General features: G+C 42.5%; 12 protein-coding genes across 22 annotated transcripts; 1 reads left to right on the top strand and 11 right to left on the bottom strand.

The window, feature by feature from the left end:
- Positions 1–5405: 5405 nt before the first annotated feature.
- Positions 5406–7077, bottom strand: LOC4334841 (gibberellin 20 oxidase 1-like). Its single transcript, XM_015773040.3, has one exon. It carries the CDS (start codon positions 6886–6888, stop codon positions 5770–5772), a length of 1119 nt encoding a protein of 372 aa, XP_015628526.1. The 5' UTR covers positions 6889–7077; the 3' UTR covers positions 5406–5769.
- A 16210-nt stretch (positions 7078–23287) lies between these two features.
- On the bottom strand, positions 23288–26312 carry LOC4334840 (ribosome-binding factor PSRP1, chloroplastic). The gene is made up of 3 exons (XM_015775495.2): positions 24989–26312; positions 23805–24224; positions 23288–23728 (listed from the first exon to the last, which is right to left on the bottom strand). Exons 1-3 carry the CDS (start codon positions 25259–25261, stop codon positions 23492–23494), a joined length of 930 nt encoding a protein of 309 aa, XP_015630981.1. The 5' UTR covers positions 25262–26312; the 3' UTR covers positions 23288–23491.
- On the bottom strand, positions 25833–33410 carry LOC4334839 (sucrose nonfermenting 4-like protein). Its single transcript, XM_015775494.3, has 13 exons — positions 32730–33410; positions 31636–31723; positions 31329–31514; positions 30330–30464; positions 30193–30252; positions 29357–29446; positions 28540–28671; positions 27872–28016; positions 27616–27789; positions 27363–27426; positions 27208–27277; positions 26610–26727; positions 25833–26518 (listed from the first exon to the last, which is right to left on the bottom strand). The coding sequence occupies exons 1-13, from the start codon at positions 32855–32857 to the stop codon at positions 26427–26429; spliced, it is 1482 nt and encodes a 493-aa protein (XP_015630980.1). The 5' UTR covers positions 32858–33410; the 3' UTR covers positions 25833–26426.
- Positions 33411–35849: 2439 nt separating this feature from the next.
- LOC4334838 (acyl carrier protein 3, chloroplastic) lies at positions 35850–38117 on the top strand. Its single transcript, XM_015775652.3, has 4 exons — positions 35850–35963; positions 36101–36214; positions 37186–37308; positions 37808–38117. Exons 1-4 carry the CDS (start codon positions 35907–35909, stop codon positions 37934–37936), a joined length of 423 nt encoding a protein of 140 aa, XP_015631138.1. The 5' UTR covers positions 35850–35906; the 3' UTR covers positions 37937–38117.
- Positions 38118–38173: 56 nt separating this feature from the next.
- Positions 38174–43793, bottom strand: LOC9267125 (ATP-dependent DNA helicase 2 subunit KU80-like). Of its 3 annotated transcripts, none has more exons than NM_001424197.1 (12): positions 43536–43793; positions 42955–43047; positions 42774–42825; positions 42277–42408; positions 41418–41812; positions 41024–41310; positions 40079–40274; positions 39778–39984; positions 39342–39509; positions 38928–39257; positions 38659–38789; positions 38174–38564 (listed from the first exon to the last, which is right to left on the bottom strand). In NM_001424197.1, exons 1-12 carry the CDS (start codon positions 43548–43550, stop codon positions 38504–38506), a joined length of 2067 nt encoding a protein of 688 aa, NP_001411126.1. In that variant the 5' UTR covers positions 43551–43793; the 3' UTR covers positions 38174–38503. The 3 variants fall into 3 exon arrangements, with proteins under 3 accessions (NP_001411126.1, XP_015631137.1, XP_066164298.1); XM_015775651.2 differs by having other exon boundaries at positions 38246–38564; positions 38659–38711; XM_066308201.1 differs by lacking the exons at positions 42774–42825; positions 42955–43047 and having other exon boundaries at positions 38246–38564.
- A 2018-nt stretch (positions 43794–45811) lies between these two features.
- LOC4334836 (uncharacterized) lies at positions 45812–47760 on the bottom strand. The gene is made up of 5 exons (XM_015775649.3): positions 47581–47760; positions 47241–47354; positions 46406–46485; positions 46159–46283; positions 45812–46047 (listed from the first exon to the last, which is right to left on the bottom strand). The coding sequence occupies exons 1-5, from the start codon at positions 47631–47633 to the stop codon at positions 45976–45978; spliced, it is 444 nt and encodes a 147-aa protein (XP_015631135.2). The 5' UTR covers positions 47634–47760; the 3' UTR covers positions 45812–45975.
- Positions 47761–47985: 225 nt separating this feature from the next.
- LOC136351065 (pentatricopeptide repeat-containing protein At5g46580, chloroplastic) lies at positions 47986–50559 on the bottom strand. The gene has a single exon (XM_066308325.1). The coding sequence runs from the start codon at positions 50515–50517 to the stop codon at positions 48415–48417; it is 2103 nt and encodes a 700-aa protein (XP_066164422.1). The 5' UTR covers positions 50518–50559; the 3' UTR covers positions 47986–48414.
- Positions 50560–52746: 2187 nt separating this feature from the next.
- On the bottom strand, positions 52747–54482 carry LOC4334835 (S-norcoclaurine synthase 1). The gene has a single exon (XM_015772409.3). The coding sequence runs from the start codon at positions 54159–54161 to the stop codon at positions 53073–53075; it is 1089 nt and encodes a 362-aa protein (XP_015627895.1). The 5' UTR covers positions 54162–54482; the 3' UTR covers positions 52747–53072.
- Positions 54483–61337: 6855 nt separating this feature from the next.
- Positions 61338–75456, bottom strand: LOC4334834 (replication protein A 70 kDa DNA-binding subunit B-like). Of its 9 annotated transcripts, none has more exons than XM_015775833.3 (15): positions 75171–75456; positions 74953–75034; positions 71724–71910; positions 64417–64560; positions 64065–64338; positions 63854–63950; positions 63464–63591; positions 63288–63369; positions 63033–63144; positions 62784–62935; positions 62229–62664; positions 62086–62139; positions 61935–62005; positions 61769–61854; positions 61338–61678 (listed from the first exon to the last, which is right to left on the bottom strand). In XM_015775833.3, coding segments are annotated over exons 1-15 (2076 nt in total). In that variant the 5' UTR covers positions 75340–75456; the 3' UTR covers positions 61338–61676. The 9 variants fall into 9 exon arrangements, 6 of the variants coding, with proteins under 6 accessions (XP_015631319.1, XP_066164330.1, XP_066164331.1 ...); XM_066308233.1 differs by lacking the exon at positions 71724–71910 and adding an exon at positions 69084–70952 and having other exon boundaries at positions 75260–75454; XM_066308234.1 differs by having other exon boundaries at positions 75260–75330.
- Positions 75457–78099: 2643 nt separating this feature from the next.
- Positions 78100–82923, bottom strand: LOC4334833 (outer envelope pore protein 24, chloroplastic-like). The gene is made up of 3 exons (NM_001402328.1): positions 82587–82923; positions 82101–82490; positions 78100–78608 (listed from the first exon to the last, which is right to left on the bottom strand). Exons 1-3 carry the CDS (start codon positions 82788–82790, stop codon positions 78528–78530), a joined length of 675 nt encoding a protein of 224 aa, NP_001389257.1. The 5' UTR covers positions 82791–82923; the 3' UTR covers positions 78100–78527.
- Positions 82924–83246: 323 nt separating this feature from the next.
- Positions 83247–84657, bottom strand: LOC4334832 (uncharacterized). The gene has a single exon (XM_015776176.3). It carries the CDS (start codon positions 84639–84641, stop codon positions 83523–83525), a length of 1119 nt encoding a protein of 372 aa, XP_015631662.1. The 5' UTR covers positions 84642–84657; the 3' UTR covers positions 83247–83522.
- A 29465-nt stretch (positions 84658–114122) lies between these two features.
- Positions 114123–119114, bottom strand: LOC4334831 (disease resistance protein RRS1B). The gene is made up of 3 exons (XM_015774694.3): positions 118078–119114; positions 117259–117402; positions 114123–114898 (listed from the first exon to the last, which is right to left on the bottom strand). Exons 1-3 carry the CDS (start codon positions 118587–118589, stop codon positions 114391–114393), a joined length of 1164 nt encoding a protein of 387 aa, XP_015630180.1. The 5' UTR covers positions 118590–119114; the 3' UTR covers positions 114123–114390.
- Between the last annotated feature and the right edge of the window lie 2782 nt (positions 119115–121896).

The following is a 121896-nucleotide window of genomic DNA, read 5'->3' as shown; positions in this document are numbered from 1 at the left end:
ATTAAGCTACCTTAGCGATTTAACCTTATTGGAAGTTGGAAAAAAATAATCTAAAACGTGTTTTCCTAGAACCTGATTTCACCCAAGCTGCCAAGCAATGATCGCTTAGGGAGTGTTTGAGGAGAAGGGGATTGAGGAGATTGGGAAGATACGCAAAACGAGGTGAGCCATTAGCTCATGATTAATTGAGTATTAACTATTTTAAATTCTAAAAATGGATTAATATGATTTTTTAAAGCAACTTTTCTATTGAAATTTTTTGCAAAAAACGCACCGTTTAGTAGTTTGAAAAGCGTGCGCGCGGAAAACGAGAACCAATCTCCCCTATCACCCCTAAACGAACGATGCCTTAGAAGTTTTTACAGTTCTATTCTTTGCTATCCAGCTGAGTGACGAAAAACAAAACTAAATTAGGTTGTACTCGTACGATTCGGCTGCAAGAAAGAAGCGTGCATGCATAGGTGCATGGTACACTTGACAAGAGAATATCTGACAGCACTACTGTATAGTAGCATGAAACACAGGTTGCAGGGTGGAGTGTGATTGGTACGTGTGGCTGCAGGTTATTCTTGCTGGATGGCTGATGTGGCATCCACAGTAGTACAGTACAAATTAATAAGGAATTCAATAACGTACTCCCCTCTGTCCCATGAAAAGTACATTTTTTTTCAGTTTTTGATACTCTTTGTTTTTATTTAATTATTTATGATTAATATTTTTATTGTTATTACTCCCTTCATCCCAAAATAAGTGCAGTTTTAGCACTGTTCATGTCCAACGTTTGACCGTTCGTCTTATTTGAAAAAAGATTATGATTAGTATTTTTATTGTTATTAGATGATAAAACATGAATTGTACTTTATGTGTGACTAATTTTTTTAATATTTTTCATAAATTTTTCAAATAAGACGGATGGTCAAAACGCTGAGCATGCATATGGCTGCACTTATTTTGGAACGGAGGTAGTAGATGATAAAACATAAATAATACTTTATGTATAATTTATTTTTAAAATTTTTTTATAAGATGGATGGTCAAATGTTGAACATATAAACTCAAAAATATGTTTTTTTATGGGGGAGGGAGGGAATATATGCAAAGGAACACACACTGTACTATTAATTTCAGTAAGAATTTGTGTACAGTAGTACTCCTATATGCAAAGGAACGTGTCACGCGTGTGTATAGTACTAGTAGTACGTAGAACCACTGAGTAACGGTGATTGTAGCAGTACAGTACGTACAGTAGATGGACAGTACATGGGTGACGTTTGTGGGCAGACTGATCGACAATCGACAAAATAAAGCAGGCGGCGCGGCGGCTAGCGGCACCAAGGAATCGCCCACAGTTCCAGTTGGCCTGCCTTCTCTCTTGATCCTTCCTGCAGCTGGCTGCCCTCCCTATACTATGCCCAAGTCGCGACAAACTATGATTAGCTGTTCCAATGCTTGAGAAACTTTGAGAGGCTATAACATAATGGATCCACATATGAGTAACTCGTAAAAAGATAATGTTGTGTTAGTTAATAGACTCTCTTTACAATGCTCGCTACTCGATCATTATTACTACCAATACTGAAGGATATATATATATATATATATATATATATATATATATATATATATATATATATATAATAACTTATAACGAAGGACGTAAAATGAGTCTATCTTCTATGATATTATACTAGTACATGTGTGTGCATTATGCACATGTAAGTATATGTTGGCTAGTTGTGCAAAACATCTTAGTGACGGATATGTAAACACGCTAATTAAGAAAGTAGTCAACTACTATCATGGAGAAGATTTGCATTTGATAAGTGGGAAGCTGATCGAAGAAGGATCTTGGCATGAAAAGACGAAGCTATCCTAACATAGGATGGAACAAATTAACTGAATGTTGTAATGCAAATGGTTATTTGGGATAGTAATGGCCGGTCATATGAGCTGCCTATAGATCACTAGAGGTCTGTTCATATGCTCTAGAAGCTGAACTTATGGCCACAAATGAGGATGGAAGTGTGTCTTCAATGGTCAATCTTTCCGGGTGATACTAGAACTGTCTAGCTATATGCAATAATTCACGTGATGATAAATGACAAAATGGACAAAAGATGAAGCTGTCCTAACCAAGGATGCACCAAAATGAATGCTGATGGATATAATGCAAGTGGTTCAATTGGAACCAGCTTTAAAGAAAACCAAAATTTTAAGATTAGAAAGCCCTACTGGGCATATGTTGGTTATGCTCTAAGGTTCATGAATGATGAAATCCTTTTCCCCAAAAAAAAGAACAAACAACCCTATCGTTTCACTTATGCTAATGCCTATATGCCAAAATTTAATTTCAAAACTTACTTTTTTAGTTTTTTTCATCATAATTTATTCTACCGCATTTGCTTTTAAATCGCTAAGGATACACACACATAAAAGTTTTACTCGTGACTTTTTTTTTGGTTGTTAACAAGTAGTACTAATGGATAAGTATAAGTACAAGGAAAACGATGGGGCTGAAAGTCTGTTTCGAGGAGTATTGTGGTAAACGTACTCTGTTGGTGGAGAAGAGGATAATTAGTAATTAACTGAGAGTTTAGTTGAGTGGAGAGATTAAGAGCATGCAGAGGTTGAATATATACATGGAGAGAAGCGCATTGGATTGAAATCCAACGAACGCGATCAGATGATTGAGATTTGCCTAAGAAATAGCCAAGCCGTTGTGTCTAAGTGGAGTGTTTCTAGGTACTTGTTGTTTTTCTTTTTTTTTTTAGAGAAAATGTCGTTGTTATACTAGTAGGTCGATAGGCGACAGCAAGCGGCCTCGATCAATATATATCGATTGATTTTCATCACTCTGATCGACCCGACCCTGATCTGATAGCTAGGAAACGATCTGATGTAAGTACTGTAGTATAGCTGAAATGCCGATCGATCGTTTCCTAGCTAGCTACTCCCTCCGTCCTAAAATGATTCATAGCTAAAAATGCTTACATTTTGGGACGGAGGTAGCAGCATACATGTAGCATGGCATATGCATAGTGTAGTATATACGACTAGTCATGTATACTGATCATCTTAAAATGGTGATACTATATCTAATCCGGCCATGCCGATGCCCATCCCTTCCCATGTTCTTTTCTAATTGCATTGTATTTTCTTTCGTTTCATAATTCTTGACATTTTAGATAAATTTAAAGTTAAACTTTTATAAATTTAATGGTTAACAGCTTTAAAATATTTAATTTTTTTTAAAAAATACTAAAATAATATATATATTTTTCTTATAAATTAGTATAATAATAAAAATATATTTTAGAGACCATGTAATTATCCAAGACATTACTAGCTAGCTAAGCATCTTGATCGGCATCTTAATATTTGCTCTATATATGTATTCATATCCCTTCATTCCAGAATATAAGTATTTTTAGAGATGGTCCGGTTATTAAGAAAGTTGGTAAGATTAAATGGTAGGATAAGTGAAGGTAGGTGGGAAAATTGAATGGTAGAGGATTTTGATTAGTTGAGAAGAAGTTGTTATATTTTGGAATAAATTTTAAAGGCTAGAAGTTGTTATATTTTAGGACAGAGGGAGTAGTATTAATTATATTTGCTTAATTAATTTACTTTTGATGCTAGTATATTATAATCAATCCCTTGAAGTTGATATCTGATATTTCTTTCAGTACTAGTATTAAGCTGAGCTGATCGATCTCTCCCGGCCAGATCTCTATCCGTAACCACTGAGGCGCAAGCATGAAAAGCTAGCTATAGAGATTGGTCAGTAACGTACAGTAGCACACACAGTGCAGCAGAGAGAATTGCATTAGCATTAGCATTAATTAGCGTTAGCACGTGATGCAATGGAGCTATAGGTAGCTGGAGGAGACTAGTCACCAGTTTGTTTTGTACGTCCTGCTGCCGCCGTCGTCTGATCTACAGTACTACATAATAAATACTATCTGTAGAGTATATACGTACAGTATGTACCTATGTCCTTTGCCTGTCTGAAAGGAGAAGCATCGAGCATACATACAGTATATATAGGTCAGCAGCTAGCCAGCCATTTTCTTTTTTTTTTTGAACGGAAAGCAGCACTAGAGTGCCTTTTCATTGAATAGAGCAAGAGAAAATACAAACCCCTAGACGTAAAAGGAAAACGGAGAACCACTATAGCTGTACACTATACAGAGTGCGGGATTATTAACTCACGCAGCCGCTTAGCTCCTGCTAAAGCCCAAAGGCTCGCCTCCTCTTTGATTTTCATTAGTAGGAAGTTCGTTGCCACCTCTTTGTGATCAAAAATCCGCCGATTCCTCTCTTTCCAAATTTCCTAGACGACTAACAGAATGAGCGATCGAAGTCCTTTTTTCGGGACACTAGGCGTGTTTGCAATGTTCTCCCACCACTGTTTGACTGACTGGGCTTCCTCCCATTCCGTTGGGTCCATCTGCTGATAGCCCACCCATGCAGAGATGAGGTGCCAGATCCTCTTGGTGTATCTACAAGTGGCAACGAGGTGCAATGCCGTCTCAGTCTCGCGGCGGCAAAGAGCGCAACAACCATTGTTCTGCCATCCCCTGGTCGCAAGCCGGTCTGAAGTCCAGACTCTGTTCTGAATGATGAGCCAAGCATGAAATTTGCATTTCCCCGGCGCCCAGGCTTTCCAAATCAAGGAATTGAAGTTTGTACTCGGCGTCCCGCAGCACTGCACATGGTAAGCCGAGGAGGCCGTGTAATGCCCGTTGTTTGTGAACTTCCAAATAATCTGATCCGGTTCTCCAACGTCTAAGTGCACATTTCGGACCGCTTCCCACAGTGCGACTAGCTGTTCGACGAGGTCGACTGTGATAGATGATTGTGAATCAAGCTTCAAATCTTGCACCCAGGCGTCCTCCTCCTTTCCTTGCCGAAGGGATTTTCCTCTGTTTTTTGAGATCGCATAGACAAGCGGCATGAGGTCTTTGGGTCTTCGCCCACCAATCCACGCGGACTCCCAAGATCGCACCGTGTTTCCGTCCCATATTGTTATGTTTGTTGAGGCGGCGAAGAGGTTCCTATCTACTTCATCACATGGCGTCACCCGCCCCACCCAAGGTTTAGCCAGCCATTTTCTTTTGAGAAGTAGAAATTGAAGCAACCATTGATAGATCGATGTTACTAGTAATCGATTCATATGTCTCTCTTTCTTTGTTTGTTTGTTTGTGTAGGTAGCTATAGTATATAGGTAAAAAGCTGAGGGACGAACGGACGGGCAGGGGAAACGACAAAAGAGAAACCAAACACAACAACACATTTACACATGCATGCATCATTCATATCGTCCTTGAGCTTCCTGCATATCGTCCGATCGATCCCCATATCCCATGGATTGATCGAGTGACAGCAACAACTGGAGTAATTAATTACTCCTACAGCAAGAAGAAATCAATATATTTTCAACATATGTATTACATCTATATATAATATAATATCGTACGACCAACAATAGTCGACATGCATGTATATATAGATCATAGATGGGTACGTGCAAACCAAATGATATATGGAATTAAAACAGGCCGGCCGGGATAGATTAGATAGATAGATCTAATTAAGCAAAGCATGCATGTAGGAGTAGCTAGGAACTGAAATAATCGCCAGATATATATCTAAGCCGGAACTAGTAATTAATTAATTAATTAATGGATGATCGATCGATGCTAATGGTATAGTAGTGTAAGATGGATGGATGGATGGATAATAGGAGTATATAGCTAGGACTAGGAGCTAGGAGTATATTGTTGGTTGCAGGTGACGATGATGATTAAGCCAGTCGGAGAAGGCCTGAAGCGTGCGCATGTCGGCCCTGTAGTGGCGCTGCGTGAAGTCCAGCAGCGCCCGCCACGTGAAGTCCGGGTACACCCTCGGGTGGTGGTCGTCGACCAGCTCCTCCGGCGGGCGCACCACCGTGTCCATCTCCGGGCAGAGGAAGAAGGCCAGCGAGCGGCGAGGCGCCGTGCTGTTGACGACCGCCCGGTGCAGGCAGCTGCGGTACCTGGCGTTGGAGAGCGCCATGAAGGTGTCGCCGACGTTGACGACGAGCGCCCCGGGGCGAGGGCGGATGGCGCGCCACCGCCCCTCCGCCCACACCTCCAGGCCGCCGACGTGGTCCTGGTGGAGGATGGTGAGCGAGGTGGGGTCGCAGTGCGGACCGGTGCCCAGCGTGTCGAGTGGCCTCTGGCACGCCGGGTAGTAGTTGAGGCGCATGATGGAGTCGTTGCGCTGGAAGAATCGCCGGAAGTAGTGGCGCCGGTCTCCGACGATGCCCAGGCTCTCCCCGAGCACCTCCATCAGCTCCAGCGACAGGCGGCTCATCTCGTGGCAGTAGCGCGAGTACACCTCGCCCAGCCGCCGCCCGTGCTCCGCCCCGAGCTTCCGCACCAGGTACTCACCCACGCCCTCCTCGCCCTCTTCATCTCCAGCCGATGAGTACCGGAACGACAGCGTCTCCTTCCACGGCAGCTTGGACGCGAAGCGCCCCGTGAAGCTGCTGGCGTAGCCGCAGCTCTCCCCCGCGCGCCGCTGCGCCCGCTGCTTCTCCCCCAGCGGCAGCGTGAAGAAGGCGTCCATGCACCGGTGCGCCTCCTCCAGCAGCGCCGCCTCGATGCCGTGGTTAACCACCAGGAAGAAGCCGTGCCTCTCGCACGCCTCCCCCACCTGCCGGACCACCGACGACCTCTCCGCCCCCGCCCCCACGTCGATCAGCGCCACCTCCAGCTCCTCCACCGCCACCGACCCGGGGCTCTCCTCCGCCGGCCATATGAACTGCGACGGGATCTCCGTCTGCCCGCTCAGCACCGCCGCGTCGAACACCACCTCCTGCTCCTGCTGCACCACCATGCTCATTAATTGTTGATAATCTAGCTATCAATCAATTAATTAACCGATGGAGATATGATAGATGCAACCTACAACTAACTAATAACTGTATTTAACTAACTAGCATAAGTATATCATCCATTAGTAGCTAGCTCCGAGCTAACTAAGTACTCATCCCCAGCAGCTGGATCGACCGACCGCGGCTAGCTAGCTGCTGCTCTCTCTCACTCCCCTTCCCGCCCTTATATACACGCTGCGCCAACAGATCGATCGATCGATCACGGCATCAACCTCGCTCTCTCCCCTAGCTACCTTCTTAACTCTCTCTCTCTCTCTATCCCGGCATCAATTAAAATTACTTATCTCTTCTTTTCCATGAGAGAGAAAGATATCAAGAGCGAGTGAATGTGAAAGGGATGGTGCCACAACCCGGTATTTGCTTAGCCCACTCTGCTCTTTGTACCCAGCCAACGGACCACACGGCCGCGGCCACATGCGGCTTACCCTAGCTATAGGGTCTTGGATCTGTAGTGTTTATTCTTTTTTTTAAAAAAAAAAATCGTTCTAGTCGAAAGTCCTTACTTGCCTGCCTGCAAAAATCAGTTTTGCAAGCAGCCTCCTCAACAGATCCATATGTGAAAATGGGTTTTCACGTGCACCTGTGATGCCCACACGTCAAAATACCACATCCAAAAATGAGTTTTGGCCATTTGCGAAAATTATTTATGTAGTTCTGAGTTTTTCACTTGGGCCAATTTTATCTTGGACATGCAAGGGTTATCTAAATGCAAGTTTTTTTTTCTTTGGCTGGCGTTGCAGAAGTGTTGTTGTACTGCGACATGACGCTATGTCGAGATTTAGACAACCACTTCACATGTTTGATTTTTAAAACGTGAAATTCACGTTTATGCAATTTACTCAAGTAGAAACTACAAAACACCCCAGCGCCTGTGCCACCACCAGATTGATGACTGGACAAACAACTCCGCAATAAGGTCATGTTACTCTAGAGAGACCTAGAAATTATTGCGCGTTCACAAAAACCTAGAAATTATTACTACATTAATAAGAAAAACAGAAAGATTTACATTCCTAGATTGTGGTTGGTCTAGATTATAAATTAATAGATATAGTTGTATATAAATTATAACAGGCTAATAGAAATAAGAGAGTTGTTTATATTTAATTCAAGAATTATATATTTTAAATCCAGCTTCACACAAATTTGCGAAAAAAATGGATTGAGGGTTGGCTTCGAATAGGATCTATATAATTGACCATAAACTGAGGTAGTCTAATATGAAAAGAGTTTTGATAGGGTGAAAATATATAAAAGCATGGCCTTTGAGAGGCCATACACAAGCTGAGAACTGTCATATTAATAAGAGAGAATCTCTTATATGCTACTAGAAATTGACCAGTTCCCTTACACGCCAATTAAAATTGGCTTCTCCCTTATATATCACTGGTTAAGTTTTTCTACCCTTTTATGCCATCCTCAGCACTGCAGCATTAGTTGACTGTTAGTCGCATGTTAGTTTTTTTCGTAAATGACCAATATGCCCTCTCAACTAAAAAAATGTGTAAACTTCAAAAAATCATAACTATTTTATTTTAAATCCGTTTTGAGTGAACAAAATTTTGTCCAAACCAATGAATAATGCTCTTTGTATTAAAAATATTGTTGGAAACTGTATGTTTCATGCTTATATTGAAAATTTATTTGTGATGGTGATGGCTAAAATTGCATATAATGCAAAAAAGAATCAATTTTCATATGTTGTATCCAGTAGCTATATTAGTATTAAAATACCTATCATTGGTTGTATACCAACTCTCAAGGGCAAATGCGTCTTTTTACTATGAAGTTAACGGTCAACTGACGGTGGAGTGACGGCAATGGCATAAAAGGGATAACAAACTTGAACTGGTGGCATAGAAGAGAGAAGCCAATTTGAAGTGGCATATAAGGGAACCGGTTAATTTAGAGTGGTATATAAGGGATTCTCTCTATTAATAATTTGGCCTTCTATCTCTAGAGAATATTATTCTTTTGTTGCATTAAGGAGCATATCCAGAATTAAATTAGAGGGGAACTCTTATTTTTCTTTCTACCCTTCCTACTCTTCCTCTTCTCCCGCTTCTTCTACCCTCCCTTCCTCCTTAATTAAATGGTGATCTAGCGGGATAGGAGGACTCGAGTTCCCTTAGCATCTACGCTGGATTTATTTTAAATATTTACTCATATATGGATTATTGCTCGATACTTTTTTGCTTTTTCTGTGTGTGTTTGAATCGTCTCAACCATCGCAACAGCTTTTATATATATATATATATATATATATATCTACGCTCCATGCATGCATATATATCAAGCAGTTGGTTTAAACTTAATGAGGACGAAGATAGCTGCTAGCTGGTGCCATATGATCGATCGATCCATTACATAGAGCTAGGCAGCAGCGCAGCTAGCTAGCCTCAACTAATTTGTCTTTCATGTATTTTGTCTGTTGGCTCCCAAACAAATATATGTCAGATATAATAAGTTAACTATACATATATAAAATGTACTGCATGCTACAGCGTAGATCGATCTTGGAATTAGAGATTGTTAATTAATCTGGCGTACCGATGGATGGTTTTGGCAGTACGCATGTCAACCACGCAATTAACATCCTAATCTAGAATCAGCGAACACGATCGAGCTAGAAGACGACACACAGCTAGCTAGTACGTCTTCATGCATCTCTCTCTCTCTCTCTCTCTCTCCTTGATCATGCATGCTGATGCTGCTGGCTCTGGCTCTCTCTTCCATAGAACTATTACAGCCAGAGCCAGGCCACATCATGTTGATGCATGTGGTCCAGCAATCAAGACAAAACAGCATGAGATAGATAGATAACTAGCTACCCACCAAATCGCTCTTCTTCTCTTACGCAAAGATTGCATTGTACCTTCCATCCTACCCGTACATATATAGTATATTATTGAGTGAGACTACGTAGTGGTATACCGTTTCAATAGAATAACGTATGATGTCAGCACGATACCAAATAGGTATCAGATCTGGTATATATACCTCTGGTACCAAACATGATACCCCACAAGTATCAAATCTAGTATTTAGGTATCATGATGATGTCAGTATGATACCCTAAGTATCGGATATGATACCTTCAGTATACAGATAGGGGTATATGTCGCTCCAGCTCATTTAGATAACGAGCTGGCTTGACTCGGCTCGTTATCTAAATGAGCAAAAAGTGGAGTTCGGCTCGGCTCGGAAGCAAAGCTCCAGCCAGCTCGTTCTGGCTCACGAGCTGGCCGGAGCACACAATGTGTAAGGTAGACATGGATAGGAAGGAGGGACTAGGCAGGTGTGCCGCTTATTGGAGAAGGGCGATGGCAAGGAGCCTGCTCAGTCGACATCTACCTTCGTGGCCACCAGCGTCGTCGGTGCCGGCCGCCAGCATGCCGGCCTGTCACAACCATCATATCCTCCTTCAGCAGCGAGCGATCCACCTACCGATCGAGGCGCTTCAACCTTGGCACGCGATGGAGAAGATGAGCTGCTTGTTGATATTGGCGATCGAGGTGGCCGCAACGAACACCTTGCTCGGCGGTTCTGGCACCCACAGGAGCACGAGCTTCGTTGTCGTGCCCGTGCACCGGAGACGACAAGAACTTGCCCCTCGCCGTCGGCACCACAACAGCAGCCACACATGCCTCCCCGAGCTCCTCTCAGAAGCCGCGGTGCACCGGAACCACACGGGATTAATTGGCTAGTGTCTCTGGTATCAAACATGATACTACTCCGTAGGTACCAAATTTAATACCATGCTGATGTCAGCTATTTAGTTGGAACGATATTACCATTTATGCATACAATTAATTGTAATGCATCTAAGCTGATCTATATATGCAAACAAGCTAGCTAGTAGCTATATATATTAGCCAAAATGGATATACAAAGTAAGGCTACATCTTTTTTTTATATATATACTACTATTATTATGTATGTTAATTTGTTAGCTATTCGTTGGCGCAATGTAGTAATTAATATATTACAATTTCCAGTCTGGCTAATAATATTTGTTCTCTTCAATTTTTGAGAGATTTGAAGATAGTAAAATTATATTACATTTTCAGCCTCGATCTCTTAGTTAACCACTGATAACTATCTCGCTTTATAAGAGTACGTCGATCGATCTATAATATGAGACGAATGTATCTGTGTGTGTGTGTATATATAAGTGCGTGCATTTTTATATATGCATGTATAGGATCATATCATTAATTATCACCCACTAGCCCGGACTGGACTGCTAATGTTGTTGTCACCACTGACACAGCACACTTGTGTGCAATTACTAGCTAGTCTAACAATTAATTAACAGGTGACGATGACATCTCTTGTCGGATTAATTAGCACGATGTACTTGCATATTAGCGAATGGTCGCAGCTACTGTATGCATGGATCAACTGCGATCGATCGAGCGTATAAATGTATGTACAATTAAAAAGTTTGTACACAGTCGCACGTATATATAGCTAATTAATTATGAGTATTTTGTTCTGGCATTAAAATGTATTTTTGTGAGATATATATGATATTTAATTACACTATATGATCCGCATATCTATTAATCATCTCTCAAATAGAAGGATATTTGGCAAAATCCAAATCAATTTGTTGGAATTTGCACAATCATAGGCATGTTCCACGTTAAACCTAAATTAAGCTAGCCAGCTAGGTAGGTATAGCAGCTAGCAAAAAGCTGCGACTAGCTAATCGATCAGATTACTTGGCTCCTGGCATAGCTGCGAGGGTTATTAATTTCTTAATTAATCAGGCAATTTTTTGTTTGTTTCGGCAACAGCAGCTACCACATGCATGGATGCATAACAGTACGCACAGTGCGTTCAACAAGTCGATCGATCGATCGTGCTTGCATATTGCGGCTATAACTAGCCATCCTCTGTAGATATATATAGATCGATGAACACTTGAACAGAACTGTGAAACTAACAACAAACATGTACGTACTACCTCCGTCCCAGTTACATAAACAAAATCACTTATGGCTCTTTGAATTACAAGAATATAAAAAAATACATAATTCTAACATAAATACAAGTGTAAAACAAAGCATTACAAAACACATAAATTAATATCGACCGTTTGAATTAGACTGCGGGAAAAACACAGCAATCGGGTAAGAGAGATAGGCTCAAAGAAAATTGTCTAAAATATTGAAGCTCATGCTAAGTTTCCTCAAAAATTTATATGTAATAAACCATTACATAGAAATTTCATAAGATTTGAAAAGCTTCTATATAGTCGTATCCTTTATATACACAAAGGGCCAAATAGAAAAAAAACCATTAAGATTTAAAGTCTTATGAAGTTTTGCATAAATCTTTTGATTTAAAAGGACACAGGGGTAATTAATATATATGGTGCTAGCTAGTTAGCTAGAGTATCATGTAACGACGAAATAAACAGGTCAGGTACTTAGATTGCATACGTGTCGACTAGACATCCCATATACATGCAATTTATACATCACACACGCACCCGCAGACGACGTACCCATAGCTATATATAATATATAGAATCACTTGATTGTGATCAATCTCTGCTGGCGGCCGGTAGAAAGATCATTTGGTTCAGACATAATTTGCAAACATATTAGGCTAGACATAATTAACTGAAGTATTAAATTAAATTAATTGCATGTTTTATGCATGTCTAAATATGTTTTCTAAAAATCTTTCTTCCACTATACTCCCTCGTTTCAGATGTAAGTCATTCTAGCATTTCTCATATTCATACTGATATTAATGAATCTAGAGAGATATATATATGTCTAGATTCATTAACATCAATATGATGTGAAAAATACTAGAATGACTTACATTGTGAAACGGAGGGAGTATTATTTAGACCGTTTGTTCTAAACTTCTATGTAGTAGTATTTAATTTATCTCTGTGATCATAATACGTGGTAATAATACGCTTAGTAGTCTAAATTGAACGGTCACAAATGGTAATTTGATCTGTAAAAAATAGTAATGTCATGATAGGGATTGTGTCTCCGCCGAGTTAGCTATTACTTATGTAGCTACCGTCAATGGTAAACGTTGAAATAGAACATTTATCAACGGTATTTTTAAAATTTCTTCTCTTGATTTTTCCTTTTAGAAGTTCAATGTATCTTCTCTCTCTTAATTCCATTAAATTCATGTAATTATATTCCTATTAACCATCCAAGTTTCTATGTTTTGATTTCATATGTTGGATTTACCCATACATGACATTCTATAATATTGTGTTTTTCATGCATGTTTTATGCATTTTTTCAGATCCTGCGTTCCAAATTAAGGAGCCCTTAAGATGTTTAAAAAATAAAAGACTTCACACGGAGAGATAATATTGGGTCGTGGTGAGGGTTCTTATTTTCCGCTGTTCCTTAATCTGTACAGTAATGTTCTTGTCTTGGTGCCGCCTAGCAATTTGGCTAGTTTGCTCAAAAGCATTTGCTGTCATGACACAAGCATTCATGTAGATGTAATATTCCAGTCATTACAAAAATCCTTTTGGATTTTGCTTTTTAGTTGTAAGCTACTACCTCTATCTTAGAATGTAGCAATCTACAATAGATTTTATTCTAGAAAAATAAATCTGGATATATGCCTCATGTCTAGATTCTGTTCTAAAATAGGTCTCATTCCATTCTAAATTGCTATATTCTAAGATGGAGCTAGTGATTGTGTTTACTTAGCAGTTGGACAGTATTTTCGTCGTCGATCATTTTGCATAGAAGGATTAACATAAAGTATATATCAACCGTGCATGCATGTTTAAGGGCTTGGAATATGTACTATACAGCTAGCAAAGTACAGTAGCTAGGGTAGAGTGGCAACAAGGGAATCCAAAATCGATCATACGGTTTTCCGGATTGGATCCGATCAGACAACTGTGAGAGGGAAGCTTGGAATTAAGAGATCAATATATGCTAATCTTTTCTTGATTTTTTGAGATACGTTTAACCATTCATATTACACAAAATATTTATGTAATTATCATTTATTTTATTTTGACTTAATTAATGACAAATATTCTTTAAGCATGACTTAAATTTTTTTATATATTTACATAAATTTTTTGAATAAACGAATGATCAAACGTTAATAAAAATATTAATAATGTCATATATTAAAAAAAAGTAATACTACTAGTAGCAGCCTGTATATATGTATGTACACCTGCTACGGATGAGTCTCCTCTGACGTAAAGTCAGAGGGACTTTGTCACTGACATGTGGGACCCACAAAGGTTGGGCCCACACGTCAGTGACCCACGTCCCTCCGACTTTACGTCAGAGGAGCGCGATCCACCTGCTACATATATGCTCAATTCAATCCCTTAATCTTTGCAAAATAAGTACAATGCATCCAACCAGAATACTAGCTTGCTATATATAGGAACCTGCAAATTAAGTTTAATTTGAGAAGAAAGTTAGCATAAGCTATGCAAAATTTCTTTTGTGTGTGTGTGTATTACTACCAATCGATCTATCTATTTATGGTTCTTTGCCAAAAGACACTTTATCCGTTATTTTAATATATTCCCCCAAATGGAGAGATAAAACTTTACAAAAAAGACGATTTTACTCTCGGCTAACCTAGCTTAATTCAAATTTAAACACAGTTTTGGTATAATTTAAATATATTTTGCAAAACTCAAAAGTTGCCTAGAATTACTGAAATCAAATTCATTCAATTTTTCTAAAAAAGAAATTTGAAATATTATTTTTGAGTTTTGACATTTTTTGTAGAATAGTTTTGATTTCCGTAATTTGAGATAGCTTTTAAATTTTGCAAATATTTAGAACCAACTAAAATTTGTTTGGATTTGACCATACTAGATGAACCAAGGGTAAAATCGTCTTTTGCAAAGTTTTATCTCTCCATGTGAAGAGGAAATATTAAAATAATAGACTGACTTTTTGATAAAGAACCACAATACTAAAGTATTTAGCCACAAAACTAGCCGTCCTTTTAATAAATTGGTCCTTTTTAAAAACTTATTTTGAAACTAGTTCCTATAAAAAAATTAAACCAAAAATAGGCCGTGGACTCAACGCCATGGGCCTTAGCGCTAAGCTATAATGGCTCAGCACCAACGGCTCTAATTTGAGGTGGTATGAATTTGTTGAGTCATCCGGAGGTTCACGACGCTGAGTTCACGGTCTAGCCATCTTTAATTTGGTGTCTGGCTAGTCTCTAGCTAGCTGATCAATTTGTCTTTTTTCTCTTTTGCCCTTAATTATTTAAATATGTTCTTGAGCAAGCATATGTATGTAAAGTAGCAAGTTGTGCTTGGGATTCCCTTTTGGTTTTGGAATTAAGGAAACCAGCTCGGAAGTACTGATGCAATCATTTGTGGATTAAGTACTGCACACATTAGATCAATGCGCACAATTAGAGGACCAACAGCCAACCAGTCTGTCTTGTCATTTAATTCGACGAATCTCCAAGAACTTACTCCCTCGGTCCCAGAGTGGTGTGTTTGCAAGAGCAAGTTCCCAACACTCTCCTTTTGTTTTCTGTGTGCACGCTTTTCAAACTGCTAAATGATACGTTTTTTACGAAAAGTTGTCAAAAAAATTCATATTGATCTATTTTTTAAAAAAAATTAGCTAATACTTAATTAATCATGTGTTAATGAACCGCTCCATTTTTCGTGTATAGGAGATGGGTTCTTATTTCTTGACCCCTCACGTTTATTTCAAAATAAATTTATTTTAAGTAATTATTTTTATCAAATTATGTTAGTAGTGCATTGATAATAGATAAAGAGAAAAATGATTGTATTAGAATTTAATAAAGTTATGATATTATATTTTTTTATATTGGTATATATATGTGTAGTATGGATGAAAAATTAGTGCTAGTTAGTTTAAGATCTAATTGGCTTGTAACCCTAGATCGAGAGCAGTAGCAATTAGGAGTAAGTAATTAGTTGCAAGTACAAGAGTACGAACTAGTAAATTATAATTAGTTAGTTAGGCAGCAGGGACCGGGTGTAGTCAAGTTGCTGACATGTAAGATCGATCAGCTTTACTGCGTTTAGCGATAGTACGACATAATCGTTTATGCAGAACAACCCCAAATCTGTTGTACTAGTACACCTTTAACAACCTTACTTCCGTTGGTTCTCTCTCTCTCTCTCTCTCTCTCACCGATAAATTATTATAAACAATAAGCTGCAGTTGCATGCATGAATATATACTCAAGTACGCTGGTTCACTCTCATCAATAAACTCCCTCAGCTATATGTAGACCGTATATTTGACATATGATAAATTAGATATAGATGGAATATAAGAGTTGAGGATAGTCCAAAGTGCCATAAAGGTAAAATCATCTAATATAAAATAAAAACATTGGTTGAAAGGTGATCCAAAATGAATCAAACATCAGTAATAAAAGGTGGTCCAAAGTGAAATTTATGTAAAGAAATAACATCCTACTAATTTTTATTTTAAAGATTTATAGTTTGATGCTGATTATAATGAATTACAAAACTCACTACTACGAAAACCATTTTTCGTGACGGCCATTTTAGATTTTCGCTGGCGGAATTTGGAGCCGCCACAAAGCAAAGGCCAGTGAAGATCAGAATCTTCGCTGGTGGTCGTCTTAAGTCAGCCGCCAGCAAAGATCTATTTTTGCTGGCGGTTGTCTTACACCGACCGCGACCGCCAGCGGCTGTGTTAAAACGACCGCCAACGAAAATCAAAACCATGCAGCTACCCTAGCCGCCAGCGAAGAGGAAATTTGAAAAGAAAAAATATGAAAAGAAAACACTGCTCCGTCCACCTCCATCAGCGCTCCATCCACAAATCCACATAAATTTACATCGACAATTTACAGCCAAAAATTCCCATTCACACAAGCATTCAAGCATCACAAATATCACCAAATTAACAAAAATTTGAACATCAAGCATCAATCCAAATAGAGTGCATCACAAATATTACAAACATCACAAATACAGAGAACCGCCGCCGGCGTCGTCGCACTCGAGGTTGCCGTCGTCGTCCTTGAAGTCCCCTCCACCATCACCGCCGCCGCTGCCGAGCCCCGTCGGCCTCAACCGCCAGCGAAGATCAGTTTTCGCTTGCGATTCGAAGCCCCCCACCCCCAGTTACATTTTTTGCTGGCGGTTTGAACAAATAGCCGCCACCGAGAATAATTGGGTGACGTCGTGAAAAATCATTTTCTATAGTGATTTCAATATAATTTTATCGTACATGCATACAAATCGTAGTAAAAGTAATCCATAAAAATGGTACTATATTGTACTAACAACATATCAATTGATATTGTTATATCTAAGAAAGCTACTTTGGAACTCTGAATACCCATCATCTATAGCCCTGATTTGTTGACAAACAAATTAACTCTTCTGCGGGAGCTAGAACGATCGATCGACTAGCTAAGGTAATACTACTATTAATTAGCAGTAGTATTGATCGATATATCTCTGACAAAAACGACAACAAATAAGACAAGGAAGGGTAGAAGATCTGCAGGTAGGTGCATGTTTGGCAGGCATACATACATATGATCGATGGATGGATCCAGGCCTGTGTATATAGCTAGCGAATGCAACTAGCAAGCAATCATATATATCCATGCTTAGTACCATATGTCATGTCATGTTCCATACCGGACGGACTGGCCGCCTAGCTTGGATCTTCCCCCTGCTTTTATAATTTGCCTGCTAATTATTGTCCCCGCAACAAGAGTCGAGAAACAATATATCGGACAAGAGTTAGCTAATACTAGCAACCAACATATTAATTAATACCATGGGCGATCTTATGTTTGGAGCTAGCACATAATGGATGGATGGATCGATGTACGTATGCTGAGCTAGAGAGGCTACTAGCTAAACGTATACTACTGCTCTCTTCGTCTTATAAAAAATCAATCTAGTACTGATGTGTGACACAAATCCGGATATAATATATCCAGATTTATATGGTATTAAGATGCATAACATTCAGTTCTAGATTCGTATTTTTCGGATGGAGTGAGTACTTCACATTGATAGCTAGCTAGGGGCCTTATGAATTGTCAGTGTTTCTTTTCGATCTCTTGCCCACCATGTGCAAGCCTCCCTAGCTACTTGCCATGTATGCACACCCACCCTTCCATCTGTATTTACAATTACATACTATTCCCTCCGTTTTAAAATGTTTGACACCGTTGACTTTTTAGTACGTGTATGACCATTCATTTTATTCAAAAAATTTAAGTAATTATTTATTCGTTTCATATCATTTGATTCATTGTTAAATATACTTTCATGTACACATATAGTTTTACATATTTCACAATTTTTTTTAAATAAGATAAACGATCAAACATGTACTAAAAAGTCAACGGTGTCAAACATTTTTTTTGAACGAATCAATGAGGCCGTCAATTTCATTGAATAGAGGAGACAAAAACTGTAAAAAAAAAGGATAAAGTACAGAAAACAAAAAAAATATTTTGAAACGGAGGGAGTATATAATAATCCACTGCGTATTAAGTGGTGGCAGGGACATAATTTGGAACTTGTGTACGTGCGCTGGCCTACGTGTTGCCTCTGTGGTCAATTTCATGAGAAAGATGGGCTAATGCGCCAAGCCGGCCCCTATGCGTTCGTTCGACGACCGCCCGATTCCGATTTGGACATATTAGGATTCTACCTAGATAGCGGGTTAGAGAGGGGAGCATTGTGATTCTGTGAAGAAAGAAAGTTCGAGACTTTGAGGCTTAATTAGAGCTAACTATAGTCAAATAGATCACCAGACATGGTTCGGTCTGACACGACCGAAGCACGGCCCGACTGATACGCCGTGTCGTGCCTTGTCCACCCACGGGCTGTACCTATGGCCTAGGCACGGCCCAATAAGACTCAGGACGTGCCGTGCCGGCCCGAAGGCATGACTAGCTTACTGTGCTCATCCTTGAAATAAGTCTATTTTGTCTCCCTCATATCTTTGGATTGTGTCTTATATGGCTAAAATAAGTCTATTTTGCCTCCCTCATCTCTTTGGGCCAGCCATCGACGGGCTATGGCATGCGGGAGTGTTGGCCGTGTCGGGCTGGCACGTCGTGCCAAGGAAGAGGCCCAGCCAACACCCAACGGTTGAGTCAGGCTAGCACAGGCCCGACAACAGTCGAGTCGTGTCGTGCCTGGACCGGACCAAAACTCCGTGTTGTGGGCCGGACCGTCGGACTACGGGCCTTTTGGCCAACTGTAGGTGTGGGTGGCGGAGATGGATAGGCTACAATGTACTTGTATGTGATGGACGGAGTACCGGAGCTACGAGGAGAGAGAAGGAAATTGGGCAGGGTCGACCACATGTGTAGGGTCCGTGGGAGGAAAGGAAGATACAATGGTTAGTAGGCAAGTGTGGCGGCAGCCTATCTAGTGGAGTAAACTATCAGAGACGAGAGAGGAGATGCATGTAAGGAAACAGCGCCACTAATAACCATTTCTATTATTAAAAAAATAACACCAGTGATCGATCGACCAGTTAGGTAAGGCGGGGTATGCCCAATGTTGGGGGGGAGGGGGCAAATCTGGTCGTTGGGATAGATCCATCGGAATGAGGTACATCGTGGGGCTGAGCTCACTACTATGTGAAATCATGATGGTTTAATATTTGTGATGAATAATTGTCAAAGGTAAGTGTTTATGAAAAACACGGTGAAGTGTTTTCTGACCGTGAACAGGGTATACGTCTCTAAATGAGACCGGCAGTGATCACTTATCGGACATGAGGTGTTTGTGCGGTATGACCGGGCAGCCTAACGGTCAGACCGGGGTGATGTATGGTTTGAGTCAATTTCGGGTTATTTTAGTGGATATTCTATATTGTTTCATGTTTATGATTTGTAGATGGTTTCTATACGTATATGATATTGTTGTGTGCTGATGTGAATTAAGTTGGTGCGACCTTATGCTCGGATATGGTCTCTTGTTGTTCATGTGCATATATTGCTTAAGGCCTCAGATAGTATCGCTAGTGATGGATCTGAACTAGCTTGGGAGAAGTTGAGGTCTAGACGGTTAACGAGATTTTGTGGGATACTAAGGCTAGAGAACAATGCACGTGAGGATAAAGATTTTCGTATGGCATATAAGGGAGATTGCGTGCGTATGGAAAGATGAGTCAAATTTGGATTGTGGTCCAAGTTTGAGGAGATCTGAGTTTGGAGTTGTATAGGGATGTTGTTTCCTTGATTTGAAGGGTTTGCTTTGTCATTAGGATTCCTAATTATAGTTCGATTTGTGGCAAAATACAACTATGTTTTGGTATAAATAGAAGAGGGGATGTGGCTTAAGTATCTTGACTTTTTGGAAAGGAAAGTCAGGGTTTGCTTTGAGGCTTCAATTCTAGTTCGTGAGTTGAGAGCTAAGTGTTTTGGATGCACTTTATAAACACATTTTGATGCAATAAAGTTATTTTTTGGTCCCAACGGTCATACCGGCATCATGCGAGCGGTCTAACCGACGATAAATGGGCGATCACACTAGCGACAGCGAGCATGTCGGCAGATTTGTTAACCAAGAGCGGTCTGACCGACAGCTACAACGCGGTCTGACCGGACACAACTTTATTAGGTTTGAGGTTCTTTTAATTCCATAAAAGGATTTATTTTTTTAATGTTTTTACCATTCACCCTCCTCTAATAGATTTGGTTCTTGTATTCGACCCTAAATGCCTGCGTGGACTCGGATGGAGATCGGTCGATGATTGTGATTAGAAACGGAAGAGAAAGAGCATGGGTCGAGTCGGGTGCACGTGGGCTGGTCTCAATGCGTTTGTGCGCATCCCAGGCACGTGCGTAGTCCAACATTTTACTATATCACATCTCACTGTTCCAACCTTATATTCCGTCCGTCCAAAAAAACCATTCCTAGCATCCCAAGGTGGAAATAGTGGAGAGTGAGAATGACTAAAATGCCCTTAATCATTAATAAAAGTAGTAAGAGTGATGGTAGGTAAAGGGTATTGAAGGATAAAGCTTCTCATTTTTTAACTGAGGGAGTAGATGCATTGCACGAATAATAGTGCATTGTTTACCTTTAGCTATTGTCCCATTTTTATACACCCTACCAGTGCTGGAATAAAGTGTTTATGAATTGACTATTGCTTTCATGATAATTAAATGCTGCTTTCATTGTAGAAAATAATAGCTAAACGTTTGCGGATTGATTGTAATGTTTGAAACATGCAATTGTCTGTGTGTGTGTTTTTATGTGCGTGCGTGCGTGTGTGTTGTGTGGTGGGGGGGCGTGTGTGCGTGCGTGCGTTGCGTGTGTTGGTGTGTGTGGGCGTGCGCGTGTACGTGTGTTTTGTGAGTACATTGTCAGTGGGTGATGTTGAACATTCTTGTTTTGCATGAGAATATGAGATAAGCCTAACTATAATGATGGATGATTGACAGTTTAAAGTGAGCGTGCAGTAACATAACGTATAGAAGACACATAATCAGCCTGCTTAGCATGCGTGGCGATGGACCGTGTTGATCATAATGACGGCCCGTTTATAGCCTAAAATAAGCCTCGTATAGGCGGCCCACTAATGGCTATATTTATTAGAAATAAGTTCACCGGAGATCTCTCAACTTAACAGCGAGATTTTTTAAGGTCTCTTAACCACAAAACCAGAAATCTTCACTCCTAAACTATACAAAACCATCTAATTTGGGTTCTAAGGCAGTATAGATGGCTGGTTTTAATGACATGGCATTCTAGTCAGTAAAAATAATAAAATAAATATGTGGGGGCCCACATGTCAGTGAGAGAAAATGATGTGGCCCCACATCTCTTTTTTCTTCCCCTTTCTTCTCTTTTCTCCTTTATTTTCTTCTCTTCTCTCTTCTTCGACGGGCCGAGACGGGCGGGGCGACGGCGGGCTAGCGCAGCGGTGGCAAGCGAAGCAGGCATGAGCGGCGGGGGTAGGCGAGCGCGGCGACGGCGGACGAGCGCCGCGGAGGCGGCAGGCAGGCAGTTGTTTCCAACGCTGGTAAAGAAGCAGAATGAATTGGGGAAGAAGTTGAACCCACGGGAGTACTGGTTCTTGGCCGCGTACCTGCCCGAACGTCGGCGGCTGCATGACGGCAGCGCCATGCATTCCGGCGGCCCCGAACCCATTGTACAGCGCCTGGTCACCTACCTACAAAGAAGAAAACCCAAAGAAACACCATATAGCTCAAGAAAAGCGAAGCTTCAATTCATCCTTCAAGCTTTATAATCGTTGAGCTATATAGCAAGCAGTAGAATCGTACGGCGCCATTCGGGGTTGAACACGGCGTCAATGTCGTCCCCCGACCGGTCAGCGACCAGCGACAGGGGAAGGAACCCGTCAGCGCCGCCACCGTCGCCTCTGCCCCTCTCACGTCGGCGCGGCCGGCCGCCTCGCTCCCATCGGCGGGGGTGGGGGCGGGCGAGCGCGGCGGCGAGCGGTCGACGGGCGTAGCAGACAGGCGGAGCAGCCAGGGGCAGAGCTAGAGCGAAATGGAGGGTGGTGCCACTTGCTTAATTTACTCTACTTTAGATCGAGTTTAAGCTTATGCGGGTGCCTAAGTTTACATTGAGGGGGGTGCATACATGGTAAAAATAGATAAGGTATAGCTAAAAAATTTTCTTAACCGGGTTCCTGGGCACCCCCCCTAATATATACTAGCTCCGCCCCTGGAAGCAGCGATGGTCGGTTAGTTGTTTCATCTGCCGCGGCGGCGGCGCCAGCAGCACATGCGGATCCAGCTTCGCCACCCACTCCGCTGGCTCTCCGCATGCCGCCCGCATCCCGTGCTCACCCATCGCCGCCCGCTGCCGGTGAAGAGAGGAGAGAGAAAGAAGAAGAGAGAAGAAAAAAATGTGCAGCTGATGACATGTGGGTCCCATGTAATTTTTTTAATTTCTTTTGCTGACTAGAATGCCACGTCACCAAAACCGGGCAAAAATACTGCTATGGGACCTCCTTTGAACGGTTTCAGTGAGTTTAGAGGTACACATTTCTGGTTTTGTGGTTAAGGGACCTCGAAAAATCTCGCGGTTAAGTTAAGGGACCTCTGGTGAACTTATTCCTATTTATTAACTTACACACCCATGAATAAGTCTATTGTACATTCCTCACCTCTTCGATTTGGATCGAATCAACTCTGTCAACAGTAAAAACTGAATATAACGTTTCTCCTATCTTCAAAAACAGGTACAAATGGACTTCCTCAGTTGTTTCTCGATCGAGTGGCTAAGATGTAGGATATATTTTTTAAAATTTGCAATAATACAGCAAAAGCACAAGCTATACATGCAGCTTCCAGAAATAAAGCAGAGTAAAAACCTTGGAAAAATCATTAATAATATAAATATATCGAAAACAGTTGGTTAAACAGAGTAGTCAAGAGTCGATCGATCGATGTACACGGAGACAAAATCAAAGACCTCTCTCATCACTTGGATTAATTAATACTAGTAATATTTAGAGACTCTTGGGCAAGCATAGAAATAATTAGCAAATGAGGATGGTGATGCAGGAGGTGTAGAGGCTAGGCAGCAAGGGAGGGGTGGTGGTGGTCAGAGTTGGGGATGGTCTCCTTGTGGAGATGACCGTCTCCCTTGGGGACGATGAGACCGAAGCCTCCTTCCTTCCTCTTGTACAGGACGTTCATCTCCCCGGTCTTCTCGTCTCTGAAGGCGTAGAAGTTGTGGTCCACATTCACTAGCTGCTCCATCGCCTCCTCCACCGACAGCGGCGGCATCTCGAACACCTTGGTGCGCACCACCTGCATTCACAGTTGCATTAATTTGGTTCATGAATGATTTGATTTATATGCATTGATCATGCATCAGACTGCAGACCTTGGTGAGCACCGTGTCCTCGTCCTCGGCGCCGACGGCCTCCTCCAGATCCTTGAGCTGGGCCTGGGCGTCGTCGTCGTTGTTGTCGAGCAATGATGGCGGCCAGTCGGAGACGGGGGGCTTGGTCCCCTTGAGGTGGCGGACGTCGGTCTCCTTCTCCTTGATCTTCCTGAGCTTCCTCTTGATGATGGAGGAGGCGAGGTCGATGCTGGCGTAGGTGGACTCGGCGTCCTCCTCGGCGCGGATGACGCCGTGGCGCTTGGTGAAGAGAGTGATCTCGCACCTGCAAATCTTGGGACCTCGGCTGAGCTCGCCACCGCGGGCGGAGAGGCGCACGTCCACCTCCTTCACAAGCTGGCTGTGCTTCGCCACTGCTCTCCCCGCCTTCTCCTCGATGTGCTCCTTCACCTTCTCATTCAGCTGCACCGCCACGCCACGCACGTACGCTTTTCATTCCATTCCATTCCCATCTTTATTTTTCCACACAACGCTCTACCGCTCCTCCCAACACATTACTACTTTATCATGACTCTGCTACTGTAGCTATCCCATATAATCCCTCCGTATTTTAATGTATGACACCATTGACTTTTCGACTAACATTTGACCATTCGTTTTTTTTTTTTGCAAATATGAAAATGTTTATGTCATGCTTAAAAAATATTTGATGACGAATCAAGTCATAATAAAATAAATAATAGATACATAATTTTTTTTAATAAGACGAATGGTCAAACGTTGGACAAAAAGTGAACGGCGTCATACATTAAAATATGGAGGTAGTAATAAGTAATAGGTCCATATTACTATTCCGTTGCAACGGGTATACAGTTAGTTTTGTAATAATTTTTAATCTCTCTAGTATAAAATAGAATTCTAGTGAAGCAAATTACTACTAATATAACCAATAAAGAAGAATGTAGTTTCGTTGAATTCTACTAGTATTTCATAAAGGTCCAATTAATAAAACAAATACTCTAGTTCCATTACCGAATTATATATACTCCCTCTGTTTCAGGTTATAAGATTTTCTAGCATTACCTATAATCATATATATGATAATGAATCTAGAATATTATCATATATATATATATGTGAATATGAGTAATGCTAGAAAACCTTATAATATGAAACGAAGGAAATTCCAGGGAAGCAAACTAGTGGTAGCAGTAGGAGAGGAGAACCTTGACGTTGCGGCCCTGCATAATGAGGCGGACCGAGGAGAGGGGCCCGTCCCACGACATCCGCACGGACACGGCGCTGCTGCGGCGGCTCTCGGCGGCGAGCAGCGGCTGTGGGTGGGCAGCAGCAGGCAGTGCGCGGCCAAGGAAACCGGAGCGGAGGGGCACGGAGACGGAGACAGACGGAGGGAGCTGCAGCTGCTTGACATGGTGATGGTGATGGTGATGGGAAGGAGGCGGCGCGAGGGCCATTGCTGCGGTGGTGGCGGGAGCCATTATTCCCCACCACTAATAGCTAGAGAAGAAGAACAATGCTCTGCTCTCGCAGTCTCGCTTCGCTAGACTACTGTTTGCTTGCTCTTAATAACAAGAGAAGAGAGAAGCTTGAGATGGCTGGCTGGCTGGATCTGGAACGAATTCTGGATGGATGCACAAAACGAACGACGAATTATCTCCCCTACCACTACTACTGATGAACTACTGATGAGCAGCAGCAGACAAGCGTCTAAAAGGGCGGAGTAATGTGGCGATGTGGATTGATCTTATCCAGTGTCTGTCGACGTAACCCACCCTCTCTAGATCTTTCCGCTCGACGCCAAGCCCGTCGCCGTTACTCGACAGGGACCAAGGACGCACCGCACGCTGCACCTGCACCTTCACCTTCACCTTCACCTGCACGCATCAATGAAGTTCCAAATCGATTTCCAGTTGCTCCTCAACATGCATTGCATGCGGCTCAACTTGTACAAACAGCCTCCGCACGTCGGCGCCGCTACCAGAGAGAGATACCAGACAAGAAAAACTACTATTCACTACACAAGCAAGCAAGAATCATAGACAAGGAAAATGAGTAAGCTGCGGTTTAGACATAAAAATCAGGTGGTACAGGTTTTACACAACTCCACTCCTGCTTCTCAGTCACTACATCATCAGATATCCAATAGTTTTTCTCTTCTTTTTTTTCTTTTTTTTTTTTGTCTAACAAGCAAGGAGCCGACTGTAATTTCTCCTTTCATGGTTGCAACACTGCCCGCCAAAAAAACGGTTGTTGAGCAAAAACAACACATTGAATTCATCCTTCTTGCTTCAGAGCATCCCCTCTTTCCTTCAATTCTTACTTCCCTGTGATGATGATTCATGCTAAAATATGTCTCTAAGCGCCCATCCCACCCTTTCAACAGAGCTACTAACTCCTTGGGGGGCTCAGAAACCGAGCAAGCAGCAAAACAATCCAATAAATAAAAATCACCAGACATTTTGGTAACGAAGGGGCAAGGGAAAAAAAAAAGACTTTACAGACTCTGGTTGGCCATTATCGGGAAAAGACACCTGTCTGATCCAAAAGCCAGAGAGATCGATGTTGGAGATTCACAATTTTTTTCTGCTATTGTTAACTCCGGCAGTTGTGAGAACAAAACACAGATGGCTCGGGCATTTTCACTTAGCTCAGCAAGAACTTGAAAATATCACTCAGTGATATTATGCCCTCCACACGTTTGCTACCAGCTTCCACAATGAAAACACGGCGCACCCCTACCAACAATATAAAATGCAAAAAAAAAATATTAGTAAGTTGAACCCGAAAAGTTGCTTTCAGGAAGCATATCTAGGCACAGATAATTACCAGGATTAGCTAATCGCTCCATCACTTTCAACAAAGTGTCAGACCGGAGACACATCTGACATCTTTGCCCGTTAAAGAATCCAAAGGGCGAATTTGCATCCTGTCCAAGCTGCAGAGCCTGAACATAACAACAAAAATGAGTAGGTTCACACCAAAAATCACACCAGCTCGATGGATAACATATACACAAATTCACGAGAAAGCCTGCTTTAAACAGCATTGCACTACTTATTCTATTATAGTATATGTTTGTTTGACCGGTATGGAAAGTAAGAGTGATAAATGGACAAAACACATCAAACTACAGCCTACAGCCTTTGTTTTAGATGTGTGTGCATGCTCCATGCTCTGCGTGCAAAAAGACACAGGGCTAATAAATGCCAGAACCACAAAGGCATGTCCTCATAGTATATATGTGTGATGCAGGTATCGATACAGATTTCCCTATCATATACATAAATCAGTAAAGTTATTATTTTCTAAGTTAACCAGTCTTCAAGACCAAAAGAAACTCTGCAAAAATTATTGTACAACTGTATCCCAGCTAAAATTCCAGACACAAACTAAATCAAGACGCATTAAATATTTACTAGCATACCTGATGAATGGTCATCTCATCTAGGCGAATGTGTGTGTACACCTTGTCTTTTGCAAGAGCTGTGATGTCACTACATAATGGAAAAAACACAATGAATACATGGACCAAAGAATAGTATATGACTACACAAAGAATGGTGAGTATCAAATGGGCACCTTCTGGAATATGTGTCAAGCAGTGAGTCATTGTCATCCACAATTGGTATTGAGCTCACACCAGCTGAATGAAACAATTAGAGTACAGAGTAATTGTAATAAGACATTAATTTGGCAACAAGATAGCGTAAATAATCGAAAGCTGTAAGAGATCTCAGTGGAATTAGTATTAAACTTCAGTAATTGCACCAAGAAACAGAAATGCAAGTACTTTCCCAGGCATTGGTTATGGTAAAACAGACAGATAACATACCTTGAACCAGCAAATTCAGGGCAGCGCTAAGAGATGTGTTAGGCCGCAACATAGCCAATGGACGGCCATTAGGATCACCAATTTTTGGAACCCAGGTACCCAGAGGAATTGTGCATACAGGTTGGCTCAAAATAGGTAAATTACCTTGAGAATTTTTAAAATATCTACAAATACCTGAAAATGAAATGTTGTTAAGCTATCATGTAATATGTTTGTGTATAGCACACTTTTCATGCAAATACATAGAAACACTTACATTTCAAAATTCCAGAAAGGGAAGCAAGATGCAACAATTGTGGATATGAGCCATCTGGTGATGAGGAAAACATAATTGGAACGGTAGAAACACCGTTTTGCAGTATCTTCATAGCAATTTCCCTCAGGGATTCATAAGGGGTGGCCTAAACAATAGATTCACTCCAGCATAAGTGCATGAGACACATGATCATTATAAAACTAAGCATGTTATAAAATACTAGGATGGAAATGAAAAGGAACAGTTGATGCAAGGGGTTCGATGAAATTTCACACCAAACAAATTGCAGTTCACTAAGTAACTCACTTGAGCATGGCAATTAAAGCTAATTAAGCAAAATATATTTCAGCATCCAGTAGATAACTTAGTTGTAACACAAAAAGTAAAATGTGTCATAGTGTGCCAAAAAATGTTATGACAAAAATGTGTGTCATGGTGTGCCAAAAACTGTTATGTGGTACTCACACAACAATTGTTGACAACAATTTGTCAAATGCAAATAAATCAAAGGGTAAAATATTATCCTTAGAATGCAATACATGAATTCTAAAATTCACTGGAGTGTAATTTGGCCAGTAAATATAGATAGAAGTTGATGGCAGCAGTCTCAATTTGTGGTGAGTGCATACAGATTTGCAATTGGTTCACAAACACAGTGGACAACTCACATGAACTAAATGGTGATTTGCCCTCCAAGAACCCTCGTTTCTGGCATAAGTTTGACGCTTGGCCTCCTTCCACGCAGATATAGTATGTGTTTCAAGCTGCTCTTCTGTCAGATTGGAGCCATGAGTTTCCAGCTGCAATATAAACAAGATATTAAATGCTACTCTGTTGGAATATGCTCACAAATTGTTTCAAGTAACAAATCACATGGTCAGGATTAATAATCCTTTACCTGGAAGCAGAAACAATTCAAACAGCATAAAAATAAAGTATCATGATGCAGTCGCTACTACTAGCATATTTATTTCTATTTTCTAGAGTCCACCTTCCAAAAGATACGATTTCAAATTTTTGGAGGTTCTACTAACTGAACACTTCCAATTAAGGGAAAAACAGTTCAACATGATCACTATCTTGGCTGAACTTCTTGTGGTCACCCAAACAAAGTTCCATGAGATGCATGGTTACTAAGTGATACAGCAGAATCGGGATTACAAGCAGGTACATTGTTCAAATGCATAGACTCCCACATTCCATTAATGAACCAGTCGTCTTTATAATTCATGTGAAATAAGCTTCTAGGTCAATAACTTAATACTGTCAAAGAATGATATTACACTGCTTCAGATTTTTTTAAAAAAAAAAAACAAGAATTGCGCAATTTCGTTTTGCAGGGCCACTAAAAGTGGCAGCATATTTGAAATGAACATTAAACCATCACTTGTAACAATAAAAAATATACAATAGAGAACAACAATGACACATAAAAAAATAATTAAAGAATACTAACACCAAACAGTAAGTGACAGAATAAATTACCTCTCTCAATATGAGTATAAAATCCAGTGGGCTCAAAAGGCCAACAAACTGGCCCCTGAATGAATCCCATAGAGGTGCCACAGGAATTCCCTGCAAGGTACACTATTTATTTAATGTATGTTCCCAAAACCAGCCAATATTTCTTGTACTTCAATATATATGGTTAAAGAAACTATGAAATTTCCAGTTATATCAAGATGCCAAAAATAATTAAATCAGAATCAAGATGGCAGCTAAGAAAGCACAGAGCTGAACTTTCTTATAACCTATATGGAAATTGTGGAGTGCAAACAGAATAGAACCTACTTCCTCCAACCTCTTCTAATTGTTGTATTGGATGTCTGACACATCAATCATCACCCTTGACAATTACTTGCTCTAATCAAATCTTAACAAAAATTAGACCCCATTGATGATGTATCGATTAATAAATTAAAGTGAATGTTTTTACATATATAGTGCTCTTTCAAGCTTTTAAAGGTTGACCACATGCATTCTAGGTGATGTGTACAAGAGGAAGGATGCAACATTGGGTTGTACAAGAAGTGTGAAGTAGGTGAAGTAGCTGCAACTTTTAAGGCATGAGGCTGCAGTGTTTCCATTTTCATGCAATCTCAGATGAATTGAAGCTGCCAATGAAACCAAACATTGTACGCAACAACAGGCCAACATATTTACTAAAAAGGTATGTACCTATTCCACTATATTTACAGATCAAAGCAAAATATCACTAGTTCAATGTCAGAACAACTAATGAAAGATTGGAGGGAAACAGGCTACAGAGCAGAAGAAGAATGAAAGATTGGAGGGAAACTAGCAGAAGAAGGCATAGTCACCTGTTCATGAAGAATATGAAAAGATTGCTTCACAGGCAAATTAACGTCTAGAGCAATGACCTGAATTGTAAATATAATGTAATAAGAATAACCATTAGAGCACTAAAATTCATACAAGACGAGCTCATTTTCCATACCTTGCCAGAATCTGGGAGTAAATCATACCCAGTTTGTCCATTCAGAAAATCCGCTACACGACACCTAGAGATCTGTATAGCTGCCTCTGAAATTCTCTGAGGACCTTCCTGAATAATGCCATCAGACAAAGAAACCTGCTTGAAGAAAACAAGAAAAGTTGTTTATATTATATTTAGCTTCTAGAAAGAAAGGTGAAAAAAGCAAAAGGCAAAACTAAACAAATAGGAAGCATTATAAACACACATGACCTTGTTAGTGAAGATAAAAAGAAATGTATTGCGCACACGAACATTTTAGTGAAGATAAAAATAAATGTATCACACACATGAACTTTTTAGTGAAGATAAAAAGAAATGTATCACACACATGAACATTGTAGTGAAGATAAAAATAAATGTATCACACACATGAACTTTTTAGTGAAGATAAAAAGAAATGTATCACACACGTGAACTTTTTAGTGAAGATAAAAAGAAATGTATCACACACATGAACTTTTTAGTGAAGATAAAAATAAATGTATCACACACATGAACTTTTTAGTGAAGATAAAAATAAATGTATCAGCTACTCAGCTTGTATCGCTTTCCTATAAATAAATTTTCCAATAGAGGAGAGAACATTTGTATTTTGCACACAGGTGCTGATAATTACAACTCCACCCCTTCTCCCAGCATTCAATGATCACACTTTGCTCAGTAACACCGAAAAGATGTATAAATTCGCAGGTAGCATCAAATGCGCTGACAGATGGGGCATGGGGCTAGATGTTATTTTCCAATTTGTGTGACCTTTGTAATGCTATTAAAGTGTGTTGTATTATTGTATCTGCCCAACATGGTATGCTTCAGAAGCATACTACCCCTACATTATTATCAACCCAGAGATAAATTGCGGCAACAAGTATACCACAGTGTCACTGTTTGCTCGCAACTGTGAAAATAGCAGCTATCCTATCAAGTATTTTCAAATTTCAAAACAAGATAAGTGGCACTTACAGTACGTTGAAAATTGTCGTTGTCCACATCCATGTTCATCCTACTTCCAGGTGTACTAGGGCTCAATATTGTATTTATCTGGTCAAAGTCCCTAGTCAAGCATAAAGTGTTAACCACACCATAGTCTCCTGTTATGGTAGGTTGCCGCTCATCGTGCCGCCATTCCCCATCCACACAAAACTTGTACTGAATATCAATGATTTAAAAGAATGTTCACACATTAGATGTTGCATCACAAGAACATAATTTATTGGGTAGCAAAGCTAGTCTAAGACAACTATGATAAACTTTGGGATAAAAAGGGCACCTGATGAATCCCAGGGGACAAACTGCATATGGCCTGAAAAACGGTGGGACAACCTTCAACAGGAGACATTGGCAAATGTTCTGTCCACCTAAGAAAAATTAGGGCCATTAGGTGTGTAAAAAGAACACATGGCATGTATTTAACAGGAAATAAAACTGAAAAATTCATGTTTAAACGTATCCAAGCTAATACCTAAGCCAACATACTGAAAAATTCATGTTTAAACGTATCCAAGCTAATACCTAAGCCAGCATGCCATGCGAGGACCCTATAGTGCATGACGTCAGGAGACATCATGTATATGTTGACCAGAGAATGCATTATACACGTCACAGCAACTTTTAATATTGGGCAAATGATGGTAGCAGTGAATCTGCCACCCCTCGCCAGCTTTACACCATATTTTTTACTAATAATGCCTGAAGTTCTTTCAATACACGTTAGAACTAACACATATTATTACTTTCTTATTTAGTCTCCAAAATAAAAATTCAACACAGAAAGTTGTAAGATGGCCTATATACATAGCGTAAAGCTAACTAGTGTTAAAACTATGTAAAAAATTTAACCGATCCACGTAAAAGAATATGAAGGCCATGTGCAATTAAAAAGGAGTCGTGTTAACTTTTCTTTAGAAGCGTGTCAGCGTATGCATGGTTTATAATCGTCCTAAACGAAGGCAAGGGCACATAGCAAGTAAATAAATCATGATGATAGCATATCCACCATATACAGGGGAGAAAACAAAAGAATGGAATCAACTGGTGTATGCACATACGACACAGTGACATAGTAAATATAAAGCAGGAATTGTATCAATGCAGTATAGTTGGATGAAATGAAATGAAACAAGGGCACGGCATGCGATGGGGCGCAAGCTACATGGCGCGCTAGAGCTAGTACAGTTGAAGAGGTTTTGAAGTATTCCCAAATCAGCAGTCTGATCGCTAGGGTAGGGTGGGAGATAAACAAGAGTAGCACAAGTGGAAGGTAAAGAGTGGTAATAATAAGATAGGTATGGTATAGGATATACTCCATTTATTAGAAGATAAGGTAAAAAAAGAAGAAGAAGAAGAAGAAGAAGAGATGCAAACCTGGTAAAGGAGCCGGTGAGGTAGACCCTCTTGCCACCGTAGGGCCAGACGAAGCGCGTGGGGACGCCGGAGGCACCGGTGCTGACGGCGCCGGCGTCGTGGGCGGAATCAGCGCCGTGGGAAAACATCTGCGCCAGGTCAGAAGGGCGAGGGGAAGCAGCGAGGAGGGGAAGATCAAAATCTAGATGGATAGATAGAAAACCCTAAACTAGACTAGAAGGGGGAAGAAGAGAGGAGAGGAGGGATAGCCGCGACGGGATCCCCCACGTGAAGCAAGCGCGCGCGAGAGGGGCTCCCCGCGTGAGAGCGGATCACCCGCGTCGGGCCGCGCAGCCCTCGCCGGCCGTCATCCCGGAACCTCTCTCTATCAACCCTACCCCTACCCCTACCCTACCCTAGGTAGGGTGTGTCCGTACGGAATCGGAGGCAAGCCCCTACCCTACCCTAGGGGGGAGAGATCGAGGGGCAAAGGGGGGTGAGGGGCACGGGCGGTAATGGCAGGAAGGGAGCGGCGGCGGTGGCGGTGGCGGCGGCGGCGAGAGGAGGGAGATGCGAATGCGGCGAGGAGGAGGAGATGGAGATGGGGATGGAAACGCGAACGCGATGAGGGAAGAGGAGGAAGAGGCGATGCGAGGCGAGCCGGAGCAAGAGAGAAATGAACAAGAAGGGAAAAAAAAAAACAAAGGAGGCTTCCCTTCCGAGGGTTGAAAATGAGGGGAGGCCTATCTATCTACGGATCTTCTGCGCCCGCAACACCCCCATCCTGTGTGCTCTGCTGCCTGCCACCTCCAATACCACCACTTGTATTCTCCATCCATTCGTATTAGTATTGTTTTTTTTTCCAATCAAAACTTTCATACAGATATTTTTAGTTTTATATACACTATAAATAAATCCAATTAGTTGTTTGTTATATAAGTTGTGCATGCAACAGCAGTAAAATGGGTCACTTATACACTGATGATAAGACTATAGTAGATACGTAGCGTGCATGCAAGAGCGGCAAAATCGTCTGACATACTATTTAATACAAAACTAGAACGTATTTAATTATACTTGGCGAAAATAGCACCTATTAAATGCATAGTAGAGCATGTTCTTCTACTCAAAGATAAATAATATATAGGCGGGAAGGGACTAATAGGACAACAAAAACGTGCAGAAGAATACAAATGACACCGTATATTAAGAAGACGTAGCCAAACAACATATCAATTATAACAGTACTAGAGCATGTATTAGAGGTATAGGAAAATGTCTTAGAGAAATTGATGACATGATCATTTTTCTTTATTTTGTGCTTATTTACCTGGTACCGCTAAAAGTTAGGATGATGGGAACAAATATGTTGAGTTTACTACTCACTAAGTAGTATGGAAGCCGGTCAACCATGTTAAGATATTCTTGTGGAAGGATTGATAACTTTTAAACTATCCTATGTCATTGGTAAATGAGTTTTTTTTACTTGAGAATTGGAGTTAGTTTGTGTCGACGTAAAGTGCAATATGTCTATTGTAAGATACTCCTATATACACCCATATATACCTTAAGGTAAGGAACACTGTTCATTCAATACCTTTCAAGGACCATAGTTAAACAAGTAGAGTTTTCAATTTTAGTTTGGTTGTTTTTCATGCCTACAGAGAACTAATCAATTTATTTTTTTAAAAAAAGGAAACTAAAATTAAAAACCATAGACTTCCAATTATTAGTTAGCCATCATTACAAAATACACCACTCTATAAAAAATTGCCTCCAACATAGTCTAGGCTCTAGAGATATAACAAACATTTTTCTCACTTTGTTTAATAATGGGTTGTCGCTTATTATCACAAGTAAAGTACCATTTCCTAATTTTAACTAAAACTAATAGAATTGATAAAAGAGTAAACTTTAGCTAATGGAGTCAAAATATTTAAACATGTATTAATAGGACATACTCATAACTGTGTACGTGCAGGACCGTCCCAGGGAATCGAGCTGAGCGGCTGTTCACAATCCCAATATCTAGGGTCCCCAAACACCATCGTGCACGGGAGGCCCAAGACCCAAGTAGTTAGGTCGATCAAGCGCTTCTAGGCTGCTCGGCCCATGGCGCAAGTAGGCGTGAGAGTCATGGAGTATTCGCCCAACATCGTTTTGCTTTCTTTTCTCGAATCTTGACGTTTGACTGGACTACTAGCTCACCATTGTCTCGACCGAAATGCTCTGCAATGTTGGTTCACACCTTGCAGCCTCGCGCCTGCCACCGGTCGTATGAAGGTGAGGTTGCACTACTATAGCCATAGGCTCTCACCACCTGCATGATTAAGTTCTTATATAGTCTCATTCTATCGGCCATCATCTCATCAGGTAAACGTGAACTTTGTTCTTATAATGTAATTTCATTTCCTAAATTCCAATTTTATTATTTTCATCATGTATATAATATTCAACTTTCAAGCCATTTGTTTTCTAAAAATTGGATCAGAAAAATGTCACTCTGGTTGTGAAAAGGTAAAACCATAGAGAAAATAAAAGGTGTAATCCAATACTAGGAAGGAGCTATAAAATAACCATGGACTAATGTAAATTATTATTATTTTATCATTTAAGTTTACGGCTCGGCTATGATTTCACACGGGTCTCCAAATTTCAAAGGAGCTATGTCATTGTGTATCTTTGATGTTATTGGGGAAAAAGAAATATTGAATGGAAGGAATATATGCCTTCAAACATTATAATCTTCTGGATAACAGGACTCCGGTAGATTATCCAATTCTAATAAAATTAGATCATATTAATTAGTATATGGATTAATAATTAGGTAATTAGTATGTATTCTATTTTTGAGTAATTTTTGTTTTTTTGATCGTCACGGACAATATAGAAGGAAAAAAAAAGGTGAGTAACACAATCTGATGGTGGAAATGAAGATGGGTGAGTAGTGGTGATGGTGATCACAAGAGAGAGTGTTCCTCGTTTGCATCCCATTTTTGTGGGATCTCCCATGATAATGTCGGAATAGGACAAAAAAAATAGGCCGGAAATGGTGATGCGCATCCTAAGTTGCACGGCCGTCGATACAAACGAGGCAAAAAGCTTAGCAATAAGATTCTTCCATCTCCTCTCCTCTTGTCCATCTTCTTCGCACTCTCCGCCGCCCGCCCCCTGTCATCGTCCTCCCGCGCGCCAACGATGGCTGCTCCCATCACCGCCGCCACATCGCCTCTCTCCCCTGCGTCTCGGGTTCAGGTATACTAGGTCACCCCCCAGCTTCATTTCTTGGCTAGCTACTTCTTCAATTTGTGCCGCTCTTCCTTTTTTTTTCTTTTTTCAAGCAAGCTTGCCCCCCTTTTAATTGTGTTCATATTCCTTACATACACATACAGGTGATGTGCTCAATGCTCAATCCAACCTCAGCTTCTTTCTCCAGGCAAACAGCAAGCTTCCCGTCCATTCGGTTGCGCCCGGTCCCAAGTCGCTTCCAGGCCTTGTCTTGTTCGGTATGTATGTAATATCACTGTCATGTTCTTTGCTACCTCCACCATTGGAATTTGCACTCTACTGTACAGTCATGCCTAACTTCTAAGCTCAATGCAAGTGCGTGATGCCTCCAACAGAGTTGGAATGCACATTTCTGCCATGTGGATAATCAACTGAACTGCAATTACTTTCTGATGCTAAATGTAGTTTTGATTTCCACTCCAGATGTTAATATACATGTTAGTTCAGTCAACCAATGAAATTATTGCTTCACTGCAATCTTTCTTCTTCTCTTATACGTTCACCAACAAAGTAGTTTGCCGAAACCACCATAAGAAATTCTCACACACACCATACAATGCCAAGAACTTTCACTATGTTTTGATGTATCATGCCATCACCTACTGCATCTTACATTCCTTTTACTTGGTGCAAGGGGATAAAGAAAATTATTGGTGATGGTAATATAGTGTTCCTCATTAGTTTTCCTACACTGCTGCCCTGGTACATTACTGACTATGATGCCAATGTTTTATGTTGTATGAGTTTTTTTTTTTAGAAAAAGAACTATGTTACCGGTTAAAGATTTACAGTGACAGCATAGCAAACAATTTATGGCAGGAGGAATGGTTTTGAAAAAAAATTCACAATCAGTTTTAAGAACTAGAAAGATGCATTCGACAGTGAAATTATCCTAGCTTGCAAGAGAACTGCCCACTCACGATGGCTATAGAATCGGTTACTCCTGATGAATTTTCCAAACTGCTTGGCTGCTTGCAGATTTTCAGTGTGTTACCCTGCTACCTTGATTGCTTAGTCCTGTTCATATTTACTTAAAGCATGCAGTATTTCCACTTTATTGAGCCTAATTTTGGTCCCATGCTGTAATTGCTGTGGGTAGCAGTTTATATTATTACAATATGTTCATGAAAATTTATGCAGGATATTTTCAAAGACTCTGCTTGATGATTTATTTTACATTATTGAACAGGCCAAACAAGACACTATTGATAAGGTTTGCGAAATAGTTAAGAATCAGTTAGCAGTAGATGAAGGCACTGCCGTTTCTGGAGAAACAAAATTCGTGGACCTTGGTGCTGATTCACTTGACACGGTAATCTTCTGGACTAATGTAATAATTCAACACTATCTAAATCACCTGGACTACTTTATTGATTTTTTTTAAAGGGGACTGTAAGACTCCTCTCAACTAGCCCTTTTCTTGGCAACCTCATACTTTCTTGTTGAAAGTCCACAGTGATCTCTGATATTTGTCACGGCTCAGATTAGTATTAAAAATTATTCTAGTCAACATCTCTCCTGGCATGTTGTTGTTGCTCTCAACAATACATTTTTCGCAGATGCGGCAATTGTACACCTTTTTATATTTAGTCATTGTATAAATGAATTTATTCTCCGTTCATAGTGGAATGAAGAATCAATTCCATATCTAGCTTTGTGCTCTCTTTTCCCAGGATCTAGCTTATTATTCTCTTTTATCCCAGGAATGTGGCGCCTTTTTCTTTCTTATGAAAATCTCAGGAATTTAGTATTTGCTGCCTGCAGCCATGATGCCTCTGATTACTCTTTATGTGTGTTTTGATTGGTTTTAGGTTGAAATTGTGATGGGCCTTGAGGAGGCATTTCAGATTACCGTGGACGAATCGAGTGCGCAAGTGATTCAGACAGTGGAGGATGCTGCTGTGCTTATCGACAAGCTTGTGGCAGAGAAGGACGCCTAATTAGCTGTTGCCAAAGCTCAGTTTGTTGTACTACTACAAAATACAAATTGTAGTTTACAGGCTATGAATGCCGATGAATCTCTTGTTGAATCTAGTGAGTCTCTGCAGGGATTTGTGCGTGTTTTGTTTGTTTCACAGATTTTGAATAAAGGCTGGGAATGAGTAAGTGTTCTTTCCCTGACCCTGAGGCTGATCGCCAGAGTGTGTTCCCTATGTCACGCAAAGAATGCTGATATCGGCCGCAGAAACGCTGAATTTTAAGTTCAGAGCTTCTGGAGGTGAGGAATTGAAGTCTTGGAGCTTGGGACATCTCAAACTGCAAGTCTTTTACATTTCATCTGGGATTTTTCCATCCCAACATACATATCCATTCGAAAACAATAGTAGCTCGTGTTGCTCATCACTCACATGACACAGAGCTTTCCAAAAACCGAGCTACATAACATTTTAACCAGGCGTACGTTAGAAATTAGTACTAGGGCCGTTCGATGTCTTCCAGTTCCTCTTTTACCTAGCTTCCAGGCCTTCAGAACTCAAAGCCATCCACATCCATGCCTGCAGTCTCGGCTACTGAGAGGACGGCTCGGGTTTCAGACAGAAGTTTCTCGCCATCTCTTCCGTCACATCGCTACATGCATATAGAATAGGGTAATTAAATGGCAAAAACTGAGAGAAAACAATGCACATAGAATTTTCTACAGCACATATGGAGGTTCCCTTACCTATCAGGTGCTTCTTCTTTGCTTATAAGCGAAGCTTTCTTGGACGAAAGAAGCTGCAAAAAAATTTTATCACCAGCCGGCCTAAATTTCTGACAGAGCTTTGTTACGAATCCATTGTATTCGTTTGGTTCCTATAATGGAAAACAACACCTAAGTTACAACTGAGCAAGCATGTTTAAACTATACATGAGGTCTCGCAGCAAAATAAGGGGCATGGATTACATCTAACTACCATGCAATCAAATGAAAATAACCATAGGAGAGATTACCTGTTCAATAATGCAGGCCTTCCGTAAAGCAACAAGGCACTCCAGTGCCTTTTGGTGATTATCCCGATCACAGGAATCCTGTATTAAAGCGGTTATGTACTTCTGCATCTCTTCAATTGCCGTCTGAACCCACGTTGAGCTAGATCTCTGTGTCAGCATGGCTTCAAAATCTTGAACAGGATTATGATCGCCAATCTCCCCAGCCTTCTTTTTTGGAGGATATAAAGCTTCCGAAACCCCAACCTTCTCTGCAGAAGGTTCTTCTAATAATTTAGCCTGATCGTCTGCGCCAGTATAAGTCAATCTGTCCTGTGTCCGTGCTTTCTTTTTCTGTGATCAGTCCAAACAGATTTATGGTTCCCCAAAATTACAGTATCAAGTCAATAACACAAATACGTTAGCAATATTTCTAACCTTGGGGTTCTCCTTCAGCTCAAATACATTGCCTAATTTTTTTATTAGCGGTGCTTGATAATCAATGACATCAGGATCAGGTTCAGTTATCTTCTTTAGACATTTGTCGAGGGGTGGGACATTTGCATCCGGCTGCTTTGACTTGAGATCAAGGTACCTGTAGAATCTCTAAAGGGGGAAGTGGCAAGTGAACCTTAGTCAACAGAATAAAGAATATGCACAAAAGGAGCATTAAAAGAAAAATGTCAAGTGATCTAGAACCTATTAGTAAACTTAGAAGCAAAACAAATACATACAAGAACCTTTGCAGAGCATACTCCAATGAAAAAGTGAAAAGAAGAGGAAAAATAGCTTAAGGTATATAATATGAGAAAAAAATATCAGAATATCTAAATTGGTTTTGATAAATAGCAATATTCTGAAGGAAGAATAGCACCTCCAACATGGGATTCGGAGTGAAATCAGGCTTAAGGATCTCTTCCCTTCCAGGTGGTGCAAGATCTAACATCTTTACCAGGTTATCTGCAGCTTCCTGCTGTTCCTTGGTAGGCTGAGATGATGATGGCAGGCTGCTGAAGGACCGAAACTGAAACTCTCTGATGTCCTCAGCAAATGGAAGTATATTGAAGTAAAAGGAATCCAGCTGCAGGGAAAAGGAAAAAAAAAGAATTGCTTGAACATATGCAATCATCAGACGAATCCTACAGGTATAAGGTGTGAGTAAATAAAGTACATACAACATTTTTTGCTGATGATATGTTTGGTGTCAATACACCCAAAGCAACATTCCCTTGACCTTGCCTCCACACGCATCGTAAAATTGCAACCTTGTTCATTTCACTCATTGCTCTAGCTAAGGCAGAAACGGCAGCAACTGCTTTTGTGTTTCCTGGTTCCGGAACAAAGGAGAACACATCTTTCATAAAATAGTGCCTGTTAAAGTAAAAAAGGTGGACTGTGTCACCGTTACTAACATCTGGTCTTAAAACTGCAATATAGTAAAGACATTTAATATTAAACTTATAAACATGTTTACAGCAATTTATCTTTACAAATTTTGGAAATGAGATACTTTCAGAAAAGAAATTTTATATTAGCTTTTGTATAAGCTGAACCCCCTGGCAGTCCTTAGGGATAAACAGAAGTTTGACCCAGTACAGATCTGAGTTCTGTAATCTATACATAAAAACATAAACTTTACGTGCAAGGATTTATGATTGATTGATCGAATCAGAGCACTGCATTCATGTATTGTTTTCATGCATAAACCATTCACCAATTCCAGCTTGCAACATATTCATCCCAAGGGGTTTTATAACATGATAAATGATAACCTACAGCTTAAACTCAAATGCAACACCACATAACACGAAACATGTACTCTTTAAACATTTATATTAGGCATAATTGCAAGGATCAGGTAATCAGCTAGAGCAAGAATTTATTTTATAATGTTTTGTTTCATAGTATCAGCTCAATCTCCAATGATATAAAGTACATAAACTAACTATTCATGCTTGAATGTTCACATGGATTGGTTTGCTATGTCTTCAAACAAGTTACCTCAAACAACTTGAAATAATCATGAAATTAAATGTAGAAATGGCATCAGTGAATACAAGACCACAAGGTCCAAAGAACATAATCTTATTCCAAATAAAAGGTTGAAGGATATGGGTTACCGAGATATGCTGGATCTATCTGTAAAACCTAGAAGCTTCACACCTTTCTCAGGTTTGAACTTGACAGCTTCCCATTCAGCGGATGATATAGGAACAACTTGTGGACCATAAAGATATCCTTTAATTCTTTGATCTGGTGGAACGACTGTGTCTGGTTCTAGAACACTTTTGTACTCATAATCCACTTTGACTTCATGAGATGCAAATTTATCACTTGCAGGAGCCTTATCAGAATACTTCTTCAAAGTGGGGAATTTCTCCTCAGATGTTTTCTTATAGACCCACACCTGTTCACAAAGACGTCAGACCAAATTGCAAACTGAACCAGAATTAATATAAATTTCTCTAACTGAAAAAAAAAACATTACATGAATTTAAGAAAACAACACCCCACCTTTATTTTAAAGCTAGAGCTCACTTCCAAGTCTCCCCTGAAGACAGTAACTGGAAGTACATTTCTAGTCCTGAGAGCACCTAAGAGTGACGTTGGGCTGTCAACATGAACTACCTTTGTTACTGACCTCTCTCTGAAGTGGTATAATAATTGGTCGTTTTCATCCATTACAGCATTGTGACGAACTCCAGATTCTCTGAAAATAATGCAGTCCATCTTGATTTCGTGTCTTTTCATCTGGTCTGCAATAGTGTCCACCTGATCCTTTTTTGTCCCTTGGGGTGGATCTCTTAATGGATGTTGTGCATCAGTGACTAGACACATACGCTGTTTTCCTTTGATATTTCCAAATTTTCTTATCAGCATATCCAAACCAACAACAATAGCATCCAAAACTTGCCTTAGTCAAGGAATTCCAGTATCTGATTCCGATCAAACTCGAGAAGAGTACAGAGCAAGTTCAAACAACGCTATTATGATGTAAAACAAAGAAACTATATGACTTAAAGACAGGGAAAAAAAAGAAGATGAAACAAGCACAAATCCATAAGCAGGAGCTACTATATGAAGAGCCGGATGCTGAATATGGATGGCAGTATCACAACAAAGAAGTCCCCCAAAATGCAAACACTTAAGGATAATGGACTGAGAAATACTAATTTGAGCTCCTACACCATAGATATGATCTAGCAACATGCAAATGCAGGCAGCAGGGCAAGACAAAAAAAATGCCTCATAAAATGAAAGATCAAATAGGTGTCGTGTGCTGATAGTAGTAGTTATGGCAAATCTAGTAACGGATGTCTAGTTAACAATAACTATAAACCAAACATCAGCATACAGTGCTACTTGTGGATACAGTCACCAGGGGAAGTTCCCCTTGGAAGGTTTTGCAGAGCATTTGTTGTTTCTTCATCAACAACTTTAATATCACGAGCAACCACCACATGCTTATAGCCCCCAAGCTCCTTGGCGAGTTCGTTGCTTGTTTCTGCACATATAAACATAAATCAAGCAGCCCAAGGAACTTTTGAAGCAAGAAATATGTGACCCAAACAATGTTCATGCATGGTTCTCAAATTTGCAGCAAAACAATGCAAACGTTGGTGTCTAAGTAGATCTATCGTTCATAGCAACTTGAGAAGAAGTGTTTAACTAGACTAGATGTGTGAGAGAAGAAACATTAACTTGTCTGATCCTTCACTGTTGTTAATCACATACTTGTTTAATATAACTATGTCTTTATCCTTTTCCATTGTGAATCATATATGCTTGTTCAATGAAGCTAATAAAAAACAACACAGAACATTTGAAGTGCAAACAAAATTTTAGTTAAACATTTGCTTGCAACAATACCTTTAGTTCCAAAAAGGACAACACCGATCTCATCACTCCTATTATAAACTAGCTGCAGAGAGGGGGGAAAAGGCAGGGGGGTTAGCTTGAGGCTGATTGGTTACAAGTTATGATGAATTGCAGGTGGCCAGGTAGTAGCATTTGCATCTGGGAAGTTAAAATGGAAATAGTGTGTGCTTGCCTTCTTATGCACAAGGGTGGAGCAGATATTCTCAACTTCTTGCAGAACGCCATGCATGGATGGGCCAACATCCAATAGCAAAACCAATGCTTCCTACATTAAAAAAAATATAATTGATTGGCAATAAAAAGTGCTACCAGAAATGGTCTTGCATATTGGTTTTTTCTTCTCTTTTTATTTTTGTCAAACACGCAGAATCACAGGGACGGGGGGGGGGGATCAGTATCATGGGTTTGATTTCTGGTTTTTATTTTTTTTTTCATTAGATTTTGGTATCACGGTGTGCAAGTCGAAAATGTAAAATCAGGATACTTCCTAACAACAAGTGCATGGTGCAGCGGAAGGAGAGGAATGCAGATAGGTTAATGTGAAGATGGATGTAAATAGATACTAAATCACAACAATCGAATGCGAAGTAAATTATTACTGTCCCAAAAACCCTAGGAATGGGGGGATAAAACCTTTATTTTATTTGAAGGGGACGGAGGAGGAGGGTATAGATAGGGTTTAGGAAGGGTGGCGTTGGAGTTGGAGTGCAAATCATGGAGGACGAGGAGGTGCGAACGAGCGAGCGAGGTTACCTTGTTGCGAGCCATGAGGGAATTGAAGGAGGTCGACGACGACGCGGCTCGAGGAGGACACGGACGCGACGCGGTGGGCCTTCACCAAGACTTCCGCACTCGATCACCGACCGGCCGCCTCCCACTCTCGCGGCCGTCGACTTCCGCGCTGCCGCTTGCTGACTCGTCGGCGCCGCCACCGGCCGCTTTGCCGGCGCGGAGAGAGAGAGAGAGAAGACGAATGGCGACTTCCGACTTGGCTGCAACACTGGAACTTCTAAAAAAAAAGAAGAAGGTAAATTGGAACCATGCCATTATAATTTTGCAAAGTTTGACATATGCCATCAGTATCTCAATGACATGTAGGACCCACATGAGTAAATGACATGTGGGTCAGGATGGCATATCTCAAATTTTGCAAAATTATAATGGCATGGTTCCAATTTTCTAAAAAAAAGGGTTAATTAGGTATATGCTTTGAAATATACCATTACTATTTGTGTATTTGTAACGATGCCACTACTATACTATTTGTTTACAATCTTAAAGATGCCACTAAGATGCGTATTTTATATGTATTGGATAAAAATACCCTCATCTTCTACCTCTCTCTATCTCTCATCTATCTTTTACGGGCCTGTTCACTTTGATGTTATTTTTAACATTACCAAATTTTGATAAAGTTACCAAAAAGTGACTATATTTAGTTTGCTGCCAAATTTTGGTAACTATATAAGAAATCCTGCCAAAATTTTGGCAAAAATTTTGGTAATGCCAAAATTTGGTAAGGTTTTTTTTGGCATCAAAGTGAACAGGCCATACCTCTCTCTCCTATCTTCAGCAGCGGCCACAAGAATCTTGCTCCGCCGCCGCGCCGCCACACTTGCGCGCCGCTGCTGCTACTGCCGCGCCGCCGCGCAGTAGCAGCTGCTGCCGCCTCTCGCCGCTCACTCCGCCGCCGCCGCTCCACCGCTCCCCGCTGCATCGAACAGGAAGAGAAGGGAGAAGAAGAGGAGGAAAGAAGAAGAAGGGCAATTTTGTCCAATCTTTTCTTAAAATATATCTAAGGGGTAAATAGTGACATGTCTCAAATATGTGTAAAATTATAATGGCATGGTACCAAATACTTGAATACTAGTGGTATATTTCAAAACTAGTATATTTTTAATGGCATGGATCTAATTAACCCAAAAAAACAAAGGGAGGGATTTACTACACACCACACAAGAGGAATTTCTCTTTACTAAGACCCTGTTTAGATGTGACTAAAACTTTTAAGTCCATATCACATCAGATGTTTGGACACTAATTATAAATATTAAACGTAGACTATTAATAAAACACATCCACTGATTCGCGAGACGAATCTATTGAGCCTAATTAATCCATGATTAACCTATGTGATGCTACAGTAAACATTCTCTAATTATGGATTAATTAGACTTAAAAAATTTATCTCGTGAATTAGCTTTCTTTTATGTAATTAGTTTTGTAAGTAGTCTATATTTAATACTCTAAATTAGTATCTAAATATAGGGACTAAAGTTAAGTCCCTGCATCCAAACACCACCTAATAGTATCTATTTTGATTTTAAAGAATATAAATAATTTTGAGATGGAAGGTTTAGATACATATATATGGTATTTTCTTCGCGCCCTGAAATTTTATTTATTGCCCTGTTTTTAAATTTGGTTAAGTTTTGTGCTACGAATGGAAATTTCTTTTTATAGTGAGATTCACCCCCCTCACGCTTGCTTTTGACCCTTTCTTCTTTTTTTTCTTATTAACTAGCAAAAATGCCTTTGGGTTACATGAGGTGAAGACAATTTTTGTGATTCATAAAAACTTTACCAATTGTGATGAAATAGAGGTGATTGGAGAGGAGGGCGTGATGGTGTAGGCTGGTTAGATTGGGTTAGGAGAAGGAGGGGTTGGGGACGTACAATCAACTTAAACACGGATAACGTAAAAAAAATTTAATGAAAACATCTCCAAGTTTTATATTTTCATAATATAATATAATTAATGTCTTATTATAGATGTGGTGCTTGCTTTGGAAGGAGCTCAGGCGACGTGGTCGCCATTGCTTTTTTTCCCTCAAAGGCACAGGTTGCCTTGCCATTTCATCAAATTCAACGATGTATGTAATAATCATGGTGATTACTCATTTTTTGCTTCATCAAATATTCAAATTCACTTAAAGCAGAGCATACCGTAGCAATGACCGAAACCAAAAGCGCAGCAGCAATGCAGCATATTGCCAAACTGCAATCCTTCCATCCATGGACACGGAGAGTAGTGTAACAGTACAAATCATCAGTGGCAAAATGTATTAGGATTGTACACATACAGAATCATCCATCCCAAAGGGAATAAAAAAACAACTGCCAGCAAATAAACTGCGAGAGATATGATTACACGACGAGAAGGATACACACATATTCCAAAGTGATCAAAAAATCATGGCTCAACGGGCGGCTTTAGCCTGATCAACCTCCGGACTCTGTCCTTCTCCGTGTTCTCCAGCAGACCCTGCATCAACAACGTGCAATATATATATCATCAAGCTCTCAGGTACTAGAGTAGATCACAGAAAATGGGGGAAACAACTTCACACACTAGAAGATCAACCCCAAGCTGTACCTTCCAAACAATCTCATCAAGGCACAAGCAGATCCTCCCGTATTTGTCAAGGAAGAGCCTCTCCGTAGGCGGTTTCCCACATACATCCTTCACTGCCGATGTGATTGCAAATATCACCTCGGCCACTACAGACAATAATCACCAACCATGAGTACAATTGATGTGGAAGTAGAAGGCGTTCAAACTAGATTAGTAACTTTTACATAAGGAAAGGAATATCATAATTCATAAGCTTGACGACACTCACGAGCAAGCTCATCATATTCATCCTTGCCAACAATGTACAGGCAGACATCCCCAATCATTGTATAAACAATAGAGACGGACCTGAAAAAAAACCCAATAGTAAATAGCAGCGATAGAGGGAAATGTTCTATTTCAGATGAGCAAAGGATTTGTAGGAGATGACAAGCATGATTCAGAAGGACAGCATACAGTAAAAACAAAACTCAAGGCAACCATGGGATCTGATTAATGATCAGTGGATATGCTCTACTACACTTACTGTATAACACATGGTCAAGCTTAAGGATGACTGAAGGAGGTTAATTCTACACATTCAGCATCACGACCTGCAGTTCCAGGTTCATTATCTACTATAACTGGTAAGTTGTCTCTCCTTTTCTTTTGGCCCCTGGGCATTTTTGTTGTAATTTTGGAACGTTTATTTCCTCACCAATGTAACCAAATAGCAGTCCTGCTGTTTCATTCAGAAGATTTTTTTTTTTAAAAAAAAACAGAGGAGCATCAAGTTGATGCTCAGAATGGTGGCAAACTGGAGAGCGAATTTAGGAGATGAATGAATGAATGAATTTTCCGAAAATAGATTTGTACGGGATAGGAATAAGATTAACATTGGCACATCAGGGAGCGATCTTAACACAATATTGCTACTGGGCAGTTATGGCCAAAAGACATGAACCAGGTAATATTGATGTTAACCAGGGATCGAATAAAAAAAAGGGCCTGAACAATTGGTAAATCTTGAAGATCCATTTGGTGGTACCAACTTACTGGAGAACTTAAGCTAGAGTAGAATAATCAATCAATCAATCAGTGAGCTAAAGGGGAAAAGTAGATACTTGTGAGAGGCAACGAGGAGCTCCTCGTTCTTGGCCCCCTTGAGGTTGTCGGCGCCAAGCTTGACGAGGAAAGAACGCCAGTGCAGCCTTTCCTCCGCGGGAACACCATGGAAGCTGCAAACGTTTACCAACCCGCAAGTGATAAATCAGTTTCTATCAGCGGTAAGTACGGGGAGTAGAGATGGATTAGTTTTGGAGGGAAATGGTTGAGGTGGAATTTGTTGGCCATAGGTAGCGGGGGAGCGTGGAAGAGATGGGCAGATCTGCCTCAGGAGGCGAGATCCCCCGAGAAAAAGGGCTTTCTTGGAGGGGAGAAGAAGAAGATGGGGGAGGTAAGTACCGCTCGATGAGGATGTTGCCGTCGGAGTTGGAGAAGAGCACCGCTAGTATCATCTTGTCTCGCCTTCTGCCCCTCTGTTCTCTCTCTCTCTCCCTCTCCTCTTCTCCGGCGACGATTCGTCCCTGTCCCGTCCCTTGCTCGATTGATCGATTCGGATTTCGGAAGAAGAACCCCTCCGATGAGGAGGAGGAGTGGTTGGGGCTGCATGGGACATCATGCATCTGTAAGAAAAGATTCTTGATGGGCCGTCTCTGATGGGCTGCATGTGGACTCGGCCTTTTTACATTTCGACAGCCCATAAATTCAAGGTGTTTTTGTTTTTTCTTTTCTTGCAAAACTCCTTCCTATGGCGCCCTATCTATGACCATCCCCATGGATCCACACATGAAAATCAACCAAGTACAATTTGAGAAGCGGGCGGCTGGCACCCAGACCCAGATATGTAATAATAATTTCGTCGTACAAAAACCATAAACTGTGAGCTCTCTCTCATCTTCAGAGTGCCCTCACCTCATCCCTAACAACTGTGAGTAATCTAGTAGGAGTATAAATAAAAGAGGTGAGAAAACCACACTAGTACTAGCTTATCTGCTTATCACTTGTCCAGCTTCCTACAAACTGGACTAGTATAAAAAAGGCAGAGAAATGACAATTATCCGGAGTGTTTGCGCATGTACAGCACCATCCATCCATCCTCCTCGCAATCCTATTCTTTGGGAGCATTTTAATTTGCAGCCAACCAAAACCAAACAATGACGAGCATTTTAATGTGACGGCACGGCCGTCGTCCCTCCTGTCCTGTCTGCAAGACTGCATGATGCAACCAACCGGCGATCATACGGCAACATCCGGCGATGACATGGTGGTGTGCAACCAGGAGAGCAGATCATCCCTGCTGCTGATGAAGCTCCCAAGCTGGGAGTCGCTGGCACGGAACGGCGCCCCCACCTGCTCAAGATGAGAGGCCACCGCGGTCGCCAGCCCCTGCGCGAATTTGTGGGTGCTGGAGCCGGTGTACACGCTAAACGTCTGTGGCAGAGCCTCCTCCTCCTCGTGTTCCCGGATGGTCTTCATCCAGTCGTCGAACGCCGTCTTGGCCGCGCCTACCGACAGCGACCGCAGGTCCAGCGACCACTCCTCCTCCTTCCTCGTATGGATCTTCGAGTACAGGCCATAGTGCCGGGCGAGGCGGAACAGCTCCACTGCCCTCTCACTAGGGTACCCATGGTTGCGGCATATGTCGATCAGGCAGTTGCAGTAGGGCCGCCGCACCTCAGGGGCCGCGCTGTTCAGTATGCCCTTCAGCTCCACCCTCAGGTCCTCCACTCCCACCCGGGCATCCCCGAGCATCCTGATCAGCTTCACCAGATTACTCCTCACCTTCTCCAGGCAAGCCAGAATCACCTCCGTCTCGTCCCCGCTGCTCAGCGCGACCACGGAGAGCAGGCACCCGCAGAGTCGGTCATCGGGCTTGAGGCCCTTGGCCATCCCAGCCTCTAGCACGTCCACCGCCTCCTGTATCCTCCCTGCCTTTCCCAGGCACTGGATCACAATGGTATAGCTCATGATGTTGGGCTCGATTCCGCTCTCCACCATTTCCGCAAACAGCTGGAGTGCGCGGTCCGCATCCCCGCTGCTCCCATAGATGTTGATCATGGCCGTGTAGCTCCACTTGTCTGGCTTCGGCACGTCGCCCAGGTCCGGGTCCTTCATCTCGCTGAAGAGCTGCTCGGCCTCGCCCACCAGCCCCACGTCGGCACACATGCTCAGAAGCGTGTTGCAGAGGATGTTGTCGGCGGGCAGCTTCTTCTCCCGCATCTGCTCCCAGAGCTGCAGCGCGTCGCGCCCCCAGCGCGCCCTCCCGTAGATCTTTGCGAGCGCCGTGAGCGTGCGCGCGTTGGGCTCGACGCCCTCGGCCGTCATTTCCTCGAACAGGTTGCGTGCCAGGCCTGGCTTGCCGGTCTTGCCCAGCGCCTCCAGCAGCGCGTTGTAGACGAAGATGTTGGGCTTGATGCCTACCTCGCGCATCTCCTTGAAGACGAACTGGATGCCGTCGTAGTCGCCGGCCTCGCCGAACATCTTGGCGAGGACGGCGAAAGCGACATGGTCGGGCTTCCAGCCGCTGCCGCGCGCGCGGTCGAAGAGCGCGAGGACCTCCTCCTTCATGCCGAGCTGCGCGTAGACGTCGAGGATGGCGGAGTAGGTGACCTCGTCGGGGAGGACGCCGTCGGAGGCGTACATGCGCTCGAACCACTCGACGGCCTTGTCGAACTGGCGGCAGCGGCGGGCGGCGGTGATGAGGGTGGAGTAGGTGATGTTGTCGAGGGGGACACCGGAGGCGAGCATGTCGAGGGCGAGGCGCTCGGCCTGGGGCCACTGGCGGGCGGCGCGGAGGGACTTGAGGGCGACATTGAAGACGATGGTGTCAAGTGGGAAGGCGCCATCGGGGAGGGCGCGGAGCCAGCAGAGGAGGGAGAGGGACTTGCGCCAGGAGGGGTGGAGGTAGTTGAGGAGGAGGAGCGCGTCGGAGGTGGAGGGCGGCGAGGCCGGGGGGAAGAAGTCGTGGAGGGTGGGGGCGAGGTCGGCAGCGTCGGGGAGGGCGCGGATGGCGCGGAGGAGCGGCTGGAGAGGGGCGGAGGAGGGGTGGGAGGAAGGGGAGCGGCGGCGGTGGCGGCGGAGGGAGAGGACGGTGGGCTTGGGCTTGGAGGGGTTCACCCAGGTTGGCTCCGGCGCGTGCTGGGTGGGCGTGGGCTTCCCGTGGAGGAGCCTGCGGGACAGGGGCTCCAGCTGCTCGGCGAGCGAGGGTGACGACGACGACGAAGACGAGGTGGAGGCGGCACAGGAGGGTTTCAGCCTGGGTTTGCCGCCGGGCAGTTTGCCGGGAGGGGAGAGGAAGAGGAAGGCCGGCGCGGCGGCGGCGGCGGGGAGTGGCGCCATGGGTGGCAATGGCAATGGATGGATGGATGTGATTTGCCTATCGCTTTGGATTGGGTTTGTTTTCTCAGCTTAAAACATTTTCTCTCCTTTTCTTTTCTTTTTTTCACGCGCGCTTTGTCTCTTTTCCCTTCTTCGTCTGTCTGTCTAACAAAATATCTGCAAAAATATCCGCTTATACTTTCGGACTGAAGATGAAAAAATGACTTGCGTTGATTTTTTTTCCAAACTTATGGTGTAAACATATTGTGTAGATTCACTTTTCTCTTGGGAATTTTATGGTGTAAACAACGACAATTACGAGGTACAAGCTAATTTTAGAAGTTATGACAGTTCGATATACGAGTATGTTCAGTTTGCTTTATTACCACTTTTAATCCTATTAAAAGTTTTTAAAACACGTTACAAACATATATGCTCATAACACGCGCACACTCATATCTAAGAACGCACAAACACACATCCTACCTCTATGATCACCTCCAAGAAACTGTAATGACATATCTTAAGATTGGCTAAGCCACCACGAACGTCTCGGTATTTCTTAAGATTGATGAAGCTACCATGAGCGTATCGTTGTCGACGGGTACGTCGTCTACTATATATGTGATAAATAAATAATCGTAAATACGAGTACCCATGTCCGTATAGAATTCGAACTTGGATGGGTTTGTTCCACCATTAGTAACTTAATGGGTTGAGCTATGCCCACTTCGCCAATCCTATTAAATTTTGATGTTGCTAAACATTGGTTACAAACTAAACATATTCATGTACCAAAATTTGGTAATTCTTATCATAAAACAGATGGTCAACCTAAAAACAAGGAAAATTTTGCTAAAATGATAAACATCACAAAAACATATCACGGCTGAAAAACACTTTTAAAATTTGATAATTTGCTAGAGAACATTTTCGATTCAATTGAAAAGAGAAATTCTTCGAAAATATGAGAATGACGGGCCGAAAGTTTCTAGTCTGAGAATACCATGAAGATAGAATATGACGTATTGCTATATAAAGTAATGGCAAATTTAGAGTTATATAATTTTTAATTTTTTAATCATATAAGAAAAAATGCCCGTGCGTTACAACGGGTGAAGTTTATTTTAATCTTATTATTATTATATGGTTTAGTTAAGATGAAATTCACTATTGGAGTTCCCTTGGATATATATTTTTTTTAGAAAATCATGAGTTGCAGTTAGGAGTCCGATCATCTCAGCTTAGCATTTGAGTTTTTTAAATAGAATTCTTATATGATTCCTTCTGTATTACCAAAAGTGAACAATCTTAAAAACCGACTCAAATACGGATATATATTTCCAAAAGCAAACAAACTTAAAACCGACTCATACACGAATGACATACCAAAATACCGGCAAAAACATCTTCAATTTTTATAATAGTAGAGATTTGCTTCCTGTAGTCCAACTCAATGTTTTCATTTCCTTATGTTTATGTTTCTATTATATAGGTAAATTGAGGGTGATATGGCATGTCTATGTGGTGATTTTGGTGGCACCAAGTGCTATGTTAAACCACGTGATATGACTTGTTTGAACACTATAAAATATTAAGAACTAAAATGATCCAAGAGCAAAACTTTAGGGAACATATTGGCTATTCTCCCTAAACGTTTGGCAAACTGTAGCGTAATCTGGTGTAAAAGAAAAAATGAACTGTAGCGTGATTTTGCTATATATCACTCGAAAGATTTCTTTCTTATCTCTCACTCGATTTTCTCACTTAAATTTACAGTGTATTTTCTTGTAAGTTACAGTGTAATTTATAAAACTTATATTGTAACTTTTGTATGTTACAGTGTAATTTTTGAATCTTTACATGTAAGTTTTGAAATTTATAATGGATTTGGTCTTTTTCTTTAAAGATATGGTAATATTAATGTCCATTATGATGTTTTTTAGTTACTTTTTGTCTTTTACTCTAAAGATTAAAAATCTGTATGATACGATCATAAAAATCTTTTGAAAGATATATAGATACTCCCATAGCAACCCGGCCCATCAATATCTTTATTACATCAAAGTACACGATCGAGGTTTTTTGTTTATTCAAAGTAGGGACCCAGTTCAGTACAAACAGAAAGTATGATAGATCCTTTCTACCTAATTGAAGTGGCATGGAAAATTTACCCGGCACCCGGCCAGTGATATATGGAGGGATTGTTTGATCGATGGATGAGCACGCATGATATGATTTACACACATCTTTGCTAAAGCTTGTGTACCTTGTAATTACTAATTGTTTATGTAGCAAGACACATGTACATTAGCCGTATACTCAGGCAACTGTAGCGTACAATGAAGCAAACCTCATATACAACAAACCTTTACATCAAAGTAGACGAGATTTGTTTGTTTATTCAAAGGTACTCCTATATAAACCTTACTCCAATAAAAACGGAAAGTAGTATGCATGATAGATCCTTTTTACCTACTAATAATTGAAGTGGCATGAATAGTTTACTCGGCAGCAACCAACCAACCAGGGAGATTGATTGATTGATTAATCAGCAGGCATGATAAGATGAGAAATTAAGTCGTAGTAATAATCTTGACAGCGTCCAAGATGTTCTTGCCCTGGAGCTTGCTGGAGACGACGAGCCTGACGTAGTCCTCCACGCTGATGCTCCGGTAGCGCGCCTCGCCGCCTCCCACCATCTCCTCCAGTGGTCCGTACGTCGACCCGAACGTGGCGTTGTGGAACGCCGCCACGGACACCCGCTCCTGCGCCGCGTCCACCACCACCCGGTGCTCGATGCTCTTGTACCTGCCGTTCGTCACCATCTCGACCACGTCGCCGACGTTCGCCACCAGTGCGCCGGGGATGGGGTCGACGGGGATCCAGTCGTCGCCCCTCCTGATCTGCAGCCCCTTCACCGGGCTCACCTGCAGCAGCAGCGTCAGCCCCACGGCGTCCGAGTGCGGCGACACGCCCAGGACCCTGTCCCTCTCCTTGGCCGGGCATGGCGGGTAGTAGTTCATCCGCATGGACTGCGCCGCGGCGAGCCTTGTCATCTTGTCGGCGTCGCGCAGGCCCAGGTTGCGCGCCATGGCTCGGAGGAGCTCGGTGGCCACCCGCTGCGTCTCGAGGGAGTAGCGGTCCATGGAGCGGCGGAAGGTGGAGGATGTCTCCGGTGGCCAGAAGCGGAGATCGCGGTAGCTGGGCGGCTGCGTGGTGAGGAAGTAGAGGTCGGACCAGTCCAGCGTCTGGTCCTCCGACGTGACGAACGCCTGGCCGTAGCCCTCGATCCATTCCGGCTGCTGCGCGAACGCCGCCTTGTCGGCCAGCGGGAGGTTGAAGAAGGCCATGACGTCGCGCTTCATCTCCTCCACCGTCTCGTCGGCGATTCCGTGGTTGATCACCTGGAAGAAACCCCACTCCTCGCAGGCGTGCCTCAGCTTGGCGGCCTCCTCATGGTGATCGATGAGCCTGGCAAAGTCAACGACAGGTATCATAGCCATGGCATGGTGGTCGTCGGCGGGCAGGGACAGGTGGTGCGGGCGAAGATAGCGGCGGAGGAGGGTGGGCGTGAGGTGGTCCGGGCGGGCGGCGAGGTCTTGCACGTTGGGCACCGGCAGCGAGCCACCCAGATTCCTTGGCTTCTTCTCCCAACACTCCATTGATTATTTCTTCTTCCTCGATCTCTACTCCAAGAGGTCTTCAACTAACTTCGGGGCTATACTAATACTATACATATACTGCTACGTGGTCGCAAATTAAGTCACACAAATTGACTCAGCTATCAGCTAGCTGGTCACCCTCACATAAACGTCGGACGAATCCGTCTTAAAAATGCACTCCCTAACTTCTCTTAATCCTTATCTTATAAATCATCTCTTACTGCTTTATGGTCTCTGAATGAATAAGATCATTTTTGTCTCTCCTGTTTGTCTCTCAAAACAAGTTGCAAATGATTGAAGTTGGTAAAAGTAGTGGATAAATGCAGTTGTCTAGCAAATCTGATAATAGTATTAGGATTTCATAAAGTGAGGGTGTTTTAATCTTTTTGTTTTATATTGGTTTTTTTGGCATTGATGAAAAATTAATTTTTTTTAGGACGGATGTATTTTTTGAGCCGTTTTCCGTATAATCATGACATCTTCTTGCCGAAGCTCCTAGATCCAGTGACGCGATGCAATTATGCAAATAAAGTGGATTCGGACATAAAGAGCTCATATGATATCCTACACAACAATCTTTTAGCGGGTTCAATTTTGGTATCAATGCGGATGACGGAAATGATACAGAGTCAAAACAGATACGGCTTAAGAATGGATCAAAATTATCGTATAAAACATACATACATAAACAGAGCAATTTTATGTTTCTTGAGAAGGTACCATGAGGTATTAAAAATTTACACAGTTGAATTGCTCACATAAACAATATAGAACAAAAAGAAGCCGACAGATAGGCTCCCAAACTCACGATAGAGTCTTCAAGTTAAAAATAATAGATAAGCCATTTGAATGGAACATGATGATACATGTATCGGGTGATGGTACATCTTTTCTTCCAAATAGCCCTTTCTTGAATGACCCACATAAGAAATCGGATATTCGACCGTGGGATTTTGGTAATATGCCATATGTCATTGGCAAAAACATCCGGCTTCCTAGACTAGCCTGAGGGCACCTGGTAATTTATACAAACTTCTTTGATACCGACCAAGAACATGAGTAAGTATTATCCTTCGAAAGGCTCAAACCTGTATACACGATCATGTTCCTTTTCGCTCCCGAGCACACTGCACACCCGGACACACCCCGTTTACACTCACAGCCCTTGGTAAATCCTAGATCTGTGGTCGGATGCTAACGCTTACCATATCTTTACTTTAGTCAAACTCGGAGCGGATCGGTCCATAAACAATTTGCTCTTTGCTCTGTTTTCACCATCCACATTAGCTTCTACTAGACGTGCTTGTGGGGGCCACTTCCAGTCCTTCACCTCGTCTATGTTATTTTTATTAGTCGATAAGTTTATTTCTGGTTGACTTAGTGGGAGCCTGAGAGTAACATAACATGTTTTATGGCCTAAAATTTCTACTAATAATAACGGGATTGTTATATGGCATTCGAATGAAACTTGGGGATGAAATCTTACAGATTTCTATTAATAATAATGAGCTTATCGACAACTTGCTTCTATGGCTGCATTTATAGGCCAATCATAGTGAATCCGGTGAATTCAAACAAAGTTCTGAAATGAATAAAATTTCTATGCATAAACTTTTGGGATAATGTCTCGTGATGGGTTGGACCCATGTGGGCTAGACCGAACATGTTTGGCGCACCCAAGCTATGTGAACACTCGCCCATTAGATCTACTCATTTGCATGGAGATATATTGGTCGAGGGGAAGTGAGAATAAAGATGAGGGTATTGCTAGTGGGCGGGTGATCGCTTCCCTCTCCTCCTAGCGATCACCCGTCCTTTGCCCCTAATACTCTTCTTTCATATCTCTTTTTTACTTTTATATTACATTATATTTTTTTTAAAAAAATAGTAAAAGAAAATTCGAAAAAAATCTAATACTCTTATTCATATGCATAAACTTTATACCGTAAACTTTGCACGCATAAACTTTGTGTATAGAAATATTTTATATATAAAATATTTGAATCCGAATTTGAATTTGAATCGGGTATATAAACTTTTGATTTATAAATATTCGCTCTACAAACTTTAGGTGGATAAACTTTAGATGTGTAAACTTTAGGTGTATAAATTTACTAAAAGATAAAAATATAAAATATTTGAATTTGAATTTGAATTTGAATCGGGTATATAAACATTTGACTTATAAACATTCGATCTACAAACTTTAGGTGTATAAACTTACTAAAAGAGGAAAAGGAAAAAAAAACGATCGCTGGCAGCGATCAATCGCCCGTTAGCTGCATATAATGTTTAGGTGGTAAAGCATGCATCACACTCTAGCAATGTTTGGCTAATAGGAAATGGAAATGATTTCCAACCCACCAAAAGGCATCTTTCAATCCTAACCATTCATTCTCACTCTTTTATTTAATCCTAATGCTTCATTCATTTCCCAATCTCAATCCCACCCCCTATTTCCTATTATCCAAACACACCCTCTGAATACACATAAATTTATTCTCCACTAGTAATAATATATTGATGGAGATGCAAGCACAAAGTTGTCATACGTACCGTATAAATACCAAATACTCCAATATTGGCGCAGGTACGTGGCCAGATGCAACATTGGCTCATACATATATATTTAGGCCAATATGCATGGATCAATATAAGGTCCGCATCGATCGATCATGTTTTTTTTTTTACTTTTATGTGAAAAAAAATATTTAACCATGAAAGCTTAAGCAATTGCGTGCACCATCACCGGCCGTCGTCGATCGATCGATCATGCCTGGTTTCGGTTTCCTCTGCAAACATATATAATCCATCGATAATTAATAAATCAATCTACGTATATGCATATATGTTAATAATAATTAGCTAGGAAATTACTCTATACAGGAGTATATATATTTGAATGAATAAATAGAATTAAGAAGGAAGGAAGGAAGGAAGTGAGGTATGTATCGGTACTTGTTAGTATTATTGTTGTTGTTGCCGTTGGGGAGGGCTTCGCCGGCGGCGTGGGAGTGGTCGTCGTCGATGGTGGTGACGTCGTGTTGGAGGTGGTCGTAGTGGCGCCTGACGTCGTCGGCCGTCTTGCCGCCGCCGACCGCCGTGGCGATGAGCTCCCACCGGTTGGGATTGTCGCTGTCGTACGTCGCCAGCGCCTGCTCGAACCTCGCGTTTTCACTCTCGCTCCACGACGCCGCCATTGATCGATCGATCGATCGATCTCTGTTGCTTGCTTGCTAGCTTAATTACCTTGGAATTATGAAGAACAGTAGTGCTGCTGCTATAGCTAGTCAGTAGTCAGTGTTGCATGGACGGGATGGCCGGCTGTTTTTATAGCTTAGATATATCCAATTAGGATATATTAATTACCTAAATTTGTCTGCGCTAATTGCAGTTATGTATTCATGAATCAGAATGTCGTAGCACTAGCTAGTCATATAATTAAATTAAATGCAAATAGCTTTATATATTAGCATATATATGAATGTCAGTAGTACCAATTATTGTTGGAGATCCAATAATGTGAGGGGTACGCTCGGTTAATAAACAAAGAGAAGAAAATAAAACTATGTATGCATCGCATCGAGAGGCTGGCCGGGCACACAACAAGGAACGGAAATGGGTTTTTTTGGGCCAAAATATGTTTTCGCTGGGTCCAGTCACTATGACAGCCGGCTTAAGTCAGATACCAACGAAAATATATCTTCGTTAGCGGCTACCATATGACAGTACTTTTTCCGTTCCTGTATAACTCAATGTAGAATATGATATGACCTATTTTAATATAACGAATCTATATGAAAATTTATCCAACTTCATTGTGCATGGATAACAATCCTAGATTAAACTATTTTGGAACGAAAAAAATACAAATCAAGAAATGAAGCAAATACATACTCCTTTCATAAAAAAACAAATATAGAATTAGATATGATACATTATTCTGGACAAAGTTATATTCAGATTCGTAGTACTATAATATGTTACATCTAATACTAACTATAATATGTTACATCTAATACTAGGTTGATTTTTTATGGAACGGATGAAGTACTCTATATCACTAGACAGCACAGCTACCTACCTACTAGGAATAGCGCCATTCTCTTCTATATATGCTCTTTAATTTTCAACAGCTATCTAAGCTAGTATAGTGATGAATCAGACTAGATGACTACTTATGTGAATTATGTAGCATTCGATCTCTACCGAAGCATGTTTTGATAAACTTAACGCTCTTTGAAATGTTGTATATGAAAACACAAAAATAAAAAAAAACATAGAAATTAATTGGAACGGCATGTTTCTCTTATCCTAATCCTACATAAACGAAAAAGATAAGAGAGAGAAGGGGAGCCTTCCGATAGCATCACAGAAAACAAAAGGAAGAAGAGAAAAGTTTCCAACAGATATGACGTCTTCTTATTTATATATATGAAATTAATTAAGATACACACACACACCATCCTCCGAAACATTTCTTACCATTTCCTATGAATTAAATGATTCCATACTTAAAAATTTCATAGAAAACTGAATCCTCCAAAATTTCTATGGCAATCCTTCATTTCAAAGGGACCCTATAAAGTGTTAATAATCCATTCGTTTGTTTGTAATTTTCGCCTCTCCTTTTAAACAGAAACGTTCAGACTTAAGAGAAGAGCGCGCATATTTGTCCGCAAAACTCTCATCAGTAAATAACGAGCCGGATTGAAGTTAATTTCTTTATTTTTCACCACGCCAATTCATCCCTTCTTGATAGTACACTGTTTACACATGAAAAGAAATGGTTCCAACAAAACTTGCAATGCAGAGGCATTAAAATTAGAGTGCTAACTAGCTAAATCAATCGTCATGTGTTGAGTTTTTTTTATAAAAATGTTCATCTTCATCTCCAACTCGATGTCAGTGCTATTATATGTTGCATTGCTATATATACTAGAGCGGGTTCGCGCGCTGCGCCGCGCGGTTTATAACCGATTCGTGTTATTTGATCAGTACCGATGTAACAATTGATGGAAAACGGCTTTTTAAGTTGGCTGTTTAGGTCGTATTTAGTTGGCTATTTAGGTCGTGCAGCAGTAAGCATTGGATCTCTCTGTTGTTATCGTGGGCTGATCGGGCTAACATATCAAGGAGCTATAGGCTTTTGTGCTTATGTTTGACGTTGGGCTCTTAAAGGTGTGCAAGAGTATAAATAGTGGGCTGCTGGTGGGCTTCAGGATGCAAGGCCTTTTTTAGCTAAGGATGGATGTCCTAGGGCAACGTGTTGTGCTGTCATTGCATATGTTTTGTTGGGGCTGGTATATATGTAGGAGTGCTGGCTGTTTTTTTAACGCTGAATCGATGCGGCGGCGGCGCTGCTGATCTTAGCGGTTTAGCCAAAGGACATTTAGCTAGCATGGACGAACCTGTGCAAGGTATGTATGCATATACAGCGATTAACCCTGTGGATTGAGGTGTGCTCTTTACTAATTTGTGGTGATAGTTTGGCTCGGTCTTTAATCTGCTCGATATAATGGAAATGGGGATGGGTGTTTTTTTAGTGGCACGATTATTTTTAAGTTAATCTGTCTTGGCTTGGAAGCCTATAGAATGGCCAATAGTATTTTACAGTTTGCAAGGTGGCTGTGTAGGCTGTTAATTGAACGATGACCTCAATCTATTTGAGCTCTCTAGAATAGGTCATGTCTCTTTTAAAAAAATACAGATGATTGATGTGGTAGGGATTTGAATGCCTGTTATTTCATTTGGTGATCTGGTAAAAAGAGATGGTTATATTTATATGTACCTGTGTAGGGAAATTTTAGGAATAAGGGGAAAGGAAAGGGGATGGACCTATGATGCTGCTATTCTTATTGACTCTGTTTTTGTTATGGTATAACAGAACAACGCCACCTTGTGCACATCAGGTCGAAAATGTTGTTGTCTGAGATCCTTAGAAGCATAGGCGCTAATGAGGCACGTTATAATTGTCATGCTGTCACTGATGGGTATGTTGGCTCTGCTGAGGCATCTGTTTATGGTGTAAGAGGAGGTGAAGAGCCATTTCTTGTTCGTGCACATGGCATCCCAGCTATAAGGCCATGTGATGCGGAAGAAAGTGCCGCACATGCACTAATTGCTGTTATCAAGAAAGAGTGCAGAGTGGAGATCGAAGATACGAACTGGCTTGATATGAATCGCTATCACGCTAAGGTGTTCCGACTGAAGAGAGCTCTTGGGAGAGTCAGGAAGGAACGTAATAGTCTTGCAAAGAAGGCTCGTTTGCTAGAAATTGGTTGGGATAGAGCTTTAGATTCATTGGCTTTTGTGAATCAAATATGTAATGATACATGTTCCTTTGCTTTAGGAGGCCCTGGTGCTGATGATCTTAATCATCGTGAGGTTGGAGTGCTATATGATGTGCATCGTCTTGGTGAATATGCTGAATCTAAAATGGATGAAGGGTTGGCTAACCTTAGCAGTGCTACTGATAGGTGCCTGTAAGAACATCTGTATGGATTGCTTTTGGGAATGAAGCTGACAAAAAAGAATAGGGGTTGTGACTGTTCTTATTAGCAGTAAGTTATTGGTAGGGTTGTTGTGGCTAATTGTAATAAGTGTGTGTTATATAGCAAATGTTGTGTATAGCTGGGCCTGGATGGATGAAACAATATGTATATATGCTATATGTTGGTTATGTATTCATGTCTATATAGAAAGACATATGCAGTTTGTAATGTAATGGTAATTTAAGCGGCTAGCTAAAATCTATCGTGTTTATGTATGATTATTAGTTATGCTTGTGTGGGTATGCGGTAATACTGGAGTAGCGTTATAGCACGATTGACTGATGTACAGATGTGAATGTTCTGGTGTTCTGAAATGGTTTGGATGTCTGCACTGATGAAAAGCATTGCTGAGAAGAATTGCGCCTGGTCGGATGCTCTGCACATAAAAAGGGAAAAAAAAAAGAAGAAATCTATGTCTGCAGCCTATGCAACAGCTTTTTTTTTTTACCTCTAATAGGACAGTGTATGCTGGAGAACAACTATCCGGTATAAGATAATCGATACATGGTCTGCAACCACCTGGATAGACATGCGTAGGTACAATGGTTTCATATATAAGAAACAACAGAAGTGGTGATTCTATGGCACAAATGTAAGCAGATTGCTCAGGAAGGAAGTAGTATAAGCGGAATAGATATAGTACTATTAATAAGACTATGTCTTATCACTTGCAGTGATATTTGTTAGAACGTGCATATATTACAGACACCAAACATTGCTGATACTAATTCATTTATCATTTGGCTAGCTATTAGGGGTAGTGAGCCCGTAACAGGTAAAACTAATATCGATTGGTCTAATGGCTTGCGCAAAAGAACATTTCTCTTTTCTATGTTGGCACTGCAAAATAGATTGACCAAAGTATTTTAGCTTTGCTTCAATCAGGGAGAGAAGTATGCGCGTTGCCATGCCAGGTGCAAAAGGTCACTTCGCTCTGGGGATATCACATGGGAGGCTCAAGTCCTGAAACGAAGAATGTAAAGCAGAGTCACATTTTTGCTATAACAAATGAGGAGGCAAGAAATACATAGTTGCTTGAGTATAGTTGGTCACATTTTGGCAGCTCTGGTGGCAGCTTGTCTACGAACAGTGTGTGCACAACAGAAGGCTTGCGACGATCATGTTCATCAGGAGATGAGCTACAAATGGAAGTTGTTTGAGTCATGAGGAAAAAGAGAAGAAATCAAAGTAAAACATGAAATTTTCCATTGGCACTAACCCTCCATGGCCAAGATTCTCATCAGCCATAGAAGATTTACGTTTTTTATCTAGATGTGCTATAGCTATGACCTGATAAAGTATTAATGGTTAGGAAGGTCTGACAAAGACATATGCATATAATTGATGTGAGTATAAAATATATTGCTAGCCTGTGGAGTAGGTGGTGTTGCCTCATGCTGATCACCATGGCTGTCCCTTGTGTCCTATACAAAAAGGATATAATCTAAGAAATTATGGTAACTTAGATGTAACAGGTCACATATCCTTATAAGACAACACAATTAGATTATACCTTTGTATCTGGAAGCACAAACGGCGTAGAAGGTGGCATAGATTGAGTAGAAGACAAAACGATGGCATGTGGTTCAACTGCATTAGCTGATGTTGAGCCATGTCCAGAAGAGCCCATGCAAGTATCATGGCTGGGTAGACAAATTGCATGGCTTGGATCTGGGTGGGGTAGCATAAGGGAATCCACCTGGTAGGATACCCGATTTCTTTGCAATGAGCCACGTGACACACTAGTTCTAATGACATATTGTCTGCCAAAAATTGCTTTGATCTCTGGTGGTACTATATCTCGTGCTCCATGAACAGATGCAACCAGGTTAAGAACAGGCCTGCCAATCAATTGTTCACCGATTTCTCCAAAGAAGGTAAACTCAGCAGCTTTGGCTTGATCGTTTGCCAAATCCGATGGATCGATACCCATGATAACTACTCTGTACCTATTATAGAAGGCAGTTCAGACAGTTCTCAATACACATGGATTGAATTGTAGCATATAGATTGGTTTATCATGTAAAATACTTGAGAAAAGCTACATGTGTGCATATGATAAGAGCACCTTGTTTCTATTGCATCAGTGCTGCATCTCGGGCATTTATATGCGTTTCCTTCTCTAGCTGTGCCTCTCTTATAGGTGCTGCATGCTATATACCACCAAGGCTCAGCAGGAACCAAGTCCCTGATGATTATATTGACAACATAGCTATTGCCCTGGTTGACATGCGAAAAATGGAACAAGTAAAGGATGGCGCTAATAACATATGATGGAAATAATGATCACTAGTAGCGCTGAGGTAGGTTATATTACCAAGGCCTCATGGGGATTAAGGTCACAAATATCAGAAACTTTGACATTTATAGCTTCCTTTTGACCGAAGTTAGCCTCTATCATCCTGACCACCTGTGGGTTACCGTGAAGGCTTCAAATGTGAAAGAAGTTAGTGCTCTGGTTTGTAGGTTAGGGAAAAGCATTGATCTACATGACACATAAGGTAGCGAAAAAATATGTTGAATAAAGTAGAAGGATGTCTATGTGTATGAAAAGAGCAGAGCTAAGTGGCACCTGCTTATGAGGGAGATTGTTTCCTGGATTGGTGCGTTAGGATACCATCTACAGACAGTGCTACCCTGTAGGGCTAGCTGGCCTGTCAAAGACGAAAGAACACATCATGTGAGTTAGAACAGTGAAAATATGCAAATGAGATAGGAGGGATAATAGAACAGGAATTTATTTCTTACGGTCTCGAAATTTAACAGTTAAACCAACAAATAACATGACAACATGTCCATTGTCTGCTTGCTGCTGCAAGTTTTCAGCGTGGAATTGTGTAGCATGGGGACCCCATAACGCCACGACGACAGTTTCTCTGCAAGCACATAAAAGAACTAAGAAGTGGAAAATAATGCAGATGACTTTTTAACCATCCATATTTGCTACTAATCAAGATGCCAGAGAATGTTCGTCTAGAAAAAAAAGGAGAAACATATATGTTTCCAAGAAATCGATGATGCACATGAAAAAAGCAATAATGATCTATCCGTGCATAGGTTGCTCATTTTGGATGGTAGCTTTCACTCACCCAGAACAGAAATATGTTTGGAATAGGTAACGTATCGATACGCACATACCTTCCATTGGTTATATGGTCATTAAGCACAGCTTTCATAACACCTGCATAAGAAACAGTCTGCACTGGCCCGATGGCTGTCATTATGCCTATAGCATCTACATGGGAATATGAGGGAGGAAAACTGTATATGAGTAAATGAGGGCAGCAAGCTAGAAATGGAGAAGATTAATAAGCAATAATATAGATTGATCTGGGCCAAGGAGACTTACCTGAAATAATATCTTTCTTGTAAGCCCGAGCTCTGAGTTCATCAAAAGAAAGAATTTTGCAGGCATAAGATGGGAACGTGGATGGTGGTCCAGTATCTTCTGTAACGGTTGTGTGAGCAGTGAACTTTGCCATCAACAGTCGATCAACAGGCCTATACTGGGGGCGTGCCTCGGCGACTTCGAAGTATTTGATGTAATACACAGCGCCTTCCTTTAGCAAAGGCTTGAATTGAACAACGCGGCGTCCTGGGATTTGCGCATCCATCATGTCGCCCTGTTGATGTTTCAATATGTAAGAGGGTGCGGAGGCAAATAGTGTGCAGAGAAAGAAAGCATGTACTCGGTGCTATGCCTGCTCATCAAGCAGGACTAAATCAAGGCGCAAAATCTTGTCAGGCTCATTAGCTGTGGTGAACTCCGAGAAGCGGGTTGCCCGCACTCGTACGCGCCAACGGTGTGATTCCTGTGTGACATCCTTTAGGAGACTGTAATCCATCTGCAGGGCATAGAAAACACATCATGCAGGTTAGAGGGGAATTATACAAACAATGTTCTGCATGATATGAAGGCGCAAAGCTGTAATTGCTGAAGGGACTATGGTGGAGCATATAAGTTTTTTAGTTTTGGAGCTGAGAATTATTTTCAGTGCAGGGCATTTTAATAAATCATGTCTAAAAGCAGCTGATAGTAACAAGAGAGAAATATGGAAATTAAGAAAGAAGAATCGATAAGCACGCATGAAAGGCACTGGAACAAGCAAGTGATCAAACAGGAACAACACATATACGAACACAAGCTGGCAGTAAAGGCTAAACAAAAGGGAACAACAAAATAGGAAAGCTGCACCGACAAATGGGATCACAGAACAAAGAGCTTCACAAAAGAGCCATCACAGTGCTGCAGAGATAGCCACAATAAAACTAATCTACAGCAACGATAATATTTCGTTGTAGACGATGTTCTTGGTGGTGGAACAAGGATTTCCATCATCATCTTCTATCAATAACTTGAGTCCTTCCTTTGATGTAGCTCGCGAAACAGCAACATATAGCTATCCATGTGTGAAGATAGGGTTCTTGAGGTATACACCAACATTTCCTAATGTCTGCCCTTGGCATTTGTTTATTATCATTGCATAACATAGTCTGATAGGAAATTGCCTGCGCTGGAGCGTGAAAGGCCACTTCGGACTATTTCCACTTAGGACAATCCGTGGAATACAGACCAGCTGGCCAATATTTGTCCCAGTCATGATTTTGCCCTCAAAAATAAAATCACCAAGTCGAGTAACCAGTAATCTTGTCCCATTGCAAAGGCCAAGTGATTGGTTGATGTTGCGAAGTAGGACAACTGCTGAACCAATTTTCAGGGATATGTGATGTTCCGGGAAGTTGTTTATGGATATCGAGTTTAGAAATTCTATGGGATACAACAGATCAAAATCCGCAGCTTTCTCAAGTGTATTTGCAATAGTGTCGCTGCTAAGATAGTCCTTTGCTTCTCCAGGTACTTTGGCAAGCATCATATCATTAACCTCATCAACAACTGCATTTACTAGACAGACTATTGCGCGCTGAGCAAGATATGGGATGCAGTCATAGTTGGTCTGAAAATCTGGGTAGACAGCATCAATTATAGCTGTAATCTTGTCACCATGTGGAGTAAGCAACAATTCCTCAGGTATCTGTATCTATGTCTGTCACACCCCAAAGTTCTTTCCCAAGCCTAAATTGAAGTTATAAATGGTCTCAAGAGAATACTTGTGTAAAGCAAGAGTAAACCTTAATAAATTAATGCAAATAATAATCGGAACTGACATGTGGAACTTTTGAGTTCTACATGTCGAAATTCGCTAACAAGATTTTTAGTGAATTTTCAGAGCCCTAGAAATAATTTTAACCAATTAAAATTGAGCAAGCAATATTTTAATTCCAGGGAAAATCCTTTTCTTCCTTTTTCTTTTTCTTTTTCCCCCTTTTCTTTTCGAGTGGGCCGCCGGCCCATTCTCCTTCCTCCTCTCCCCTCCGCTGGGCCGGCCGCCTACCTCCTCCCACCCGGGACGCCGACAGGTGGGCCCTACCTGTCGGGCCCGTCTCCTACCTCGCAACCGCCATCGCCGCACCCACTCCTCCGCTTTCCCCGCGCCCCACGCCGCGTCGCCCGTGCCCACGCCACGTCGCCGCCCCCTCTCCCCGCGTCTTCCGGCCGCGCCTGCGCACGAGAGGGGCGGGATTCGATTTTGAATCGCCCCCCACCTTCTCTCTCTCCTCCCCCACGTCGCCGGCGAAATCGGGGCGCCTCCCGGCCACGTCCGCCTCCCCCTCCACCTATAAAATGCTCCCCATGCCCTTCTCTCTCGTTTTCCGCTCTCACCGCTCCATCCCGTGCCCCCTACCGAGCTCGCGCCGCCGCCGCTTGCGCCGCCGCCCGCCGCCGCACTCCGGCCGTGTGCTGCCGCCGCTAGAGCCGTCGCCGCGCTAAGCCACCGCCACCCCTAGCTTCGCCGCCGCAAGACCTTTCCCGGCCGCCGCTTTGCGTCGCCGGAATCCCACCGAAACCCCATCTCCCTCGTGTCGCCAGTTAGTTCTCTCTCCCCTCCGACTCCGGCCGGCGTGGATGGTCGCCGTGAGGGTTTCCCTCTGTCTTAATTCCTCCTCTCTTTTTCCCTAGGTGTCGCCGTCGCTTGTCCGCACCTCGGCATCGCCGGTCTTCGCCGCCTCCCTCGTTTTCCACCGCCGGCCGTTGCCGCCCCTCCGGTGAGGTCTCCCTCCCCTTCCTTTCCTTCCCTTTTTTTCCCGTGCGCCGCCGCCCTCTTCGTGCGCTCGCCGTCGCGTTCGGTCGTCGCCGCTCGCGCCGCCGCCTGCCGTCCGTGCCGCCGTTTGCCGTCGCCGGCGGTCGCATGCGCGCGCCGCCGCTTTGCCATGGCCGGCTGGTCGGCTTGATGCCGGGCCTGGCCGGTACATCGGCCCGTGGAGCTGGGGCCGTGGGGCCCGCTTGCCAGCCGTGCCCCCCTTGAGCCGCTGCCGAGTGGGGCCCGCGTGCCGGCGCCCCTTTTCCCTCTCTCCCGAGCCGCTGACCGGTGGGCCCCGCATGTCGGCGCCCCCCCTTGATGACGTCAGCCCTGGGAATTATTGCGCAATAAATGATTTAAGGACTTTTTGTTATAGTAATAAACACAGTGAATCTTCTAAAATTCATAACTAATTCATCCGAGCTCCGTTTAAGCCCATTCAAGTCTCAGTAAATCAAGAAAAATGCGTAGAATCCACTAAAAATGGTTTTGTTCTCTGTTTCAGTAGTCTTATAGCCTGTTTGTATTGTTTGCTTTGTATGTCGCCTAGATTCCGGTTCTTCCGACGCTCCGGTGTACTTCGAGATAGTCGCCGAGGTTCCTCCAGCTGCAGAGCAAGGCAAGTCATGCCTGTCACTTGAACATGTTGATCCTATATTGCAAATGCTCTATTGTTTTTCTTCAAATACTGCATCGTTTTATAATGTTACTATGGGATGTTTACCTATTGTTACAGCCATGCTATTTTGGTACCCTGCTCCTTTGTTAGCTCGGGTTATAACATGAATAGACGTTGGACTAGGAGTTGCTTAGCCATGCTTAGTTCAACTAGCACACAATGGGGAAATCTCATTTAAAATATAGACTGTAGGTTCATATGATAATGTTGGTTTAGTACCACCGCTTTGGTGTTGGTTAATTAAAATGAATCACATGGTGGGCTGTGGGTGCATGGTTTTGCTTGTCGCACCCATAGCAATTAAGGACCGGTTCGCGGGAAACCCTGGAAGAATTTATCGTGCTTACCACAAGCCAGCGTGGGCAACGGCTGGGCTTGTAGTGTAGCTTTTCTCTAGCTGACGCATCCAGGCAAGGGTGGGCGTGATGGAGTTTGGATGGGCCCTGCGACGGCCTATGCGGCTTCCGGATTCACCTAGGCACGAGAGGGGACTGCCCATCGCCCGCTGGGGACGGGGGTGAAACCTGAGGTGTGGTGTGCTTGGCTAGAGGGGGTTATGCGAAGGGTCCTATCACGGCCTCTTTCCGGTATGTCGTGGTGGCATGTCGGCGCACGGAAACGTGTCGTGGGGCTGTCTTGTGGGTACAATTGTACACCTCTGATCAGAGTAAAACTATTCGAATAGCCGTGCCCGCGGTTATGGGCGGTCAACCAGATTCACCGTGATTAGACTCACCCTAGTTTAGTCTTTTGAAATTAGATAGTATAGGTGGATGGTTGGGCCTGTCGCAACGTGGTATAGCGTTGGACAGTGGATGATTAATATTGATTAATTATTACGACTGTTTTCTTCTTTAAACTTCTGTTTATAAATACTCGCTTTATGCAAATGAACCACTCTAGCTCTCCTTTGATAATTCCCTGCATCATACCCCTATTCCGGTATGACTTGCTGAGTACAGTGGGTAGTACTCAGTCTTGCTCTATTTTTCCCAACCCCAGAGTATGAGTATGTGTCAGATGGAGGTTTCTCCGAGGAGTAGGCTTCGTCCGTGCCGTTGAGGATGCCTGTGGAGTGGTGTTCCCGCTGCAGTTCTAGTCAAGGCTTAGCTCCTGTTGTCTTTCGTTTTTCCGCTGCATTTATGTAAGACTTTTATGATGTTTGTAAGACGTGGATCTGAATGTCAACATTGTCGTTTGTGTACCCCGGCCGGTCCTGGACGGGGATTTTAATGCACATTCTGCTTGGAATTCTATTCGGGAATTTCTGGGCGTGACAATGTCTTTTCAACCTCACCCTGTCGTCTATCCATTGGAACACGTCCCTCACCAATGTCAAGAACCCATTTAGCGAACTCTGCTAGCTCATCCTTGGCTTGCTGCGAGAGCGATGGATTATGTAGCCTCATGTTAATGGTGAGGTGTAAGACTTCAACATGGTTCCACAATGCAGATTTAACCAAGGAAGCAGGCACCACATCAGCTCTTGTACCTTGCTGAATCACTGGCAAGACCTGCCTAAAATCACCACCAAGCAAAATTGCTTTACCTCCAAATGGCTTATGCGCATTACTTGCATCATCAGTGGACTGAATATCCCGAAGAGTTCTATCCAGCACCTCGAAGCATAGCTTGTTTGTCATAGGCACCTCATCCCATATAATCAATGATGCCTTCTTAATAAGATCTCCAAGTATTGTACCTCTACGAACACCACACATGGACTGATCATGTATATCTATAGGTATTCGAAAGCGTGAATGAGCTGTCCTTCCACCAGGCATGAGCAGAGCTGCGACTCCAGAAGAAGCAACTGCAAGAACGATCTCGCCTCTTGACCTCAGCCTTGCCATAATAGCATTCCACAAGAATGTCTTTTCTGTTCCACCATGTCTAGATATAAAGAAAATACATTTTTCCTTATGAGCTAGCCTGTCAAAGACCTTGTCATATATCTTCTTCTGGTCATCATTCAAGCTGGCATACATGGACATAGACTCTTCATGGAGGCTGTCTTGGTTGAAACTAAGCTCTTCTAAAATAAGCCTATTTCCTGCACTGGTATCCGAACATTCAGCTGGTGTCGGGAGATCGAATGATGAGATTAATAAGCCATTATTTGAGAAAATGCCATCCAATTCTTTGAGCAAGGTGTTCTGTAACATAACATCCGGAATAGCTCTACGCTGTACTCCAAGAGCTTTGGTTAGCTTGTAAGCAAAATCATCTGCCATATACTTCCAGTATTTATCAAACAAAACCCTAACATCACCTACATCACAATGTGCTAGAACAGTCATGAATAGGTTCCTGAGTTGGTATGCAGTAGCCCAGATAACTGCCTCTTCAAAGAGATGAACCCATTCAGCATCATCACCAATAAGACCACGTGCCTGGCAAGCTTCACGATAGGTGCTATATGTCACACCTTGGTATGTCCTGACATCTTCAAAAGTCATGCAACCTCGAGCTACCATCAGCAACATTCTAAGGTAGAATGGCTCCCCAGCACTTGGATGAATATGCCTTAACCTCCCTATTTTGGTTCCTCTTTTACGTTTTGTCCAGACTTTTTTGTCGGAGTCCCAGTTAAACTTGGAGGGAAACTCACAGTATGTGAGATCCCTGGCAAAGATGTGTCGTTGATTAGCAACAAACCATTCAGTAAGCATAGTTCTGGAAGAATCAGGGTCTTCTATAACCTCTTCAAGGTCAACCTCTTCATGGTATATCACAAACTGCATATTGGGCATGTGCACAACAAGCCGCTCAACAGAAGGAGTTCTTCCATGTATCTCAAACCCATATAATCTCCAGTATGATTCACAAGTTGATAGATATCTAGACTTGATGTACTGCATAACCTCATCTATCCCACCATTGTTGGCGCTGCTAGTGTCTGCCTCCTCTAAATCCTTCTGCTTGAAAGCAAACGCAGTACAATCACTTCCTTTATTTACATACTTAAAAAGGTACTTGATAAGGTACGTTTTATTGCACCATTCCACATTGATATGACCTTGAAATTTCTTGAGAAGAGCTAGATTATAAGGGACAACCCACCGATTATCCAGCTTAACTCCATTCTTTACCACATAGCGACCATTGTTGCGTCATCGATAGATAGGATAGCCATCATCATCTATGGAAGTCACATCACAGAATTGTTTTGGATACCCCTTTGAGCACCTACCATCTTTCATGCAAGGAGAATGTGGATTGTGCTCACCACATGGGCCATGTATCATGAATTCATCAACAAGACCAAACCCAAATTTATCAGTGCCTATATCTGGTATCTCAGCACTTATAAGGCTATCAATGAATGCAGGTGAAGGATCTCCAGATTGACCCATGAGCCATGTTAATGTATGAGAATGCGGCAATCCCCTTTTTTGGAACTCGACAGTGTATACAACTGGAAAATAAAACAGCAAGAAAAAAGATATGAACAGCTAGCAGAAGCAATACATGTGGTGGTAAAGAGATGTGTATAAAGACTGGATAGCTATAATCAATGAGATATGGAACTTACCAGCTTGTATTGGACCGAATGCCTGTCCATTCTTAATATATGTAATGTACTCATCTAGCTTCATATGGTAAACACGTGTGACCATATCACTTCTATCATTTGGTTTCTGGCCTAGCTCAAAACGAATCGCCTGAGCAATTTCTGGCCATTTAGGATTACATGTGAAAGTTGAAAATATGTGAGGAGGACCGTAGGCACCGCACAACGCCATTGAATCATGGTAATTTTGCACCATGTATCGCCTTCCTCCAATGAAACTTGATGGCAGAATTACCTTTATACCAACATCTTTTCCATTAGTGTCTCCCCTACCAACAGCATCAGATATACCTTAATGTGTTTCAGAGCGAAGGTTCTTCTGGCTCAGAGTATGGAAGTTGAGGCGAGATGTCTCGATACATGAGAAAGCATTAACAGCGAGCTGATCAGAAAGTCTACCACAACAAGTAAATAGGTTGGGCTCATCCTTTCGGTAGTGGCACTCATACCGATAATATTCAAGCATGGACGCCTCATCACGACTCGCAGGCGGCTGATCATCTACCTCTCTAAGCTTAATGCCAGCACGAAAACCAACATCACCATATGGGAAGAGAAGTGGGTACTGCAGTGACATAAGAGCTGGATGAATGGGAGAAAGCTGACTCAATTCACCTGAATGCTTCTGCACAACGACATCAAACTTCGATATCTCAGAAGATGTACCAGGAACAATGAGCGCAGCCAACTTAGAAGCAGTGGGAAGGCAGTAACGATCACCCTGAGAATGACCTGACCCAATGAGTTTGATAGCAATTTCAGGAGCACTTGGAGAGAGCAGCTTGTCTCGAGCAATCCGGAACTGTTGCACAAGAGGATTGCATTGGTCAAGCATAGAGATAAGCTCTTGTACAATAGCAGGGTCAGGGACATCTGCAGCACTGTCAGCATGGTCAAAAATATTAAGTCTGTTTTGCAGCTCATTGGTGGTGTCATATATGTATAGCTGTGCGTACTCCGGGCGCCGTCCAGGAGCAGGAAGCAAAGAACCTATTCTATGATGCACGACACCATTGATACGGAAGACATAAGGGCCATGACCAGTGTTTATGCTCATGTCAATGTTAGCTCCAAGTTATGTGAATGCAAATAATGAATTATACTGCCTGATGAGTCGCATGAAAGAGCTGGAACGGGCGCCGCCATCAAAACGAAGCAATGATTGTAGGATAGGAGGGAAAGGCCTATGCACAGGTAAGGAGATCTTCCCACCACGGCAACACAAATTGTATGCAATCCTCTTAGCCCTATGCGAACTCTGGCTAACGACTCTTTCTTGGTACCAAAAAAGCGCACCACAATGATTGCATTGATAATCAGGACCACCATAGTAAGAACGTTCTGGGTACGTAGCTGCAAGAATGGGGCAACTCATAAGCAAGGGAGCATGGATATATTTGTCCAACGGTAGATATAGAGTCCAAAAACAGTGAGAAAAGTAGAGCGAAGGAAGGTTGGCACTAAGTTATCACCTTTAAGAATCTCCATGTAGTCCTTTGGTATAGAATATGAGAACCTCACTGACGGTGAATACATGATAGCCTCTGTGCAAACAGAACAAGAACGGGGCAACGGAAATAGCAAATAAGAAACAAAGAGAAAGGAAAGCAATAAGAGGATCCACCTAGTTGACCGCAAAGAAGGGTTTAGATAAGCAGGTGAACAACCTTTGCGTACAATGACACATGCTTTCCTAGCTGCCCGCCGTTTTTCCCGGTTAACCCGAGCAATACGTGATGGTACTATTGGACAGAAATGGTCTCCTATGGACAACATAAATAGGCATGGCAATCAATAGCAAGAAAGAAAAAGGTTATAGGTAGCCGAACAACAAAACAAATAGCAACATGGAACTAACTGGCAGAGTGGGTAGGATGAATGAGGGAAGGCCCATGACTCCCTGTGGAACACTCAGATGAGGAGGCAGAATGAGAAAATGGAAACAAAATAAATTTGTGCTGGCACGAATGAATGAGCAAACACATGAACATAAGCATATGAATATATGCTCCGAGCATACAACGTCGCAACGAGAGAACAATTGTAGTGAAATATGAGAGAACAAATATGCAATGGGTGAGGAATGGAACTATACAATGAGATAGCGATGATCACTTCGAGCGTACATACCTATTGAGAACGATGAACCACCTGTGAACATTGGGCGTTCATCACAAGCACAGGATGAGGATGGTTCATCTATCGCCGAACAAAATTGTGAATCAGCAAAAAAGAACAATCAATAAACATGGTGATGAGCTCGCTAACTCTGAGGATACCGAGCATATGTACCTATGGGACATGATGAGCTTGCCGCGAGCACTGATCGCTCATTGGCAGCATAACATGAGGACGACTCATCTATTGACGTTCAAAACTATGAATTAGTGAACAACAGGGAAAATGTGCGCTAATAGCCTCGCTGGCTATGAGAACACCACATGCAACTATAATAAGATCAGCAAGTACCATATGCACGCTTCCGCGGGCAGATGCATAGGGATCTCGACCACTCCATGCGGCAGCTGTACAGCAAGAAAAGAAGCCAACAAAACACAGACACATTGCAGATACATATGAATGGGCATGCAATGTAAAAACAAATCATAAACGAGAGAGGCATGAACCACCACAGAAACATGGAACAAAACACAGATACAGATAAGTAATGTCTAAATACTGGCATAGAGCACGATATATCCCATGGACACAGGGTGGGAAACCATGAAGAACAAATCCAGGAGGCAGGTTCAAACATAGATACACCTAAAGATGTGTTAAAAACAAACACAAAAGACGAAAGACATAATGACATCGAGAGTTTGCCCGAAACACACCATGGCATAAGGTCTGACAGAGGAAGAAGACCATGGCCGCAAAACCAAAGAACCACGGGGCAACATAAGTGAGCAAAAAACATCCTAAATACAGAAGAGCAGCTTATCACCAATGGATGTGTATTAAGCAGGCATAAAAATTTTTATCCGATTTATGTACCTAAGAAGTGGTTACAATACAAACAAACTACATTCCCAAGAAAGCTTTGGCTCAAGCTGCAATATAACTGGTCGGTTTTTGGCCATTCAGCTTTCAGTAACAGGACAGGCCCAAATCTTTACAACTAAGCGTTTCACATTTTTTTCTCTAAACTTTGGATGGCATAAGTAAATGTTATTTGACCCTCCCAAGGGCCAAGGCTTCTTCCTACTTTGTAGGACCTTTACTCTACAGGAATACTGAACCATGCTCTAAAAAAGGAAAACAAAGGAGGGGGGCTATCACACTCCTTCTTCACGAGTGCAAGAACATCTCTTGTGATTCCTAGTGCACAAAGCTAACTTCTTGGCATGCTTTACCACACCATTTTCCTTGGGGATTAATTTTCTTTTCTCCTAGCCACCTTTCAAATTTATTCTCGGTGCTATGTATATGTGCTAATGAATTCAGAATTTGTCATACAGAGGTGGGATGCAAAGAAGCACTTCGCATGATCTCTCTATTGTCGAATCTAAAGGGGAAAAAAAGAAACCCCACATATATGGAATCAACCGAACAGGCATCCCAGCGACTGAACAAACTGATCTATAGAGATCAGAAACGAAAGGAAACAGAGGCAACCTATGAAAGAATGTAACTTAGCAGGATGAAAAAAAACGAATTAACACAAATATATGAAGGAATCAGCGAATTAACATAAATATGTGAAGGAACTGTTTCCTGTTAATTGAAGGGGGCAAAATAAGGATCAGAAATCAACAAAGCAGATATCTCGCCGATAAAATCACCTCATCGCATACACACCGAATAAAAGGTGGTAACCAGTGCACGAGAGAGCACAAAATACCTTTGCGAGCAGTAGACGAGGGAGGCAACTCCCTCCCCCAAGTGAAAACGCCAACAGAGAATCCCCAATCCAGCAGTGCAGCCTAGAAAGCAGAAAACCCAAAAATCAGTGGGCACACGCATGATCGAAAGAACCCTCGAACCACAACGGCGCAATCTAGAGCAAGGCGTAGGAGGAAAACAACATAGCACAAGGGAGGATACGATCAACGACGATACCGTGCGGAGAAAAAAAGATGAGCTGAGGAAGAGCAAGAAAGAATAGAACTAGCGCTCTCTGTAGAAGAAAGGGAGGGAAATGGACAAACCATCGCCTGGCCATGGTCATGGGGCTCTCCGCGTAGTGGAGCAGTGAGCAGCAGCCAATCCCGTCACCGCTGTACGCCATAGCAGTCCACCATCATAGCTCGAGAGTCGAGACAGGGGCGGATAGAGAGAGGAGCGGCCCAGCGACTCTGAGCGCTAGAGCCTCGCCGATGGCCGACACGCGGTGGCACCGATTCACGACCAAAGCGGAGGAGCTGAGGAAGATAGCGGCTCGGCCAATGCTAACCGGGCCCAGCATACAGGAAGCACACGCGTCGCGAGCTGAATGGCAGACCCACCGACAGATGAGCGCACAGGGAAACGACGAGCGCACAAGGCCGGCAAACCGGACTGGCGATGGGCAGGAACAGGCCGTGTTGGGCTAGAGAGGCATTTGGGCCATACAACCACTAACCTGCCTAACCACCAGATCACCTATTAAAAATCAACGTGTGCACACCGTATTGGCTGCCGTCTGTCCAAATCGCTGGGAAGCCGGCAAATCTAGCACCTTTAAGAAATTTAGTATTTAGTATACTGAAAAAAAAAGATTATTAGCAAATCACGTACGAATTTGGCATGGCCTATGACGTATGTACACGGCCGGCCAGGATCCATTTCATCTGAGCAAAATACATATATATTGTGGCTAAACTTCGTCAAACCTTCCTTTATGCCTAACAATATATCTATATTTGTAAGGTATATCTAAAGGAACGATATTAAACAGCAACTATCTCCAGCTTTTGGCTCAAAGATGGGCATAAACGAACATTCGATCGATAAAGATGAATTAATCCGTCGTTAGCTAGCTAGCTTAATTCATTTGAACATATAAGTGAAGCATGCATTCGCCAGAATTTGCAGCTAGTGATATGTAGATTCCTCTTCCTTTATGATATTATATATGCATATAGTGATTGTGAGATTGAGCCTATCAAATGAAGTGTTTGTGTGTATGCTTGATTCGCAAGATGATATGCTATCTCCACCAACCCTTAATTTTACACCGTTCGTACATCTTTTATTTGACCGGTTTCAGATAATATCTATAAATTAGAGAGAAAAATTCATATATATCAACCACCACAACGGACCGACAGAGTTAGTTTGTGGACCAAAATGCCTTTAGGATAAGCCATGTTTTTTCTGGTCGAGTATTCTTTTAGAGTGTAGAGGTTAACGGAGACAAATAAGTTTGTACGAGATTGAGTAACAACAACGTCCATTGCAGTTTCAACGAGATTTTTGAAAGAATCTCATGCGGTACTATTATCTGGCACTGATCGATGATGAAATCCTTGTGATTCGATTTGTCTTTTTTCCCTCCTGCCTCAGTTTTTACTCCGATTTGACATGAGGAGTTAGGAGTGCCACTGGTATGAGTGATGAAATACAGAGCGGCTGAAAGGCTAAGAAACTTTCCTGGCATGTTCATGTGTCATCAAGAGAATAGCCGAACAAATACATGCAGTCACACAAGATGCAAATATACATACAGTTACTTTAGTTACTCTAGTTGGAAGCTGACGAGAGATAGTAACGATGATGCCTTTCGAAAGACCATAACTAGTGGCTATATATTCTCCTGAGGATCCTGTGGCACAAATGTACTCCTGTAGTAGTATTAGTTTTTTTTTCTTTTTCTAAGTGGGTAGTAGTATTCGATTAGTTTTAGGTCTTGTTTGGGGGAGTTCTCCTAGCTGCAGCTTGCTAGAAGCTCCCCCAAACAGTCCACAGCTTCTGAGAATCTGTAGTTACAGATTCTGAAAAATGAACTAAGGAGCCAGAAGCTGGAGAAGCTGGGTTTCAGAGCTTTTCCAGATTCTCAGAAGCTGGCTACCAAACAGCTGTTTCTTAGAATCTAAAGCTCCCTCAAACATGCCCTTATTAGTGTAGCAGCAGCTAGCTCCATGAGTCAGTCAGTCAGTACCTTAATAATTTTCTCAAGAACCCGATGAGTCCCAAATTGAGATACCGGCCGGCACAGCCCTGCAATTCTTCTGGATTTTGTGAATTTTCATCAGATTTATAGTTATCCAACCAGGCGCTGTTTTAGTGGGTTCCAGGGTGTAGAGAAACAAACTTTTATGGACAGTTTGGCTTGATGGTCTTCGCTTTATGGTCATGTTATTGCCAATTTCATATTCACCGCCAGAATGAAATGGATGCCATTTTTTTGTAATACAAGTGGTGAAGAATCACATAGTCACCTGCTGATGCAATAGCTTTGATCTTTCAAGTTTCAACTCTTGCATGCCCCAGGACCAGGTTCAATTCTGACGGTCAAGTGGGACTGTGGAGGATACGGGCGACCAAAGGATTTCTAACCAGTGCTCAATTTCATATACACAATTTTACAATCATATCAATTGATTTATACCATTATAATCTAGTAAAATATATAGTGCAAACCTGAAAATTACTCTTGGATCTAAAAATAAACATACTGAGAGGAAAAGTTTTACTCAGGGTGATATGGACAAATATCGTTTTCAAATTCAACGATAATTTTTAGGTTTACACAACATTATGAGGTTTGCACTATATATTTTCTCATATATTTCCCCTTATAATTTAGGTCCACCATGATTTAGTGGTCAAAATTTCTATCTTTTTTCATTAATGTATGTATAAGTTTACAGGTCTCTCCTTTTCTCATATACTGATAGATATTCAGTCATCCAATCCACGGTAACTACACGGCATATGTACCACCCACCAAAGCTAGCTGATGCTTCTACCTTATGCCCACCTTGTTTTGTCCACACAAATATAACAAAAGTGATAGTTCCTTTTCAACCACTCTTTAATAATATAAGTACGATAAGGAAGAAGTATAGAACATCATCAACAACCACTCTTTAGCTTCTTCCTTCTTTTGCCTTCTGCCCACCTTGTCTTGTCCAAACAAATGTAACAAAAATGTGGCAAGCTAATTCAACGTTTTACAAGCTCCCAGAAGGAAGGAAAGAACATCAACCGTATATCTGAACAAGGAGCAAACACCAATGCTCGAATTCTCGCCACCAAAGGCATTTTGTTCAATCATATCATGTGCATTAGAGAATATAGTAAAAGATAATCGGTGTTCATTGTCAATGCCGTAGCATCGCCATGACAACTCCAATCATAGGGCAGCCAAAAATGAACAAAGGGCAGTAGGTATTGAAATTGTTGCACCCAGAAAGAATAGTTCCCAAGTACAAGACAACCAGTATGACAAGGGTGCTTCTTAAGCAGGAGTTGCCTGCCTCCTAGAAGAGGCAATCAGATCTCGTAATTCCACGTGCTCTCCGCTATTAGCTTTGGCGCTTTGCTTTGGTCAGACAGATCAAATGACGCTGCGACCTGAAGAGAGAAGCATAACATGGTCAAGATGAAAAACATGGTCGGTAGCTATAAGAGTACAACCTCTACAAACATCTATAGTGAAAATAGCATAGCAAGTTGCTTTCAATGTTCGGAAGGAGCTAGTCAGACAGCACACCAGTGCCTTGTTGCGGATTTAAGCAGGGTTGCATGGGTACCTTTTTGAACAAAAAGTACTATTGACATTCTTTGTTAAATGAACTCAAACAAGCAGGCAACAAATCAATATAACTAGCCAAATATTTGTTCTTTGCCATCAATAGCACAATATGGTCACAGAATTACGATATTGCATTGTGGCACATATCATGGTCTCTCTGTGTGAGACTGAGATATAGGAAGATAGTCTTCTTTAGATAAGTTAGAATAAAGTCAGCACCCTTCTGTACCAGTATCAGTTAAGGCATGTCATGAAGGCTGACTCTTAAGCCGGCCCAAAACCCATCCATATCATTAAGGGTTGTTGATGCATGAGCTAACACATACAATGCATTTATCTGTTAAACTCTCCAATATTTAGTAGTATATTTAGTGGGATCCATCCCTAATCACCGTTTATTGGCTATACAATACAGTTCAATCTCCCTCTAATTCGCGTGAAGAGTCGACTCTGCATGTAACAACGGCTCAAAGAATAAAGCTTTGTTGGGTGCATTAACTCTCTTCCACCTCAGCTGGAGTCCAATGTGGCTGAGGCCATGAGTCAGCTGAGCTGGAGAATTGTAGATGCCCTTACGAACCAATCTACTTCAGCTCTTTCCCAGGGTTTAATATGAGGGTCTAAAACTTGGACCAGAACTGACAAATGTGAATACAAAATGACCTTTCAATAAAAAATGGTATGTAATATCTAAGTCACTTTTCTGCAATGGAACTGACAAGACTATAAAGCTAACCATTTTAAAGTTATATTCGCCTATGAAAAGCCAAAAGGCCATCTTGACAACACATTTATATTGGAGGACCTAGGAGATGTTAGAATAATATACGTTGTATAAAGTGAAAACAGACGGTCTAGATATTTAGATCTCTATTCACTTGATGCATAAATAAGCACATAGTATAGAGAGCTACCACAGTTTTATGGCCAAAAATCTTCCACATACATCCCTGTGAGATCAACAACTCAATGTTCTTTCAAGTCAACTCACCCATTTTGCTTCCTCATGTTTCTTCAGGCTCTATCCCCATCCTTCCAATCTAGATCCTACTAGAATTATCCATCCTAAAGTGACCCTATGATATTTGAGAACTATTGCTCACAAGGAACTCTAAAGAACAACATTGGCAGCTTAATAAACAGACAGGCACTTGTTCTCTATGCAACAAAAGAAGGTTTTCATAAACTGATCATAGCAAATCCTTCAGAACCACCAAGATAAATCAGACAGCCATTGCAAAACCATAGAAAGTACTGTGTGAAACATATAGTGAAGTAGCATACTGAAATATAAGAAAAGAGTCACGATGGAAAGAAAAGAAAACATATACAAACATACTGAAACATCTTTCCAATGAATTTCTTCACTAAAAGTTATATTTTTATACACTAACATTTTCCTCTCAAGTTCCTCACACGAAAAGAATCACGATTTGTTTGGATGAGTACAGAAAGGTTTTAAAAAGAAATAATCGTGATCATGCCCCAACTTTCAACCCTAATTGTGATTTTACCCTCACTTTTTAGGGTTTGCATATTTACCCCTGTTTCTTCAAAACGAAATCACCGTTTGACCCAACTATGGATGGCAGTTAGGTGGGTCCCACAATATTGGATTAAAAAATAGAAATGAAAAAGAAAAATTAATTAAGAAAATATTAGATTACCAATCTGCCCCTAGTAATAGTATCATAACATTACATGTTCTCCTCACCCCCACTGCTCCCATCCCCAAATCGTAGATAGATCACGTGGCGGTGGCACCGATGGCAGCTCCGGCGAGCCGGCTTGGCGCGCGACGGAGACGAAGGCTCCTCGATGCGGTGACGCGAGCAGCAGCAGGCGGCGGTGGCTCCTCGGCGTGGCGAGGCGAGCAGTAGGCGGAGAGGATGGCTCCTCGACGCAGTGATGCAAGCACCAGGCGGTGGCGGTGGCTCTTGGCGTGGTGAGGCGAGCAGCAGGCGGAGACGGCGGCTCCTCACACAACGACGCGAGCAGCAGGCGACGGCGGCGGCGACTACCCCTCAACGCGAGCACCAGGCGGCGGCTCCTCAGCGTGCTGGCAAGCAACAGGCGATGGTGGTTGTCTAGTTTTCCAGGTAGCAATGATATTGAGTTTAGATGGCCATGATGGAGTGATTTCACACACAAAGAAGTTGAAGTTGCAAGCACGGGCTGACGGGCTGTTTTCAGTGCTATAGGTAATTCTGATATGCTATCAGCCATGTTGGCACACTGATATTCAGTGCTATAGGTAATTCAGTAATTCTGTATTCAGTGCTATAGATAGCAACGATATTGAGTTTAGATGGCCGCTATGTTGACACACTGGATGCTGTATCATTACTCTATCTGCAGTTTAACACTTCGCGTGCAACTCCCATTGTCGATTGTTCCTTCATGAGTTCATGCATGCTTGATGTTTGCACAGTTTTGCTATGAATTAAACAGCGTGATAATGGTTGAGGCGTGCTGCTCCCAGATTTGTTTGTAATATAAATGTTGTGATCCTGTTAGTGATGAAACTGGTGTGCAAAATTTTGTTTGATTTCGGTAAAAGTTTGTAAAAATCAGTTCAGATTTGAATCATTTCATGAAATGTCAGTTCAAAACAGTTACAAGTTTCATACACAAACTAGGGGTAACTTCACAAGTGTTGTCCAAAGGTAGAGGGAAATATACAATAGGAAGCAAGGGCAAAAATGTAGTTTTACACTCAACTTAACACCGTTAAATTGATCATCCAAACTAGGGGTAAAGCTTTGCTTCGTTTCAATAAAACAGGGGCAAAAACGCAAACCCTAAAAGTGAGGGCAAAATCACAATTGGACTTCAAAATGAGGGTAAGAATGCAATAGCCCCAAAAAAGAAAACTAGATTTGGCTTCCAAAGGGAAGTGAGCATGAGATGCATACATTTCTAGCAATGATAGAGGAGGATGTATTCAAACTATCTTTCTGCATTCCCCAAGTCCCCAGTCCCCAACAATTTCGCACCACCCATGGTCCATGGATAGATACGCACAGCCACTTCACTAGTTGATGATGTTCGTACTTGTGCAGTTGCACATCATCGAGTGGGGAGCAAAATGGTTACAGTAGTAAAATGGGAATAAGCCTGTACTTAGCGCAGATTTGGATTAGTCCTAGACTGACAACAAGATGTTCAGTTCCATACCTAGCAGCGATCCTTTCAATTTTTGTAATTCTGATTCAAAACTAAGGTATTGAAATTGAACATTGGCAATCGAAACAGAGATAATTGAAGATGGCATGGATAGGCAAGGGAAGTAAGGATAAAAGGGAGGTGACCTTGAAGGAGGCACCGATCTTGGAGTCCCTGGTCCAGTCGAGGGCGAGGAGCTTGGTGGAGGCTTGGTAGGTGGCCTTGATGGCATCCCCTCCTTGAAACTTGCGGGTGACGGCGAAGTCCCAGGCGTTGTTAGCGGTGTCGAAGCAGGGCTCGATGGTGGTGAGGCGGTCTTGGCCGTGCGCGTAGGAGTACTTGACGCGGCATCCGGAGGAGCCGAGCGTGTGGGAGAGGCTGAGCTTGTTGGCCGGATCGAAGGTGAGGGAGCCGTCGAGGGCGGTGCGGGCGGGCAGCTTGGCGGGGCCCGGGGAGAGGGTGGTGGAGTGCGTGTAGGTGAGGCTGACGCGGCGGTCGAGCAGCAGCGCGGAGTTCATGAATTGGAAGCGCACATCCTGCAGGAAGAGGAGGAGGAGGAAATGGGGATCGATTGATTGATTGATAGCGCGCGGCGAGAGGAAGAAGAAGAAGAAATAGTAGTAGAACCGTACCTTGGAGTGGGGCTTGAGGTCGAGGAGGAAGGAGCCGGGCTTCTCGAGGGTGAGGATGAGGCCCTCGAGGGAGGGCCCGCGGGCGAAGGCGGCATCGGTGGCGGAGGCCTTGAAGCGGAGGTCGGCGGCGGAGGGGGTGAAGGCGAGGGTGGCGGCGGCCGTGGCCTTGTCGCCCTCGTACCTGCCCTTCACCGTCGCCTTCATCCTCGCGAGCTCTGATCACTTTCGCCCAGTCGCCGCCGCCGCCTATCCTCCTTGCGCTTCTCCTCTCGTTGGAATCGTCGCCGCCGCCGTCGTCCTCGTATTTTCTTGGGTTTCCCATCCACCTCCACCAACCAACCCTCGCCCGCTGCGGCTAGGCTGCTAGAGGAATGTCCATGGGCCACCGTTACGGCCCAGAAAAAAAAAACTTCATCGGCCCCATATCAAACACAAAGCCCATTAGGCCCCAAACATCAACATATCGCGCTCTCACTTTTTCTCGCTCCTTTTTCCACGGTGGCAGTAGCTGAGCTGTGCCTCGTTTCCTTTGCCATGGAATGCAAGGAAGAAGATGAGAGCAGAAGCAATCGGAGAACAGAAGAGGAAGAAGACAACATAAATCGAACCAACAACAATAAGAAATATGAAGCATCAGCAGCAGCTATAAGCAAAATTAGATAGTCCCATCGATACACTCTCTATTGCATTGCAAACAGCTACTAGTACAAATTTAGACTGACGACAACAGCAGCAAATTGCTGCATCCATCAGATCAACACACTTGTTCACAGCAAAGCCTAGCACGGTTGTGAACTCAAGTAGTACTACTAGCTAGTGGAGTAGTAATTATTGTTGGGTTTGCAAGCGAGGCGGCACGAACACACGATCGAACACGATCTCATCGATTCCTGATTCATGATTGATAAATTGCTGTTGCAGCTGGAGTAATCTGGATCAGGCGAGCGAGGGGGCGATCCAGACAGGCTCCGCGGCGAGCGAGTGGCCGCCGGAGATGGCCAACCCATCCGCCTCCCCGTCGGCCAGGGAGTAGACGCCGATGGCGTGCGGCGCGATCAACTCCACCTCCCTCCGCGCCATGTACACGCAGTTCCCCCTGATCCCGGACCCCTCCGTGGCCCGCGCCGCCACCGACACCACCGACCCCACGAACAGCGCCTCCCCCGCCGCCAGCTCCTCCACCGCCTCCCACTTGCGCTCCTCCGCCGCGAACCGGGACACCTCCACCTCCACCTCCACCGCGTCCCGCCGCACGCTGTACTCCCTCTGCACCACCACCAGCGACCCCGACATGTCCACCACCAGGTACATACACACCCGCCCCCGCACCCGCTGCTGCCCCCCCGCCCCCGCCGCGTACCCCACCGGATGCTGCGCCGCCCGCAGCACCCGCGCCGCCGCCACCCGCGCCCCCAGGCTCACCCGGTACGCCACCACCGCGCCGTCCCCGCCCAGCGCGCACAGCCGCCCGCGCCAGATCGCCATGTCCTCGAACCCTCCGTGCTTCGCCCCGTCCTCCATCGCCATCCAACGACCGCCCTCCCCCTCCGCGTCCGGCTGCAGCAGCGCGATCGTGCCCGACCGCCCCAGCACCGCCACCACCCATCCCCGCGTGGTGGGCGGCGCCGACAGCACCACCTTCGCCACCGGGAACACGGGGGGCCGAGGGATGCCCACGGATTCGCCGGACGTGACGCTGCACAGGGCGATCTCGCGGTCGTCGTCCAAGGCCATGGCGAGCCAACCGCCCATGTGGCCGCAGCAGCGGGCGGCGCTGAGGCGGGCGGGGAGGGCGAAGGGGAGGATCTCGGCGCGGCGGAGGCTGAAGAAGGCGAGAGGTCCCCGGGGGGGCCCAGGGCGGCGGAGGAGGAGGCGCGGGGCCTCGAAGGCGAGGTCGGAGGGGAAGGAGGCACGGGCGCAGGTGCGCCAGGAGGAGCAGACGAGGCGGACGGTGACACGCTCCAGGGGGCTCATCAGCTTCATGATTCCTTCCAGGAGCTCCGGCGGGAGATCCGCCCACCCCACGGACAAATCCGCCCGCCGCCGGGGATCCATGTCCGCCCCGCCCCCTGCTTCTCTCTCTTCCCCCCTCCCCCTTTTCTTCCTCTTTCTTCTTCTTCTTTTTTAATTATTTTTCTGTCAATGGCCAGTTTATATTTGTCCTTACACTTCCTCCCTAAAATAACTTTGAGTACCTGTTTGAAAAAAAAAACCTAAATATTTTGCGGGGTTCTTGACCGTTGGATCACTTTGAGATTCGTGAAGTGCCCAACCCTAACCACTCATTTTCTCGCTCCTCACTCCGAACGCCGCCACCTCTCCGCCCGATACCCCTCCTCCCCAACAACTAACATACAAATATTGTTATATGCCTCACCAATTATAGAATACGCCAACAGTACCAGCGGGGTTCATCAGACCTCACCCTCCCTCCCTATCCTATTTCTCAAGCTGATGATGGTGAGGTGTCCCCATCCCGTTGTCTTTGACGACTCCTCACCATCAAAGACACCACTGCCTCCTAGCTCGTTGTGCTCTGAGCTATCAACATTGGTCGTTCCACCGCCCATAAATTACTATCAAGTTCTTGTATTTTACAACCATCCTTCTAAAACTTGAGGAACTCTCTCCTCTTTCTTCTACCCCGCCTCAACCTTAACCCTATATCTTAACTGGACTGGGCCTCCTAAGATCAAAGAGCTCACCGGAATGTGAAGAAAATGTCATGGTGTACAAATCTCAGATTGAATTGGATGGTCCAAAATATGTAAGATGGGACTTTGAGTTTCTATTGTAGGGAGATTAATAATTTTGGAAAACTATTGACCTTATTACTTTCTCTCTTTTATGTTGTCCCCACGGCACACAGGACAAGATCTCTCTTTGGGTTGTTTAATTTGATTCATGGTTAAAATTTGTCAATCCAACTACAATAGCAAAAGTACGAGTAATAACAAAAAGCTTGACGCAAATTTAATTGGCATATGAATACGTTAGCTCCACGCCTTGAGAAAAATATTTTCTTTTTTTAAAAAAAAATTTCTGCAACATCATCAAGATCACTGTTTATTTCTTAAAATATTTAATTTGTAAATAATCTATAACAATAATTTGTTCAATAATCTAAATCAAATTATTGCCTAAAAAGTATGAGTAAGCACGATCATGGAATTCAATCATGCAGACACGGAAATACATTTACATATAACATGAGACGTGGCCATATTAGGCATCAAACCAAACATCCTCTTATTTTTGGCAGCCAGGGAAGAGACAAGGTCATATTAAGGATTAACAAACAATTTGGTTTTGTGGATTCATAATGTAATTTGATATTTGATGAGTAGCAACGATTATGAGTTGTTGGAGGAAGAAACCATGGGAGAATATATATGTTTTTATTGGGAATAGGATGAAAAGGAATGATCGGTCATCTTTGGAATATAGAGAGATGTTTGATGAAATCAATGGGAAATTGCTTTTCCTAGAAAGAGTGAGATGTTCCTCGCTAGGGATTTCATCTTGGGAATAAGTTCACTTTGATTCCCTTAACTAGTGATCGAATCTGATTCATATCCCTGAACCACAATTACGGATATCTCGACCCCCCAACTATTAAAACCGGTGCAATTTAACTCCCTTGGCGGTTTTAGAGGGCGGTTTTGCTGACGTGGTGTCTACGTGGCAATATTGACCTGGTCTTCGTCCCCATTCGGCGCTGACGTGTCGATTAGGTGGCATTAGAATTAAAAAATATGTTTGGGGGCCCATTTGTCATTAAAAAAATATGTGTGGGACCCATAGACATGTGGCCCCACATCTCATGCTCTCTCTTCTTCCTTCTTCCTCCCCCCTCTCTTTCTCTTCCCCATCGGCGAGCGTGGGACAGGGGCCGTCGGCAGGCAGTGGTGGTGGCGGGCGGGAGGGTGGGCGAGCGAGGGTCGGGTCCCCTTTGCGAGCTCGCGACTTCGATTAGACCTCTTTCAGTCCCCGATCAACCAAGCCACCACCACAGTCGAGCTTCTCTCCTCCCAGAAATCCCAATCCACACCTCGCTGGCGCCCAATCACCACCACTGCCGAAACCCCCCAAATCCGGTCTCTGCCGATCACCATTGCGGAGCTCGAGCTGTGACTTGCCGCTGCAATCCATCCCCTCCGTTTCTTCCCATTTCTCCCCTCCCTCTCCTTCTTTTCCCTCTTCCTCTTCCACGGCAGAGAGGCCAGGACTCGGGGAGGGCGGCAGTGGCGGATGAGGTCCGCGCGGCCCTCGCACGCTGTGTCCAGGGCGGGCTCAGGGTGGGAGCACCGAAAGGCAGTGACGAGGAGTGACCTCCCCCATCTCTTTTGTGGTCGGGGCGGCTAGGCTATCAGAGGCAGCGAGGGAGCGGAAGGCACAGAAGGACGAAGGCGGTGGCTGCCGCTCTTCCAAACGACGTTCTACCACTGCTGTTGCCGCCGTTTTGCTTCTCCGACTCGATGCTTCTTCGTCTTCTCCAACGAAGGCGGCTACACGAAGCCGGGAAGGTTGTGACGGCGACAAGAGGTTGGGAGGGCGGTGACGGCAAAGTGGGAACAACGCCAGCCGACTCCTCTTTTCCTCAAGGAGTCAGCTCCTTGTTCCCGCCATGGCATCCTCGATGGCGACCACCCTCTACGTCAATTCGGTCGTCGACGATGACGTTTAGTCGCACAGCTCCGCCGCCAAGCTGTGCCGCTCGTCGCCGGCTACCGCCATGACCCCATCCATCCATCTGACGCCGCGAACACAGCCGTGTCGTTCGGCCCGACCACCGCGGGTGCCACACATTGAGCTCATCTGGGGCGGGAGCGGCGACAGCTGGGGAATCGAGCCGCTGCCATTTCCGCATCTCCGTCGCGCCTTCCGTCGTCTCCGCCGCTCACCGTCGTCTCTAGCCCTCGCCTCCCACCGCGGGAAAGAGAGAGAGTGAGAGGAAAGAGAGAGAAGGGAGCGACGAGGAGAGGGAGGAGGAAGATCAGAGAGCATGAGATGTGGGGCCCACATGTTAGTGGGTCCCACACATATTTTTGTGAATGACAAATAGGCCCCACACATAAATTTTAATTCTAATGCCACCTACGCGCCGCGTTAGCACCATGTGGAACGAAGAACAGGTCAATACCGCCACGTAGGCGCCATGTCAGCGAAACCGCCCTCCAAAACCACCGAGGGAGTCAAATTACACTGATTTTAATAGTTGGGGGTTCGAGATATCCGGTATTGTGGTTGAGGGGTACGAATTAGATTCGGTCACTAGTTAAGGGAGTCAAAATGAACTTTCTCCTTTCATCTTGTGGAGGAAAGCAATATATATGGCCTAGTGGATGAAAAGATGGCTCATTGGCCCATTGGGAAGGGAAGGCAGGAGCCCATACATATTCCAATTTTTCTGGGCTGTCAGTGCATAAGGTTAGTCCAATAAGGAATAAGTCTATTTGACCCCCTTAGCTCTTGCTCCTGATTGGATCACCTCCCTCAAGCGTAATAAACCAGGTATAATGCCTCCCCTTTAATTAACGTATTATAGTCATCTTTGGAGTTATACTAGCAAATATGCCCGTGCGTTGCAACGGGTGAAAAAACGTAATGATAATATACGTTTTTCATGCATAACCACGTCGATAACAATCAGAAAATTAGAACTACGAAACTTTATTTTCTAGCGCGTTTTCTTTTGTGCTTTTTTCTGACATTTTTCCCTCACGTGTTTTTTTAAACCGTTTTTATTTTCTCGCGCATTTTTTCCTTTTTTAATATACTGTAGAAACTTCTCTTTTTATAGTTAGATTAGATTAGATTAGAGATAAAGAAGATATATAAATGGACTAAAAACGACGAATATAAATTTGACTTTTTTCCTCCGCGCTTTTTTCCGTCCTTTTAATTTTTTTTCTCGTGCATTTCTTTTACGAAGGGTTTTTTTCACCACTTTCACATAGTGTCAAACCTTTCTAGATATAATAGGATTCGATTTTTTTTACCGCATCGCGTATAATTCCTTTTTCTTTAGAAACAGACAATTTTTTCGCCCTTTTTTATCGCGTCAACGGAGTCGGAATCGTTTTGATTTTTTCCCTTTTTTTGGATCGGACAGATTTTTTTTTGCCCGGTTTATTTCGCCCGATCGATTTTTTTTACCGCGTCACATATAATTCCTTTTACTTTGGATTTTTTTCGCCCTTTTTTTACCGCGTCGACGGAGTCAGATTCGTTTTGATTTTTTTTCTCCCTTTACTTTGGAATTTTTTCGCCCTGTTTTCACCACGTCGACGGAGTCGGATTCGTTTTGATTTTTCCCCTTTTTGGCTTTTTTTGGATAGGACAGATTTGTTTTTTTTTCGCCCCGTTTTTTTATCGGACTTTTATCTTTTTTTTCGCCTGGTTTTTTTATTTTTTTTACCGCGTCACATATAATTCCTTTTTCTTTATCGGAAAGTTTTTTTTCGCCTTTTTTTACCGCGTCGATGGAGTCAGATTCTTTTCAGCTTTTTCCTTTTCTTTTATCGGACAATTTTTTTTTTCGCCCATTTTTTTTTCTCCTGTTTTTTTCGGATCGGACTATTTTTTTCTTTTTTCGCCCGGTCGATTTTTTTACCACGATATATATAATTCCTTTTTCTTTGGAATAGGACAGTTTTCTTTTTATTTTTTTAAACTCTTTTTACCGCGTCGATGTAGTCGGATTCGTTTCGATTTTTTTCCTTTTTTTGCTTTCTTTTTTGTCGGACAGATTTGTTTTTTTTCCACCCGGTTTTTTTCCGCCCAGGTTTTTTTATCGGACTTTTCTTTTTTTTTTTGCTCCACGATACATATAATTCATTTTTCTTTGGAATAGGATAGTTTTCTTTTTATTTTTTTAAACTCTTTTTACCGCGTCGATGTAGTCGGATTCGTTTCGGTATTTTTTCCTTTTTTTTCCTTTTTTTTTGTCGGACATATTTGTTTTTTTTCCGCCCGGTTTTTTTTCACTAGGTTTTTTTATCGGACTTTTCTTTTTTTTTTCGCTCGGTTTTTTTCTCCCGTTTTTTGACGGACGACAGAAGCACCTAGAGAAGTGTTTTTTTTCTTTTCTCCAATCCAATACAGATCGGATCTCTTCCAGGGAAATCAGATTTTTTTTCTCCAGGGAATCGGACTCTTTTTTTTCGCTTTTTTTATTCATTAAACGGTTTGTCTCTCGGACTTTTTTTTCCCTTTTAAGGGATCGGGTGTTTTTTTGCCAGGGACAGGTGTTTTTTTCGCCCGGTTTTTTTTTCACTTTTTTTTGGATCGGACTTTTTTTTCGTCCGGTTTTTATGATCGGACAAACTTGGTTTTTTCTGCCCGGTTTTTTTTTCACCCGGTTTTTTTGACGGACGATGGAAGCACCTCTTATTTTTTAAGTAGTATATAGTAGAGTAGTAGATAATAACCACAACATCATGCGTTCTTATATATGGGCTTGTTTGATTGCATCCATTTAAAAATACTCCCTAGCAAGCCAAAATTTTAGCAAAGTAAGAGTTTTGACAATGTTACTTCAAAGCTTTTAGTTAGCTTTGCCAACATATTGGAATTATGTTCTTCTTCTTCTTCTTCTTCTTCTTCTTCTTCTTCTTCTTCTTCTTCTTCTTTTGTTTTTTGCAACAAACCAAAATGAACACCGAAGTCAGTCGCCATTAGCATTTTTTTTTGGTATGGTTTCATACTTTTATTGAGTGTTAAATCAAACACACGATATGATATATCTCATCACTAGTCTCATTTGTTTTTTCGAGTATAAATAATTATAAATGTTTACATGGTAAACAAGGTTTTTTTTCATGAAATAATGAATCGTAAGAGAAATAATCAAGTGAATGAAAGAGATGATGAAGGAGCATGCATGCAGGAATCCTATGTATAGGAAGGTAGGAGGACATGCATGCATCTTTTTGGTTGGCAGCAGGCAGAGGCAGGCATGGCATTGGCATCGGCATCTAGAGCCGCATGGATGATCCAGATCCAGTCCAGAGAAAGAAAAAACCAAAAGGAAAAAGGAAGGTCAATGCCATCCTCAGCTGTGTTCAATCCGTACCTCCCCGGCCACCACCGGCCAAACCAAAACATAGGCCAGCCACCCGCACCCACAGACCCAGACCAAGCTTTTGCGTGCGTGGTACGGGTAAACGACGGTTACTACTAAATACTATTATCTTTAATTTAAGAAAACTATTTTGTGTAACTAATGGGTAATTAACTGCACAACATATAGAAGGTATGATAATTTGTGTGATTAACTAGTTTTAGATGGGTACCCAACGCGTTGTTTGCGGGAGAAGTGTGTGATAAAATAGTATATATGAGTTGTAAAATTTTATTTCTTGGTTACTATATATTTTTTTACCTTAATCAATTATCCAAAGGTTATAAATGATTAGGTTGTATGGTGTGACTTTTGGAGAGAAAATATACAATTTGCATTTTTGATGAATCATTCAAAGGCTAAAAACAATTAAGGTGATGCATATCATAACTACACTTAGGGTGAGTTTGAGAGATAGGGGATTGAGAAGATTGGAAAGATACGCAAAACGAGATGAGCCATTAGCGCATGATTAATTGAGTATAAACTATTTTAAATTTCAAAAATGGATTAATATGATTTTTTAAAACAACTTTCCTATAGAAAATTTTTGCAAAAAACGCATCGTTTAGTAGTTTGGGAAGCGTGCGCGCGGAAAACGAGTTGTTTTCTCACCCTATCTCACACAAACGAACACAGCCTTAGTGAAGATCAACTTTATAGATATATAGATTTCTTACATACTATACGATTTTCTATTGTGTGCTTATATATTATACCTTGATCAAATATCCAAAAGGTTATAAATGATTGGGTTGTATAGTGTGGCTTTTGGGGAAAAAAGATGCAATTTGTACCCTTGATGAATGGTCCAAAGACTAAAAATAGTTGAAGTGATATGGCTTCATGAAAGAGGAGGGAATTAGAATTAGCATTTTCTTTACAGAGGGAAAAATAGTAACCTTATCTCCTCCTCCTCCCTCCTCATTCACGATGTGCTTGGGATGAGAAAGCTTGTGCTGATGCCGCGTGCTCCGCTTCCCACACAACACCTTGGCCTTGCCGGTGTTGGTGATGCCTACTAGACCGGCCTCCTCCCGCCCTTCCCCCTTTGTCCGATGTTCTTCTTCTCCAAATACAATGATGTGAAGCCCCTACCCTGTCGGTCCTTCCTCATCGCCGGTGGCTCCTATCATAACCAGTCTCATTTGCTGTCGTCTTTCGATGCCAACCCTGCCTGCCACCACCTCTAGCCCCATGGCTCCGACAGTGCCACCGCTGTCCTCCATTGCTCGCTGGCCACTACCCACCACTGCTCTGACCGTCGCCACTACTGCCCCTCTAAGCCTAGGGAAAACCCCCTTCCCCTCTTTCTTAACCCCCCCTCCCACCTTAACCACCCTCTTGAAACCTAATCCAATCCATGGCAATCATCAAAAGGGCATCAGAGAAGAAGAAGAGCTCACAATTAATCACTGAAAGAATATTGCTATCATTTTTTTCAAACGTGCAAAAGCCTTGCACATCGATATATTAATAGGGGGAAAGGAGATTTTACAACCACGACTAGCTGATGCAGGTCATGGGGGGTTACAGGAGAGATGGCGGGCACACTAGATTAACTAGGAAAGACAACCAAATTCCTGAAAACAAAAAAAGAGAAAGAGCTTGTATCTAAACGCCAAGAAGAACTTTTAGGGGACTAGATAACGCCACAACCCAAAGCTTTCCTTATTGAACGATACGATGAACACCACCATCTCCACCATGAAAAGTATCTCCTTGAAAACACGAGCATTTCTTTTCAACCACAAGTGCCATGTAACAAGGAGGACAAGGGAGTCGAACCCTTTCCTGTTGTAATCCCCTGCAGCTGCGGGCAAGAATACTCCCACCAAACCTGGTTGCTATTGCAATTATCATCGTTGTTGATTAGTTACCCCTTCTTCCTTACCCCTCCCTTTATTCATAGCAGGTATCGGAGAAGAGGAAGAGCTTCCAATCACTGAAAGAACTACCCCTGGCTGTTGGATGCCCAGACAAGCGATTTCAATCACCTAAAGGCTAGCAAAAATACCCTTAGTTGCTTCCTCTCATGCATCCCAATGGCCATGCATGGGCACAATCACACGGCTATTAAACAATGTGGTGCTTGCTAATGCAGTAAAGCCAGCTGCTGGTGCTTGTTGCACAGGGCCAGAAAAGCAAAGCTACAGAGGCCATGGATCTCCGGGCCATATGGTCTCCACTGGCAGTTGCTCTGACCAAAAGCCACTGTTGCATGCATGCCAAACACAGCTACCGCAGTACTCCACTGCACTGCTCTGCAGGACGACCTGACCCAGATCTGACCATGCATTGCCTTGCATATAGCAGCACATAGATCCATCATATCCAGAGATGAGACCACACGATGAGACTACACGACGACGCTGCCTATTTCCCATCCAAAACAAACAAATCTAGTAGATGAAATATAATATTCTCTCTATTTATAAAAAATCCAATTCTAAAAATTAATCTAAAATTAGACCAATAAAGTATATATGCTAGCATTATGAATCTGAACCCATACTAGTTTTGATTATTTTTCCGCAAACTTAACCATCTCAAGCGTAACCCCATACTCCCTCCATCTTAGAATGGGTCCAATTTTTTATCGTCTTCTTTTTATCCTAAAATTATTTTGAAGTATTCACTGCATCAGAATTTGTAAAATAGAGGATAAATATATTGATAATAGAAAAAGAGAGCAATAACTACATTGGGATTAATAAAGTGGGATTCCCAGACTTTTTAATTTTATATTGATATGCAGGGCAGAAGAAAAATTAACTTATTTTGAGATTGAGAAAGCAGGGTAAGTATTTTAAAAGTTATACTTGTCTCTATCAGTTACTCCTATCTCTTAATTAGTATTTAAATTTCTCTGTCTATTATCGATCTGAACCACACTGCCCTCAACAATCTCTCGATACAATAAAACACATTATGACTTCTTTTTTTACATTCTTGATCCAACCATCTCTCAATGGATAAAACACATTATACTTTTTTTACATCCTTAATCTCTCCAATACAATCTAGAAATACTTACTTCCATCATTTTAAAATATACGAATTTTAATTTTATGTGTTTTAGAAATATATTTGTGAAAAGAGGGAGCAGTATATATATGAATATATATACTGTGTTACTACTACTCTACTCCTAATTATATCAGATCCATCTATCCATTACGACGGTTTAACAATTTTCAGCCTTAATTAGACGATCGATGATTTGGTACTGCCTTCCACCATTAATTCCATATTGTTGAGACCTTTCAAAGGGATTGAAACCAAATTAGGTGCGGAATAAATTCACATCTATTTTGGTGTAAAATGAATTAATGTTCTCAATCCAATCTAATTTCTTTCTCTACCGGATTAACTGAAAATAGCATAGTTTCAGCTCAAATTAACCAGCTATATATATACGTACCATTGTGTTGTTATATTTAGGTGGTGTTATTTTTTAAGGAAGATGAAGATAAGTTAGGATACGTAAAACAAGAAAAATATTAGCGCCTGACTAATTGAGCTTTAATTATTATAAAGCAACTTCTTTGGGATCCGTACGGGAAGTACATACGTATCAATTTAATTATAATACGCTATACATCCGTAAAGAAAACTTCATTCTTTACAGGAATCTGCACAAGTGATAACACGTGTAGATAAATGTGAAAACTTTGAGGTAGTAGCCAGTAGACTACTCCATGCGGTCGTCAATGCATGCATGGATGATCTTTTTGTTCAGGTGTCACTTGGTACAGTGCACCTAGCTTACCTAGCACCTCGAAGCTAGCTAGGCTTTCTGTTCAGTTACTACTACATTTAGCCTCGAAAGAAAAATCAACTTTTATACGCTAATTTAGTGATGTATATGTTCAAATTTATATACCTAAATTGATCTATTTTGAGACGGAGGGAGTAACCATTACACCTAGCTAATCTTCTGTTCAATGCGCGTATTCCTAACCATTCATTTTAATTTGGTCAAAACTATTAATCATCTTTGTGCATCATTAATTCACTGTAAAATACTTCATGCAAAATGCAATATATATTGGAGTATTTAATAAATAACCAAGCTAGGAACTTAATCAAATTTACTATATACGGCTATGTATATACTTTATATAGATATGTACTTGTCTTTCATTCTAGACTAAAACGAAATAATTACGAAAATGAAGCCTACTGGTGGAGATTAATTGAGTGCATAATTATGGAGAATAATGTGATGGTCTGAAGGAGGGCAACAATATTCTTCGTTGAGAGCCTGAGAATGACATTTTGACAAGTATAGGTACAACTCACCTCACCGGTCAATTATATTGCAACCATGCATTATACTATATGGCACCATGCGTTGAATAATTAAGCTACATGTTCCACGAAAGTGCTACACATTTGTCTGTGAAAAGTGAAAACAACCAAATATTGACTTTTAGCTTAGTGCTATATATATACTATGTGATGTTCACATTATTTCCTGATAGATAGTTAAAAGTGTGATATATATATATATATATATATATATATATATATATATATATATATATATATATATATATATATATATATATATATATATATATATATGGTTAACAGCACGCTGTATTTGCTTTCAGAATTGCAAATAACAATAAAAAACAACTACAATTAATTATAAGTAATTTTCTTAGTGTACGTAATTTATTATTTTCAACATAAAAATGTTTTGTTTCCTTTGATACGCTTTAGGTTTTGTCATATATTGATGCTACCTATTTCAACTTTGTGCCCCCAAGCATTTTTAGAATCCTACGTCCACCACTAACATTACTTTGGTCACAGTGCGCTTTCTATTGGATTTTATTGTGACTATGAATTTGCAGATGGTTGACACTGGTGCGCGAGTGTGGTGTGCGTACGGTTAAATGTAGACTATTTGAAAGAACATAAATCCATTTTTCAAAATAAACCAAGCACCTGTTTGTAGTGCTACAGTAAACTCATAAAAGGGACAAAATTGAATTTTAATGAATGCATGGACTGGCCTGCTATATATTCCCTCCATCTACTTTTGATAGTCATATTTCCAAATCTGAAAAATTTATTTTTGATAGGCATATTTCAATCCAACAACCTATCATCTTAATGACTTTCTCAGAATTAATGTGTGACTCTCTATTCTTCCACACAAGATTGGCTGTGTCAGGGTTACGGGTTAGGCATACCCTTTACCTTTCGATATACGTTACATATCGGCATGGCATACCCACGCGCATACGGATACTTCCCGCGTACACTAAGGAAATCCTTCACGAAGTCTACGAATGGGAAGAGTCTTACTCGGATAACACTAGGTCATCAATGTATCGTATAGGGTCTGTTATCTCCGAGTTCTACTTGGAAACCGTCTAACCTGCGATATAAAAGGGACTCCCCGGGGAGGACCTAGGGCATTGAATCTCAGAGCCAACACAACCCTCACAGCCTACGAAGTCGGAGCCCGCAAGGAGCCAAGTCGCCGGGGATCTAGTCGAACCAACTCGACCACGATCTCGCCGGATCCGTCAAGTTCCATTGTTCCCTTTGTAACCTGTGTTTTCCACTATATAATCCCACATCAACTGGATTAGGGCTATTACCTACCAAGGGGTCTGAACCAGTATAATCCTCGTCTTTTGTCTGCTTGATGTCGTATTACGTAGATCCTTGTACCAACGTACCCCAATACCCTCTATATCCGGTCTACGGGTACCACCCGTCGACAGTGGCGCGCCAGGTAGGGGCCCTTGGTACTCAAGGTTCTACTACTATGTCATCCAGCCTCGTCGACAACAGCGTCAACACCAACCTCAGCCAAGTATTCCCTGCTTCAACGATGCTGGTGTGGACCCAAGTTAGCGAAATCGTCTTCCCGGTTTACACCACGACGCCGATCTCAACCGGTCCGCCAATGACTGGAAACGAGAACGCAGTGGCTACAAACCAAGGCGACTCCATGTCGAAAAATCCTCCCGCCGAGGCGGAGAACGGAGTATCGACGACATCCGAGCTCAAGAAGGATTCTAATGTGGCCAAACCTTGTCGTTCCGACATGAACCGCGAGCCGACGAAGATGACTTCCGAAGCGACAAGGTCCTGGTGTCCTATCCACAAAACCAGGAAACACACTTTGCAAGCCTGCTGGGTTTTCCTCAACGTCCGCGCTGAAATTTGCGCCTACAAAGAGCGTGGAATTCAGCGTATTTCTCCAACTCGTGCTGTCTATTGTCCTATTCACAAGACAAAGAATCACGACCTTTCAAGCTGCAAGGTCTTTTCCAGCGCCATGGAAGCGCCATCCCCTAAGGTCCAACAGTCACACATCCCCATCTGGGATAAAGACAAGGAACGAGGAGCGACGCCAACTTCAGATCGATTTGTTGGGGTAATCGATATCGATCCTCACGAACCATCAGTCTTGCACCTTCACAAGCGCGCCTCGGGAGGTATTGGCTATCGATGATGTCGGCATATCAGCGTGCACCAATGCAGAAGCGGAGAATCAATTGACCACTCCAGCTCAGCACATCAGAGCCGTCAACGCTATACTGAGGGAAACCCCCTACGATCCCGTTCTGAACGACAATCTCGCGCGTTGGACAGAACGACTACGGGAATCAGTGACCAACCTCAGTAACGCGTTCGAAGAGGCCGCTGCCGCAGCACACCCAGAGCAGCCACCAACTGGCGATGCCAACGGTGAAAACCCTGAACGGAGGGAATTGCCTCAGCGAGCTACCCCTCCACCTCGTGGCACTGGCGATCTCCGAGATCACATCAACGGCCGCCGAGAGGCACGACGCACATGAGACAATGAGAATCGTTCCCGACGTCATGTCTCTTCACGGTGCCATGATAACGAAGATCGAGGAGACCGCTCAAACGAGGACCGAGACCGTGATAACCGCCACAACCACCACGATCACAACGATCGCGAACGGCGGGTGCCAAACGATACTGATCGAGGACGTCGCCATAACGACGACGATGATGGAGACTGGCGCCAAGACAACAGCGGGAGACGACGACAGGATTCTCCAGATCCAAGCCGACATCCTCGTAATCGTACGCCAGAACCAAACGACCCATCATCATCGTCATCATCCTCGTCTTCCTCATCATCAGACAGACATCCATGAAGGACACACGATCGCCGACAACCCACCGCCCCCAGCGCTGGGTGTAGGGCTTTCAGTCGTTCCCTACGTGATGTCCGATGGCCTGAGAGATTCCGACCCCGAGCAATAGAGAAATACGATGGGAGCACCGACCCAGAAGAGTTCCTTCAAGTCTACTCCACAGTACTCTACGCTGCCGGAGCAGACGACAACGCATTGGCGAATTATTTGCCAACTGCGTTAAAAGGCTCCGCACGTTCATGGCTGATGCATCTTCCGCCCTACTCAATCTCTTCGTGGGCAGACCTGTGGCAGCAGTTCGTCGCCAACTTCCAAGGAACCTACAAGCGCCACGCGATCGAAGACGACCTACACGCGTTGACACAGAACCCGGGTGAATCCTTGAGGGAATATGTTCAGCGCTTCAACGAGTGCAGAAATACAATCCCCAAAATCACCGACGCTTCTGTAATTCGTGCCTTCAAATCCGGTGTTAGAGATCGCTATACTACCCAGGAGTTGGCGACAAGACGCATCACAACCAATCGGAGATTGTTCGAGATTGTTGAGCGATGCGCCCACGCAGATGATGCGCTAAGACGCAAGAACGATAAGCCGAAGACCGGGGGAGAGAAGAAATCAGCCACTGACGCACCTGAGTCAAGCAAGAAGAAGAATCGCAAAAATGGGAAAAGGAAAGCTCAAGCGGAAGTCCTCGCAGCAGAATACGCGAACCCTCCCAAGCGCCCAGACCCACAAAGTAGCGACACAAAGAAAGCATGGTGCCCCATACACAAGACGGACATACATGTTTTGGAAGATTGCTTTGTTTTCAAAAAATCGCTCGAGAAGCACATTGCATCTGAAAAAGGCAAACGAGTACGCGTGGTCGAAAAGGACGTGGAGGCGGCTCCCCAGGAATCAGACTCAGCATATCCAGACCCTGACCTCCACGTTTCACACATCTTCGGAGATTCCACAACATACTCCTCGAAGCGAGAGTATAAGAAAGTGGAACGCGAAGTCTGTTCGACATGGTTGGGGGCTGCACCCAAGATGAAGTGGTCTGAACAGAAGATAGAGTTCTCGGAAGAAGACCACCCCAAGACCGCCGTCATTCCAGGAATATATCCGATCGTGGTCGAACCCACTATTCGGAACATCAAGGTCGCACGAGTCCTCATCGACGGTGGCAGCTCAATCAACCTTCTTTTCACCAGCACTCTGGACGCGATGGGAATTCCACAAAGCGAGTTGACACCAACCGATCAACCCTTTCATGGAATTACTCCCCAATCCTCGTCCAGACCATTGGGCAAGATTACGTTGCCTGTGACTTTTGGCCAATCCAACAACTTCCGAACAGAGCAGATCACCTTTGATGTCGCTGAATTCGATACAGCTTACAACGCCATCATCGGGAGAACTGCACTTGCGAAGTTTATGGCCGCATCTCACTACGCGTATCAAGTGCTCAAGATGCCGGGACCGAAGGGAACAATCACTATTCAAGGGAACACAAAGCTGGCGGTGCAATGCGACAAACGGAGCCTCGACATAGTTGAGCAAACGCCCAGCCCACCCGCCACGACTGAGCCACCCAAGAAAGTGAGCAAAACAAACAAGACGCCGAAACCGGACGGCGCAATCAAGATCGTTCCACTCTCCAGTGCCAACCCCGACAAGATCGTCGAGATCGGGGCGACACTAACCGAGAAATAGGAACTCGTACTCATCACCTTCCTCCGCGACAATGCTGACGTGTTCGCTTGGCAGCCGTCCGACATGTCGGGGGTCCCCAGGGAGATAATTGAGCACAAACTCATGGTGCGACCTGATGCCAAGCCAGTAAAGCAAAGACTGCGGAGATTTGCACCAGACCGAAAACAAGCCATACGAGAAGAGCTCGACAAACTTCTCAAAGCTGGCTTCATCAAAGAAGTACTTCATCCAGAGTGGCTAGCCAATCCAGTCATGGTGCGGAAGGCCAACGGAAAATGGAGAATGTGCGTCGACTTCACCGACCTCAATAAGGCATGCCCCAAGGATCACTTCCCTCTTCCTCGAATAGATCAACTGGTGGACTCAACAGCCGGCTGTGAGCTGTTGAGCTTTATCGACGCTTACTCTGGCTACCACCAAATCAGCATGGCAAAAGAGGACGAAGAGAAGACATCATTCATCACGCCGTTCAGGGTATTTTGCTATGTTAAGATGCCGTTCGGACTGATAACCGCAGGAAATACCTTCCAGCACACGGTCCAGGGCGCACTTAGCGACCAGCTCGGCAGCAATGTCGAGGCATATGTCGACGACATCGTCGTCAAGACCAAAACATTTGACTCATTGATTGACGATCTGTGGGAAACGTTCGACAACCTCCGACGATATCGCCTCATGCTCAATCCAGAGAAGTGCACGTTCGGAGCACCGTCGGGAAAGCTGCTCGGTTTCCTCATCTCTGGCAGAGGAATAGAAGCAAATCCTGAGAAGATCAAGGCAATCGAGAACATGAAGTCACCCACAAGACTCAAGGAAGTACAGAAGCTAACCGGATGCATGGCAGCATTGAGCAGGTTCGTCGCTAAGATGGGAGAACGAGGACAACCTTTCTTCGCTCTGCTGAAGAAGCAAGACAAATTTGTATGGACACAGGAAGCCGAAAAGGCATTCGTTGCACTCAAGCGCTACCTATCAAACCCCCCTGTACTTGTTGCCCCCCAACCTAATGAATAATTATTCCTCTATATTGCCGCCACGCCATATTCCGTTAGCACCATCATCGTTGTCGAGAGAGAGAAAGTACAACGACCAGTCTACTACGTCAGCGAAGCTCTCCACGATGCAAAGACAAGATATCCACAGATCCAAAAGCTACTTTACGCGGTCATCATGACATCAAGGAAGCTACGCCACTACTTTCAAGCCCACAGAGTCACAGTTGTCTCCTCCTTTCCTCTCGGTGAAGTCGTGAGAAACAAATACGTTGTCGGTTGCATTGCGAAATGGGTAGTCGAGCTGAGCCAGTTTGATGTCCACTTTGCGCCACGAACAGCCATCAAGTCCCAGGTACTCGCCGACTTTGTAGCCGATTGGACTATGCCTGATAACAAATCAGACAACCAAGTCGATAACGAAACGTGGACAATGGCGTTCGATGGTGCACTCAACAGCTAAGGAGCAGGGGCAGGATTTATCTTGACGTCTCCTTCCGGAGATCAATTCAAGCACGCAATCCACCTCAACTTCAGGGCGACCAATAACACAGCCGAATACGAGGGACTACTCGCCGGGATAAGAGCTGCAGCCGCACTTGGGGTCAAGCGACTAATCGTGAAAGGGGACTCCGAGCTAGTCACGAACCAGGTGCACAAAGATTATAAATGCTCTAACCCCGAGTTATCTAAGTATATCACAGAAGTCAGGAAGCTAGGGAAAAGGTTCGATGGGATCGAAGTCCGACACGTCTACCGCAAAGACAACATCGAGCCAGATGACCTAGCACGACGTGCGTCCAGACGAGAACCGCTCGAGCCCGGCACTTTTCTGGACATCCTGACGAAGCCATCAGTGAAAGAGGTTAGCGGCGAAGTTAGCCCGGACACCCCCGACATTAGCTCGGAGGCCACAAAGGCAGAACGCGCCGTTGCCGATATCGAGACCACAGACGACTGGCGCATCCCACTAATCAAATTCATCAACAGCGAGGAGCTGCCCAAGGACGATACAGAGGCCGAGAAAATAACCCGTAAAGCAAAGATCTACTGTATGGTCGGCGACGATCTATACAAGAAAGCGCCAAACGGGGTACTTCTCAAATGCGTCTCGTCCGACGACGGCAGACACCTCCTCCTTGATATACATGAAGGCATTTGTGGGTCACACGCCGCCGGTCGGACATTGGTCGGGAAAGCTTTTCGACAAGGGTTTTTCTGGCCAACCGTCCTTAAAGATGCATGCGACATGGTCCAGCGATGTGAAGCCTGTCAATTCCACAGTAAACACACAAAGCTACCCGTGCAAGCGCTCCAGACTATCCCTCTTACGTGGCCGTTCTCGTGCTGGGGGCTAGATATACTCGGACCATTCCCACGAGGACAGGGTGGCTACCCACGGGGGAAATCAAGGCTGACAACGCCATCAAATTCATCAAGGGGATATTTTGCAGATACGGACTACCGCACCGCATCATAACCGACAACGGCTCCCAGTTCATCAGCGCTGACTTCCAGGATTACTGCATCGGGCTGGGAGTCAAGATATGCTTCGCCTCGTTCTCTCACCCTCAAAGCAACAGACAAGTCGAGAGGGCAAACGATATAGTACTACAAGGGATCAAAACCCGCGTCTACGACAGGCTCATGTCACATGACAAAAAATGGGTCGAAGAACTCCCATCAGTACTATGGGTCGTACACACCACTCCGACGACGTCCAACTAGGAAACACCCTTCTTCCTCGTGTACGGCTCGGAGGCCATACTCCCTAGCGAGCTACGACATCAGAGTACACGAGTACAGAAGCATTCCGATGAGGACCAGGAGGAGCAACGAAACGTCAATGTAAATCTACTCGAGGAACATCGCGAACGAGTTGCCATTCGAGCAGCCAGCTATCAACAGGCCCTCCGCCGTTACCACGAGAAGCGCATCCGAGCACGCATACTTTCGATCGGCGACTACGTCCTCCGACGGGTTCAAAGCCAAGCAGGGCGAAACAAACTCTCACCCAAATGGGAAGGACCTTACACGATCACACAAGTCTTGCGGCCAGGCGCATTCAAAATTGCAGACGGCGAGGGTCGCAAGTTAGCAAATTCTTGGAACATTGACCAACTACGTAAATTCTATGTATGAGTCAATACCATCCGTACCTGTAAGACACCTTACAGTATCAATAAAGCCTATTCTTAGGCCCATATTAGAATCAAAGTGTTCCCGCCCGATGATCCCTTACCCTGATGACACCTAGCGTTGAAACCTATCCTTATGTCCCTTTACGCCGTCTTGACAAGGCCTCCGAGGAACCCAAGGGATCTTCGGCTGGGGACGCCCAGAGCCGATAAGGCCTTGTCAGATCCTGTAGAGACGAAAGACCATGTAAGATCTGGTCATGTAAGAGTTCTCGCCATGCATATTAACCAAGCCGCGAAATCGGAAATTAACTTTCCAACTTCACGGCTGGGGGCTAGGATCAGAGCTTATTCAACCAAGGCAGGTCAAAGGTCCAAGAGCCTTATCCTCCGAGAAAATCCCTCAGACGACAAGGCTGGGGGCTAGGGAGAGTGTACGACTCAAACGACTGATTAAAGTCGTGAACTGAGAACACACTCTTACACATGACATCCGGAGTAAGAAAGATTTGTTAAAGATAGATTTCTTTTCTATTTTACAAAATACTTCTTACAGTTTTTACACAAATCCAAAGCTATATTACACCTTTTTCCTGAGATATCTATCACAGGGTACGAAGACTACCAAGAAGGCCAACGCCAATCCATAGACTGGAATATCTTCTCCGCCAACGGCGCCATCGACCTCGCCAGGTGGTCTATCTCTGCCGGAGTCCTCCGAGAACGAGCAAAGCCCTCACGGAGAAAATCGAGGTCCAGGCGCGGGCGATGATCTCGTAGACAAGCCAACACGTGCCCTCCGGCATATCGGCTCGATCGACGACATTCCTGCTTCAAGGCCTCGTCGATACACTTGCCGACGCCATCAAGTTGAGCACAGGCTCCGTTCAGCCACGAGATGTACCCAGCCGCGGACTCCTCGGGATCCCCACGAGGTACTCGAAGCTCTCTACAAACCTTGGCCATGGATGTGCAGCAACTCTTCAAGTACGAGTTGAACCACACCTCGCGACCTCGGAGCGTTTCCACAGCCTGCTTTTTCTTCACTACAACCATAGTTCTCTCGAGTTCCGCTACTTCAAATTTTGTCTTCCAATATTGGATACGACGATCTTGGCCAGCAAGAGCACTCTCGAGATCTGCTCAGTGTGGGAACGACTAAGTCAGGCTACACGCCTCTTCCGAGAACATAGGTGATCTAGTCAGAGGCGCAAAAAGGGATGAATGGATCACTAACCTAAGGAAGTGGTCGCCATCTCCGTCCCCGAGGCAAGGGTTTGGTCTACATTGTCGGGCGATGCATGTTGGTCAAACGTGAGAGCCGGAATAATCGCCGGTGACTCGGGTTGCCCATGCTGCTGGACATCCTCGTCATCAACATCTCTACAAGGGACAAAAAGCTTTCAAGATCAACATGCAAGAGTAAGCTAGAATAATAACTGCTCGCACAAAGGCGGTTAAGATCCAGTTTTACACAGCATATCTAGGGAGTACAAGAGGCCCCACTCTTCAAAAAGGGGGAGAACAGATTCCCCCAGGTCACCGACTTCTTCCATCATCTCCTTACGCGTGTTGCTAGCCGCCCCCTGATCCAAGATCTCGCGCAGATCGAGTTCAGGATGCGCCAGCTTTACACACGCAAGGACGTGGCACGCCCCGGTGTAGATCCCGTTCGATGTCTCCTCCCCGATCCTAGCCGCATGCTTGGAGGGGATCTCCTCCATCGCCGCCGCCAGCTCCGCAAGAGAAGATGTCAACGAGAACTCGTCGGGATTCGCCGGGATAGTAGACTTAATGCCACACTCCCCGGCGAGCTGGTGCAGACCAGTATAGGTGACCCGCAATGAGCCACGGATTTTCGACAGATTGTTCCCAAGCTCTGACATGCGGTGCTCGAGCCCCTGCCGTTGTCGCTCGTTGCCGGCCACCAACTCCCTCATCTTCTTGAGGTCCTCACGAGCCTCCGACAACTCGTGTGCCAATCGGTCAGCCCGCTTGTTTGCCGACGACGCCGCCGACCTTGCCTCCACAATCTCGTGACCGATGCCGCGAGCACCAGCCTCGAGGAGGCGCCCCATCTCAACCTAGAGCTCCTCCCAGGTGAGGACGGTAGCCGGTGGACCACGGCCAGCCGCGGGATCGTTGACTGGGCCGCTTGGTGTCACCTCGCGGCCCCCGGGTGCGAGCATGACATCCGACGAGGCCGCAGCGGGCGACGTGCCGGAGGTCCCTCCGGACTTGTCTTGCCCAGCCTTCGCCCGCGCCGCCCTATGAGACGGGCATGGTTCAGACAACACTCGAATAAAATCACAGAAACTTAAGTTCATCAACTTACTTCTCGCCAACCGTCACAAGGCGTTGTCGTCGTGGAGGCGGGAGAGACGTGTCCGAGGCCTGAAAAATGGTCGATGCGAAGTAAGGCGAAATTCTTCTGGCTGTACGATTTGACGACAGGATAGCTTACCGAGGGGGTTGATGCCTTGCGACGATGTCCGCTCACAGAGGAGAACTTCCTCCCCTTTGTCGGAACATTGCCACCACTTGTAGTAGCAGCAGCAGCATCAGACGCCTCCTTGGCGACCTTCTCTTTCAGAGACGCCGCCACCTGATGGTCCGCGAGCGGCTCGATGATGTCAGTCAGATGAAGGGCCTACGCTTAATCAAGTCACGATGTGATCTCGGAAGGAAAACGTAGAATGCCTATCGGGTACACTTACATTGATGGCAGCATCACGTTCAGCCGCACCTTTCTCACAAAAGGGAACGGGGATGGTACTCGCCGTTGTCGGACCACTGATCATCACTTGGCCAACACGACGTTCCACAGCTTTGCTGTTCAGACCTGTGAATCGAGACCAAATTTTGATAAATCAAGAGGAACACGAACATGAGCATGTCTGGATAAATGCGAGAAAGATACCCCGAGGAGAAACCCGGGTCGCATCCTCCGGTCCGGAATAATCAAAGGCTGGATGTGCCCGAGCCTGGAGCGGCTGGATCCGCCTACCAACGAAGTCTGCAGCGACTTCATACCCCGACAAGCCTCGTACTCGGAGATCGTCGATAATGTCGATAAACGACTGGAGAGAGGGGGTCAAAGGGGGCTTTGCGGTCCAAGACGAAATCTTGTCCGGTTGTTCTTTGGGAACAACGAAGACAGGGTCCGAATCTTTGATCTGAAGGTAGAACCACCTAGTCCGCCATTTGTTGCGAGAAGAAGGGCACTGGAAGGGGATATAACGCGACTTCAGGCCATCCCGAAGTCGGAACCCGACGCAACCAGACACCCTGTTGGACTCCATCCAACGCAGCTCGTAGTAGAAGCGAAAGAGATCAAGAAAGGGCTCTACCCCAATGTAGGCCTCACAAAGATGAGAAAAGATGCTAAGGAAGGCGATAGAGTTGGGGTTCAAATGGAGAAGAGAAAGACCGTAGAAGTTCAAAACCAAGAGAAGAAATTCGGAAGGCACAAGGAGAAAACCGCAGAGAATATAGTCTTCGATCGCAACCATGCGACCTAAGACGGGCTGGGGATTAGTACCTCCTGCTTCCCTTTCCATGGTTCCGCGACCAGGAAGGGCGCCGTCTTCCTGAAGCTTCTTCAGTGACACACTGGTGGAGGATGATTTGCCGAGATCCATCGTTGATCGGAGATCGCCAGAGAAAGGGCTCAGGTCGATGAACTAGGGTTTCTTGTGGCAGCGGAGAAGACGAAGAGCGCTTACAGGCGGGATGTTTTCTTCACAATAGGCGGACTTCAAAATGGATCCCCAAAATTCCTTTAAATAGACACACTTCCGACGGTACGACTTCCAAGGAAAGGGGAGAGATGCCCGCCGGAGATTTCTGGATCCGTTACGCGCGGCAGTTTTTTGGACTTCAGTTTAAATTCACTCGTGACCGTTGGGCTTCACACGGTGTTCTCGACTACGTCCTGTCTCTATGGTCCTCACACCGGGAACGACAACAGTCTCGACACAACAAGTCGCGAATGGTTACACGAGTTCATTTAAGCAGAAGTCGGGGGCTACTGTCAGGGTTATGGGTTAGGCATACCCTTTACCCTTCGATATATGTTACATATCGGCATGGCATACCCACGCGCATACGGATACTTCCCGCGTACACTAAGGAAATCATTCACGAAGTCTACGGATGGGAAGAGTCTTACTCGGACAAGACTGGGTCATCAATGTATCGTATAGGGTCTGTTATCTCCGAGTTCTACTTGGAAACCGCCTGACCTGCGATATAAAAGGGACCCCCCAGGGAGGACCTGGGGCATCGAATCTCAGAGCCAACACGACCCTCACAGCCTACGAAGTCGGAGCCCGCAAGGAGCCAAGTCGCCGGGGATCTAGTCGAACCAACTCGACCACGATCTCGCCGGATCCGTCAAGTTCCATTGTTCCCTTTGTAACTTGTGTTTTCCACTATATAATCCCACATCAACTAGATTATGGCTATTACCTACCAAGGGGTCTGAACCAGTATAATCCTCGTCTTTTGTCTGCTTGATGTCGTATTACGTAGATTCTTGTACCAACGTACCCCAATACCCTCTATATCCGGTCTACGGGTACCACCCGTTGACAGGCTGCATGTGCATCGAGAAATGTAAATATTAATGAATCGCTTGTTTACGAGGAATGACTAGTGGCATGTTTAAATGGATGATAAGTAGAATTACTTATCCTTGGTCTATGTGCCAAGATGAAATATGACTATCAAAAGTAGATAGAGGGAGTATTTAATTGATAGTACTGTGTACATATAGGAGTTTATCTTTTTGAGGGGCAAGGCAAAAAAGGGTAGGATGTAGAGTTTGATCGGCCAACCGGCCTATTTAACCAGTCTCGTTATCATGGAGACAACAGGCACTTTACGCTGTTGCTGCGCACTTGATCGATATGCATTTATAGTTTGTACTCACTATCTTTTAGAACTTAATATATATAAATGTGTCATATTATCATCCACTAATAATTATGATTAGAGTATTTTAAATTTCATAGAAACATGGCATATCATTCATAATTTTGTTGTACTTTTAAACCTCAGTATATAAGCAATGTCAAATCATCATCTCCACATCATTTTTACATTATTTAAATACATACATTTATCATTTCTATAATATATAACCTATATTTATCCATATATCGTAACAAGTGCGAGGTATCAACTAGTAATTTTTCAACTTCTTGTGTCGATCAAGCGAGCAAGTGATAAATTAAAGAGGGTGGACCAGCATGCATATATTTATATAAATAGGAACTAGCATTTATATTTCGATGTTAATGCATAGCAACACAGTTAGACTGGATAGACATTAGGTAAAGTCTTCAAATTAATGTAACTTTCACTAAAAAAATGATTTTCCATGGCAATTTCCTTTCATTTTTTTCAGATGGACTAAAAATAGTCTTGACAGTGAAAAACACGTTCACTTTTACTAGCGGACGACATAAGCATCGGCTAGTGAAAATCGATTTTTACTGGCGTGCGTTTAAGACGTCCGTTTGTGAAAATCAATTTTAGAAAAATATGCATTTGTACCTAACTTTTTCCTAAAAAGTCAAATGAAAATAAAATTTATACCAAACTTGTAGATCTAGTATTCGTTATAAGATTCAAGATCTATTTTACAACATTTCAGATATATGATTTAAATAACCTTTGATGGACACATGATCTGTACCAAAGTTATAGAGCTCTACGAAATCTACAACTTTGTAGTTCATGAATTTTTTTATTTGAAATCATTTAGAGAGACAAATAAGTATTTTAAGTTTCGAACAATGAAAATCAAAACAATAGCATTCTGAATAAGTGCTTCATGGTGAGATGGTAATGTAATACATATGCGTAGAGAGAGGTCTTTGAGTTTGAATCCTATACAAACCACATACCTGCGAATTTAATCTGAAAAGTTGCCTAAATTATCAATTAGGATGCTTAGTTGTGTTATATGCCTAGTAAAAATCAAAATATTTTTTGATTTTATTTTTGCTGATTTTCACTAGATGTCGGATGCAGTCAGTAAAGATCGTTGATTTGGACTAACTTCTAATTGCTTGCTGAACGTCTAGCCGCTAGGAAATATAGGTTTTAGCCGCCAGAAAAAAATGTTTTTTATAGTGTCTGACCCATAATACTCTCTCCATCTCATTTTAACCTCAGCCATGGTTTTCCGCGCCCAAATTTGATCGTCCGTCTTATTTAAATTTTTTTTAAAAAAATTAAAAACATAAGTCACGAGAAAAGTAATATTCATGTTTTTATCATCTCATAAAAAATATTAATTATAAAAAATTTTCAAATAAGATGGACGATCAAAGTTGGACACGAAAACTCATGATTGCACTTAAAGCAAGGTTAATAGTATAGCCAACTACTAGCTCCAAATCATCTATAGCCAATTTAATAGCTAATTCATACAATAGTTGCTTACTATACTATTAATACCTGGTCCCATCTGTCATACACGTACACATTATGTCTTGAAATCCGTGCTGCAGCTGGCTACATATCTATAGCCCGCTGCTCTTCTATCTTCTCTTTTATCTTTTTAAAATATGTTTATAGTTAGCTTATAATATGCTATTATACCTGCTCTTAAAATGGGACTGAGGGAGTATATTTATAAAACCATTAACATTATACTAATATAATATGAAGAAACGTGAGGCAAATGAAACAATAGTACTACTACTAGCTAGTACACGTACTGCATGCAGCAGTGTTGGTCGTTGGTTCCATATATTTCTTGGCATGCAACGATCGAATCCGATCCGAGAAAAAGCTACTACTGTCCTGTGCTGTCTGCAGCTTTGTTCACTTGTCACATCGATTGATCGTCCCAGCTGCCGACCTCGCGATCTGCAATTTACACAGTACAGCGATGGATCGATGCATTCATCGATCGATCAAACCGTTAATTACCTACAGAACCAACGTACCAGAAGGCTTGCTAGCTAGCTGCAGCTTAATTAATTCACTGTATTACTACATGTGTGTTACTTTCTCGATCAGCTTCTTGCTTCGTACGTGCTTCCATCTCCACCACAAATTTCTCTGCTATATATAGCTTGCTTTCTGCGGCTGCATCCACCGGAGAAAACGACGTATATATACAGCCAGCCGACTTAATTAGTTTTCGGTCAATAGTTCTATAAGCTAGTAATATATAATATCTCATTTAATCCTAATACTATACATATGTTGATGTACTACATATATACTGCCTCCATCTCGTATAATAGCTACTTCTAACATTTAAATTTTGCCTCAAAATATATACATTACCTAGCTACTTCTCCAACTATATTATCTCAACCAATAATCACAGCATCTCTCATCATCTAATTATTCCACCTACTTTCTTTATTATCTCAACCGATCATGATCATTAATTTCACGGTGTTCCTTAACCTCTCTAAAAAAAATTCAAAAGTATTACTGTAGTGCTATACTCTCTTTTTTTTTAGTAATATAATTGTTTTTGTTACATCAAGGCTTTGACTAATAACTATTTTGCAGTTTCTAAAAACAACAATCGTTTTACATTTATTTCACGTTTTCATATCCATTGGTTATTTGTAAAATTTTCTTAATAGGAATAAAATTCATCCTTTCATTTAATATATCACTTGCCCTTTCAAACTCAGTCACATTAGATAGAAATTACGAATAATAAATTTGGCACCCTACCTTATTTATTGATATGAATATGAGCACACCAACCTTATTCTTAAATTTGTACCATGTGTGAAATCAAACTTAAACATATTTTAAACATTGGTACTTCACAAAAAAAAATGTGCTGTAGATTTAAATAAAAGATTGCACATTTACTTTTCGGGGTGTGCGTGTGTGCGCGATCAGATTTGAACCTCTGTATTTATGGCTTGGTATGTGATTTGACAATTTGAATTTAGAGTATTAAATATAATTGGCATGTTATATTTTAAATTTGTATGGCATAAATATGTGATATCATTTTAGGAATTACGACGCTTACCTTATTAAACGTTATGAATTTTAATGACACTTTAAAGAATATTAATTCTTTCCTTATTATGAGATCCTACCCAGAACAAGGTAATATACCATTGGATTCTAGTCTAATGGACAGTGAAAACATTTGGAGCACCTTAAAAAAAATTCCATTGTTTTTTTATATAAAAACAATTATTGTAAGTAAGCAATTTTAACATGTATCTTTAATTTTGTGTTAAATATATATATCTTGCTAGAGTAATTATTGTCAAAGTCTTGCCCTAACAAAACAAAATAATACACAATATATTTTTTAACGAAAGGAGCATATAGAATGGCTAACGCATGCCACACTGGGAATATGGAAGAATTAATCCGATTTGGGATGAATTGATTATTCTCGATCGTCCCTAAGAAATTCCAGTACCGGCATATATATAGTGGCATTCGTTCTTGTATACCAAACAAGTAATTATTAACTTGCAATTCAATCAACAAAAGATTCTGGTACATAATTAATTGACACATTTAACTAAAGAAAAATAACAGCCCCCAAGTCCAACTTTTGAATGATGTGTAATTGCCCTCGAGAACATTTTTATATCGATAAATTAGTTATAGCTAGGTCTCGATGAAATGCTAGCTTAATTCAGCTTGCATATATAGAAGCATAACCACACTTACTTAAATTATCTTGCTTGGACCAACCAACAAAACAATAAGAGGGTTGAGGGTTGAAAGTTTTTTTTTCAGAAAAAAATATTACATACATGAATTATCTACCCAATCCATGTATATATATATATATATATATATATATATATATATATATATATATATATATATATATATATATATATATATATATATATATATATATATATATATATATATATATATATATATATATATATATATATATATATATTCTCAAAGATGGGGGGCTGTACAATATCTATATATATGTCTATATGAGCATATTAAAGCATTAAAGCATTTTCTTTTTGGGGTAAACCTCGAGAAGGAGGACAGGGAGTTCATGTTTTATATTAGGAAGAAAAAGGAGTTGGCCTAGTTTATCATGGGCCAAAAAACCAAACAACCATACGATTAATTGATGAAAAATCGGCAAATAAAAACCCAACTCTATCAGCACATAATACTGGTGGAAAAACCATTTTTGGTCGGTCGGCCAAAATACACAATATTCCCGGTTGCAATAAAAACCGGGACTAAAGATATCTTTAGTCCCGGTTCAAAAGGTTAGAGTTTTTTTTTTATCTTTAGTCCCGGTTGGTATTACCAACCGGAACAAAAGATCTATTTTTAGTCCCGGTTGGTAACACCAACCGGAACAAAAGATCCCTATTATCTTTAGTCACCAACACCAACCGGGACTAAAGATCTATTTACAGTCCCGGTTGGTGTTACCAACCGGAATAAAAGATCGGCATGCGCAACATGGGCGGCGGAGAGTACGAGGCCAGATCGAGGAGGAGGAGGAGCAGTTAATATATTCTATCTCCTCACTGGCCTTATCTCTTCCTCCATATCTCTTCCTCCATATCTCTTCCTCTTCCTCCTCCTCTCCTTTTAACTTCTCTCCTCTAACTCCTCTTCTCCTTTTCCTCTTTCTCCTCTATGAGCGCCGGCGAGTGGAGGGCCTGGTGGCCGGCGGCGTGCCGGCAGCGCGGCGCGGAGGCCCAGGCGGCCTCACGGCCTCGCGGGCGGCGCGGCGCTAGGCGGTGCTGCGGCGCGGCGACCCGGGCGGCCTCGCGGGTGGCGCGGTGGCTGGGCGGTGCGGGCGACGCCGTGGCTGGGGGCGGCACGGCGCTGGGTGGCGCGGCGGCCCGGGCGGCCTCGCGGGCGGCGCGGAGGCTGGGCGGTGCGGCAGCGCGGCGGCCCGGGCGGCGCAGTGGCAGGCGGCGCGGTGGAGGATTTTTTTTCTTCTTCTTTTTAGAATTTGTGATTCGAATCTGTGTATTTGATTTGTGTGTGATGTGAATGTGATGTATCTGTGATGAATTTTGTAAAATTTGTGATGTATCGATTTGGGGAGTTGAGGATTTGAGGATTTGGGGATAATTTATTTGGGATTTTGGGATGGGGATGGGGTCAAATCAATATAATGAAGAAAAGAAAATAATAATGGAGCAACCGGATCTAGCTTGTCTAGCTCTATCTTTAGTCCCGGTTGGTGTTACCAACCGGGACTAAAAAAGGCTCTATCTTTAGTCCCGGTTGGTAACACCAACCGTGACTAAAAATAGATTTTTACTCCCGGTTTTTTCACCCACAATCTTTAGTCCCGGATTGATAGTCCCGGTTTGAAAACCGGGACTACAGGGGGGTTACGAACCGGGAGTAAAGCCCCGTTCTCCACCAGTGTAAGCCAACCCTAGAAACTACAAACCACCATAAAACCAAGCAAAGCAAAAAATTAAACCACCACATTAAAGCATTTTCTTCATCTTATTTTTCACCAGACTAATTCATTCATTTTTCTCATGTGCAAAGTATGAAAACTTGCAGCAGATGGAATATAACTACCTCCCAAATTAAGTACTACTAATGGGGACTGCATGCAGTTCATATATGTACATATTAGTAGCTAGAATATGCCCGTATTTTGTTACGGATTAAAAAGAGAATCATATGGTACGGTATTACATATTCACGTGGGAAAAATATATAGACGATATACAATAATATATCCACTTCTCTATCTAGTTGAATCAAGCTGTTTCTAGTAGTCTTCTTATTGTAGAGTACATTTGAGAACCTGCATGTCATTGATAGGGGCGGTGGTTGCCACCATGCACCATTGCCTTCTTTTAAAGTGGTATAGGTATTTCAAATATCCGAACATGAAAGCACAAATATATGTACACGTTTTTTTTTAACTAATTAACCTCCCATGCGAGATTTTGTGCAGAAAGAACTAGATTTAAAAGTAGAACGTACTGTATTTAATATACATCTCTATCTGTTTACATGTATACATCTATAACTATCTTGATCGATCTATCCCGTTATAATCTAATCTAGACCTAGAGACGGAGACGGAGACGGCGAAGGGGCCAACTCGGCCTCCCCTTGTCTTCAAATTTTACATTGAATTTTATAGCTAGCTCGAGGAAATTTTGAAGAAAAAAACTAACACTATTGCCCCCTCCAACATAGATTTTTTAGTGTTTCCAGCCCACTTAGCATGACAACCAAATGATGCAAATTAATATAGATCCTTTTATCCTATCAATGTGATAATTTTTAAGCCATCCAGAAAAAGATGTGGTACGTGACTCCTTTTTGCCATCTATCTCTTCTTAATATAGCACGCATGTACTAATGACATAAATTAGCTAATATATTGCACATATATATGGATCAGTCGATACAGGATACCAATCAAAAGCATCTAGAGGGATATGGATATTTTATTTATCTTCTTGTAAATACAGTATACCTCAGCGTGATACATATAAGCGTAAGTACACGCCTATATCTCTGACAATCTTTAATTTGGTCACTAATAATCGCACAGGCGACCATCATATCATATATATGTAAATTTTGCATAGTCATGATGTATTAATTGTACGTGCTAGAATTCAATTTCCTCTGATCTCCTCTCTCGAATATTGAAGTTCTGATATATATATATATAGGTACTGCATGGTTTAATTATTAGAACTTGTGCCACTGATGATCATAGCTGCTTACCCCTGGCCTGCTGGTGGTGGAGTACACCTGCATGTTTGCATTGATCATAGTAGGATTATCAGGCTCCAACTCCTCCAGCTCTGCAAAGACCTCATCAGCTGCTGAAGGTTGGATGCCAAGTCCAGCGCCGGCGCCCTCCGTCGTCATCATCATGTTGGCCTGTTGGCCACCGAGCACGACGTCGGCGTAGAGATTGAATGGGGAGGAGGAAGAAGACGATGAGCTTGTGATCAGTGCAGGCTGCAGCTGGTTGGTCTGCTGCTGCTGCTGTTGCTTGTGGCGGCTGCTGGAGGCAGTAGCATGAGTACTGTGATGAGAACGGGCATATCCGGCGAGCACATTACGTTGCATCGGCCATGGGTGGTTGTGCTCCGCCGCGTAGGTGATCACCAGCATGTTGGGGTCGCTGCGGCTGCGCTCCACCTGCTTCCTCGCCATACATCCCTTTGAGCTGCTGCATCTGTAGTAACCCCTGCATCATCACCGCCCACAAAATCAACTCATCAGTGAATTATTATTTTTTAATTAATTTCCTGATCAACCGCATATATATAAAATTATTGTGCCTAGATATATATATACCCTTAGAATGCAGTGTATGAATGGTTTGATCAAATTTGAAGATGGCACAGTAATGTCAAACTGAGTCCACTAAGCCAGAATAATTGTTAATTCATCGAGAAATTTAATTAATTGTGAGTAAATTAAGCTTATCGATCCCTGTACTTGAAGTTTCATTTTTACCTTTTAAATTAATTTGAAAACGGCAAACATAGCTATTTTGTTCCAATTTTTGCCTCAAAAGTAAAAGCAACTTAATTTGTGGCAGTCTTGCAATATCTACTATTTCAACAATTAATAATGTTTGATTTACGCAATTTGCAATTGGGAGTATTAGTTTCTCACAAATGACACTACATTGGGTCATAATTGTGATGAATCACTTATTAGATCCCCATGTATATATGGAAGAATTCATTGATGATAGATTTACATTTTAGGGATTGCTTGGGCATAGGTGTATATATAACCTTCAGACGGTACAATGTTGAAACTCCGACACAATCTGAAGTGATTATATACGTTTGATTAATCCATACATATCCATCCAAACCCTTATTAGGTCGTTCAAGTGCCATTGGAAGTTTGAAACCCAACACTACACAAATAATTAATCAATAATAGACAAGCATATTGTCTATTATGATGCTGTCGAATTATTTTTCTAAAAGAAATGTTTTGTATACTTGATTTGGATCATTGGAGATTTGGTATATTAAATGTGTATTGTGCAGTAAATTAATTTTGGGTTCTATTCACGTTGGTTGGCTTTGGCTGATAAGTTATACAAAAGTAAACGAAGCAACCGAAAATAATTTTAGGTTAGGCCTTTTATATACTATTTATACCATTAGTGGTAAAAAGCCAAGGTTGGAAATAAGTTTAAAATAAAAAAGGAGGATAATTTAAAATTAACTTTAAAATAAATGAGTAAATGACCTTTTATCACCAAAGTTTCACTTTGAACTACCCTTTAAAACATCTTTTCTCTTTGGACTAGATTAGTTTGCCTTTGTTTCACTTTGAACCATCCCAAAAACTTTTCTCGAGCACATAAATGACTTTAACCACATCAACACCCATAAACCGCTAACTTCCTGGCTCACATGTAGACTATTATTCACAAGATTAGAGGGTAGATGCACTAGAAAAGTGACTTGGGGTGGTCCAAACTGCAACAAAGATAATCTTACCTAGTCTAAAGTGAAAATATTAGCTAGAGGGTAGCCCAAAAAGTGAAACTTTGGTAATAAAAGATGGACCAAAGTGCAATTAACTCAATTTAAATTGTGTCAATGACTTATAAGCCAACAAGCAAATAATGGGGAACTTCATGTAATCTAGCTAAGTAATAAACCCAAAGTTGTGGCTTACTAACAAAAAATGTTGTTTGAATTGAAAATTGGGGGGGGGGGGGGGGTGTACAGATATATATGTACTTCCTTATTCCATATGTAAGCCATTTAAAACTTATGTGCAAGAATTAAAAAAAAATAGCTCAAGCGACTTTTGTTACCCTTTATTTATATTGTTTTGGAAAATATTGGTAGTTTATTTATGAGAAAAATATAATTTATTTGGCAAGAGAAACCATAAATATAAGTTTTTTTACACCGAAACCATAAATATAAGTTGAAATTAAAAGATGCCTGCAAATTTTGAAACAACATACTTTTAGAGTTTAAAAAAGGCTAAGATGGCTTACACTTGGACTCATAGGGGATCAGTATATATATATTTCAAAAGTTGTTTAATTATGACAAACCAATTGAAATTGTCTAAACAAGAAATATGGAAGCTGCTTGTTTTTTAGTTAATTAGCTTATAAAAAAGGATGGCCATGATTTTGATGCTTTTGCCCAGAGATACAGTACCTGCAGAGATATGAGCAATAAATATTAATGAACTTACATAATATAAAATGAATATAATTAATACCTAGAGGGAACATAATATAACTAAGCAGTAAGCACACAATAGGAATGAACGAAACATATATATCTGATGAGATATCTCTTGATTCCAATAAACTTCGTATAAATTGGATCGGTCATTAAGTATAAAAATATTTATGCAGAAAGTGATTAATTGTTTATCAAGAATGGGAGGAATAGGAATGATTGAAAGATATTTGATGAGATCTTGATGCAAATAAACTTCATGTATGAATCGGGTCATTAGGTACAAGATATATATGAACAGATCGATTAAGTGAGCGCGTGTTAAAAAAAAAAAGAGGGGAAGAAACAGATGAAAATGTGGCCGGTTTACCGTGGATAAGGAGAGCCTTTGATGGGTTTCTGGCCGTACTTCCTCCATGCCCATAGATCAGACGGGATCACCTCTCCTCCACCTCCACGGCTACTCGTCGCTGGCGGCGCCGGGATGCACACCACTTTCTTCACCTCATTCTTCCTGTAGTATATATGCCAAAGGATGCAAGCAAGTAATTAATTAATTGCTTGAAAATAAACTAACACTAAATAGTTAAGACTTTTGATTAATTGGAAATCGATTGATGTAAGTATTCCTCGCTCATTAGAGAAACGTGAAAAGCAAATTAGGAGGAACTGAAGTCAAGTATGATTTAGTTCCAAACCTGTCAAAGAGTTATGTGTACATGTACAGTTGCTAGATATGAGCATTAATACTGAAAACGGCCATATGCGAGGAGTAAAACTCTGAGAAGAGTAAGATCGAGTTAATATTAATTTGGCGATATGGGTAGGGGGTGCAAGCATCAAATGCCAATCCATGAAATCCTGCTAGCTTGCTTAAAGGTGATGAAGTCAGAATTAATGACGACTCATATATATATAATCTGTCAGTATATGTAATGGATCGAAAGGAATGCTGAAAATGAGAGCCAAAGATATCTGCACACACACACATGCATGAACTAATAAAAAGATCAAAGTGATAAAAAGAAGCGGTAACACAAAGCCGGGATCGATCAGAGGGATGCAAATCATCAATTGAAGGAAGGACCAAGATGTGTATACATTAAGGAAGAAGAGGAGTGATCGAAATATGAATCCAATTAATTAGAGAACTAATTAATAATGTTAAGAGCTAGCTAGCATGCCAAACCTTTTCATCATTTGATGATGAGCAGACGGCGTCAGTGGCGAGATCCTGATGGCTTCTTCTCCATCATCGGCAGCGCCTGCGCCTCCGCCGCCCATCACCACGTCGCCGCCGCCACAGAGGGCGTGCTGGGAGATCTGGAGAGCAAGCGGCCGCGGCATCCCGTAGCCGGCGTCGCCGGGTGTGAGGTGGTGGTATGAGTCGACGACCGTGGATGGCGGCCCCGCCGTCTCGAACGGCACAGGTGCGTCGGTGTAAGCGATGGTGGTAGGGCGCCGAAGCTCTCCGTGGTGGTGGTGGTGGTAAGGGATGGTGATCTGGGGGGCGGGATAGTATTGGTGAGGCGCCTGAGGCATGGGAGGAGGAGGAAGAGGATGCAGAGGTGAGGGGTGATGGTGAGGGGTGGAGACGAGGAATGCGCGTGCATTGGCACGGGCCACGACGTCGGCGAGGTCGCCAGCAGCAGCAGCTTGAGCAGTGGCGGCGTTGGCAGCCTCCTCCTCCATCATATCCATAGTGGCGTGCTCGCTCTTTCTAGTTTCTGTCTGATGCTTAATTAGCTGCTGCTGCTGTTGCTGCTGCCTATTCAGTATTCACTAGTAGCTAGTACTGGTACACACACTCCCACTCCCGTCCAGCCTTGCCTGCAGGAGCACTAGTAGTGCACGCACTCACAGTGCTACTGGCCGGCTACTACCAGCTCGATTGATCTCTGAATCTCTCTCTTTTTCTCTCTCTCACATGCATGCATGATAGCATATGAGCATGAGAGAGCAGAGAGTTCGATTGCTCGATCGATGATCGGTATGTATATGAGTGGGATGCATGCAGAGTCAGATCGATCGATACTAGATATCGAGAACGATCGAGGTAGCAAAGGAAAGGAAGATATATAGCTGCTAGGTGGCAAACGCGTCGTGTTTTGAGTCGGTCGTCGCAGAGACCATGGATCGATCAGCTGATAGTATTTATTTGGCCACCACACAAGCTACAAGCTACAGCGCGAAGCAACTGTTCGCCCCACACACCAACTGTAGATGGATGCATCCCCCCCCCCCCCCCCCCCCCCAGCCTATTGCAACACAGCAAGTCAGATATATGCGGCAACCAACAAGCTAGCTGCTCTCGCTCGATCGATGATGGCCACACCACCATATGCGCATTCTTCGTCCTCTGCTACTACCTGTAGCCTGTAGCTTCCTTTTATTTTCCCCTCCTCTTCTTCTCTCCTTGCAATATATATTTGCTCCTCCGATCCGTATCGGTATGCATGAGAGAGAGAGAGAAGCTAGATAGCTTGCTTAGCTAGAGGAAAACGACGAGGGGACAGAGACATGGTGGCACTTATGATAGAGAGAGAAGAGAGGGAGAGGGAGAGTGAGCCGGGCATGCAGAGATGCAGATGCAGTAGGCCATGCAACCTGCCTTTGCCTTCATTTGTTGGCTCGCCTGTTTCTTTCGCTACATGATATCTCACTTTCATCCCCCTTCTTTCAGCACCTTTTGTTTTCCATCATTTCGGTTGCGTCTCTTGCCAATTAACTTAATTAGGACACTGCTTTCCACATTGATGCGTGCATATATATATTATTATTATTTATATTATATTCCTATTTTTATACTTAATTATTTATTGACCTGTTACTGTCTAATAATGTGTGCATCGGTAGTGTTGTGGTTTTCTATACTTAGGGCGATTCCATTACAAAATCTATTATATTATTAAAGGAATAAAAAAGGAGCCTCCACGTTCGTTCTTATGGTCTAGAAATTCTCACATTAATCGGAGAAAAAGAAAAATCAGAGTCCATATAGAAATACAATTTAGAAATAGTTGAAATTCGGAATTAAAAAATAAGGAATATTAGAAGAGGAGACTAGAGTCCATATAGAAATACAATTTAGAAATAGTTGAAATTCAGAATTAAAAATAAGGAATATTAGAAGAGGAGACTAGAGTCCATATAGAAATACAATTAGGAAATAATAGAAATTCGGAATTAAAAATACTGGATGGCAGTACAGACAGTCCCTTAAAAATAAGAAATATTAGAAGTAGAGTGTATAGAGTCCATATAGGAATTTAAAACTAACTAAAATTTGAAATAAAAAAGTGCCTCCACGTTCACTCTCATGACGTAGAAATTCTCATATTAATCGGAGAAAAATAAAAAGAAGAGTCCATATAGAAATACAATTTAGAAATAGCTGAAATTCAGAATTAAAAAATAAGAAATATTAGAAGAGGAGACTAGAGTCAATATAGAAATACAATTTAGAAATAGTTAAAATTCGAAATTAAAAAATAAGGAATATTAGAAGAGGAGACTAGAGTCCATATAGAAATACAATTAGAAAATAACTGAAATTCGGAATTAAAAATAAGGAATATTAGAAGTAGAGTATAGAGTCCAAATAGAAATACAATTAAGAAAAAAATAGAAATTCGGAATTAAAAAATTAGGAATATTAGAATTAGAGTATAGAGTTCATATAGGAATTTAAAACTAACTTAAAATTCAGAATTAAAAAGAGCCTCCACGTTCGCTCTCATGACCTAGAAATTCTTACATTAATCGGAAAAAAAATAAAAATCAGAGTCCATATAGAAATATAATTTAGAAATAGCTGAAATTCGGAATTAAAAAATAAGGAATATTAGAAGAGAAGACTAGAGTCCATATAGAAATACAATTTAGAAATAGTTGAAATTCGGAATTAAAAAATAAGGAATATTAGAAGAGGAGACTAGAGTCCATATAGAAATACAATTAGGAAATAACTAAAATTTGAAATTAAAAAATTAGGAATATTAGAAGTAGAGTATAGAGTCTTTATAGAAATACAATTAGGAAATAATAGAAATTCGGAATGAAAAATAAGGAATATTATAAGTAAAGTATAGAAATACAATTAAGAAAAAAAAATAGAAATTCGGAATTAAAAAATAAGGAATATTAGAAGTAGAGTATAGAGTCTATATAGGAATTTAAAACTAACTAAAATTCGGAATAAACATAATAAAATGAAAAGTAGTGTTTAGAGTCCATATAAAAATATAATTTACAAATAACTAAAATTAGAAATTAAGAAAAACATGAGAAGAAGAGTTTAAAGTCAATATAGGAATACAATTTAGAAGTAACTGAAATTTGAAATTAAAAATTAAATATTATTGAAAGATGAGTTTAGAGTCCACATAGAAATATAATTAGAAATAATAAAAATTCAGAATTAAAAAAAGAAATATTAAAAGATAAGTCTATAGTCCATATAGGAATATATATAATTTACAAATAACTAAAATTTGATATTAAAAATAATTAATAACTAACACGTATATAAAATACAATATGAATATTACACATTAGTTGTTTCGTAAAGTTATTGCAAAATTTAAAATTATGTTGTCATTGTAATATATTTTAATAATATAATGAGAAAACATATATGCTATTATACGAGAGAAAATATAATGATGCTAACAGCGCAATCTGCGTGGGCCACCATGCTAGTTACAATTAATTAAGGTTCTCGACATTTATCAATAGTCGGTTTTTTAGTTTTTGAAAATAATCCATTATATATTTATATATGTGCACCATTAACATGATGGTGCAAACGTGATTGCATGAGTCCGCCCACTAAGAATCATATATTGTGTTTGTGTGTATACATACACACACACACACCTGTCTATCCTTAGTTGGTCAAGAGGCTGGACATATTAGTTATAGAACTTCTTTTGAAAAAAAATTATTGCACATGTGTATATACGTTTCTTTTTGGACTTCAATTTTAACACAAGAACTCTATTATATA

This window comes from Oryza sativa, chromosome 3 (assembly GCF_034140825.1).
Source record: "Oryza sativa Japonica Group chromosome 3, ASM3414082v1".
Classification (NCBI taxonomy): domain Eukaryota; kingdom Viridiplantae; phylum Streptophyta; class Magnoliopsida; order Poales; family Poaceae; genus Oryza; species Oryza sativa.
Note: the sequence above shows the minus strand (reverse complement) of the source record. Positions and strands in the feature narration are given on the sequence as shown.

Bases quoted from the DNA above. Each gene is read 5' to 3' on its own strand.
- LOC4334841 (XM_015773040.3), bottom strand. From the start codon at position 6,888: ATGAGCATGGTGGTGCAGCAGGAGCAGGAGGTGGTGTTCGACGCGGCG.
- LOC4334840 (XM_015775495.2), bottom strand. From the start codon at position 25,261: ATGGCTCCCGCCACCACCGCAGCAATGGCCCTCGCGCCGCCTCCTTCC. The intron at 24,225-24,988 runs GTTCTCCTCTCC...GTGGCGGTGCAG, and splicing joins TGCAGGGCCGCAACGTCAAG to CTGAATGAGAAGGTGAAGGA. The intron at 23,729-23,804 runs GTCTGCAGTCTG...CTGTGAATGCAG, and splicing joins AGGACACGGTGCTCACCAAG to GTGGTGCGCACCAAGGTGTT.
- LOC4334839 (XM_015775494.3), bottom strand. From the start codon at position 32,857: ATGTTTTCCCACGGCGCTGATTCCGCCCACGACGCCGGCGCCGTCAGC. The intron at 31,724-32,729 runs GTTTGCATCTCT...AATTTTTCTTAG, and splicing joins CTCACCGGCTCCTTTACCAG to GTGGACAGAACATTTGCCAA. The intron at 26,728-27,207 runs GTATGCTAGTAA...TGTTATGTTCAG, and splicing joins ATGAGATGACCATTCATCAG to GCTCTGCAGCTTGGACAGGA.
- LOC4334838 (XM_015775652.3), top strand. From the start codon at position 35,907: ATGGCTGCTCCCATCACCGCCGCCACATCGCCTCTCTCCCCTGCGTCT. The intron at 36,215-37,185 runs GTATGTATGTAA...ATTATTGAACAG, and splicing joins TCCAGGCCTTGTCTTGTTCG to GCCAAACAAGACACTATTGA. The intron at 37,309-37,807 runs GTAATCTTCTGG...GATTGGTTTTAG, and splicing joins GTGCTGATTCACTTGACACG to GTTGAAATTGTGATGGGCCT.
- LOC9267125 (NM_001424197.1), bottom strand. The intron at 42,409-42,773 runs GTATTGTTGCAA...TTATATGTGCAG, and splicing joins TGTCCTTTTTGGAACTAAAG to AAACAAGCAACGAACTCGCC. The intron at 39,258-39,341 runs GTTAGAAATATT...GACTGATCACAG, and splicing joins AGCTGAAGGAGAACCCCAAG to AAAAAGAAAGCACGGACACA.
- LOC4334836 (XM_015775649.3), bottom strand. From the start codon at position 47,633: ATGATACTAGCGGTGCTCTTCTCCAACTCCGACGGCAACATCCTCATC. The intron at 47,355-47,580 runs GTACTTACCTCC...AAACGTTTGCAG, and splicing joins GGCAACATCCTCATCGAGCG to CTTCCATGGTGTTCCCGCGG. The intron at 46,048-46,158 runs GTACAGCTTGGG...TTGTTGATGCAG, and splicing joins TTGATGAGATTGTTTGGAAG to GGTCTGCTGGAGAACACGGA.
- LOC136351065 (XM_066308325.1), bottom strand. From the start codon at position 50,517: ATGGCGCCACTCCCCGCCGCCGCCGCCGCGCCGGCCTTCCTCTTCCTC.
- LOC4334835 (XM_015772409.3), bottom strand. From the start codon at position 54,161: ATGGAGTGTTGGGAGAAGAAGCCAAGGAATCTGGGTGGCTCGCTGCCG.
- LOC4334834 (XM_015775833.3), bottom strand. From the start codon at position 75,339: ATGGCGTACAGCGGTGACGGGATTGGCTGCTGCTCACTGCTCCACTAC. The intron at 62,665-62,783 runs GTGCTCTTATCA...CTTCTATAATAG, and splicing joins ACTGATGCAATAGAAACAAG to GTACAGAGTAGTTATCATGG. The intron at 61,855-61,934 runs GTTAGTGCCAAT...TTCCATTTGTAG, and splicing joins GAGAATCTTGGCCATGGAGG to CTCATCTCCTGATGAACATG.
- LOC4334833 (NM_001402328.1), bottom strand. From the start codon at position 82,790: ATGAAGGCGACGGTGAAGGGCAGGTACGAGGGCGACAAGGCCACGGCC. The intron at 82,491-82,586 runs GTACGGTTCTAC...CTCTTCCTGCAG, and splicing joins ACCTCAAGCCCCACTCCAAG to GATGTGCGCTTCCAATTCAT. The intron at 78,609-82,100 runs GTCACCTCCCTT...TTCTCTCTTCAG, and splicing joins AGATCGGTGCCTCCTTCAAG to GTCGCAGCGTCATTTGATCT.
- LOC4334832 (XM_015776176.3), bottom strand. From the start codon at position 84,641: ATGGATCCCCGGCGGCGGGCGGATTTGTCCGTGGGGTGGGCGGATCTC.
- LOC4334831 (XM_015774694.3), bottom strand. From the start codon at position 118,589: ATGGATATGATGGAGGAGGAGGCTGCCAACGCCGCCACTGCTCAAGCT. The intron at 117,403-118,077 runs GTTTGGCATGCT...TATATACTACAG, and splicing joins CATCATCAAATGATGAAAAG to GAAGAATGAGGTGAAGAAAG. The intron at 114,899-117,258 runs GTAAACCGGCCA...GTGATGATGCAG, and splicing joins AAAGGCTCTCCTTATCCACG to GGGTTACTACAGATGCAGCA.